This window comes from Condylostylus longicornis, unplaced genomic scaffold, assembly GCF_029603195.1.
Source record: "Condylostylus longicornis isolate FDR11 unplaced genomic scaffold, ASM2960319v2 ptg000077l, whole genome shotgun sequence".
In the NCBI taxonomy this organism is placed as follows: Eukaryota; Metazoa; Arthropoda; class Insecta; order Diptera; family Dolichopodidae; genus Condylostylus; species Condylostylus longicornis.
Window position 1 is genome coordinate 1,492,346 of NW_026578045.1, and position 144,179 is coordinate 1,636,524.

At 21.0% G+C, this 144,179-nt stretch overlaps 1 protein-coding gene across 3 annotated transcripts; it reads right to left on the bottom strand.

Annotated features, from left to right (window-relative positions):
* Positions 1 to 2,202: 2,202 nt before the first annotated feature.
* LOC129612782 (protein still life, isoforms C/SIF type 2-like) lies at positions 2,203 to 101,108 on the bottom strand. Of its 3 annotated transcripts, XM_055526547.1 has the most exons (3): positions 100,180 to 101,099; positions 88,282 to 91,726; positions 2,203 to 2,311 (listed from the first exon to the last, which is right to left on the bottom strand). In XM_055526547.1, the coding sequence occupies exons 2-3, from the start codon at positions 91,162 to 91,164 to the stop codon at positions 2,288 to 2,290; spliced, it is 2,907 nt and encodes a 968-aa protein (XP_055382522.1). In that variant the 5' UTR covers positions 91,165 to 91,726; positions 100,180 to 101,099; the 3' UTR covers positions 2,203 to 2,287. The 3 variants fall into 3 exon arrangements, 1 of the variants encoding a protein (XP_055382522.1); XR_008697276.1 differs by lacking the exons at positions 2,203 to 2,311; positions 88,282 to 91,726 and adding an exon at positions 94,983 to 95,239 and having other exon boundaries at positions 100,180 to 101,108; XR_008697277.1 differs by lacking the exons at positions 2,203 to 2,311; positions 88,282 to 91,726 and adding an exon at positions 94,990 to 95,107 and having other exon boundaries at positions 100,180 to 101,108.
* Between the last annotated feature and the right edge of the window lie 43,071 nt (positions 101,109 to 144,179).

The following is a 144,179-nucleotide window of genomic DNA, read 5'->3' on the forward strand; positions in this document are numbered from 1 at the left end:
ATGAAAGAGTTAAAAAAAGTTTTGTGTTTGTACTTTTATCAAAAATAATATCCTTTTGTATAATTTTTGTAAAGAGATGCGTTAGCATTTTTCTTCTCTTATTTTTTTTTTTTCGAATTTTTCATGTTTTTTTCTGCTTGTTTTTTTGTGTTGTCTTTATTGAAGTGTTCACCAATTTTTTTCTTTTTTTCACGCAAAATTTCACATTTAGTGTGTATACTTAAGTATATAAAAATTAGGTTAATAACATGTTGTTATTATTACGTAGTATAATAATATTATTATGTATGAAAATATGTATACTATTTAGGACATAATTTTTATCCCAATATAAATTCTTTATATAATATGCAAGATTATGTTAACATTATAATATTATAACTATATCAATAAACTATAATATATATGAATGATGTTAGCTGGAAAAAATATTAGTTATTTTTAAAAATTTTACAACATCATTTGATTTAAAATCACTTTGGATATGATTATATTAGAGCCTAATAATATTGACATTATTACTGAAAAATGATTTAATTTTATATGAGAAAAATTCTTTTGAATTAAATTAATAAGTTTGTTAAGAGAAATTGTTACAATATAATAAATATAAATTATATATTGGAATGAATATTTTAGAAAACTGACTGGGACATAAATTTGCAAATTAAAGAATTTAATTAAGAAATTTTAATCACATTTAAAATAGTTGGCATTTAGTGTAGTTAATTGTCTCTATCTTTGAAATTTTTATAATTATATTGTAGTAAATTAAAAATATTTTTTTAAATAAATTAATTAATTTCTATGAAGGAATATACTTGACAAATTTATTTTAAATAGTATATGATTTCTTGATTAAATGAAATTAAGAAATTAGAACTAAATCTATAATTATATAATTGGAGTATTATCTGATACACTATTTTGGGTATTCTCTGACTAATTAACCATTTTGGGTAAATTAGTTGGAAATAACTCATTTGATTCAAAATATTCCTAATAAATAATTTAATTCTATTAGGTTTTCGTATAAAAGACTTCTATATGAAATTCTATATGAAATTCAGTATGAAATAATATTAAAAATTGGATATGAAAGAAAATGCTTATTCTTATATTAATTTTTTTCCCATTTTCTAGGCGGAATTGAGTAGAGGTAACAATTAACATGAGCAGAGGTATTAAGTAATTACCGGAAAATTGAGAAAATTTCCACATTGAAGAAATTTCTATTATTTTTATTCTCATAGCAAATTAATGACAAAAATAAAAATTCAATTGTTAATATACAAATTTTGTTCTTATTTCACTTTAACGAAGAATTTATTTAAGAGTGACAAAGAAACACAACATGAGAACATCCAGTAATCACAAAGTTTTACTTTAAAATTTAATTTACTCAATACACACAACTCAGCTTCTCTTAATCAATTCAATCTTTATTTGAAGCTCAAATAACCCATTCAGTTGGCAGGATAACTCATTTTATATACATAGCTTCTTAATTTTTGAAAATATGGTCGATTTTTCCAAGAAAAAAAAAAACAAAAATAAATTAAGTTATTTTATAAAAAGTTGAGTAATCATTATTGACTTTTTTTTTTCTTGCTCGTCATTAACCCGTTGTTATCTTGAAAAAAAATTTATTTTTAAAGTTTTTCTTTTTTCTTGGTTTTGTTTTTGTTCTTATTTAGTTGTTGTTTACCTCATTATATCGTTTACATTATATTTTATACAACAAAAGACAGAAAAACAGAAGAAGAGCAAAAGTTTGAAATTAAAACTTTTTTGTTAATGTATTATTTTGGTTTTGTTATTATTTTTTTTGTTTCTTTTTGTTTTCTTTAATCATCCTTGTATAACAGGATTGAATTTATTATCATGAAAATTTTTGTTTCTTTTTTTTTTTTTTGGTTGAAATTAATGTTTTTTTTTCGGACTTTTTTTTTCTTTTCTGCTTACATCTTCAGAAAAAATTCAAAAGAAATAATTTTTTCTCTTAAAAATTTTTTAGTTTTCTCTTATATTATTTCATTATTATGGGGGTGCTATTATAAAATGCTATTATAATTTTAACACTTAAAAAATAACATAAGAAAAAACTAAAATACAAGAAAATGAGAAGATTAAAATTTAGTTTTAATACTCAAATTTCTTAAGAGAAACCGCCACAAAACAAAAACCCACTCACTATTTTAAGAAAAATTAAAAGGGTTTAAAAATATTAAAATTTTTTTTTTTTTAAATAGTTACCTAAGTAATGGAGGATTCATGTTATATAATATTAAATAAATTTTGTTGTACATACCTGAAAATAGAAAATAATGAAATGTACATTAGCATTGTGTTAATAATTTCAAAAATTTAAAATTTTAATTAAATAATTTTATTATATATAAATATAGAATTTTTAAAATTTATAATATAAATTTGATTAGAATGCTTTAATTATTGAGTTTAAAGCTAATAAATACGAGGATAATGGGAAATTTTTTGTATAAAATCTGGAGAAAATGTTTTTATGCTTGCAAGTTGCAACAGAAATTTAATATGTAGAATTAAAATGAAAAAGAGAAGTGAAATACTGCTCGTAGCATAGTGCAATTAGTGTTATGGCAGTTGATACTCTTCGTACATTTTACTCATTTTATACCCGACTCAGTTTATTGCTCTGTTACATTTTACTTCATCGTTTAATTTTCCTTTATTTTATAAATAAACTTGAAGAGAGGGAGAGTGTAGTGTAGTATGACATTGTATAAGTGTAGAGGCATATAGAACTAAGCAAATATGAAACAGTAAAAAATAAAAATAATTTTACATATCTGAATGTTCGTAATACATTCGAACAATGTACTTGTATCAATCACATTTTGTACAGTTCAGAAAAACAAACTTTGCTTGGTGTTATAATGTTTTAAGTTTATTCGATTAATTTGTTTTAATACACAAAACATAAAAATAATAAATCATTTAAAAAAAATTTATGTAAATTTTTATGATATTTTTAAATTTTCTGATTTATAAATTTCGCCTTGAAATAAATCTAAATTATAAACGGTCTTAAATAATAATTTTCAAATTCAATATTTTAGCTCATAAAATAATCCTTAAATGCATGTACATATGCAATAAATCAAAAATTATTTTTTATTTTAAACAATGGTAAAAAAAAAATTATTTATTAAAATTTTTTATTGTTTTTGCCGAATATTTTCAAAAACAAAAGACCACCGAAAATTACAATTACAACAATAGAAAATGTAAAAAAAAATGCTAAAATTATTTTTATATTTTTACAAAATTTATGTGAAAGAAAAAATTTTAGCATGACAGCTTGGGTTAGTTGCTATAGCTATAAAAATCTAGAATTGTTTTAGAATTATTTTCTATTTTTTGTTTTTTTTTTTTCCTCGCTTATGTTAATCTTGATTTACCATTTGAAAAGTTTAAGTAAAAATTAAATGGAATTAGAAATATTTTAGAACTTTCATAATATATACCCATTTTAAAATTTTATATTGTACAATTTTAAGAATGACTTAGTGTTTGCGTTCTAAAAAGTGATCCTATTTAGTAATTATGTAAGAGGAAATTACAGGATAGAACTCAACTAAATTAATTCATTTAAAAATATTTATTAAAATTTATTGAATTCAATAATTTTATAATAAAATTTCTTAGAAAATGGTGCAAGATCCTGTAAACGAAAATATTTTGTTATACTTTATTATTCAAGCTTTAAAAAGGTCATACTACACTTCCTTTCTGAAAAATTACACATTCATTTCTACTGCAAGCAATAGTGAAAATAAAATATTCTAATAATATACTGTCTTGTAAGTAAGTAACAATATTATTATTATGATTAAATTCTTTAAATCAAAATGTTGACTACTAACATTTTCAACAACAAAATCAAGAAAATTCAAACAAATACTCAAAAAATATTAATAAAAACCAATTCTCTCGTTTTAATTTTTAAAATTCGATATTTCTATTTCTCTCACTTTAATATTGAATTAACAAAAACCTTGAAATATATGAAATAAATAATATGTTACGCCTAAATATATGCAATTTTTTGCCGCATTTATTTTTTTTTTTTTTAAAAAAAGGATTATATAATATTTTTTTCCTCTATTTTTTTTTTAATTTTTTATTTTCTTTCCTAATGATTAATTGACTTTTATCCTCTTTCTACTGTATGTGTGTTTGTATTTTGTAAATAGCTAGTGACAAAAAGTATAAAACTATCAAAAAAGAATGTTAAAAAAGAAAGAAAGCAAAACAGAAGAAAAACAAAAATTTTGTTCAACATATTTTAATATTCTCTTTTTTTTTGTATATATAGAGAGAACAGAAGAATGAGTAAAAATTCCCAAAAATAGAATTTCTTTTTGAACATTCAACAAAAATTAAACAGAAAAAAATAAGAAATAAAAATTGTTAAAATAAAAAAAAAAATTCTACAATGAATCCTTTTTTTTTTGCATTTTCTTTCTCTTCATTTTTGGTCAAACGAGAAATGTCGTTAGTTTTTATTGCTACAAAAAAGAAAAGTACAAAAATAACAAAAATATGCAAAAAGAAAAATGAAATAAGAAAGCGACAAGAAATTATTTTATCCCTTAAAATAAAAGTTAAAATTCATAGTTATAAAAATATACATTGTACACATAATATGTTGATATGTGTGTATTTAAATGTCGACACTCATATAATATGTTAAATTTAATAATATTTAATATATTCAAGGATATTATAAGAAAATTCTTTTTACTTATTTTTTTTTTTTTTGTATATTATAATAATGCGGTTAATATTAATCATTTTTTGAGGGCCATATGCATAATACGTACGTGTGTGTATGATAAAAGAAGGCTTAACTTTAATAATATTAAATTAAATTTTTATTTTAGTTATAGCTACATATATATACAAGATGGATTAACATCAATTTTTATTTTTAAATTTATTAAATTGCCTTATAGTTTTGCCTAAGAATATGTGAACAAAATTATATGGAAAAATAAAATTCCTATAGTAGTTGGAAAAATTCAAAGTTTTCACTAAATTTAATAATTTTTTCTTGGCTTCACAGTTGCTTTCACAGTTATTTGATAAAAAACTGCCATTATTTTTTTTGATACAGACCATTTGATTTTAAAATCCAATTAAAGGATATTTCAGAACGCGAGCTCAAGTAGATATTCTTTTCTTTATTATTTTAAATTTTAAAAGGTAAATTGAAATTGTGTATGTTTGTTGAAAATATAAAAGATTACATTGGAAATCATGTGGTCATAATGTAACGTTCTGAACTGCAGTTCGATAGAATATCTATATTAAAATTTATTTTAAACTGATTTCTGCCAGCGGCAAATTCTATTTAGCATCCCTTTAAGAATAAATTTAAGAAATAGATTTTTATAATTTTTCTGAAATTCAACTTTGCAAGATACTATTTTTTTGTATAACAGTTTTTGTATAATATAATAATATTAAATTGTAGAATTATAAATAATTTTAATTCTCATTGATTACTGGCGTAAATATTACGAGAAAAACTAAAGGAAAGAATTTATAATATTAAAATACAAGCAGTGTGCAAAATACATGAACAAACGTCAAAAATTTTTTTTATAAAAAATATTTTGGCCATGTAAGTTTTTATTATTGATATAAAATTCTTTTAAATATTTTAAGAATAATTAATTGGATAATAAAGAGAACACTAAATTTTATTAAATGCGGGAAAATAAAGAACAAAATTTGCTAGTCTTATTAATTCCCTATAGTTTTTGATCTAGTCAAGTAGCATTACAAATATTATTTAAAAAGAAATACACGTCCCATATTCAAACATAATTTAATGTAATTGTATTGACCTCTTGCGCTCTTAAAAATGGTACATTTTTGTATTCAATAACATTGTGCGCTTGCAATGGATGATAATAAATTAGTATAAATTAGGAATTTCAAGGACAAAATAGCAAATAACATCACATATATAGTCGACATTCATGAAAAATCAAAAATATTTTCATCTTAATTCTTTATTTTCTTTACCTATACTAAATAGGAATGAAAAACAAAAATTCTTTTGACATGCCTATCATACTAAACAAAATCTAAAATCTTTCTTTCGTATATCCTTCAAAAATTAAATAAACCAAAAATTTTTAATTTTCGTATTATTTTTTGTCCTGTTTTTAATTTTTTGTTTGTAAATCTGCGATTTATTTCATGTTTGTGTTTTTTTTTTTTAATGAATAATTCATTTTACTAACGCTTTAATGGTATGTCAGTCGTGTCGTCATTTGATTTATTTTTTATTTCTCTCCATTTCTTTTCATTTTTCTTTCTATATAAGATCCTTCTAACAATATCCTTCATATAAGAAGATGGATAAAAAAAAACTCTTTATTTTATTTGTGAACATGAAAAACAACAAAACAAAAAAATAAAGAATTAAAATTGTTTCCATTTTTTTATCATTTTATATATGTGTATGTAAGAGCTACAGATCGTATTTATTATTTTTGACTTTTTATTATTATTTTTGCTATTTTTTTTTTTTATATAATTTTACTGCTTTTAACAAAATATTTTCTTATTTTAATGTTATGTTTTCTTTTAGGTTTAACTTGTCGTTGTCCTGTTTTTCTAATTGTTTGGGCAAAAAGAAATTCTGCAGTACTATAGTAATAATATAGGTTACAATGAATGTGAATAGGATGTTTTGAAATTGAAGTGATTGTGTGTGTGTATAGTAATTGATACAATAAAATTACTGTTAGAAAGTATTCGTGATATGGAAATAGTAATAATGTCACTTGGTCTTGGGAAAAAACATTTTTCTATAGTAAATAAATTAATATTGTTAGAAATTTTTTTTGTATAAATCAGTAATGAATGGCAGCCTTATGAATGTATGTAGATGCATGATCAATACTGAACATTCGAATAACAAATATGAATTTAATTTTAATGAAAATATAGATTATGTGGTAGAATAATATTAATTATAGGGTCAGAGATTGTATCATTAATGAATATATTGTGAGGTAAAGAGTCGAGGAGTATTGAGCCTAGTGGAACGCTTAAGACCTCACCGAATATTTGATTTACTTAATTGGATGATCGTGAAAAGCTTTTTAGTGCTAAATAACAATATTATTAAAGAGCAAGTGTTGTTACTGTTACTGTTTTGAAAATAATTAATTAAAAAAAATTTTATTTATAATTGTTAGATTAGAAATATTTCTTCAAATGAGATTAATCACATCTCTTTTAAGCAAAATGTGTGAAATCAGGTGCATTTTTTAGAATGCAATAAAATAGTTTATGTTAAGAGGAACAATTCCTTATTATGACAGTTCGTTTTGAATGTAATTGAAAAATAATTTTTGAATGTAAATATAAAACTGTTGGTCTAATTAAAAGATATTTTAAAACTTAAAGTTTTAGTTTTTATAGAAATTTATAATTTAATTTTATAATTTAATTTATAATTCAATTTAATAGTAGGTTTAAAATCAGAAAATACCAACGTAATACTAAAATTTAAAACTTTTTGAATTAAATTTTCAATTTCTACCTATATGCAATTCGAAATTATTCTTACAATAACGAGTAATTACTATGATTCGTTACATAATATTTACCTTCTATTTGCATGAATTCTCATTGGATTGCCCACTACTACCCACTCGTTAAGCAATGGAAAATAAGGGTTATTAGTGAAGTAATGAACAATATTATTCTATATAATCAATATTACTACCCATGAATTATCCATTTTACGTAATTACTAACAAATTGATTTAAATCATAATAATACTAATTGCTATTAGTGACTTCGAAAGCAGCAAATACACACATGTCTTTCTAGATTTTAAATTTGATATTCACATACAAGTATGAATCACGTCTATATTCAATTCTATTTATTAATAAATTTTAACATTTACTACAATTTCTAAAAATATTCTATAGTTATTTATAGCTACATGTAAATTAGGATTTAGTTAATTTTAAATATTAGGGTATTGCAATATTATTATTATAATAATAACATAAATTTTGTTTTAAAGAATATTTTCACATTAAACATAAAATATGCTTACATAAATTACTTATATATGACGTATACATAAGAATATTATGTAAATATATGAAATAATATAAAAAATATGTGGTATAATATGAGAGAATTAAAAAAAAAAAATTTTCATATCCTTTAAATTTTTTTTTTCACTTTTGCTAAGTGTGTCCTGTCTTATGTCGTCTGCTGACATGATTCCTTTTCTTTTATTGTTTTCTCTTTGTTTTTTTGTTAACTCTTCTTCAATCTTATTCATATATGTATATACACATATACTATTTACATAATAATATGTGTAAATAATGTGGGTTTTTTGATTGAAAAAAGAAAAAAAAAAGTAGAAGGAAAAATTTTTTTTGCTCGTATATTTTGGTAAAAAAATTTACATGGTAAAAATTAAAATAAATGAATATGGGATATAAAATTTAAATTAAAATATCCTTTTTTTTTAACTTTGTGTTCTCCCCTCAATCCCTCCAATGATAGTCTTCTTTAAGTTTTTGATTTTGATTTGGTTTCTGTTTTTCTTTCTTCTATAAATACGAAAACGGATTATAAATGTGTTTTTTTTAGTTTGTTTTTCTTTTTCTGCTCCTTTTCTTTTGTTTTTTATTTTTTGTATGTAAAACATGGTGTTCAAAATGTTATATTGAATTTATGTTACTTGTGTGCTTTGGCTGATATTTCACATTCTATACTAGCTGTATTCGAAAATGAAATTATAAAAAGAAAAAAACAGATGTAAAAAGTGATTTTTAGTAAATAATTTATTTGCGTGTAAAAGAATCCTTTTTCAAATAACAGAAAAAAAAAATTGAAAAAATTGCAAAAATTAAAATGAATTTTTTTATTTTAATTTTATAATTTTTTTTTGTTGATTTCTTTAAAAATATTGAAAAAACAAAAAATATCCTGAATATTTTGATTCCAGGATTGTAATCTGATGATACACACAGTGTTATTGAATTTTATTAAAAATTTACAATAATATTAAATATTATTGGTCTATTGATTTCAGGAATAATTATTATTAAAAGTGTTGTTAATTTTTTACTCGATTTATATTATTTATAATTCAGTGAAAATTAAGAAATAAGCTGGAATATTCAAAAAACTATTTGTGTGAAAATACAAGTTAATATCCGAATCGAAAATGAGAGTAGCTCTAATACTGAAGTATCACATTATATTTTCAATTGAATGCTAAGGTCAAACCCTAATTCATATTCAGAATCATATGGCACAACCTTAATAGTAAATATTAGTAGTTTAAAGAGTATACTACAATAATAAAACTAAAATAATTTTATCAATATCCTCTGAATTAAAATTTATTTTAAAAATTATTTTTGCAATATTTTCCTCCCCTATCTAATTAATGTTGAATTCAATATTTTAACAAAAAACACAATTAACTAACACAAAATTTAAATGTAGAAATGCAGAAAGTCCTGAAATTCATCTATATTTGTAAAAAAAATATATATAAAAATTTTATTCATTTATGGCAATCATAATAATTATGATCAATATTGTGTTGCAATTTATACAACTTTTAAACTTAACAATGTTGCATATTTCTACAATATTATTTTATTTTCCAAGAATTTACAATTAAAATCATCATAATAATGATGAACAATGTATTATATTGTAAAAATTTTTTTTTTATAATTTAATTATGTATTCGACTATGTATTGGATTGATTTTGTAATTCAGAATTCTGATTTACGTGAATTTTTGAAAATTTACATTGAAAAATATTATTTTAAAAATTATGAAAATAAGAAAAGCAAAAAATGCTTGATAATTATACTGCTTTTAATTGAAGATAATGTATTAATTAAAAAAAAAATAACTTACAGTAGCTACATAACAATATTATATAACATTAATTAAAATATATGTAGTACTCGTATATGTGAATGATCATATGTGGTAAATTGTAATTAAATTATAATTCTGTTATATTGGTTATCATAATTATTTAAAAAAAAAATATATCAAGGATATTAATTAAACAAAAATTTAAACTCCAATCATTTTAATATTTAAATTATTATTAATTCAATAAAATGTCAACAATTTTGTTATGTATTTCATTTCTTATGTCCAATTATCATAAAAAGATAAATTCAGATTTGTAAAGTAAATTAAATTTTTTCATAATTTCATTCCATTCTTTTGTAGTTCGTTTCAAAGCAAAATTTTCCCATTAACCACAATTTTGCTTTTAAATCAAATTTCAAAAATTTAATTTTTCTGTCAAAGAAATTCAACAATTCGGTAAACATAAAAATAATAGAATTAATATTTTTGGAATAACAAAAATATTAAAATTAAAACTTTTTTAATTTATTTTATTTGAATTGAAGAGAAAAACACAAAAATAAAAATTAAGGGAAAAGAGAAATTAGATTGAATTCATTTTGACTCTTTTATTTTAAAAATCCAAAACAAAACTCTTTAATAATATTTTTGAAACTATTCAATATTTTTTTTTTCTGAAAGAGACAAAAAACCAAATTTAAAAATAAAATTATTTCTTCTTGTTAATTTGTTTTTTTTTTTTATTAAATTTTGTCACCATTAAAAATAGTATTAAAATATTTCCATAAAATTAAATTAAAGAAGTTTTAAATTATAAGGAAATTAATAATAACAATGAAAAGAAAAAAAAAATGGTTTTCATTTCTTAAAATAAAAGAACTGAAATAATGTAAAATCTGATCATACTAAATCAGAGTTAAGCAATTTTCGCTTTACAAAATAATTCTCTTCTTCTAATTGAATAAGAGAAAAACTTTTTAATTATACATAAATTAAGGATATTGTGTTACTGTCATTTTCATATTTTCATTTTTATTCTAAACATTTTTATAAATTAAATGGAATTTACATTTTGGGTACATTTAATTTTACTTCTTGTACAATTCATTTATTTACTATTGTAATTAACATAATATTGTTTATAATAAATTTAATATAAAGCCTTTGTCTCATATAATTGTCATTCGCGAGAAATAATAATTTTATATTGGATTACAAATTATTTTAAATTTATTTCTTAACACAATATAAGTAAACTATACACAAACACAGCTAATAATGCATTAGATATTTTTATTTTTAATCTCTCTCTCTCTAATAATTGACTTCAAGAATTTAACTCTTTATAATAAATTAAATTGCAATAATAGTAAAATAAATTGTGTCCAAGAATATAAAAATTTACTCTCAAAGAGTACCAATGTAAATAATAATGATATGCTGTCTACTGAGTATAAAATAAATATTAATAATGAAAGTGAAAAACTTGCATAATAATATTATTGTATTGTTAATAACACTATTGTCGCGTTGGTAATATTATATGCTCTCATAAGAGAATAACAAAATAAATCAAGAAAGAGTTATAAAAACAATAATAACTAAGCGAGTTTTAAAACAACTAAAAGAGATTGAGAGATTTTAATGAGAATTTTGTAATTTCATTATAAAAGTAAATTAATTCTCTGTAACTAATAATGTTAAATTTTATTTTCTAAGTGTTAAAAATAAAAATAAAAATCTATTATAAAATTCAATTTTATTTTATTTAAAAAAAAAAGAATCACTTTCTTCTAATGATCTTTTAATTAAAATCAAATAAATTTTATAATAATAATAATAATTAAGAAAATTTTTATTTTCCATATTCCAAGGAATACATAAAATTAAATTTCTTTCTTATCATAAAAATTCATTTAACCAAAGACATTTCAATTTGAATTTCACAATGATTTAAGGATAATGTATGTATATCATTACAAATATAATGTAAATACATAAGTATACATACATATACTAATTAAATATAAAAAAAGAGTAAGTATATTTTAATAACAGTAAAAAAATATCACAAATTAAAATATCCTTGAAGCAATGACAACAAAATTTCTTTAGAATTAAATAAAAAAAAACAAAAAAAAAATATTATATACGAGATTATTACGAGTATTATAATATATACGACTATTTTACCCTATTATATATAGGGTGTGGGGTTTTGAATTAAAATAATAAGAAGAGAATTTATAAGAATGAGATAAAAACAAAAGAGAATGAGAACAAAAAAAATGAAAAAAAAAATTAAAAGAAAAGAACAGAGAGAGAGAGAGAGAGGAAGGTTGAAAAATTTAAATTATAAAAAGAAATTTGTTTCTTTTCTTCGCATATTACGGTATTTGCTCTGATATTTTCAATGAAAAACAGCAATAACAATAACCGGAGATCAGAGAAGAGAAACAAGAAAAACAAAAGAAAAACTACTAACAGATTATGTTCTTTTCATTCTCCTCTTGTCCGTAAATTTATAGAGAAAAAATAACCATTCTCTTCTCCCGTTCACTCCTCCTAGATCACTTATTCTCTCTTGCGTTAATATTTATTTTTCTAGCTTTTTTTTCATATACCAAATTGAAAATGTAATTTTCTTTTTTCAATTTTTTTTATTTTTTAAAATTATTATTTTTTTTCTGTTTCTGGTTTGATGTGATTGAAAACATGACAAGTTTTTCCGGATGCGGTTTTCCTAACTAGTTTTTTTCTTTTTTTTTTCATATTATGAAAAATTTTTATAGAATATATTTTATATGTATGTATAATGGTATGGTATGTGGTATGTCCTTTATATGTGGTGTTATTGTGTGTAATCATTCAAGTCAATCTCAGAATTTTTCATTAATCACTCTGCCTCTTCATATTATTGCATGAAAATGTAAATATTATGTACATATTTATGTATGTATATTTGAATTCCTTTTATATATTATATGGTTAAAAAATGAACATTTACACGCATATATACATTTTATGTGGCAAGAAAAAAAAAATTATTTTCTTCTTTAATTTTTTCTTTTTTTTACATAATTTCCAAGAATTATCATTTTATTTGTTCCTTATTATACAATATTTTGTAAAAATATGTATATAATAGTTATATATAAATGTGGGATATTACATAACATGCATATACATACACACATATATATTATTGTTATTATTGTACGTGCACGTAAATGTGGTCGTTCGTCCTTTTTAATCAATTTTATATTCACCAGTTTCTTTATATAATTTATTTTTTTTTTCTGATGGCTGCTTTACAAATAATAATTTTAAAAGAGAGAGGGAGGGTAAAAGAGAGAAAGAGAGAGAGAAAAAAAAAACGAAAAATTAACAAAAATTTATACAAAATTTCAATTTTTTTTTTTTTATTTTGATAATTTAAATCTTTTCAACTAAAGGATATCGATGTTATTTAAGGAAGAAAACAAAAATAATAATACAAAATGGAATTTTTGATATTTATTTTATTCTATGGAATTTCAGAATATCCTTTTTTTAATTTTTTAATTTATTTATTTTGTTTACTTATAGTGTATAATAAATTGAATTTTTTCCTGAAATTATTCGCTCTTTTTATACAGAAATCAAAATAATTTTTTTGTGAAAATCAAATCATTCGATAGGAAAAATCTGACTTCACAAATTATTTAAGGGAAAAACATTACAGCAAAATCAGATATTTTTGAATTAAAATTTTTAAAATGTTGAAATGAATGTATTTTTCAAGTATTGAGGATAATTTGATGCCTAAGAAAGGTCATAATCGCAGTCTCATCATAATTTTTGAATTATTTCTCCTAATATTTACAGTCGAGCTTAGGTTAATTACTGAAAAATTTTGATTCTTTTTTTTTTTTTGTCCCATTAATTATTTGAATTAAGTGATAGCTCTCCATTTTTTGATATTTAATGTACTATATAAATTTAACCGAACATTTACGAAAAAAGAACGATGGGCAAACGAAATTTCCCAGCTTACTCATTCTTTACAGGATTTTCATTCGAAAAAAAAATTCTATATACGCTGATAAGATCTATATATTTTGATCTATAGTATGTCTGAAAAAAAAAATTTTCAAGACTATCGGAAAATGTATATTAAATTGGAAGGAATGGACGATATCTCAAGCAAAAATTTGTTTCGCTGCGTATATTTTTTAAAAAAAATATTCAAGTTTTTTGGAGTATTGCATAAAAAAGGTAGTCATCACAAGAATTGACTGAAAGAAATATTGAGAACACGAAAATTTAAAACCTTTAATCTCTTTACATATTTAACTAAATTTTAATACTCAAATTTTTGGGCAATTTCCTCCCGATTTTTTAAAATTTCAGTTCATTCTTTACATTTATAAATTGTGAAGACAACATTGTAATACCTTTGCCAATTTTTTTTTTTTTTAAACTTGAAAATTTTTATATATCCTTTATTCAACTTTAATATTTGGGCTTTTTAAGATTATAAAGAAAAGGACATAAAAAAAAAAAATTATAGAAAATGTTGAAGAAAATTGAGAAAAATATGAAAACGAAAAAAGAAAAATAAGAGAAAAATTAAAAAAAAAAAAAGGTTGACTACAAGAAAGGACATTTTCTTGATTTTGAATTCTTAAGAGATGTACGTACAAAATAAGCAAATATACATACATAATTATGTACACTACAAGTACATTATTGCATATACATACACAGAATGTATTTTATAGTGTGCGTTTATATTATAAATATTGGGGTATATACTCGTGTATATACTCGTGTATATATGGTTATAATGAATAGATTAACATTTAAAATTAGACATTAAAAGGTCTAGGGATTTTTATTTAACAACCATAGTAACATAGTATAAAAAAGAAGAAAAAAACATAATAAAAAAGGAAAAATTTTAACAAGGATTTATTAGGTTATTCACCACATTAAGATACCAGATGTCGCCATGTTTGAATTTTCTCTTTTATTTTGTTTTCATTCTGTTTTTTTTTTCTAGTATTTTTAATTTATACAAATTAGAAGGATGAAAAAGGTATTCATTAGAAATTTCCCCAAAAAAAAAAGAAAAATTTTTGTTTTATTGGAATGGGGCCTAACAACAAAAACAAAAAAAATAAAATATTATATTTTAAGTTTTAACTATTACATAATTATTATAGGAAGAAAAAATGGAAAAAGAAAGAAAACAAAAAAAAATTTTTCTAGAAATTTTAAAAGTTTTTTGTTAAATTTTAATTTTTAAAATGAAATTTTTAAATTTTTCGGGTTAAAAGAAATTTTATTTAATAATTTTTAAGAAAACGTTTAATTTTTTTTTTTTTTTGGGGAAAAATTGGGAAAAATTTATAATTTAGTTATAAAAGGGTATAGATAATTTTTGTTTTCTCGACAAAATTATTTTGTTTAGTAACATTGTGGGATTTGTGTTGAAATTATTAAATTAAACCTACATAAATTCTAATTTGAGTTTATAGCAATAGAAGAATATAATTAAGAAATTGAACTCAATAGTTTAAATGAGTTTTATTTTTAGAAAAATTAATATTGGTCTACAATGGAATATTTGTATATAAAATTAAAAAATTATTCATCTGGATGATAGAGAATTCAAAAATAATTAAAAATAAAATATCAAAAACTCAATTTCAAATTTTAAAACTAAGAGTCAACTAAAGTTTGGAAAATTACAATATGTGAACAATAGTATACAATATATTATGAATAAATTATTATTAAAATTTTAATGGGAAATACAACCAAGTTGCATTAAAATTTCGCCTCTTAGTCCATGTTTCTAATTCATAAATATATATAACTTTTTTTAAATATTTTACATATTTGAAATTTTTTAGTTATAATTCTGAGTCTACAGTTAAAATGCAATTCCCATTATCATGATTTTAATCAAAAGGATTGAATTTTCAATAAGACTTTCTGAAACAAAAACATGTAGGTTTCTTCATAAATTATACACAAAATTTGTAATTTTAAATAATGCTTTTTTTGGAAAGGATATAAACTTTTCCATAAATTATATACAAAACATGTCCTTTATATCAAATATTAATTTTAAATTAAAATTTCAAATTTATTACTCAAAACTCGAATGTTTATATTATTAATATTTCTTTAAAATTCCATATTTTTTTAATATTTCGTGCCATAAGAATAATTTTAGAAAACGAAAAACCATTTTAATTTTCAAACCTAAAAATATGATAAGAAAAACAGAAAGTTTAACATAACATTAACATAAGAAAATTTTCTTAACTAATAAAAACAATAACAGTAATGAGTGCAAACCATATCAAACTCTCAAATATTTTGTTTTTGTAAATGCAAGTAATTTAAATGAATACTCTCTTAAGTGTTAGCAATAATTATTATTAATCACAATATTTTCCATTTGAAGAAAATCCTCGAAATCTCGCAATATGCAATCCTCGAATCCTCGAAAAAAAATCCTCGAATCTCAGAATTTTAATCCTTTATATAATATGCATTCTATATAATCATTATGAATTTTATATAATATGTCTTCTCTCTCTCTCATATAGACAGCATTAATAATAATATTTTAAATTCAATAAAATGAAAATAAATTTGAATATTACTGCAAAAGAAAAAAAAAATTATACTAGATATATATAAATTTTTTATTTATAGAAATTCTAATTCTCTTAAATAATATTTTAATCTTTAACCGAAAAAAAAGAAAAAAAGAGAAAAAAAAAATCCTACCATAAATGTTATACTTTTATTTTATGTCACATTAAATAATATATTTTTGCATATTTTATCCTTTAACACTCATCATATATCCTGTAGCCACAAATATCCTAGATTCAAAAAAAGATTTGTGTTTATAATTTTTTTCTTATTCTTATTTTGTTTTTTTTTTCAAAATTTTTTTTTTCTCTTCATTTTATCCCTGTTGTTACCTATATACATAAAAGCTTTAAACTATAATCCTTCCTCCCTTCAACACAATATAAAAAATTTAAGCTTATTTTTTTCTCTTTTTGTTATTGTTTTTTGAATTACACCTTGAAAATATGCAAAACAAAAAAAAAAAAAAGAATTTTTTTTTTTTTATTTTCTCCTCTCTTTTTTAGATCATTTTTTATTTTGTTTTCGTTGTTTTTTTGTCACTTAACCTAACAACAGCGCCATAATAAAAAATGAGAAAGGAAAAAGAAAAAAAACAAAATACATTAAGAAGGATTCAAAACTGCCAAAAGTTTTCTTTTGCTTTTTTTTTTTCTCTAATTTTTGATGTTGTTTCACATTTTTTTATTTTTTTTTCACTTTTTGTTATATTATGGTTCTTATATCCATAAACAATAGTCTGTTGAAGAACACTCTCCAATTCAAATTTAGACTAAAAAACAAAAAATATTTTTTTTTTATTTTCCAGTAGTGAAGTGAAAAAGTGTATAGGAACGCCTTACCTCTATATATAATGTAAATTCATTCATATAGAAGTTAAAAACATCTTAAAACCAAGGACTTCATATATGTACGAGAAGAAATATATGTACTTCGTATACATTCCTCTTCGAGAAGAATTTTAATTTTTTTGCTTTTGTTTTATTTAGTTTTTTTTTTATTCTACATTATCCTGTTTGATGTTTTTATTCAATTTTTTTTTCCTTCTTTTTGGTAATATGGAAAATAAAAGTTTAAAGGATTATAAAAAAAATTTTTTCATTTTTAATATTTTGATTTTAAAAAGGATATAAAATAATTTTTATATTATTGTAAATTCATTATTGTTAATCATTATACTAGAGGATTAAATAGATTTCTTAAATTTTTTAACAATAAATTATACGCGATTTATATTAATTTTTGAAGAAGACGAAAACTTTCAGAAAAACACTATTCACTCTACTGTTCTCATAATAATGTAATGTTACAGAATATAAGTTAAATCATCACAACATATTTGTTATTGCTTTAATATTATAATCAAAAAATTTACTAGCATAACAGTAAATTAATGAGTTAATATAATATTAGGGTAAATTAGTATGATATGGATAATATTTTGTTTGAACTTTAAACTGTTATGTTATTATAGAGTTAGTTATAGAGAACAGTGTTGACGGGAAAAAGAGAATGGTAATATTATTTGTTTTTGTATTCTCTTCTTGTTTATAGGAGCATAGAATTCTAAATGCGAAAAATTAAAAAAAAATAAATGAGAATGGGAGTTTGTGAGCATAGGACGGTAAAAGCGTAAAATTAAAAACAAAAACGAGAATGAGAGTTTGTGCAATTAATTGATATTTTATTAATCTGAATATAAAAGCTATTGTAGTTTTATAAATATTTAAATATTTACTGTGACCCTTTTCTCTCTCATTTAAATTCAATGTTTTAGTTATTTGTGTTCATTATAATGCCATATTTATGATAGTGAGTGTATTTATTATACAGAAGCAATAATTACTAATGAGATGAAAGCAGTATTATTTATTGAGTTAGTGAAATAATTTCCTTTTATAATATTATATTTATGATTTTTTTAATATTTTCATGATAATGAAAATTAGTAACTATTAATTATTTTTGTTGTAATAAATTTGAAATAATATTAAATTTAAAATTTTTAATCAAGTCTCACAAATGCCTGTTGTTATAATCACTTTAATTCTTACTTATTATTTCATTTCGGAAAATATGATTTGGAAAATTATTTAAGAATTCATTCTAGCAAAATATATAATATAAAAATAAATCATAAGAAATTAATTTCCATAGCAAAATTATTAATGTTCATAATAGTAAATAATAATTTGCAATGCTCATTAATAAATTACTAATTTCAACTAAAATTTAAATCCTTTAAAAAAAAGGGATCGTTTACATCCTACAGTCTGAGTATCTGAACAAAATCTTTAATATTTTTTTTATTTAAAAATAACATAATATTGCATTGCATTAAAAAATTTATAAATATTAGAAGAATTTCAAAAAAATTATTCAAAAAATTATACTGCATTGACTAAAATTCTATTCTAATTTCATTTTGAAATAAAATTTTATAAAGAAAAAAACAAAGAAAAGACAATACAAAAAAAAAACAATGAATTAAATGCAAAAACGTTAACACTTTCATTTATTTTAAGGTTTTCTGAAAAAAAAAACAAAAAAAAAAAAATTGTCCTTTTAAATTTCAAAGTATCAGTGATGGTGTCCGTATTGTACAAAAAAACAAAAAAACTTTTATTATTATACGCTATAAAATATCCTAAAATCGGCAAACAACAATCCATAAAAAAAAAAAGGAAAAAAAAAGCTTTTTATTCATTTTTTTTTTCCTGTACTATTATCCTTTTTATAAAATTTAAAAAAAAAAATGTTTTTTTTTCTTATTTAGTCTCAGTCAAATCAAGAGGACAATAACAAAAATAAAAAAAACATTAAAATAAAATTTTAGTAATATAAAAAAAATTTTCTTTTTTTTTTTCATTTTCTGTAACTTTTAGTTTTTATATAGGCTTTAAGTAAGTCAGTTAGATTTATATAATATATTATGTATATATGTGTGTATATATGTACATTATGCAAATTCATATATTATTTACATATATATATAAATATATATGTATATCAATTCATATAATAAAACGTAAATTTCTTCTTTTGCCCTATTCAAATCAACAAACAAACCTAACAAAATTTTCTAGCCTGATTCAATAGAAAGGATATTCAAAATCTTTATTTAGAAAAGTAGTTTTATTTTTCCTTCTTTTTCTTTTTCATAATTTTCGTTTGGTTTTTGTTTTTTTTGTTTTTTTTTTTTAAAGCAGTAAAGTGGGACGAAGAAAAAAGGAAAGAATAGAAAATCCAAAAATATGGAAAAAAAAATGTTTGTTTTTTTTTTTTTTCTCATGATGAAAGTATTTTTAGATGCACACGTATAATATATTTGAATTGGTATACATTGGTTGACCCATAAGTGTTATGAAAATAGAAAGAATATTTTTGATTACAATAAAGTTTAAAATTTTATAAAATTATTATTTTTTTTTTTTGTTCTATAAAATTTAAAATAAAAAAATTTGAGTCTTATTAGATTTTAATTATTTTTTAATAGTTCTAAAATATGAAATTGTTATACGAGTACTGTTGATAAGAAATTGCTGATACAATAATTTTTGTAATTTTTATTATCATACCAGGCAACTTTCTTTATTTGAATCACTCTTATAATTATTGAAATGCACTCAAAATTGAGAAATATTATATCTAATATTGAGATGAGAAATAAGACAAATTTTTTAGCATTTTATAATTGAAAATATTCAATTTGAAGAAAAATTTAAGTTGTAAAAATTATGATTTTGATTAATTAAATTTTTAATTAAAAAAATTATGATACAGAATAAATTTGTATATAATTTAATATTTCTAATTTCAGAATACTTAAACATAACGCATATATAAGAGTAATATCAAGATTCTGATTTCAAAATATTGTTTACATCAGCGAGACTAGTACGCAGAATTCCAGTCAAACTGTGAAATAATACCAGCCCAAATAGAACGAGGTAGGTATTTATGTACTATAAGAAAAATTTGTTTTTTCCAAATATGGCTAAAACACAAATTTTCTAATTTTTAGTTCTAAAGGAAAAAAAAACAGCATGGCTAACTCATATTTTTTTCATTAAAATTTTTGAAATATTTGAATTTTTTTTAATTTTTCTATAAAAAATTATTATTTTTCTATATGGTTTATGTTAACTCATTTAACCTATTCTGAATTAATTTAGTTTCATGTATTGAACCGGAAAATTTATTACGTATACAGTGCCATTGTTAGTACTTAGTAGAAAATTCTTACTAAAACTTCAACATTTCAACACTTGTATTTTTTAATGTGAGAACTTGTGGTTAATCCCATGTAAATTTGAATTATAGTATCTGCACAAATATATGCACAAAATATTATATATTTTCTTATAATATATACTATAATGGTAAAAAACAAATACAAACATACACTTAAATATAGTTATAAAATAATAATAATAAAAAAAAAATGTTAAAAATAAAAAAAAAAATGAAAAACTAGAAAGAATTTGTGTAAATGTTTAGTTAAGCATAGAAGACTTTTTAAAATAATTTAACATAAATTATGCATAAATTTTATGCTAAAATATGTTAAATATTAAACTTAAAATATAAAAATATAATATAATGCATGTATGTATATAATTTTTATAAGTAAAAGTTAAAAATGTTTTAAAAAAGAAGCTGGTACATATGTTAAAATTGCGCATAAAATAATTTCAAATTTAGAATAAAAGAAGAGAAAAGAAGAGAAAAAAATTGAAAAAAAAAAAAAATTCTTTTGATGAAAATTTCACTTTATTTTTTTTATTTTGTTCTCTTCTTTTAACTTTCCCGATATAAATTATTGAGAACATAAACAGTGAGAGAACTGGGATTTGAGATTTGAGTGAGAGTAGAATTTAGTGTTTAAGAGCGTCATTTATTCATTTTAATAGTTGAGTAGTTAAAACTAGATTTATCTTTGTCTCTCTTATATTTTCTACCATTTGTAGTTTTGTTGTTACTTCCTATTATTAAATAATGTACAAAGAGAGCAATGTTAGATCAGATACAGAGAGAATAAATTATGTTTAATCTAATATTAATATTACAATAATTTTTCAGAAAGACGGTTTATTCATGTGTGAATCATGAATACTACATCATGAAAGCATATTGCTATACTTGCATTATTCAAACGTATTGAATTACTTATAAAATACGATTGATCATAGATAATATGATAAAGCTACAACAAATTAGAAATTCTAACCGTAACAGTTTAAAATTTTAATAAAATATGCATTTTATATTTGATTATTGCGCATATTCATGATTAATATAATTCTAAAATCCTATTGATTCCTCTTGATTTTAGGTGTTTCAGATTTATATAATATTCTTAAGTTAGTATCCAAAATATTGTTATTTTGAATATTCGCTTTTGTTCTTCTACATATATGAAAATTTTTGAATAATAATTTAATTTCGAATAAATTTAAATGCAACTAAATCAAGAAGCACTTAAGTAATAATTCATACTTAAATATTCTAAAAATCTACTTAAATAATATTCAATATAATGTATTTTATACAAAAACAAATATTTTAATATTCAACAGATTTTAATATTCCTTACAACTACAAATTTTAATATCGATGCTATTAAATTTATCTAGTTAATATAAACACTTTGAATTACATTCACCTTTTACAAAAATTTCTGTAATATGCAAAAAAAAAAAAAAAATAACAGAACTGATATTATTTATGTTATTATGAGGAAAATTAACATTTTTTAGTGATTTGAAATTATTAACAACACAGATACTGTATATACTGTTACAACACGAATACTCTATTGAATATAGCTTACAGTGCAATAATTAATATTATTAATTGTACTGTAAAATTACATTCGTTTTCACAATTATTGTGAGAGTAAAAATTTGAATAATAAAGCATTATTAATTCAAATAAATTTATAAAATCATTCGTATAACAATTAATTTCTTAATTGAAAATTTGTTATTCTTTAAATGAAAATAAAGCAAATATTTTATTAACAAATGATTTTTGTGTCAAAGTAACAAATACCGCTTAAGTAAGTCAATAATATTGTAAGTCTACATACTGATCTGAATTGATACAAATTTTTGTTTCGCCTAATGATAAATCCCGAAAATGCTATCGCAATAATAACCTACAATAAAAAAATTTTAAATTCACATAGCAATGAATTGGTTGTAAAACCAAATTTTGAATACGATAATCAATGTTCATGCTTAATTAGTTACTAGAAATCCTAAATTGGGTCGAATACCTACAACGTTAACTTGAAAAGTATATAACCTCAATTTTGATATCTGCAGCACTATAATAAAAAAATTCTGATTATTATTTAATGCTGATTAGTATACGAACGAGTTTTTTATATTTATTTTGTAGAATTATTTGAATTCCCATACCAATTTCTATTATTAATTCAAAGGAAAATCAAAATAAGTTTTCTTATAGATTTTCTTCATATCTAAATGTTTCGTTATATCAGTTTAAATTTTATTAAATAATTAAAATTTAAAAATATTTTCATTTTCCTTAACATTTAGACCATAAACTAAGTATATAATTTTGCAATTTCAATAAGGGACTCATAGTAGAGCACATAATTCAATAAAAAATATGAAAAAATATTCAAAATTTTTAAAATAAATTTAAACATTTTATTTTTAAACGTACAATTCACATTTAATATTCAAATTTATTATAAATCTTTAGTCTATAATCAAAAACAAAAAAAAAAATAATGTATACAAATTTATTTTATAAATTAAATTATAAAGGTAAGTAAGAACGGTATATTACAAAGAAATGCCCTTAATTTTTCATAATTTGTCTAATTTATTGTGTATTTGGGTATGCATACCCCTAAAATCAAAATGTTATTATAAAATATTATTTAAATAAAATTACAAATCCTGACAAAATTTACCTTATTCTAACAGGGATATAATAACTATTGGAATAGCAAGACAGGAACAAAATTTTTTAATATTACATACAGGAGTATACTCTGAAATCTCTGAGAATGCCATAAGAGCTATATGGGAAAATAATTTTTATATTTTTATTATATTTTTTTAAATTGTCTGCCTTATAGTTAAAAGTTATAAAACAAATAAATGTACGTAGATATATGTGTAAATATTACAATAAAATGTAGATAGAAAGGAAGCATATTTTCTCTTAAAAGATATGGTAAATATAGCGACATAGCAAAAGGATCTCCTATGATATTCCCTTTCCATTTCTCTTTTGCTCCTTTTTGATGTGATACTTTAAAAAAATAAGAAAACAAAAAAAAACTTCATTTTCCTTATTTCTATATTTAATGGTTATTTTTTTTTTTTTGTAATTTTCTTGTTGTCAAAGATATGATGAAAAGATAAAAAGAAGAAGCCGACCTAAAATTATATTATACCTATTTTTTGTTTAGATGGAGGTAGATGAACGCATATATTTACTAGTATAGTCAACAATATTATTCTTTTATGATATTGTTTTGTGTATACCATAGTTAACAATAAAAATAGTCTTAAACCTAAATGTCTCCCACTTCTGCGTCAAATGTATCCTTAATATAATATATTTTATATATGACATTGTAAATTACTTGTACAAAATGTAATAGAACTGGTGTTGAATGTTAAATGATAACCTATCCAAAAAGGTAGATAAATAAAATGTATAATTTATGAAAATTAAAAAAAAAAAAAACTTAAAAATGAAATTGATATTAAACTAATGATTTGTAAAGTAGCACAATTCCTATTGTAAAAAACAATAATTGGTGCTCATTGTTCTCATAGTAATATAATAGTAAAATATAAATATTGCATATTTCTAGGATGAAGTTAATTTATAAGAGGCCAGAAAGAATTAATGAATTTGTACGGCTAATTGGATCTTAGATTTTATTATTATTTAATCATCTTATTTTTGAATTATTTGGAACCTTGTACCTTACGGGGAGATTATTGTAATTTGTTTATAAAATTTCGTTTAATTATTAACGAGGCTTAAAATTATAATGATTTTGAAAGCTGTTAAACAAAAATACGGAGAACGAGAGAACTGTTTTTTTTCAGAAATATGCTAAAGAAAAGTAAATTTTATAAAATAAGAAAAGAAAAATTGAGTTTGGTTTCACTTTTATTGTTACCTATGTACCATATATTCACTTAACTTTTTACTTTTCTGTGAATCACATCCTTCGCCCTCTAAACTGACACCCATACTTATTATTTTCACTTTCATATAAAAAGTTTATAAAACAACATGCCACTTGTGTGCATATATAGAGGTATCACCTTACCTATATGCGTATGTGCTTATACCTTTTCTTTAAAAATGAAGTTTTATACAGACACCATTTTGATTGTTATCTTAAATGTGAGGTTTTTTTTTTCTTTTTATCTTTCTTTTGTTCTGCTTTATTTTCTTTTTTCTCATTTTTCTTTTATTTTTATTTGTTTTTCCACTTTCATAATGTGTATTTTATATATATACACATGCATTACGTTTCCTTTATCGGCAAAAAGTAATTTTTGTGTTTTTGTTGTAGAAACAAAAAAAAAATACTTTACTTTTCTTAAAAGGGAAAATTAACGAAGAAGAAAAAAATTATAAAATGTGTGCCTACAGAGTGTACAATAAAAATAAAATAGAATTTAGTTAAAATAAGAGGATTTCATAGTACTCAGTAATTCAATAGAAAATCAGAGAACTCAGAGGCGCCTTACTTCCTCTTTACATGAGAATATTTGATTTACAGGATTTGACTAATATGATTTAGCAAAAAATAGCAAAAAAAAATTGAAAAATCCTGTATAAATTTAAAATCATTATAATTTTAATTTAATATTTTCCCAAAATAAAATATTTTTTTACTAATTTGAGAGGTTTTTGCAATGAATACTCAAATGGTGCTCAATCTTTTTAAATTCTCTAGAAATTATTCCAAAAATGTCTAATATTAAAAATGTTGGAGATATGAAGGATTTATGATGAACGGAGCACGTTTACGTAACACAATTTCTCTTCAAAATACAAGAAAAAAAAAACTCACGAAAATTAACAAAATATTTTTTCTTACATAAAATTGCTTTTAATAATAGTTTTTTAAATGAAAAGTAGTTTACATTAAAGTTAAAAGAATACAAAACAGAAATAGAGAATAAAGTATGAGAAAATAGAAAATTTCTCTTTTACCTCAAAAAAAAAATAGAAAAGAAAAACGTTTAGATTTCTCTTTGTATTTTCCCTTTGTTCTTTTAAAAATGACAAACATATAAAATTTTTGTTTATCATTGTCTTTATAATGAAGATTATCGCTATTAACTAACAACTAACTATAAGCATGCTACCACCATACACCATACTAATTTTCTTTACTCTAACATAATTTTTTCTACCATAATTTCAATTTCTGTAACAACCATCATCATCATAGAATTGTCATTTGTAAATTTTTATAAGAAAAGAAAAAAATTAAAACAAGTAGAACAAAATCCTTGAAAATAGAAGGACTTTCTTTCTTCTTGTTTTTTTTTATTTTTTTGGGTGTTTTTCCTTTTAAAATAAAAATTGCGTTTAATTTCTTTACATCCTTGTCACTCTCTCTTTCGCTTATCCCAAAAATTAAGAATTACAATCGAATGACTAAAACGTATTATAGCAAACGGAAAAGAAGACTACAAAAAATATTGTCCAAAAAAAAAAAAAGGACTTTAGGGATAATTTTTGTTTTGTTTTATTTTAATTTTATTTTTTTTCTTTTTACGAATATTTTTTTTCATATTTTTACTTGTAAAAATAAAAACTAAGATAAAGAGCAAATTAATTCTAATTTGCGCTTCATGTACATTTTTAAGGATATTTTTTTCAAATCGAATATAATTTTAAACGGAAAAATGTGTATTACCTTAATATATTCTGTAAAAAAATATGTCTGTGTGTTATGTGAAAATAAACAATATTAATAAGGAGCAAACAAATTCCAAAATAACAAGATGAAAATAAGAATAAAAATTTAAAATTTTTCCATAAAAATTCAATTATTTGTCCGTTTTTTTTCTCTTTTCGTCATCTTCTTCTCTTTAAAAATTATCAGGATTCAATTGGATTTTGATGAGAAAAAAAAATATTAAATTTCCTTTAAGATCTCATATAAAATGAAAATAAAAAAAGGTAAGAATAAGAATTCCTTTCTTTTCTTTTTTTCAGTAAATTTACAGGAAAATTATTTTCTTCTAATTAAATGTGATTTGGAACCATATATTTGGTATATGTAAGAAGGTACGAGTACTTCTCTCCATATTCTTTTTAGTATATTTTAAGTTTTTAAAATTGTTTAAAGATTTTTATCGAATTTCATTAATTTTTTTTTATATTTCATCCTTAAAGTGTTATCATCATGAGAGCTTTAAAAAATATTAAACAAATTTACTTTGAAATTCGATCGCTTTACCAACACATATTCTTATATTATGGGCAATGAATTTAATATAGAATTTGAAAAAGGCTGATAATCTTTGGTATTTGCAGATTTGCGAGACAATTTAGCGCGATTCTAAAAAACTAATTTGTATTAAGTCAATTGAGTTGTAGATTCAATTTGAATTTTTATAAGAAATTATAATTTTTCATCTTTTTAGCCTTATAACTTTTTAACGAAATGAAATATATGAATAAAATCTTGTCTGAATATAGAAAATATTATAAAAAATTCAAATCTCTAATGAACTCAAAAATTTTAAAAATTGATTTAGACCGTTTTTACTTTCAACTATACAAAATTTTTAGATTTCGTTTTTCCTATATTTTAAGGAGATTATTAAATAAAGTTTTTTTTATTGTTGTATTGCTGACCTAAAATGTTATCGATTCCTAAGACAAAACAAGAAAGGATTTTCAGGAATAAAATAAAATTATAAGAAGAAAGAAATTCATTATCTTATAAAAAGAGCGAAATTTTATTGAATTTTTTTTTTCTTTTTTAACCAAATATTTAAATTTTTTTTTTTCATCATTTATTTTTACTCATTTTTATTAATATGAAATGAATTTTACCGCAGTCTGAAATTAAATTTGTATTAGATTGTTGAGCATAATTTTTAATTTTTTTTTTCTTATTCTTCCCCTTAAAATTTAAGATTAGTTATTTGATTTTTTTTTGTTTGAAAATTCATGCTTTTACATAATATTAAAAGAAAATTAAAAGAGCAAAATAAAGAAGAATATTTTATAATTTGAATATAATTTTTAAGGGGATATTTTGGGCATATTTATTAAAATTTTACTTTACAATTGAATATTTTTAGGGAAATTTGTACATTGGCTTGGTTCTGCTTTCAAAAAATTATATTAAAATTTAATATTTAAATTTAGTATTTAATTCTATATTAAATTTTTTGAGAAAAATCATTTAATTTATATTCAAACTGATGTTTTTTTTTTTTGCCAATTCAAATTAAAATGGGAAAATATGAAAATTGCATAACTTCAAGGCGCAATTTATTTATATTTGTTTTTCTTTATTATATTTCTTTTTCATTTACAAATACAATACAATAATGTAATTAAATATTTTATTTCATTAATTATATAGAGTAATACATGAAAATACCGAATTAATAATATAAAAATATTAAATAATGATACTAAAATTAATTGAAATAATAAAAAATTATGGGTTAAGAATTTTTAAACTTTCGAATTATATTCAGCAAAAATTCCATGTCAAATTTATTTGCAAATGATAAGAACAATTTAAAGGAGTAAGTATAAAAGAAGAATATTATGAATAAATTTTTAATTCATTTATAAAAATGAAGAGTCTTTAAAGTAAAGAATTCCAATTATATTTTTTTTTTTTTTTTTAGAATAATTTCAACAAAATTCGTACAATATTAGGAAAATGTGCAATATTAGAAGAAAAATTCCAATCTTGTAATTTAATTTTTTAAAATTATTTTAAAATTTCTTAAAATTTTCTTTAATTAATTTTATTTAATCAATTATGTTTTGTTTTATTAATCCTATTCTTTCTTATTTTAAAGTTTCTCTTCCAAGGAATACCTAGTATAATTTGAATATATTTTTAATTCAAAAAAATTAAGTTGTGTTGTTAAGTACATTTTATGACTGTGATTTTATAACTTTAATTATTATTAAAACATTAATATTGCAAACTCGAAAATAATTTTATTCAATTTATATTACAGTAGGAAGTAAATTGTAACACTCACAGAAAATTGTTTTGACTGAAACAACTGAAGCCTGTATTTATTCCTTTTTTTTTTGGTTACCAAAAATCAAAAACAAAATACAAGAAAATATGTAAAATATTAAAAGCAATTTGAAAACTAACCCAAATCCAAAATATTTTTTTTTGTATTACTGCTTTAAAGCGGAAGATATACCATATATCATATAAGGATATAAGGAAGAAACGAAAAAAATTAATAATAAAACACAATGCTATGCTAACTTTTATTGCTTACTTTTTCCTTTTAGCATTTTATGAACTACATATACACACACACACATCAAATGGAAAATATTTGAATACGAAATAGTGAAATTTTTAAAAAGAAAATAATAAAAAAAAATTTTTTTTTTTTTCATTTCAAATATGAAAAAAGTTATAAAAAATATTTTTTTCTTTTAATTTTCAGAAACTTGCAAAAAAACAAAAAAAAAAGAGGTCAGTTTTTTCATTTTTTTTTTTCAATTTTGTTGCAATTTTCTTCATATAATAAAAATGTGAGAAAATCTTATGGTGTAAAAAATATTTACGAAAAAAAAAAAACCAAAACAAAATGGTCCTGTTTATAATTACAAGTTTCAAAAATTTGAAGAAGAAATAGAAAAAAAAAAATTTTTCTTTTTTTGAAAAATTTTATTTTTTACACACAATTCTCGTACACAGTATATACGAAAGTGAATACTAGAAGGTGTTTGTATGTGTACAAATGTAGTATGTAAATAAAAAAAAATTTCAAAAAAAAAAATTGTAAGCACTTCTATATTGATGCAAGAAAAATGATGAATCAAGGGGTAAGTAAACTTTGTTTTTTTTTCTCTCTCTAAATGGAAAACAGAGTTAAAAATATATAAAAGAAAAAATGGAGTTTATGTACTGAAAGAATAAAAAAAAAAAAAAAGAAAGAGAAAAAATCAGGACACTTTTAATGATGTTCATTTTTTTTTTTATTTAATTTTCTTTTTTTTTTTCTATTCATTTTTGTTCTCTCGTTTTATTTTTGTTTGTTATTATTTTGTTGCTGTTGTTATTTTTTTTTTTTATTTTGTATTCTGGCATAACAATTCAATTGAAATTGTTTTTTTTTTTTTTTTTCGTTTTTGTTTTTTTTTTTTTTTTTATTATCCTTATTTACTTTCCATCAAAATTTCAGAGCCATTTTAATTTTCTTATTTGTTTCATTTTTTTTTTTTTGTTCTCTTTTCTATTATTTTGTTATTTTTCTTGTTCGTCACATTCACAAGTTTGTTTTTCTTGTTTTTTTTTTTTTTTAAATTTGTGGGATTCGAAACGAATGGTATTTCAATGAAAATGTTACAATCAAATTACTAAAAATTTAATAAGGAGAAAATATACGTAACATTCTAGTAGACAAAAGGTGTTAAATGTAAAATTTGAGTAAATATTGAAAATTTATTGTCATACAAGTGCTACTCTCAGTAACATTAGAAGTAATATTGTTCAAAATAATATTAATGAATGAATGTTCAATTGTCATAATTCTCTCTCTTGCAATTTACTTCATGAATTTTTATGAATTTATTTTGGTTATCTCAAACTGATGACAGCAATAATATATTAAATAATAATGGTGTATTTGTAGTATAGTAACAGTTTGATAACTATGAGAGTAAAAATTGAAAATTCTCTTTTTGTTTAAAATAAATTATAAAAATATTTGAATTATTTTAAAATTAAAACATATTTTAAATGAAAACTCTCTTAATGAGTTACTGTAAAAAAGACTAGATTATGAGGTAGCAATTTTTTTTAATAAAATTTGAAAAATTTTTGGAAGATTCGTATTTACTTTTTTATATAAAATAAGATTCATTTAACATTCTCAGAGAAATTAATATGAAACTTTGTAGCAATCCGTCAGATTCAAAAAGGAAAAAGATAAAAAAGGATTTCGTTCTGATTTATTAAAAATGGAAACACTGCTGTATAATTTTAATTCAGTTTATTAAAATTGAAAAATATGCTAATTTTTGCCTACTATGATAAGTTAACCGAAAATGAACGCAAAGTTAAGCAAAATATATTTAATTGTATAAAAAAGTTCAAGAATTCTAGATCATAATCAATTAAATATTCACATTTCTGAATCTCCTACTTCACATATTAAATTAACCATTTAATTAATTTTATAGAACTCATAAGTATTGCGAATTTAATTCAATAGGACCCAATATTCTATAGTTATACTAAAACTAATTTTAGAAATTAAAATTTTGTTAAATTTTCCAAATTTTATTATATAAACTGATTTTCATGTTCTTTTCGGGAAATACATGAATTCGACAATTAGAAAATAATTTTGTCATAATGATTGATGTTAATTTAAACTCAAATATTATTGGTTTTTGGAATTGGACTTTAACAAAATTCGTATATCTTATATATAAAGTGTTTGATAATATGCATAAGAGTAACAATTAAGTATACATACAATATAAAGTACATAAAAAAAAATGTAATGTACAAAATACCTTCTACTTATATTATAAAACAAAACAAAGTTATATAACAAGAGAATAGGCTTTTAAAATTTTTTTATATAAAATGAGTTTATGCTCTTATATTTTTTTCTTTTTGTTTCGTTTTTGCTCTCTTTTTGTTTATATACTTGTATGTTTTATAATGTTTTTATGTGTACAATAATATTTTTATTTTCATGTAAGTAAGTGTGTGTAGTAAATAAGAACCTATTAATCATAACCTTTACAACCTATATATCTAATTTTTGTTCTGTTTTTCTTCTTCTTCTTCTCATTTCTCTTCCATTTTTTTTTTTCTTATTTAACTTCATTTCTATTTCCATCCCTCTCGTTTTTTTTTATTGTTTTTTTTCTTTTGTTTTTTTTTTTTTTTGTTTCCATACATTAACTGTTTTGTGAATTTTATTGTTCCTGCAATTTACAGAAAATGTAGTGCCAGTTTTGTATTTTTTTTGTTTTATTTTTTTTTTCATATTTTCGTATTTTTTTTTTTTTTGATTTTTTCATCAAATTCTACAGTTCAGTATGTGTGCATTTTCCAGTCTAATTACATTGAAGAAATAATAAAAAGAAATAAAAGAAAAAAAAAAGGAATAAAAATCTAGGGTACAGGAAAATCAAAACATAAAAAGAACCAGAAAAATCAGAAAAATGAAAATAAGAAAAAAAAATACAGAAAAGGAAAATTAAAATGAAGAAAAAAATTTTAGAATGGCATCACTGGGATCTCAAAAATAGAAAATTTTTTAAATATTGTTTGAAAAAAAACAAAAAAAAAATTATAATTATTAAAACGGAAGGCAAAAGTAAAGCTGAGCTTTTTTTTTTTTTGAAACAGTTAAGTGGGGTGCAAACTGGCTTTAATTTTAAAGAATTTATATTTCAATTTGCTCACGTGAAATTCAACTTTAAATTTAAAATTGCTAGAAGGCCAGTTTATCTAAAATTTTTTTTTTCATAATTTTCTCGAAATGGAATACAAGCCAAATTTACATTCAGAAATTATTGGAAATTGTTTCTAAGAAATCCAAAATTTTAAAAGTCTTAAAATAATATTAAGAAAAAAAAATCGTTCCTTATAGTTTTTAACACAAAGGATAGTAAAATTAAACAAATAAATGGCTTATTTTCTAAAATAATGTAAGAAAATAATCTAATCTAAATAATGTAAGAAAACATAAATAATTTTCTATGTTTGATAGAAAATTTTCCTAACAAGTCCTGTAAATCTTTACTTTTATGAAAGTTTAACTCTTACAAATTCTTAAAATATTTGGCAGTTGGTCTTAGATTATTGTGTAATCAATATTATTCAGCTATTTTTACAATAAATAATTACTTATTATTCAAAAAGATGCAAGGATATAATAACCTAAAATAATTTTTAATTTTTAAAATTAATTTTCAATATACGAGTAATAATTTCCATACTTCTACATAAATTGTATAAAATATTTAATTCATACATATTGAATGACTGTAGTAAGTTGTCTAGTTTGAAATTACTATTCCTTACATTTACAATAACACTGTGTTTAACAGCAAATATTATTGAGTTTTATATGAAAGTTTAATATGTATATTTTTTAGTGAATTTGATCTGGGGAGAAAAATACAAAAATGGAGAGGTTTAAAATTAGCTAAACTCACTGATTTATTTAAATTTTTAAGATATAGGCCGAATTATAATTTGAAATTGTCAACTTTCTTGGAAAAAATTTAAATATTTTTGAAAAACAACTTGTACTTGTATTAAAACTATTAATTTTTAACTGAAATCAACTATATTTTATTTTTTTTATTGTCACATTGTTCAGACATAATGTACGTATAAATACAATAAAATTTAAATTCCTAATGACAAAATTCTTATTATTATAAATCCTGATTATTGGAAGGGTATTTGCAAATTTTTCCAAATTTATTTAAAGTTTTCAAAAGTATTTTTTTTGCAAAAATGATAAGAAGTGCATATATTTTAATTTTCTTACTTTAGTAGACTAATTGTACTACATATTCTCTTTTTTTATAAAGAACTACATTAAGGTACCTTTATAAAATTTAGTTTCATTTTTAAAAAAAATATAATATAGGGTAAATATACCTATATACATTTTTATTAAAAACCTTACATAACATTATTATCACAAGGATATTATGTAGTAAAATTTGCTATTGGGGTGTTGAATGTACACAAAATATTTACAATTTTTTTTTTAATTTTTTCTTTAAAGAAATAGACCTGTGAGTTACACAAATATGTGAGGAAAAATAATTTAGGTAGGTATATATGTATAAAATAACACGTGTAATATACATTGTGTAAATATAAAAATATATAGAAAAAAAAATTGACTTTTATTTTGTGACGGAAACTGTAAACATGTAAGTCAAACGGAAACGGAAACGGATACTGTTATATATGCGCAATAATAATAGTCACAATTTTTTTTTTTTTTTTTAAATATATTTTTCTATGAAAGTGTAATTGTGTTTTATTTTTGTTATTATTTATTTTTTTTTTTTCCTTTTCTGTGTAAAGTACAGAATTTTTTTTTTCTGTTTGTTCTATTCTATTTTTGTTTTTATATTTTATAATTTAAGAAGAAAAAAAATATATATTATAAATTTATATTTTTATAATATAAGCAAGTATATGTGTTAGATTCTGAAACACACTATAGTCTACGCATATATACATACATTTGTACAAAATGTTACCATCATATTGTGTGTTAGATGCGAACAAAATCTGAACACTTGTATATTTATATAAAATATGGGTTTTTTTTTTAATATTAAAATTATAAATAGAGTAAGAAATTGTATGTATAGATGTTAGTTGTCTTGTTTACGTACTTTTTTTCTTTTAAGGATACACCAAAAGTTTTGCGACCGTAAAATGTAATAAAAAACAGTCATATAGTTTTGGTATAAGTATAAAAAATAGAAAAATAAATCTAATGTACAAGAAGGAGAAAATTTCTCTATATATATATAATACGTATACGTTACGTTAAGAAGAAGAAATCTTGAGGGAGAGTGTAACAGAAAAACACACAAAAAAAAAAAAAACAAAATAGAGACAAGAGAAAAATTATTATTATGCGAAGAGAAAAGATGAAGAAAAACAAGAGAAATAAGAAAAACCAGAAGAAGAGAGGAAAAAAAAAAATAAATTTAATATTTTTATTTTCTATTTTTTTTTTTTTTATAATTTCTCTTCTATATAGCTTTTCCTTTCTCGGTTCTTGTTTTCATTTCAGTTGAAAAAAAAAAAAACCAAAATATAAAAAAAAATATGTAAGAAAAAAGTTTACTGGCTCACTGCACTTATGATTTATCGACTTTTACTATACCATAATATTATTTTTTTTTCCACCCTTAAGTATGTATATATATATATATATTTTCATAATATATACACACAATATATACACGTGTATGTATAATATTTTTGTTAGAATTAACAAAAATACTCTTATTCTCTTATACACTTCAAAACTTATGCTGGAATTTATAAGAGGTTTTTTTTTTTTTTGTTTTTCTTTTTCTTATTATGTTTATGTTTTTGTTTTTTTTTTTCTGTTTCAGCAAATACATTTATATAATAATTCTCAAGGATATTTTACCTAAATTTTAAATATGTACATCTACATTTATTTATTATTTATGCATATAAACATATATACATCAATTATACATATATTATGAGTATTATAGGGTGATTTTTTTTTGAAAAAAATTAAAAGTGAAAATTAAATAAAAATATTGCTGGTTAAAATTATATGAGATTATAAAATTAAGTTGATTTTTCTTGAAATTTAAGTTTAAGTTGATTAATTTTAAGTGTTTGATTTAATTTTTGGAAAAAATTATTATTATTAATAAGTTTTTCGATATTCTTTTAAAAATTATTAAATTTTTATATTATTATTATTATTATTATAGCAATATAATAATTGGGTATACCTATATGTAGCGCCGAATCTAACAAACATAAAATTTCATCTAAGAATTTGCAATGGGCACCATTACAAAGTTGACAAAAAAGAAAAAAAAACCAAATTTTAAAAAATAAAATTTAATGAATTGATGGAGAAGTTTGCCAGTTCGAAGACTTTTTGAGAAACGCGTAGGGTCCCGATCAAGTTAGAATAGACCTTATATGCGTATGAAATGAGTACTTATATAATATGGTAAAGTGGTTTTTTTCATTATTTTTTAAAAAATTTTCAAATTTTCTTGAATTTTTTTATAATTTTTCAGATTTGGTATATTTTGGTGTTTAAAATAGTCTGAATTCTTATAAATAAAAATTTATTTTAAATATTAAAACAATATTTTTGAATTAGAATTAGATTATTTTTGAATTATATTTAAAACTTAAAAATTATTTAAATTTTATTAAATATTTTTGATAATATACAAAAATTTCTGTGTAGCAATTTATTAGGTAGTAAGGTTCTTGTTTGAAAACAAATTTGAATTAAAAGTGATTTAAGTTTCGTATTATAACTATTATGGATGTAAGAAAATTAATGATTTCAAGTTTATTGTTTAACATTAAGGGCTAATATGTTTAGTTTTTCCATTTTCTTAAATTCATTCTATATAATTTTTACATTTTCCTTTCAAAGTTTTTAAATTACTTAAGCATTTTTTGTGTTCATTAATATTAAATGCAGTTCAATGAAAATGAAAGCGAAAATATTTAATTTATTCAGTAGTTACAAGTATTCTACAAGATTTCCTATATTAATCCGATATTCTATTTATTATATAACAAAAAATAGTTAGATTCAAAAATTTTTATAACAAATAGTATAACACTCAAATTAAATTGATTTTATTAAAAATCCTTATCTGCTATTTTACTTAATTTTATATTAATTTTTTGTGTATTACAATGGGAGTAGCTATACCTATAGTAGCAAATTTCTTTTTCTGCTTAATGTTAAAGTCTATGTTAAAATATTAAATATTTTATTGGTATGCAATTGCATATATATTGTATATATATACTTGTAATGTGGGCGTAAAAAATTGTAGGTACTCGTTGAGTTGCCAATGTTCTCGATATTTTTATGGTAAAAAAAAAAAAATTAAAACAATGCTAGTTAATAATATATTGTTATAAACATATTTTGGATATAAAAATGGGGTGAAAGGATTAAATTGAAAAATAGAAAAAAAAAAATAAAATAACATAACAACAAACCAACTTTATCCGTTCTCTATCTGGAACTATAAAAATAATAAATGAAAAAACAAAAACAAGAAAAAAAAAAATTATTTTTGTTTACGAAAGAGCAAAAAAGGTTGTATGGTTTTTTCTTTTTTTTTTTTGGAAAAATTCAGGAAAAACACAAAATAATGAAAAGAAAAATTATTTTTTAACTATTGTGGTCGCGTTGTTTTTCAAAATATTTTTTTTTTCTTTTGTTTATTATAAAAGTTTTGTGGCAAAAAAATAAATCATCATAATTTCATTCCCAATTTAAAATCTTACCATTGTAAAATTATGGTTTAAGTTACATTTATTATTGTATACAACCGGAATAACAGCAATGTAACTGTAGCGTTTTTCTTATCTTCTTACACGAAACTTTGAATTATTTTTAAAGATGTTGCCCCTAATGTTAGGCAATTTTTAATGAATTAAAAAAAATGAAATAAAAATTACTGTTTTTCAAAAATTCTTTCATTATTGAAATCAGAATTTTTCAGATATGCTAGAAATAAAATAATTGTCCATTTGAAATTATATTATTCAAGATTTTTAGGTCTGAGTTTATGATATTTTTACAATATTAAGGATAGTACTTAAATTAAATAAAAATTTTAGTTAAATTGTATAATTCAAGTTTAATATTATAATCTAGTCAATAGCCATAAAATTACAATGATTTCTTAAAAACCTATCCTTAGTAGGGAAAATTTTTATAAAAATTAATAAATATTTCCAATTTTAAATAAAAATTTCATTACTAGTGCATTATTTATGAATTTTTTTTTGTAAAATGATATAAGTGTTTAGAATATTCTTTACTGTTGCCATTGCATACCATCATAACAATAGTTTGTCATTTCGTTTCAATAACTAAATTTAAAATTTATGCTATTTTAATTTCTTAATTAAATTTTTACTATTTAATCCTTAAATTCTAGCCTAATGTCTATAAAATTATAACAATAAAATAATAACAATTAGTATCGTAAATGTACGATAATAAATTTTTTTAATAACTTTAAAAATGTTATAATGGCAATATAATTGAAAAATTTTCAATGAAGGCCGTCTCAAGTATCTCGTATATAATATAAATGAAAATCTACATTATATAACAATATTATGCACACATTGTCTTGAATTTTCCAATTAAATTTTCAAGTTTATATGAAAATTTAAAAAAAAACAATAAACGAATCGTTGCATTTTGGTGAGTTTGAAAAATTTTTCGGAAAAAATATATTTCACATCATAATAGGATTGCATTGAATATTATAGAGTGAAAAATTCAAAATATAAACAACTACACATTTACTAGGAATATAGCTATACATATAGTTATAACTTCCATAAAAAAAATACATTTAAAAAAAAAATTTAAGGGAGAAAACTATGAAAAATATGAAAGGAAAATTTATTTTTAGTTGTTATTATTATATTTGCTATTTTGTTTTTTTTTTTTTTAATTCTAAAAATTATGATTCAGCAATTTATGTAACTGTTATAATGTACCATTTAAAGCGGAAGGAAGTGCGTCAAATGATGTGGTTTTACATTGAAAATTTTTTACCCAAACCTTTACAATCATAATGTACACAATAATGACGCAATTGTATGTGTTCATTTGAAAAAAATAAAAAAAAAGTTTCAAGTACTAAGTATAATTTTTTCTTCTATGTTTCGTTTTTATTTTTATTTTTTTTTTCCATTATTATTTTAAACTATACTTAGACTTACATAAATTAAAATAATAGCGAATAGTTATAAATTTAGAACAATAAAATCGTAAACAGATTTGAATTAAAAGTTTTTATTAGATACAGGGTGTTTTGTTAATTATACAGCATTATTATTATAACAAATCCTTGTATTAAATTCTTCCTTGTAATCCTTATTAAATTTCAGTAAAAACTAATTTAAATTTTTTAAATAAAAATTTTAATATGAAAGTACAAAATCTAAATCCAATTTTTCCTTAGAGAATTTATAACTATATATACATAGTATACACATATACATTTGTTTAATAATAAATCTTAATAATGATTATAAATATAATAGTAGATTTAATAATTTTTAAATTGTAATTGCATTAATCAAATGGGAAAAAAACAGAAAAGAAAAAGGTCAGATTTGATAATTGAACTGATGCTTTTCTCTTATGATAATTCTCATTTTTTTCTCGTTCTTTTATTTCTTTCTAGTATTCTAATTTTATAAAATCTTATAATAATATATCAATGTAAATATATATATATTATATATCATACTTATTATGTATATAATACGTAATATAACGTGTATAACAGAATATCTCACAAAATTTAATATCCATTGAGAGTTTTCTTTCTATATATACCTAACATTTTTTTTTTAATATTCATATTGATAGGGATTGAAAGAATAAGAATAAAAAAAAAATTTATAATAAAAAAAAAAAGACAAGGAATAATAAATATCAACAACAAAAAATGAAGAGAAAACCGAATAATGTTATTTTATATGTAAATATAAAAAGGACAATTCATGACTATACATATATTTATTATAGGAAATTATAGAGGAAAAAAATTAAGGTACAAATACGATAAAAGTTTATATATAGATGCGAACAGGGTCTAATATTTATTTAAAAAAATTTGAATTAGAATTATAGAATATAGACTGCGGCCACGTACAAAAATCTATTGTGCACTCCCCCCATTGAGTGCAGAGCATGCCCTACAACAACAACACACGCTAGAGTTAGCACTTTAAAGAACTTGAGTTCTAATAACAATAATGTATTTTTCAATTCAGAAAATATTTAACAAATACCCTTTTAATTATGGAAATTTAGTTACGAGTAATCGGATTAGAATTTATCACTATGAACTGCAATTTTGGAAATAAAATTAAATTATAAATTAAATGCTAAATTACAATAATGGCAATTTTTGAAATACGTCCAGTTAAAAAATTAGATTCCGGAATAAATAAAACAGATAGTCTGACCTATCCCTTTAATTACCTCAAACAAACAGTAATAGCCAGTAATAGACACTACAAGCCAGTAATAGAAAGCTTATTAATAATGGCACAAGTTAATCATACATAAACAAAATATTGTCATTTAAATTAAACATTTGTTTTTATTAGTTTCTTCGTTATTTTTATGATAATCATTCATTTTAACCATTTCGAATTTTCATTACAATGTTCATCTTAAATACGATACTGTTTAAAAATCTGAAATTTTAACAATTTTCAGGCTAAATGAAATTGCAGACCTGCATTAGGAAAAAAATTGTTTTCCAACTTTCGAAACTCACTGAGATATCGGACTTTAAAATTAATAACAATATCATAATGTTCTGAATCCTAAGTAAAAATATTTTGCAAGAATAAAAAGTACCCTATATATGTTTATATACTATGATTAATTCTAACATAGTCGATCTTACATTTTATAGATTTCTTATAGTATGTGTATATATAATATTATTACATACATATACTAACGGTATGTACCAAGGGTTTATCTAAGTGACATATAATCTTATCTCAATTTAGTGCATAAATACATCAATATAAATTTACATACATATATAATAAGCTATAATAAACAAAAATCAATATAATGAATCAGTAATATCCTTAGAGATTATCCTTGTTACCTTAATAATGTCGTTATTATTATAATTTTTCTTCTTCTTTTTCTCGTTTATTTTCTTTTTTTTTGGAATTTTTTATTTTTGCTTTCTTATTTTGTCAATTTTCTTATTTTGGTTTCTTGTTTTTTCACTTTCTTTTTAAATTCTATCAGTAAGAAAAACAACGTATACACATAATATATTGTGTAGATTAATGTAAGTATAAAAAATTTTATTAGTCATCATCATCTCACTTTAGTTAAAATAACATTAATGGTTATAACAGAAGTAGTATGTGGATTTTAAAAAATCTTTTAGTATATAAAATATTTTTTTTTTTGATTTTGTTTGAGTGTATTGAAATTATTATTAATAATTTTAAAATGGCGTTTCATATTAAGTTTTGTGTAAAATTTTATGTGTGTATTTTTATCTGCTTGTCGTTACTATATCTCTATAATTTAAGTTGACCCTCTTTTGTAGTTATTTTATTGTTAATTTCACATTAAGATATCTAAGTTATTTCTTTTTTTTTTACGTTCTAGACCTATTCTTCTTGTTTCAACTGACAAATAATATCATTGGTACATATATTTTCGTATTTTAATAATTCGCAAATTACCGAGACAAAAGTTATTTATCTTTCGTCATTTCTTACTGGCACTGAAATTAAGTACATATAGTTGTGGTGTCAAAAATTAAGTATATATAGTTAGGTGGTGCTAATGTGGTGTCAAAAATCGTATTTATGAGGCAAAGAACAACAATTTACGGAAATAAGTATTGTTTACGTAAAATGTAAAAAAAAAGCAATATTTTCATAGAAAACGTAAAAAATTCAATATCTTAAAATAAAACGTAAATAACCCACGTCTTTTACCTAAAATGTGAAAAATGCAATATTTCCCTGTAGATTGTGAAAGACTCAAAATTGTTTACAAAAAATGTAAAAAACTCAATATTGTTTACGTAAAATGTAAAACTTGCAATAATTTCATAGAAAACCTAAAAAATTCAATATTTTTTACGTAAAATGTAAAACGTGCAACATTTTTCATGAAAAACGTAAAAAATTTAGTTTTTTAAAATAAAACGTAAGTAATCCTATATGGTTTACCTAAAATCTAAAAAAAATCAACAATTACATATAAAACGCAATTATAACAATATTGTTTACGTTAAAGGTAGAAAATGCAATATTTTCAAAAAAAACGTAAAAAATTCAACAAAACGTAAACAACCCAATATTGTTTCCCTTATACAAGAAAAAAGTCATCATTTAAACACAAAACGTAAAAAAATTCAACATTGTTTACGTTAAGGGTATAAAACGCAATATTTTCAAAAAAAACGTAAAATATTCAACAAAACGTAAACAACCCGATATTGTTTCCCTTGTACAAGAAAACATTCATCATTTGAATGTAAAACGTAAAAAATGTAATATTGTTTACGTACCATGTCAAAATCCATCATTTTCATAAAAAAACGTAAACAATCTAATACGGTTTCCCCTATAAGTGAAAAAGTTCAATAATTAAATGTCAAAAATAGTTAAACCAAAATTGTTTACGTAAAATGTAAAAAACGTAAAAAATTCAATAAAACGTAAACAACCCAATATTTTTTTCCTTTATACGTGAAAAATTCAATATTTAAATGTAAAACATAAAAAAAACCAATAAAGTTTTCGTAAAATTTAAAAAATTAAATATTTTTGTCTACAAAATGTAAATAACCTAATATTGTTTACGAAAATTTAATAATTTATATAAAATTAAAATAACTCAACATTTTTCCGTTATTTTACTGTAATTTTACATTATTATAGCTTCTTTATTCCCTCCAAAAAAGATTTCTTACTTAACATTATAATTTTTCTTAAATATTAAACAAGATTATGCAAGAAAAATAATTACGAGTACAAGTATAAAAACAAGTGGCAACCAAATTTTTTGACAATCTGAATTACTTGGCACTTACAAAATACCATGCAAAAACAAAATAGTTTCTTCGTGTTTAATTTTGAACACCATATATTTCTTAAATTGTAATATTTTTAAATAAATTCTCGAGTGTATTTCATACTTGTCGTTAATATCCATCACATTCTAAATTATTGAAAAATCACAGGTACAAAACAAGAAAGAAAATGTAGAAAGAAAAATATATAAATGGAAAACGTAACTTAGAAAAATAAATAATTTTCCTAGAGGAAAATTTTTGTAGAGGGAAATTTTTTATTTTTGCTTCTCGTTTTTCATAATTTTTTTGTTCTCGTTTTTTCTTAGTAAAATGTAATATTTTTTGCTTTATTGTTTATTATGTTTTTTTTTTCCTTTGAAATTATTATGCTCTGACCGTCCCTAAAGGGCAATATGTCTTAACCCTGTTTTAATGCAATTTTCTTGAGAATGACGGTGAAAAATATTTTAGAAAAAAAAAAAAATTTTCTTTTTCCTTACTTTTCATTTTTCTTGTATAATTGAAATGTTGCTTTTTTTTTTCTAGTTTTCTTTCATTTTCTATATTCTGAATCTAGAATATAGAATGATTTTTACTTTGAGTGCGGTACTAAAAAAAAAAAGAAGAGAAAAGATAGATAGATTCATTATTTTTTTTTTTTTCTTTTCATTTGTGAAGAATAACAAAGATATAATAATGAAAAAAATATCTTTATATCAAATGTACATGACATGCATAATATATTTATGTATACTCAGTAGAAATGAATATCAGGATCCTTAATTCTAAATCCTATTGTTGAAATAGTTTATAGTATTATATTATACTCTTGTTAATACAATGAGCGCACTTACGTTTTAGAAAAATGTAAAAGAATTGTAATTATTGTAGAAGGACTGAGACAAAATAACTACTACTTCTATAATATTGTATATAGTTATTTTTTTTTGCATAATACGATTAATATTACGAGAAATAATTAAAATATCAAAAAATTATTATCAACAAAAATCATTTTATAAGTAACCTTCAAATTAATAACAAAAAACCTTGAACTTTTATTATTCAAAAATTTCTAATTAATCTTTTAATTAATTATTAATAATATAAGATATTAATAAATTTTTATTGATTAGATGGATTAAGTAATATTCTTTTAAAAAATAATAATGTTAACAGTAACAAATAAACCAGAAATCTGGTGCAGAAACTAAAAAAATTACAAATAAGTTTTTTTAAAGTCTGAATCTAGTTTTAATATAGAAAAAATTTCTAAAGAAGTAAACGAACTTATTTCCATTTAATTGCTAGTTCTAAACAAAAGACAAATTGTAATGTTAATGTGCTTATCATATTAAGTAATTCTAACTTAAATAGTTTTCCAGCTTACAGATATTTCTTTTAATAAAATTCTCATAATTTTTCAATTTTCATAGAAAATATATAGGAAAATTAAAAGAATTCTGTAAAATAATGTAAATGATTTGGTAACTTAATGTGTAAGTATTTTTAATTATTTTAAATAATTTTAGCATGAAAATATTGGAAGTAATTATTAACTAAGACACAACTCAACAACAAAAGAGAGAATACTATCGCATCATTAGCATGACAATATTTTCTCATATTCAATTTTCTCGCAACACATTTACCAACTGTGATGTTACAAGTCTACGTTTAAAATGATACTCTATTTCTCAAATGAGTGTTAATCTTTTCAGATTTTAAGTCATAATATTATTTTTCACATGTTATTTACTATTTTTGGAAAACAATTACATTTAATATTACACTATATTGTAATTGTAATGATATATTAATTTCGTCCTTTAATATTATTAATTACAAAATAAAATTTTGAATGGCTTTAGTAAAGTATAATAATTAAAAATTATTTAAAGAGAAATATAGTAATAAATTATTATAAAAAATACAATTACATATAATTGCTCTATTTTGTAGTTTTTGTTTAATGTAAATATATTAAAATATTTTATACAATAAAATATAATGGATTTTTATATTTAAGTATAAAATTTTTAATTTACAATTTATAGTTTCGCCTTCTCATTTTTTTTGAATACATTGTGTTGCGAATTAGCAATAATATTGGCAATATAATTATAAATATTATAAATAATTTAATAATTATAATATTTTTTTTTTCCAATATTGTTTTAAATCATTTTTCATTTTAAATACAAAAAGAAAATTATTCTATTGTATAAAAATATTTATGAATTAATAAGGGATACACAGAAATAAATTAATACACTGAAAAATATTTTCAATTAAATAAATTTTTTTTTTTTTTAAATTTCGCTTTTATAAATTGGAACTTTTTAATAATAAAAAATAAAATGAGTATATTCTCAATATTAATTCTGTGATATTTTTTACATTTGATTTTTTATAGGATTTACGAAATAAAATGTGTTAAATATAATTTTATTTCTAGAATATTTTAACCTTCCATTATAAAATACTGCTATTTTAATTATATAAAGGATATTATCATAATAAATAGCTATATTTAGTACAATTAAATATTTGAGTTTATAAGCTACTACATATGGAACTGTATAAATATGGAATGTGAATGAACAATATGTCATTGTGCTTTTAATAAATTTAATACTTTTTGGGCCATTTTCGCAACGCTTATTGTATATTGCATTTCAAAAGTCAATAATATTTTAAGTGATAATTTTTTTTTTTATATTAGTTAATGAAATATATGTATAATATGATGTACCCGATTTGAAGTTATTATAAAACAAAATAATATTAAGTAGCTATTATTATAGAATTTAAAATAATAAAATAAAAATATGTCCGTGTGAAAGTTAAATTGTGTTAGTTTCAGTGACAATGCAAATTTATTGAAAAAATGACAATAAACTATAAATTTGAGATTTTTGGTAAATAAAATTTGGATTTGAATATAATAACAAGCATGCTATAGCAGGCAGTGGAGTTGAAAAAATTTACACAAACATTCCAATCCTTAAAATTAATCAATTAAAAACCTACATTACTAAATGTTGAACAGTTCTTATAATTTTTAAAATAAATGTGTTTTTAATTAAAAAGCCAGTTGATATTAAAAATTTTAAAAACTTGAATGCTATTTTCGGGGTACTTCTCATTTTGTAATTTTAAACTCATTTTTGGGACAAACTATAGTCAATAACCTTTAATCATACAATCATAGTACTGATCTGTAATGAAGACAATAGCCATTGTGTTATTGAAATAAAAAATTTTACAGTCGAAATTTATAAAAATTTATAAAAAAAATTTCGACTTACTCTCCAAATTGCTAAGTTATATACAAATCAAATTCTTCTTATTAAAATCAAATATTAATATTGAAACCATATTCTATACTATGTTTACGCATAATAATAAAATATATACATACATATCTACACAATAATAATAAATATGTATAATAAAAGTAATAATATAAGAAATAAAAATTATATATACGCAGCACATTCTTATATATACATTATATATTTTCATACTTATAGTATGTATGTATATAAAACTATATTTACGCATTATATACACAAAATCTTATTAAAAAGTGAAATATATATAATAATAATATTATATCAGAAAAATGGAGAAAAATATCCTTACAAATACACACACATACATACTTACATAATATTATTGTATATTGTTTTGATTCTAAATGTTTGTTATACAATTAGTTTTTTTTTTGTAAATTCATCTAATTAATTATCTGATTTAAGAAATAAATGCTAATTAAGTTTAAACATCCAATTAACATAATAAGGATTTATATAAGAATATTGGTATTCAATATAAATATTTATATAAGTTAGTATAGAAAAAAAGGAGCAAGTCTTGTTCTTATAATACTTATATACATATATAAATATTATTTGTAAGTATTTAATAATTATTTTCAATTATTTTGAAATATTAAACAATTTTCAAAATAACAAATAAGCCTTCTAATTATTCTATACTATATTATTGTATAAATGTATTTAATATTAATTGAAAGTATACACTTATAAATATGTACATTGAGTAGTATATAACATAAAATACGATTGTATAACAGGATAATAAGAAGAAAATTTGATAACAAGTAGATATTATAGAAAAGAATTTATTGTATAATAGAAATTCGAAAATAATTAATTATTATTTAAAATTGGAGGTATTTAATTTTTAATTGGTCAAATAATTTTTAAGATAATTTGATATTATGTATTCACATTTATTATAATGTTGCCATATCATTTTTTAAATCGATGATAAAATATCATTTAAGAGTCGTTTAAAAACTACTATACAATAATGAAAAAAAAATTAATTTGAAGTTTTTTAAGAATAACTCACAATATACAAAAAAAGAAGAAATTGTAATAATAATTGATGTTAACACATAGTAATAAGCGAGGGGGGTTAATAATAATTTAGAGGTATTTGAAATTGCAAATTGATAGTATAAAAATTGTGGTATTAATTAACTCTGTTGATAATTTCTTATGCCTTATAAGCAAGAGAGAATTATTTTATAAAATTTTTAGTTTATTTGAAACATTGTTGTGGGTCGAGAGAAAGAATCCGCTTGTATTTGTTTAGCTTTTAATAATTAGCGTCCATTTCATCTAATATAAAAATAAAACTATCTTAAAATATTTATGTTGTTCTAAAATTTTCTATTTAATTTTCTGAAATGAATTCTAATTTTAAATTTTAATAATATTTTCATTTTCTATTAAATCATTAAAATTATCAATAAATAAAATTATTGATTTGGTGCTTCATAATAAATTTTATAATATTTGAATATACATATACGCATATACACATTTCTATATTATATTAATTGTTCTATTTATTTAAAATAGAAATATTTGTACTACTAATTTTTCCAATTTTGATTTTACCTCAACTAACTATAGCAAAATTTAAATTTGAAATTCAAATTATGACACAGATATAATAAATAGATAAATAGATTTGGTAATTACTATTTTTTACTATTTACCATACTGACGAATTATATTCCAAGAAAATTATGGTCAATTGTGTGATTCGTATAACAGTATAGTACGAGTATAGTACCATGATTATACAAATAACATGATTGAAAATTATTTAACAAAATCTTAAACTATATTTAGACGTTTAGGATTCTATTATTGCGAGAAAAATCTTAGAGAAAAAGCAACGGATATAATATGAATTCCGAAGACATTACCGTTATATCACCACAAAAAATTAATAAATTAACACAAAGTTTCCATAGTTCATAATTAATACACAGTTACCATAGTAAATTTTACCTATATATTCTCGTTTTATTTGTGTTTTATTGTAAATTAAATTTAAGTTATATATGTTATACTTACATACTTAAAATACAACAAGTATGTGTAGACATTATTATAAAAAATTCATTATAACAAATAAGAAGTACCTATACAATATATAGAAAAATTAAATTTCATTTCATTTCAAAAACGAATAACATAGGCATAATTATAAAACAGATGAAAATGATGTCACCCCTGGCTCATTTTATCAAAAAAAAAAATTCCTATATCTACTCCCGTGTATACGATAATACTACTCTATATTTATACTTATTTATTATACACATTTTAACATGGTTAAATATAAGTATATAAGACTAAATAATATTAAAGATTATTGTTTTTAAATGTATATTATAGAGTACCTAGATGCTTTTCTCTATTATATAATACACTCATGTAATATTATAAATATATATATACATAGACTTAATATATAAATTTATATAATTACGTATCAAAGGAAATTATTTACTTAATTTCCTATACATATTTATATTTCTTATTAAAAAAACAACAACAACCATTATTATTATTTGTTGAGTAACAACAGCAGTAATAAATAAGTAAAAAAAAAATCCTGTAGCCTACCTCTGCTCGCAGTTATTCGTGGTTGCTTTTTTTTCTTCTTCTTAATTTTTGTCCTCTTTACGATCTAATTTTATTTTTATCCTATATGTATTACTACTACTTATATATTAAATTATACATTTACTAACTCTATATATTCAACATAATTTATATTATATAAATGTATAGATATACGAGTAAAATATAACAATCACAAGTTAAAATCAAGAGGCATAAGAAATAAAACAAAAAATGATAAAACAAAAAAAAAAACAAATTAAATTGAAAATTATTTTTCATTAAATTGGTATGGTTGTGCATTACAACTTTAAGTATATTATCTATATATGTATGTAATTATATAATAAGCATGTATTTATAAATTTTCTTTTCATTTCTTCACATCACCATGCCTATATTATTTGTGTTACATACCATTTCTTTTCTTAGAATTGGAATATACTGATGAAAAAAAAATAAAAATTCCACACAATAATAAAAAAAAAAGAAGATAATAATAAAAAAAAATTTTTATTTCTTTCTATATAAATTTCTATATTTTTTTCTTTTCTTCATTTTACAATCTTTAACAATTTTTATATAATATTTTCCTATTTTTTTTTCAAATGTTTTATATTTTATTACAATAGTAGCCAATTTTAAAGTTTTATTAAAAGCTACCCAAATGATTTGGAATATAAAAGAAGGACTCTGTTTTTAAAAATAAAAAAATAAAATTATTTATAAAGCGTTGAAGTAGATTTTATAGGTCTGTCAACGTGTTGAACGTTAAAAATGAATTTATGAAATGATATTGGAAACATAAAATACAAATTTCCAAAATATTAAAATTTTGATTTATCACAAAGTGGAAATCAATTTATAAAATATAATTATAGAACTTGAAATTCTGCTTTAACTATTAATATGAAAATATTGAAGTAAACTCTTCGTTTGAAACCAAAACCGATCAAAATAAATTTTGCAATTTTTAAGTTTAATTCAAATTCGAATTTATTGTGATTTTGTCTACATTCCGTCAAAATTTGATTGGCGTAACTCAATTAATTCAAAAGTTATGAGCAAAAAACATGTAAAAAAATTAGAAATTTTTTTTTGAAATTAAATTTAAAATTTGAACTAATACGAATTTTTGGTATTTTCGTAAAATTATATTGTCTTTGAATTCTTTATACTTTCAAACATCTCCTGACATAATTTATTTCCTGTAACTCAATAAAATTTTCTTTATAATAATAAAAATAATAATAATCATAATCTTCAGTAGAAGTGAATTATAAATTAAGAATTTTTTTAATTTAACCCCATTTCTAATAGACATGTATTTGATTCTAATGTCACAATAACACAGCTGGTAACTTTATTTTCTAAACATGTAATACAAATAATATGCAAAATAATATAAAAAAAAAAAAGAGAAGTAAAAATAAAATTAAGGAAATCCTTCAAAGATTATCTTAATTAATTGAATTCCTTGAAATTTTTCTCAATTACATTTTTCTATATTTCCAATTTTAGAGAAAAATTTTTAACCCCCATTGAAATCATATTACTTTTATAGATTTTAAATTTTTTGGAAAATAGACTTAGACTTTTTGTTTCTTTTTCCTCCTTTGATTGGACATATTTTAAATTAGAAAATTTGAAACGGAATAATGCGATACATTCTTAAATTCACCACAACAATATTGAAAGATTTACCGCCTTTCTACAATAATAAATGAATTATTTGTATATTTGGTATCCTTGCATATTTTTATTTTTTTTTTATATTTTTCTCTTATTTTTATTTTATATATATATAATTTTCTAATTTTGTTTATTTGTTATTCATTCAACCGCAATCAATATAAGTTTATACTAAGGATTAAATAGAATATTTACATTTTTTAGTTTTCATTTTGATTCCTTACAAAAGAAATAAAATTAAGGAATAAAAATCAAATCAGACATATTTTTGTTTTTGCTCCTTTTGTTTTTGTTCTTATTTTCAAATTTCTATTCTCTTATCAATTTCTTCGTCCTTTTTTTTTTTACATTATTATTTATTAACCACAGAAAAAATAAAATTTTTTTTTTTTAACTGTAATTGAGTGAAAGAAAATTTTGCGGTTCATTTAAAGTTCTATAAATTATATACAATGAATATAACAACGAAAATGAGAGAATTATAGAGAAAGAAAAGGAAGGAATAAGAGAAAAATTGATTTATTCTAGGGACACAAGAATAACAAATAATAAAGAGTAGCAAATGAGACAAAAAGGACATCAGTTAATAAAATGGATAATTCAGTCTAGGTAAATGTCAATAAAATGAAAATTACGGTAAATATAAAAAGAAATTTTAGTTTTATTACATTAAAATTGATTTAAATTGAGAAAAAGTTACCAATGAAATTTTAATGTAAAAAACAAAAAAAAAACAAAAAAAAAAGACAAAATCAAAAATGAAATAAAAAATTTTTATTCAAATTTTAAATTTATTCTTAATAATTTATTCAGAATGGAAGACTACAGAAAAAAAAATACAGTTATAAAGATAACAAAAAAACAAGCCGCAAATCTTTCTTTACAAAAAAAAATCAACATTAAAATAAAATTCAAATTAATTTGTAAATTAGATAAAAATATATCGTAGAAATGTTTTGATGTCACAATATCGTATTACATAATCTTAATGTAAACAACAAGATAATTTGTATAATTTTTTTAAATTTTCTTCAAGATTTTCGTTTATTTTTTTAACCCAAATCAAATGTCTGTCTCTCTTAATTATTTTGTAAATTTTACTTTAAATTTAATGAAATTTTTTTCTAATTTAAGCTGAAGAAATACATAATTTCATTATAATATGCTATTCCTTCAATTATATAACAGAAAGGTTAATTATCTTATTTATTTATTGGATAAAAATGAAGTGCTTTCTATTCAATGTCAGTATTTAGTAAAAAGACATTAGTTAATTACTTGATCTTAATTAGCACCATTGATATTTTTAAATAGTATATTCCAATTAAAGGCATTTATTTTTATTTTGTAACAATTCCAAATATGTGACACAATTTTGCTGAAAAATTTTCGAATAAACCACATAATATACTATAATATTTTCATTTTATTGTGCCCGCGGTACAAAAAATATTATTGCAATAGTTCAGCAAAAATCATAATTTTAAACAAAATAACTAACTGATAACAATATATTTTATTATTAAATATAATTTTCAATTATATATAACGTGTTAAGAGAAGTTAGCTAGCTATTTGTATTAAAAAAAAAACTTATCAACACAAACAAAAAAATTGCCTATATTACGGCGTAATATTCTATTATTAAACAATATCAATATTATTTTGTATTAGAAAATTTTCAATATTAAAAAATTAATTAAATAAACCTTAATTTACTTTAAAAATTTATAGAATTTTAAATTTAATTGTATTATTTAAAAAAAATTGCAAAAAAATTTAATTTAATTTAATTTAAATTCAATATTATTTTAATCAAATTAAATAAAATTTATGTGTGTAAAAATTAATTGGAAATATTTAAATAAAAATATTTTTTAATTATTATTTTACTTTCTATATATAAAGAAAACAATATATATATATAATATTATATCTAGCTATTTTTATTCTATATATTAATATTGTATTTTATTTTTGATTGTAACTATGTAGCTATTTAGATATTTTTTTTAATTTGAAAAAAAAAAAAAACTAAACGTAATAGAATAAATAATAAATTCCAAAATAAATTTTTATAATCAAATATTTCTCAAGAATTTTGTAACTATTTTTGTCCAAATTGCTATAGTAATTTGTTACACAGGAACGAAAAAAAAACAGCAAATATAAAACTAATATATTAGAATGAACACATTATACATACCATATATGTACATAATATGGTACGTATATAAATTTATACGTGATGATTGTATGGTGTTATATTATTTGACATTATTATGTGAATATTTTAATAAAAAAAAAAAAAAATTGTTTATGCAGAAAATTTATAACAGTCTTTGCCATAATTATTTGCACCAAATTAAAAAAAATGTCAGCAAGAATATTATTATAATTTCATATACTTAGGTAAAACATTTTCTAATTTTAAAGTTAGAACTGAAAATTTATTTCTCAAATTATTTGTAGCATTTAATGGTTCATATACCCATTAATTTAGTGAGCAATTCTTGTAAGGAATAATGTTTTAATCAAAAATGTTATAATACTCGTACTTAAAATATAAAAATTACTCAGTACATTTCGCCTAAATTCGAATAGTCTTTACTATACTATAATAAACTCTTAGGCTAAATTACATTCTGAGCGCAATAAAAATTTATAGTTCAGAATAATTTACGTTCAGTGTGAGTTCAACTAGAGAAATAATGGGTAATTTGCATTTTACTCCAATATATGAAGTGTTAACACAAAAATTTTATATAATGAATTTAAATTATGAATTTTAAATTTAGATTAAATAGAAAATCAAATTATTTTTTACACATTTTGTAAAAATTTTTTAATTAATTAAATAAATTTTAGTTTATGAATAATAATTATTAATTTAAAATATAAGTAAATTTCCAAATTTTCTTTAAAAAAAAAATTTTAAAAAACTTCGAAAAAAATTTTTTTTTAAGGCTGAATATAGGGGTATAAGACTGTTATAATAAATTACGTATTTTTCCAAATTAACCAAAATATTTCTTGGTATTCTATATAATATTATGTATTTATTTATATGTATATAATTGATATACATAGGTAATTTTGAAAAACAGAATCTAAAAATTAACATACATGGTTACAAAAATATTACCTTGGTATTGTATGCAATATTATCTTGTATATTTACAAAATTTAAATGATAAACATACAAACTATGCTTATTTTATGTTATACAATGTTGTTTAGTTTATCGTATACTATATTAAGATAACAGAATATAGATCACGTATGATTGCTATGCTATGTGTATATGCTATGTGTATAAAATTACAGAAAAATAACTGAAAATTAAATGAAATGACAGGAAAAAGTTTTGTATGTATGTATATACAGGGGCAATCTGTTTGTTATATCGTATACATGTGTATACGTAATTTTAAGATTTATATGCACAAATTTTTAATTGACCTTGCCGTAATTTTTTCTAAATAAATTTTATTTTAAATTTGGTTCGAATTGTGCGGAGTTCCTTAAAGTAAAATGTTTTAGAATTGCATGAAGAATTTTTAAAGTGATTTGATCTAGGTTTTATTAGACAAGGTAAAATTTTTAATCTAAATTCCTCTTTCTATTGTAGAAGTTTGATAATGCTATTAAAAATCAGATGAATTGTATGAATCATGGCAATCAAGAAAAAAAAAATTGTGCAATATACATTAGATTTTGATTTTTCAAATTGTGTAAAATTTCTCATTGTAATTTTCTAAAATTCGATAGAAAATATGAAGGTATATACGATATACATTCGCTGCTCTTATAGTATTAGCATTATATTTACAAAAAATGGTACATAATATTAACTTAATTTATGTACATAATTTTTACATAATAAAATATAAAAGAAAAACATAAATTTAGAATCACAAATTAACTAGAATTATATTTAATTAAGAATTTCACTTAATTAGCGATTTCTATGCCTATACATATAATCCTATGACTACCTATATAGAAAATCTTTACACGCAAATTCTTTCTTTAAAAATGTCCTGTATATTAAATGAAAATTTTCTATTGAATTTGGTGAAAATAATATTTTGTTTATTATTATATACATATAGATAAGTAAATAACAAAATAAAAATTTCCATTATTAAGACACGTGTATGTATATAAATGTTTATGTGAATTGATTATGAAGAAATTGTAATATGGCAAACTCTATGTTTATATCTGAATATAAGAAGTTCATCGAGAATATTTATTAAAGTTTTCTTAATAAAATTAGTGTTTTCGAATGAAAATTACATGTGTACATATACAATATTATATTTACATTATTTTCTATAATGCTATACAATTTATTTATAGAATTTCTGTATTGAAACTATGTACAACATTTAATTAGATAAAACACATATTTGTATGAAATTTTCAGTAGTAACATAGAGTAACATAATATAAAAACCGAACAACTAAGTGACAATTTATAATAAATTAAAATTAGTTGTATTGGAAAATTTTTACAATAAAATCTATGCAGAATTTTAATTGATATTTGATTAATAAAGATATTTTTAATGAGTCTATATGCCAAGATTTTTTATTAACTATAATAATTTATCACCACAATTTTCTTCAATTTTGAATTAATTTTACTTAAAATTGCTTCATTCTAAATTAATCCCTACATTCTATAAACTTTTATTAATAACAAGTAATATATAACTGAATTGAATATCGAAAATATTATAAAAAAAACTAAAAATTAATTTACAATAAAAACGTGTAATAAAATAATATGTTTATACGTGATTTTAGATCCTATAGCTTATAAATAATGCTTAATATCTTTTATAAAATTATTAAATGTATACGTATATAACAGTTATAAAAAATATGTTAAATTATGGTTTGAAAAATATTCCTGCCTATAATTTGTAAACTGTAATTAAAAACAGTTCCAATTTATTTAATTTTATAAATAATTAAATATGTAAATTTTAGAATTTATAATTAATATATAGAAAAAAAAAAAAATTCTTTGAAAATTTAACTACATTTAACTACATAATATATATATTTTGAATATTTTGTACAAATAAAAAATATTGTTTTATTTTACCTACTATCCTGTAATGTAAAATTAAATTTGTAAATATAATAATAATGAAATTCATTTATTATAATTATTATTATTTTTTTAATAAAATTAGAATTCTTTATGTGTTTTAATTACAATACATATAGGGGTGGCGAACATATTATTATAAATATAGGATTATTGAATATAAAAAAAGATTGTAAAATATGTAAATAAAAAAAAAATAATATTATATTTTTTAGCATAATAAATTATTTAAATAATTTCCCGATATATTCATCACAATTATATAGAGAGCAGAAATCATTGTATAACGAATTATATATTAAATTCTGAATACAGTACCGGATCATCATATGCGCAAAATAAGGGAGGACGGAAAAATTCTGACTACAGTACCGGATCACCATATACGCAAAATAAGGGAAAAGAAATGGGGCTGTCTAAGTATTCACGTATGCAGTTCCCAATAAATTTTCCAGGTGTATCAAAATTTATAGGACATATTTTATAGGTATGTCTCGTAATGAGTTGGGAAACAATTAACTGAATGAGAATAAATTCAACAATAAATTCAAAGTAAATTTCATATTACTGCTTCTACTATGAATGCAAAGCAATATTTTCCAAAATATTTATTATTAGAATTATTTCATTTTAAGGAGGACCCTAAAAAATTGAATTAAAACTTATTGAAAATTTTTATTAAATAAAATTCTTTAAAACAATCGGGAAAATTTAAAATTTATTGTATTATATTTTATATAACAATATTAATTTTAGTTTGGTAATACTTAATTAAAAATTCAATTCTAAATTGAAAATATTATTCATATTTCAATATTTTTTTTTTTTTAATACGAAAAATTTTAATTGTTATTATTTAAACGAGTTTAAGTACCTTATTATAGTTTCTTTTCACATAATAATTAAAATTTTTTTTGATTTTTATTATATTAATAACATTTTTTAATTAGAATGATATTTAAAGGATTATTTAGTATAATAAAATAAAGTATAACTTTAGTAATGAAATACCTAATGTCTAGATTAAATTTTTTTTAAAAAATAATTAAATATAATATTATTTACAAGTTTAATCGTATAATCAAAATTGATCCCTTTCTGTTATAAAAAAAATATAAATAATATAATTGAAATTATTAAATTTGATATATATATATACTCGTATATAACAATAAAAATATGATTAAAAGACTTTAATCTATTAAAATTAAGCTTTAAATTAAAAATTTTATTGAATTAATTTGTTATATATATTTAAATCATATTTTATAAAAAATGATAAATGTGTATTGCGTAAATTTACTGTTATACAATTAATAATATAGAATTGAAATTCTTCTACTTCGGGTTAGGTTTTCTTAAAAAATTTCTTAAAAATCTTCTATTTCTTATATTTCAGTCAGAGAGCACACTTAAGTTTTCAAAATTTTTTATGTAATAATAAATGTTTACCCTCTGTGGTAGATTTGATAAACATTTCAAAAATTTACTTTTATTCTCCCTTTTAACCTCTGTAACCTTTTTACCATTTTCACCCATTTTATCCTTTTTACCCATTTTTACTCACTTTTACTCACTTATTTAATTTTACTTATTTTTTAACCATTTACCCCCTCTTCTAATATTTTTTACCCTTTTTTACCCACACTTATCCTCTTTTACCCACTCTTATCCTCATTTACCGCCTTCTACCCATTTTTTTCCTTTCTTACCGCTTTTTCTTCCTATTAGCTCTTTAATCTCTTTCAAGTTCTTTAATTTCTATAAATAATTTAATCAGAAAACGAGTTCAAAAATTTTTTAAAATTTTTCCCTGAATGTTATATTGTTTGGCTCTCGTTTGACTTCAGTTAAAATGTTAAACTTTTATTTTTTTAATTTCGTGTCATGTCACGCAATGGTGACAATTTTTAATGTAAAAGAAAATTAAAGCATATAATAATAGAGTTTTAAAACAATTTCGCCCCCCGAAAATGATTAAAAATTTAAATTTTAAAACAATTTAATGTTAACCAAATTTGAAATGTTTTTTTTTTTTCCAGAATCTTTTGTGTAAATTCCATAAATTTTGAATTTTCCTTGTTTTTGATAAATTTTTTTTTTAATATTCTTAAGTTCATCATAAATAATTCAAAATCTTTTAAATTATACATATTGCGTACATACCTACAAATAATTATGTAGTATAAAAAAAATTTGCATTTTAAAATATATAAGTATTATGAATTTTTAAAAATGACCTTGTTCTTTTTTCATTATAAAAATGTTATACAATATGAATAATATAATATATAGAGTTATACCATATTATATAAGATTAAATTATTTACGAAAAATAATGTTTTGGAATGTACCAACTGAATAGATACTTTAATATCATATGCTAATGCAAACATACGATATTTAATTACAGCATACCATAATAATATTGTTTAAGCACAATATGAACATAGTTATGTGTAGGTATAACATAATTTCTTTATTTGTAAACAATTTTTAATATTAAAATTCATTTACATATTTAATATATTTTATGAATGTTTAGTTTACATATTATCATCACTTCAAATCGAAATTATTATAAATTGCATTTTGAAAATTTTTCAGTAGACACAATTTAAAATTTTTTTGAAATATGTTTCACTTATACAGTTTTTTAATATAGAAGATTAAGTAAAATCTAAATAAAGAATCAAAATTTAGGAAATTGTTTAAATTTCATTTTATGTCCGCAAAAATCGAATTCTTTATAAATAAACTAGCTTCAAACGTAAATTTAGAATAGAGTAAATACGAGATTAAGGACCAGTTGGTTAACATAGATCACCACTATATCCGAATTATAATTACTAATAAGAAAAAAAATAATTACCCAGAAAGCAGTATTGCTGAAGCTTTCAGTGTCTGAAGTGTTTTTACAAAAAATATTGTAAATTTTTAATAAAATTTTGTGTTTTGTAGTTTTGAGTATTGTTACGATAAAACCGGCTCCTTCGAAAGAAGTTTTTTTTCCGAAACTAAAATTCTATTAAGAAGAATTTCATGTGATCATTTATTTTCATTATAAAATTTTGTATTTTTTTTTTCAATTATCGAAATTTCGTAAATTGTGGAACACTATGCTTCGAATATTTTTGCCCACATTTTTTTAATTTACAATTTAGTTTTATTAAATAAAATTTAATTTTTGATAATTTTTTTATTTTAACTATTTCTATCATAGTTAAATAAACCATGTTCTACCTTTACCTCACGTATGGATCGAATTTCCCGTATATTTTGCCTTTTTGCGTTATAAAAATGAATGTTCAAATATTTTGCATTTTAAATGGTATTAAAATAATTTTTGATTGTGGCTCTTGCCCAAGCTAAAAAGATTTAAGATAATGGAGAAAACTGCTAAAGCAACGTAGGTGATCCACGATCACTGCGTTCTTACTCCAATAAATTTTGATCAAAGGCCTATGCATGTGGCTACATTAAAAAATAAAAAATTTCATTTTGTCATGTAAAAATAATATTTTCACAAATAAATTAAAAAAGCGAAAAAAAAAAATAAATATTATACAAAATAAATTTTTTTTTTAAATTTCAAATTTAGGCCATTTTTAAATTAAGAAAAGACAAAAAAAAAATTCAACAAACTTCTTGGGAAATCTTTAAAATATAAAATATTTTTTTTCATTATTCAGAAATTTAACTATGATGAATTTTTGAGCAAAAAAAAAAAAAAATAATATTTTTTATATAATAATTTAACCTTGCAAGAATATTTTACTTTTGAAAACAGAAAGGTCCTTTTTTCATAATAATATGTGCATGAGAAAAACAAAAAAAATTACAAATTTCGCCTTTCGTCCTTTAACTTTATTTTTTTTTTTTTTTTGTTTTTATTCAGGCAAAAAATTAAAAACAACAAAATATAAAAATAATTAAAATATAAATTTCATTTTTCAACATTTTTTTTTTTTTATTTCATTTTTTTCTCTCAAAATTTTATATATACGTGTTTCGATATTATTATACTTGTATATAATGTGTATGTTATTTTTTAAATATAGAGCGACAAAACAGTAACAATAATAATAATAATTTAAAAGCATTTGAGATGGCAAATGCATCAAATTTAAATATATATATATATATATATATATTATAAATACATATATATATTCTTATGCATTTATTTTTTTTTTATAAATTGAAAATCTTCAAGTATTTTCTGCTCTAGTTTTTACTAACTTGGCACAAATTTTTAATATTAAATTAAAAATGAAATTTTATTTTATTTTTTTTTTTTTTTCTTTAAATGAATTCCTGATTTTTCTTATTTTTTCCCATTTTCTTATTTATCATTATATGTTTACTATAATATATTTCTTATGATAGCCTATATAAGTATGATTTTACGTATATTTATTTTTCTTGTGTATATTTAAATGTATATTAATCTCAATAATAAAATATATTTATATCCTTCAAACTATATTTTATAACTTAAATATATTATGTTTAAGGCATATTTGAATATGTCTATATATCACTAATATAATATAAAATATAATCTACATAATAAAAATAACAAAATAAAAAATTTATATATTTTAAAAAATTATAAAAAAATTTTTTCATTTTTAAATTATAGGAATGGATAATATTTGTTATATTATATGTAAAATTCTAATTTCCATTTATTATGTGCAGATATATACAATAATATTATACACTATGAGATTTATTAATTTAAAAATCGAAATATTCAATAAGAAAATCAAAATGTAGTATAAAGCTATAATGTAAATTTTAGTAAAATTTATTATAATAGTAATTATACTGCGTATTTCAATACTATTCGGCTTGATAGAATTAATACAAGGCTATAGCTGAATTGCACACAATATTCTGATGACACTCAAGGGTTATTAATTATAGATTTTTTCTATTTTATTATAATATATATTATAATAATATAACAATATAAATTATAATTTGCAACTTTATTAACATTATTAGATTGGTTAGATTCTCTGCCATGTTATATTAACTTGTTATAAGTATACTAGGTATAAGAAGAGGGAACTAAAACTATATTTATAGCAATTTCAAGAATTTCTTACCATAATCGCACTATATTGGATTTCTTTTCTGATATTTTTCATTTGAAATTAATCTTATAAAACGTAGTGTACCTAATATAACATTACAATAATATTGTATAACAGATACACATAATATAATAATATAAGAACATAATTTGAAATTTTATAAGAAATTTTGAATATTCAAACATTAATTTATTTAAAAAAAAAAAATTAATTTTGAAATTCATGTTTTAGAATGGTATAGTCATAGATTTTAAAGGAAGCTTGATAAAAAAAAAAAAACATTTATTTAATGCAATTTATAGCAATTTTCTTAGACACGTACAAAATAATAAAATATTAAAATTATTGATATCTAAAAAAAAAAAAATTCTTAAAATTAATATTTTTAATGTATCGGGGCTATACAATAAATTAATCATTATGGTTTCCAATTTTTTAAAATGTAGTTTAAATTTATCAGAGTTTTTTTGTTTTAAGGAATAAATAAAGAGATTATGTTTTAAAATTAAATGTACTGCATAAATAAATTTAATTTTTGATATGATATTGATTAATTAAATTTAAAAATTAGAAATTTTGTCAGAAAATATTAAGATTTAAGATAAGACTAATAAAAAGTAAGGGATAATTTTAGTTACGAAAGAAAAATGCAAAGATTTTCTACTGTGCCGGAATTACTAATATTAGATACACTAAATAGAGAGAATAATTAGAGAATACTCGTAATTTATTAAAAAAAAAATAATAAAAATACAAAACATTTTGTTCGTATCATAAAATATCACAGAAAAATAAAATTACTTTACTTAAAATCAAAAAGGGCCTAAATCAATTTTGCTAATTTTCAATTTTATAATAAATTCATATTCTTTCAAATGTCTCAAATTACAGCCTACCAAAATTTTGTTAGTAAATTCAAGTGAATTTCATTTAAATTTCAGTATATTCGGGTTCTATTCAATGAACTGAAATTATAACTGAACTACTTAGTTTCCAACTCATACAGACAAAAATTGAGGAAGTTCAAATTTTTTTAAAAAATTCTTCTTCTTTAACTTTCCTACAGTCTGTACTTTATAAAATTTGTGATATTTTTACTGAGTATAAACTTTTGTTCATCATACCAATACATACTTGTATACTGCTATTAAAATCATTTTGAAGAAAATAAATTTTTAAATATTTATTTTAAGTACATATATAAAGAAAAACCTATTTTAATTTAAAAACAAATATTTTTATAAAAAAAAAAAAAATTATTCAATTTATAATATAGGAAAAATTTCTTGGATGAAACCAGAATGCGGATAATATTAAACAAACTATACTATACTTATCTTATATATTTTTTGTTTAAATAAACTTATAAATAAATCTTATTTTTCTTAAATACTACTATGAAAGATAGGAAGGTATAGTAGGTACATACTGTTTGCCTTAAGGAATTAAATAAACATTTATAAATTAAATGAACAATATTTTGCCTGTTAGCTATTACTTCTCTCAAATATTAGTTTTTTTCATTTATTTGACTATATTTTTTTCTGTTTCTTGTCTTATAACAGTTTGTTTTTAAAGTTACCACATAGGTACTTTGCAGTAATTTGACGACCCTGTATACCCGGTATGTACAATAATTAGATATTTTAAAAAATGTATACATTTTTTTGTATTATAGGCAAAAATTTATTATTTGGTACCTTCTATTTCCCCCCATTCTTATACAAATTTGTTGCTTGAAATTGATCAAAGAATCATCAATGAAATTATTCAACTATGTAGGCTTCTATATTTATTGGTATTCCAAATAATAACGTGATTATTAAGGATGGCAGGCTCTTAATAATCATTTTCCTGACATTTTGCCCTTAATTTCTTTTACAATACATTACAAAATTTGATCATTATAACCCCTAATTTACCATACACATTTAACTACCATAGTAATTTGATTTTCTATATTATTTACAATTTTTACATAATTAAATTCGCAAAATTTAAATTCATTATTAATTTCTCCATTTCACATTCGCAGAATATTGTTATACACAAAGTATAACAGCTATGTAAACTATTTCGTAAATTAAATGTCAGAGACAAGACTTACACAATTATATAACATGATATAATTTAATTTCTTTTTATCATATTTTTATGACGCGTCAGTATAATTATTTTTTATTTTTTTTCTTTTTATATTCCTTTCATTTCATTACAAATGAATATTCATCATTATCGCGGCAAATGTTACATAATTTTTAAGATTACGTTCTGCGTTATTATATAATGAACAAGACCATAATTATAATGAAAAGAAAATGAGCGGCTCATACAGATTCTTTTATATTTAACGGTTTTATTCTATATAAGTTTATGAAAACTCATTCAAAAATGACAGAAATGAACATCCAAATCAGCTGATACATTATTTTTCTCTTATTCAACAATGTAGTCTACAAAGTAGTCCAGAAATAATATGGAATATATCATTTATAATTAAAATTAATTGTATATGAAATATAAAAGTGACATAAAGAAAAACCAAGTCTGTTTCTCATTTTAATATTTTATAATTATTATTACAAAATATTATTACACGTTTTACTTTAACATATACGTGGACAAAATTTTACATAATTATTTTTTAATAAAATAAAACAAGTCTTTTATAGGAATACCTTAAACAGAGGTGATTGCCAAATCAATCTGCTCTTTTTTGAGTAAAATTCATGATTTCTTCAGAATTGAATAAATTAATTTATAGGACCCAAGTTCAACTCGTTGCTAAATGGCTTAAAGATTTCTATTTTCAAAATTACCAATTAATAGGGAATTACCTATATGATGTTTATACATAATTCAGCAAATGAATCTAAACAATTGAAATAAGCTATAGTACGGTATTATTGTAATTTTGAAAATAGTTGTACTATTGAAGAAATTAAATTAAAAGTTACAAAAATTAAACTACGAAGAAGTCTATGTTCCATAAGCAAAAACCTAAATATGTATAACTCATTCAGCATTGTATAATATTTATTGAATTGGTGTATAAAAGCATTGCAGAGACAAGAAATTTCAATTTTCGTTTAATATCCTTAATCTTACAAAATTATAATTAATTTATATAAGAGATTATTAGAAGATGCTTTTTGAGGCGTGGGCTCGAAAAAATTTTTCAAAATCATATTGATTTAGTTGAAAATTTCATAAAATTATATGTGAACTTTCGAATTTTTCACTATATAAAAAGAAAAATGCATAGGAGAAAATAAAAAAAAAAATGTTCTTACAGCCTATTCCTCAGAGGTTAATTTTTCGGTTTATCAAAATTTGAGACAGTTGCTGCATTTTTAACATTTCAATTATTTTTTTCAAAGATATTTTCACATATTCAATTTTCTGCCTCTACTTTCTTCCCCCTAACTTTAAATTTTCAATAATACTGTCCTAAAATGCAATTAAATTGTGAGATATATGTTACTGCTGAAATGAGTAGCAACTTAGTAGTACAGTAATTTTGATATCGAATTTCTATTATACATAATGTATAACACAATAACTGTTATAACACTCTGGGTAGGTATACTGAGTTTCTCTGGTAATGTGTATGCAAAATATTTTAAATAATTTCACATACATAGTATACATTATGTACATAATCTTTTATTTATTTTGATTTTGATCAATAGTCATAATATTGTTCTTATTTTTTAATTGTTTTTCTTTTTTTTTTGTTTCTCATATTTTTATAAAATGTTTCTTTTTTAATTGTTTCACATTTTTTTTTGTTTATTGTGTATATTGTAGGTTCCGTTTAGCTTCGTTACGCCTATTATAATCCAGACTTTTTTATTTTTTATAATGTTAATGCATCTGGAAGAGGAAAAAAAACAAACAAAACAAACTCTAAAGACCTAAATATGAAAAGTTTATTTCTTCTGTTATTTTTGCTTTTTTTTTTCTTGTTATTATAATTTTTTGTTATTTTTATTATTATTGTTATATTTCTATAATATTATGTAATGTGTATAGAATTTGTATAACACATAATATAAGTGTATGTGTGAAGAAAGCTGTTTTATTAAAATATTTTTATGTACGTATAATAATTTTTATATTTATAATAAGTACAGTACCAGTACAAATTTAAAATATAAGGAAAAAAGAAAAGTTATTATTAAAAATAAGAAATAATATAACAGAAGAAAAAAAAATATAAAAAATTTAAATTCATAATAAATCAGTAACTTCATAATTTTTTATATATAATGTGAAAAATATTGTGTATAACACATAATTTTTTTTTTTCATCTACGCATTATGCAGAACGAAATTATTCAGAAATATATATATTATTTTTTGCATATTGCTATGAAGGAAGCCTATAGAAATAATACATTGCCTGTAACGTAAAAAAATTTACAAGTAAATTTTTTTTTTAAAAAAAAAATGTCAAAAGTTTATACGAGTATAATAAAAAATTTTGTAATTTAAGGAAAATATTTTTTCAAGTATTTCCTATGTAAATCTGTTATACTTAAAAATACTACACTTGTATTCAAAAAGGGAAATTCCCCGCATTTTAAAATTTTTTAATATTTGTTTTTAAATTTAAAAATTGATCTATTACAAATCCTTATACTTTAATTTGTAATGGATTTAATTAAATTTCCTTTAGATTGTGATGTTATATTTTATGATTATAAAAATTAGCGGAAATGCAAGCATATAATAGCATGTTTTGAGGTATTGGAGAAAGTTTATAATGTCACTTGAAAGCGTATAACACATTACGTGTTTAACAATCACAAGTACACGAACATTTCATAATCTCTTGATATTTAAATATATAAATTATATATGATATAGTATATATAATATAATTTTAAATAGAGCACAAAACACAAAATTTCATCAACATTCTGAATCCGGGATTTTGCAGTTTTCATTTAATTCAGGAAGAACCATTATCGAAGAGATAAAAATAATTAAAAATATTTAAAAATTATACTTAAAACAATTGAATTTTCTTTTAAAATCTCATAATGAAATATAAATAATAGAAGAAACAGAAATTCAAAAAAACAAAATAAAATAAAATTATATTTATGTATATGTAATTATATCATAGGTATGTTTGTATGTATATAAAATAAATTTAATTCATAGACATGGTTTTTTCAATAAAACTAGTCAAGTAAGAAAGTTGAACCGCACACAAAGATTTATAATATTAATTAGAGTATACTATTGAAATTTATTATTTTTAAAATATTGTTTGAGAATTGAAATTGTAAGGGTACGAGTATAATATTTTTAAACTATAGGGTTGAAATTATTAAATTTATTTTAAATCAAAGAATAAAATATTTTAAAATAATTGTGAAAGTCATGATAATTTCATAAAACCGAAAAGTGAATGTAAATTTTGGAAAAAAAATAGAATTGCAAGTTCCATTTTGAGACAAAATGTGGCAATGATTTCCCAAACTTTTCATCGTATAATGATGCAAGAAAACACTTTTCACACATTATTGGAAAACATCTTATTTTTTTGTAATATTTAAATTAAAATGATTAGGAAATAAATTTTTTGAAATTTTATTGACTAATTGCAGAATATTTTTAAAACAATTATTGCTTATTATGAATACTAATTTTCCAAAAATATTGTCATGGATGATATTATTTAGACCATCTCATAAATAAAGCATTCTTTACAAAATTATTTCTTTTATTCCAAAACTATATTTCATTTAAGATAATCAGAATATAGGAAAACAAATACCTAAATTGAGGTTTGATTTTTTGATTCGACTTGTTTTTGAATTTTGAAAATTTATGAAATATTTGGCTAACATACAATTATTATTACATAGATTTTATTTTCGTCTTTTGTTATATACAATATAAAAATACATATTTTAAAATATAATAAAAAATTTTCCAGCATATTATTACAATTCGTATACCTATAAGTGTTGAAAATAAACAAAAAAAAAAGGAGAGAATAAACACTCGAGCTATAATGGTTTTTAACATAATCAGAAAAAAAAAATGGCTTACTAAATACAGTTGGATACATTTTTATTATTGTTCAAAATGCAACACAATTCAAGATTTTCCAAAGAAACCTAAAAAAATTCTTAAAAAAAAATAAATAATTTTTTTTTTTATTTTATATTTTTATTGCTTAAAATTTTCTCAACTTTTCAAAATTTCATTTTTTTTCTGTATTATTTTTAAGAGTTACAATAAATACTTTATACAAAGAAAAGCAAAAGAAAAAAAAATATTATTATGGTGTGTATGCAATTTTTATTATTATAAAAGTTTCAGAAATGTATGTAGGTATGTGTGTATTTTTCAAAATAAAATCCATAAAATGTTTTCCTATTTTCTTTGTTTTTTTTTTTTTTACTTTGTTATTTTATTTTTGTTTTTGCACTTTAAACACCTGTCATAACGCTTTAGACTTTAACAATAACAATAACTCTCTGTTATACTTCTTTTATACTGTTATATTTTTTTCCTTTAAAAAAAAAATATAATTTTGTGTTTTATTTTTTGAAATCTTGTTTATACATTGTAATATTAACATGTAACTTGTACAGGTTATGCACTGATATACAGTTACTCTCATTATAATACTATTATATTGGGTTTTATTCCAATATATCGAATTACTAGCTATGATATTTATTATAGACACGAATCATTTGTATTAATTTATTTTGTGTTTAATATAGTATAATATCAAATTTTTTTACGATAAATATCACCACCGTGATAACATTTTAGTGATTCGATACTTGATTCGATAGAGATAATTACTATCACAATTAACGATCTACTAAAGTAATAATGATATTTTATCGTAAAAATTTTTAAAAATATCATTATACTCGTAGACATAAATTATTTCTATATAATAACTTGTCAGAACAAATTATGAATAGCTTCGACAATAACTTTAACATTTAATACGTTCTCTGCAACAAAATATTCTATAATTTAATACACTCTAATATTCACCAATTATTAAGTTCGAGTTATTCAGAAATTTTTTCAAAACAATAAAAAGAAGACCTTTTGATTCCTACTTACCCGTGCCCACTTAAAAGGCAGATTGAACGTTATCTAAATTATTTATACAGCAATACAATTTCACATAGGTGTTTTTACTCTCCTTTCTGATTTATGTACATATGCATCTAGGTCTCAAACAATATTAAAAATAACTGTATATATTTAAAAGCCTTACAATTATTATGGAATATTGTTATTCTTTACAAGTGAATTTTTTTTTTTAAATGAAATATACAAGAAAAAAATAAACTGAATTTAAACTTTAAAAATAAAAGGATTTCTTTCCCTTCTTTCTTACTTTTTGTTCCTTATATATACAGGTAATATTCCTGTTTTAGTTTTTCTTATTTAGTTTTTATTATAGAATAAGTTAAGCATAACACATAGGTAACAGTGTTATTATTAAACTGCTTTTGTAAAAACAAATTTTTTATTCTGTTGATAATAATATCAGCACTTGCAATTGTTTACATTTTACCGATTTATTAATTTTTATAGTGTGCGCACTTCTTTGTCTACTTACATAATAACAGTGTTAGTTATGAATACCTATGTACATAAAGAAATTAATTGTTGCCCGCTTCGAGGGTTATACAACAATTTAAAAGCTAAAAAATTACGTTATTGTTGATTAAAAAATAATGAACAATAATATTAGAATATAATAACAATTAAGTATATAAAAATATTGTTAGGTAGGTGTTATTTATAAAGAAGTTTAAGTAGATTCCTACTAGATACATTTAGTAAGTCCAGCTGATTATCAAATACACTGATAAAATAAACAATAAAATAATGGGAATTGAGAGCTATTGTTATTTCTAAAGCACATTCCTAATGTTCCAAGTATAAATATAAGCAATTTCTTTTTATATTTTATATGTACACACAGGGTGATTAGTAACAAGTTAGGACCTATACAACCACCGGATAGAGGGTCGAAAATGACTAAAATTTTTTGCTCGAAACATAAATAGCACATTATTTAGTCTTAAATAATTTTTTTAAAAACATTTGCTTACTCTGGATATATGGTAAATTCGGGACGGACTATACTTAAACACAATACACTCCAATTTCCAAACTAATAAATGTAGCTGCGAAATTGATGCGAAATTTCATTCACAGTTGATACTTAAGTAGTAAATTAAACGACGGAACGGGTTTTGTTCACATCAAAAACTAATATAACAGTAATAACTAATATATGTAATAAATATAGGCATTATATTTACTGTATGCCTAACGCAGTTAGAAATCCTTGTCTCAATGCAAGACGGCAAGAAAAATGAGACTAAAAAATTTGGATGTGCTACAGGGACGTTGCCGCCTTCTGGAGGACCGGTGAGCTTACTGCACCGGCCATGTAAACGAACCAGAGAATTAAATGTATTGTAATCACATTCTTGTTTCAATAAAAGCGTATATAAATGTGAAAAATATACAGTCGAGGCCTAATCAAATTAGACGTATCAAATATACCCAGACATGTATTGTAATTTTTCAATTCATTCTACATCAAAATTATTATTGAATTAAAATAAATCTTGGCTTTAAAGTACATTATTTTGTACATATATTTATTTGTTTGTTTGTGCTTCCCTACTTATTTTTATGCACAATACCTACATTTTTTTTTTTTGCTTTTATATCAATATTAAAAATTTTTGATTTTGTCTCCTATTTTTTTCTTTTGCGGTTGTTATTTAAATTTTACATCCATGTTAAATAAGAGAGAAAAAAGAAATATTTTCTTTAAAGAATTTTTCTTAAGATAAGAAGAATGCAACAAAAAAAAACGAAAAGAGCACAATAAACTAAAATAACTTTTAATTCCGTCCTTTTTTATCATTTTAATGGAAATGTACATATATATCTCAATATATACATATAAATATGCATGTAGATATGTAAATATTTTAAAAAAAAAATCAAAATAAAAAGAAAGAAAAAATAGAAAATTATTGTTATTTCAAAGAAAACGCAAAATAAAAATAAGGTTAAAAAGAAAATATTCACATAATAATAATATGCATATACAATTGTACATATAGGTATGTACATTATATTGCACACTGGAATTTGTATATGTACATTCACACAATAATACATGCATGGTATATACGTAATACATACTACATATATTCCTTATATGCTTTTTATTATTATTTAAATTTAATATACTGTGTGTTCGAAAATGTCCTGTTTTTCTTTTAACTCTCTCACTCTGCATACACCTCAGTATATCTGTATATACACCATTGCATAAGCACATACTTAATGTACTTAATATTTTACCTTTTTTTTTTCAAAATTTTGTTTGTTTTGTTCTTTTTTTTTGCCACTCTTTATATTTTTTTTTTAAATTACAATATCTTATACATACAATCATATACATAATCACATAGAAATATAATATTTATAAACTTATAGTATATCCATCATGATTATAATTATATATCTGTATATAGTTTACCTATACCTTTAATATTATTATATATGATATACAGTGCGCCACAAAATAGTATGAGTATATTGTGTATGTTGTATATTATATTCATAATATAATCAATATTATGTAATAATGCCATATTTTATCTATCCAGGCCTCCAAGCTGAAATTATTTTTCGAAATTTTGCGAATAGGAAAAAAATACAAAATTCAATTCTTAATGCTTTCGAAGAATGCCGATTGAATTTTTTTTTTGTATGAAATTTTTGAATATTCTTTATGATTCTGATTTTTTTTAGCCATCTAGATTTTATAATTATTATTTTTTTTTGCTTTATTCTTCAATTTATTTTTAAATTCTATTTCTTATTTCTAATTTTACTATGTAATTTAGTACCATTCCATTTGGAAGACAGGAAAGGTTGCCTTCGCTAAAAATTGAAACCGATTTTTTTGAAATTTAAATTTTAAATTTAAAAAAAATTTCCTTTACACAAATAAATTCCGAAACACCTTCAATTTAAATTCAATATAAATTTGGAATTTATTTTTGATATTTGCTCTCTGAGTTTGATAGCCTGATAGATAATATATGCCATTATAATATGTACTTTAAATATTTTCTTTATTTCCCCCTCTCCCACTCACTTCCCCGCTCAATATCTCCACCACCTTATACCATGTTAGTAATGGTACACTTTGTACCTTTAGGTAAACATTTTTAATCCTAATATGCTCTATACAATATACGAAAATATACGATAAAAAAAAATAATATTATAATGATAAAAGTCTAAAAACATATAACATAATAATAATGATGTATGAAATCTGGTGTGAATGGTGAAAAAGGTGAACATGTTGAAAAGCAGAAACAAACAAATAAATCGAACAAGAATAATAAACGAGTTAAAAGATGAAATAATAATAATAATATACAAGAAAGGAATAATATTATTGTGGAAGGAGTACAAAAAAAAAAATATATGTATAAAGTTAAAGAGTAAAACAAAGAGCAAAAAAAAAAACACGAAATACACAAGAAAAAACAAGATTTGTAAAACGTAAAAGTAAAACATGTTAAAAGCTTAAAATGTCAAACTTATAAATTCTTATAATATTGTACAAAAAATGTAAAAATAACAAAAAAGTAAAAGGAGCACTGAAATAATAATAATAAAAGAAACGATATACGAAATATTTTAGTGAAAAAAAAAAAAATAACAAAAGTTAAGAAACAGTTACTTTTTTTTTTTTGGGTGTTTTTCTCTCTTAATTTTTTTGTATAGGTAACAGTGTTGTTATTTTCAACTTGTTTTTCAGTAGCATTTTGTCTCTAAGAAAGTAATGTCGAAAACTTTAGCGTATAGTAATTTGAGGTTATCATTAACACAAAGAAAAAATAAGGTTCTTGTCTTGTCTATAAGGTTCTTGAATTTCGCTTATGAAAGCAATTATATTTTTACGCACCTTTTTTAATTTTAAGAGCAACAAGTTTCGAACAGAATTTTATAATGAATTAACAGAAAAAAATAAGGACATATGTACTGCAAAGAGATGTGGAACGAAGTATATTTATTTTTAATAATATAATATTATTAATTTTTATTTATTTTTATAATTACAAGAATAAATAGTGTACACAATTTTTACATTTTTTACCATTATAAAGATTTTTACGATCTTTCCGAATTACATATACTCCGAACAAATTTTAATGAACTTAAATCTTTCATATGCACCCCTTTTTTAACTTCGCATTTATATTTCATATTGAAAACGATAATTGCGAGATTTCAGTAATACAAAATTTCAAGATTAGACGTTTCTTTCTTGGTAACGTTTTTCAAACAAGTGGTTGAAAACAAGTGGCTTTCGCGGTAATTTTTTTCTGTTTGTACAAGTGGTTTTTGCAGTAACAATACAATTTAAAATTGATTTTTAAACAATTTTTATAAACGAATGCTAATAATGACATTTTCTATAGTATAAATGGAAAAACGTATTAAAAATAGTGCTGTAGTAGTATGGTAGCATAGAATTCCAAAATGTAGTAAAAACCTACAATTGTAGTAAAATTAACAACACTGATAGGTACTACTTTTTTTTTTTTGTTTCAGATCTAAAATCAAAATGTTCAATATTATAAAAAACAAAAAAAAAATATTTAGATTAAAATTTATTTTTTTTTTATAATATATTGTATATGTGGGTATACTTATTTTGTAATATTCTTAGAGTACAAGTATGAAGATATTTTATATACATTGTACCATTGTACATAACACTACATTATACTTAACAAAAATATATTTAGATTTATAAGGGATTGTGGTTTAGCTTGTATTTTCACTTTTTTTTTTGGAAATCATAAAAGTGAAAGAAATTATTTCCTAAGAAAAAAAAACTAAATACCGAATCGAAAAGATTTTATTTTTTGAGAGTTTTCTTTTAGTATAATGTGGTTTTTTATACATCTACTAAACATAGACATAACAATGTAGCTATGATGTTGTTAAATCTATTATATTTTTGATTATTATTAACAAAAACAAAAATTTAATAATATTATAATATACTATTGGTATAATCTAATTGATTTTAGGATAAAAATAATGGGCTATTAATGTAACCTGGTAAAACAAGGTCCCGCTGGTAACTCTATGTTGAATGATTCTGAAATTATAACCGTTTATTTGTATTCAGAAAAAATCTGGAACCCTTTTTCAACAGGCTGTAACTCGAAAAGGAGTATATCAATGCCCACCCTCCTACCCATACGATTTTTTGCTGGAAATTGATCAAAGAATCATTCCTGCAATTTTTTTGTATACTTGAATCATCCCTGAAAAATCATTCTATATCTACGAGTACCATTGTTATAATAATATATAAAATATTTAAAATAAACACAAATTTCAACGAGACAAAAAAGAATTGACCTTGTCACCTCTGTGATACCCGTACGAATTTGTTATCCTATGTGCGCGAATAAAGATGCCGTAACTGACTATGACTTTAAGTTGCCATATTACCATATTAATTTATGCAAAATTTCAGTACTATGTGTTTTTCAAAAAAACTGTGTGTGCAAAACTACTATTGAAGCTGTATGGCAGCTACCAGAAAGAGCCAAGAAATTTTAACGAATTTTATCAAGCACATCGGCCCTACTAATATATTTACTTGTGTGAAATTTCAATACCTCAGCTTTTATAGTTTTTGAGATATAACCAAAAAACTTTTGAAGTTGTATGGCAGCTACCCGAACCGGTGCTCCGATCATGTCCAATTTAAATAGGGTTCTGGCATTTACTACAATAAGTCATTTGTGAAAATTTGCTGGACTTAGCTCAATTAGTTTTTGAATTATCGTTGGGACGGACGGACAGACGGACGGACAGACAAAGCTAAGTCCAAGATTTTTATTTGAAAACAGAAATCATACGAGGCATACACTATATTTTATATACATACTTAATATCTATATATTGATAGATGGTATGTACTGATCATTTTATGATGAGAATACCTACCCAATTATATATACAAGTAGGTGGTTAGGTAACCATTTAAACCTAATTTTATATCTACTCTACGTACTTAAATCATTACAATGTTTTAAACTAAACGTATTTCAATATATAAGAGATACCTACACATAAATTATTTTTAGAACAGATTTATAATTTAGCATAAATAGATAGGTTGTTCCTTAACGTTTTTTCTAACGAAATTCTAAATTTATTTTCCTTTTAAGAGAAATAAGCTACATTTTCGCATAAATTTATTGTTGAAAATTAATTACTAAGTAGCTAGTATTCCTATACCCACATATTATATTATACAATTAAGAAGTTGGTAGATATGTAGGTAGATACCTAGTTGGGTTGGTTATTTATAATAAAAAATGAAATGTAAAAATGTCTAATTACTTATGTAATATGAATTTTAATTTATAATAAATTTTATTTAATTGTTCTAGTTCATTGAGAAAGGTCTGTATATACATACGTATTTCTAAGTGTAGAATCTCAGAAATTTTTTCTAGAATAAAACCATTACGAACATAATTTTGAATAATATTATCAAATAACAAAATTAATAATCCTATACTTATATGTTATGCTTACCTAGTTTTTATTTATTATATTAAAAAGTGTATCACGGTTATTCTGTTATACTAAAGAGAAATAATAAAAAAAATTAAAAAAAGAAAAATATTAATGTCTTCAAAGACATTTAAAATGGTTTAAAAGAAATTAAAAAGGAATATTATATTTGCTTTATAGAAAAATTCATGTTACATTTTTATTAAAATTAGAAGTTTTAATTTTCTTAGCAAAAACGATATTCAGAACACCAGACATACTTAGTAAAATTATATTATACTCGTATTTGTGTATGTACATAAAATTAAATGTTTTCAATATAAAAATTTTGCCGTCATTTCATTTAAATTTCAATCATAAAATTTAATAATTATAAATAGAAGAATAAAAGAAAATTTTCTTATGATTATTGGAGATAAATTGAAATCAAGTTTGTTCCATAAATATTTTAGGAGTCCTATATTTTAGTTCAACTTATGATATTTCTGAGAAAATTTAACCAAAAAATATTGCAAAATGAGTTTAAATTAAATATTTAAACTCATTTTGCAATATAACAGATTTTTCTGATTGCACATAGCATTGTAATAAAAAATTCTGTTATAGAAAATAATAAAAAATTTGTTTAAGGACCTTAGTGAAAATTTTAAAATTCGAGATTAGAATCAATTATAATCAGCATAATCGAATAATAAATAAATAGATTTATTAAGAATTATTTCGGATTTCAGGTTTTTTTTTTAAACAAATGTGAGAACTCAAAAGTGATTTCCATTAAATTTATTAAATGCTTTTGTTTATAATTAATATAAAATGTAATTAAAAATCTGGCTATTTACTATAAATTGAAACGAGGTATTAAATGATAATCCATATATACATAGGTTGGTATTTACACAAATCAATTCCGTAAATTTTAGATTTTTTTGTACATTTAAATTTTAAAATTTAAAAATATTATTAAATTTTAAATTTAATTATCTTATATCTTTAAGCACATACTTGTGTACTATAGTAATTGTAAAATTTAAATATCTGTAAATTTTTGTAAAAAAAAAATTAATTTTCAAATAAAACATTAAAAATTTCTTTATTTCATAGAAATTCTTATAGTTAGAAAAAAATTTATTTTTAATTTCCGTTTTCACTACTTGTAAAAAATTTTTCCATAGAATTAATTATTGTATTCAATTTATAGAATTCTAAGAATTAAAATTCAAGTGTGTATTATAATTTTCATTATTATTTCCTGTTCTATGGAACAAAAAAAAATTAATGAATCGTCTTTGTATACATGCCTAGTAAATAATTTCTTATATAAACGGAAATAATAATGAAAACATGTTTTTTAATATTATTCCGTACTAATGACTTTAATTAATTCCAATTTTAAGTTTTTTAAAGTTTTTATTGTTTGAATTAAAATTATAGTAGAATATTTGGATTAAATATTTTTGAATATCACTTAAATTTATATCATAAATTATGAATATAAGAAGAATAATATTATTTTAATAAGGCTTTAATATTATGGTCTCTAAAGGCTTTAATATAAATTCTGGTTCTTAGACTATACAATATAGATTCAGGATTAATAATATTAAATCTGGTTCTTCGGTTATACAATAATCTTGTATATAAATATCATATTCTTAAAAAAAATATCTTCTACGCTCATATATAAACTAATGCACACCTTTATTTACTATAAATATTTTATTTATTCGATAATTAAAATTAGTTGTTCTTCAAATTTATAATTCAATATTGCTATAATTTGTATTTTTTTTATGTAAAAATAAATTTTTCATATTTATATTACAGAAATATAAAAATTTTCAACTAAATGATTAGAAATATTTATTTTGTACTGCAATTAACTCGAAAATTAATAGATTCACTTAGCTTTTATTGGAGATATTAAAGAAAAAAATAATAATTTTATATTGCATTAAAGGAATCACTTAAAAAGGATGTTAAAAACTAAAATTATCTTAAATTTTTCTCTTTGTCAACACATGAGTGGATATATATGGTTATAAGCTGCAGCATAAAGTACAATCATCGTATTCCTCTACTACAATATTTTTGCTAATTAAATACTACAATAATTTTGCGAGTAAACCACTGAAAATCTTTTGTTGGCCAACATTTAAATGAAATTTTGTATATATTTAAAGACAACAATTGATTCAAATTTTAAAATTTTATTATTATATTTTTCTCTCTAAAAATTGAAAAATCATATTTAATATTATAAATTATATAACTAATTTATACTACTAAAATAATATTATATAGGTTAACTATTCAATATAAATTCAAAAAATGTGTTCTATAATTTATAAGAATATTAAAAAATTATTTGTCAATTTTTGATTCTCAAAAAATTTATATGCAATATTATATTATATATAAGAATTTTAATTTTTTTTATTTACGTACATACATGTGTATTATGTATCATTATAATAATATATTGTATGTGACATGCTTGTATATATATGCAAATATATTATATACACAAAATATAATGTAGATATTCATAAAACATTATTATGTTAATAATATTTGTCTTATGTACTTGTATTCTGAATATTTTATTGTATATATATGCAAATATATATATATATAATATAGGTATATATATATATATATTTTTTTGGTGCTTAATAAAAACAAATAAAAAATTTCATCTTAGGCTTTTGCCTATAAGTATATGACAACAAGGATTATATTTTTAGATATAAACCATATTGAATACATAATTATGTTCTTCTTCTTGTTTATATTAGTATTTGAATATTTCGTTTGGAAAAAAAAAAACAAACACAAAAAAAAAATAGAATAAAAATAGAAAAAAAAATAAAATAATCATAAATGTATATAATAATATGTTTGTATATATGTATAAGAGAAGATCCTTTAAAAATGAACAAGGACACGTTTTTTAGTTTTAGCTTCAGTTTATATTTCGTTAATTCAACGGCAAACAAAAAAAAAAAAAATAAAAAAATTAAAAAATGAAAAAACAAAAGAAAAAATTTTGGTTTTTTTTTTGTTTTTTCAGATTTTTTTGTTTTTGCATTTTTGTTTCATTATTTTGTTTTGTTTTCCGTTTTATTGCTATACCAAAATAAAAGGCGTAGAAAATTTTTTCGTTATTATTGTAATAATTTTTCAACCAACTTTTATTAGAGAGAGAGAGAGAGAGAGAGAGAAATGGCAATACTTATATAATATAATTTTTTATAATTTCCTTTTTTTTTTTAATTTTTGTCGTTTTCAAAACAAAAATCCTGATTTGAATGCTTTATTATTTAAATCAAATAAAATATAGTAATATATGCAGTCTGTTTTCGTTCATATATTCATTATAATATACCAATAGAATAGTGCCAATAATAATAAACATAAAATATAAAACAAATAAAGAATCGATGGTGTAGAACAAAAATATGCTAAGTTATGAAATTAAAAATATTATAGCGGAACATTATGAAAGCTTGCAATTTTGTTAAAAGATTCCAGTTAATTGGAATAATGGTGTTTTTTTTCTAGTGTTTGTACAAAATAGTAGTACAGTTATCATAAAACGGGTAATAGTGTTATAATTGCTAATAAGAAGAGACGTACTTAGCATATTTTGTATTTCATCACTATATCAGCTTTTGTAACATCGTAAAAAAAGCCCTTAACCTATTTAAACCACACAAATCACAGATTTCGAAAACGATTAGAATTGTATGGCACTGAAATTTATACCACACGCAGAGGACCGTTCAAAGTTATTGAAAGGATGCATTTTGAAAAATTTTTTACTTAGTATATCTCTGCACAATACCATGGAAATATAAAACTAAAAAAAAAAATTAATTTTTTAATAAAAAATTCGCTAGTCGAAATGTTTAAATAAAATTGGTCATACAATACTAACATAAATTATATTTTTATATACATAATATATTATTTAAATTGTATATAATATTGTTATATACAATTATATTAATAGTTTGAATGAATACTAAAAATAATTTGTACCGTCACTGAACCAAAAAAAATTAAAATTATTGATGGTAATTTTTTGAAAATTGAAGATCTTTAAAAATTAATATTGTATACCATTTACATTTAAATTATTGTACGTTATTGTTTTACTGTATATATTTGACAATATCTAAATTAGATAATTTACTGAATAGATTAGATTCGTAAATCGGTAGAGATCAACCTCAGGCTTTGCAATCATAAAGACTTATTGTAACATTCGATCAGCTAGGCCTATAACAGTCACGTAGTTATAAATTCAATCAAGCGCCAATCCCCTCATATCCGAAGGCGCAATTACATATTTCCGCAAGTGAACCAATCACCTCTTGGTTAATGCCTCATAAAAGTAGAGAACATGCTCAGCCATCTCTCAAAGAAAACATTTATACAAAGGAATAACAGATACATTATTTCCTTGAGTCCTTCCTTGTGTATTCTCTTGTATTAAGGATTCCTTTAGTTTTAGAATACTTGAAGTATTTCATTTTTGAATTAAATTTTATTTTGTGAATTATTGTTATTTTTAGTTGTTTTAAATTTTAAATGCAAATTTCATAGTTTTAATCAAAATTTTAGATTTATTATAAAAAATTATTTATTAATTAAGAAAGACAATAACCCAATTATTTTCTATAAGTAAATTCTTTTAAAGATTCCATCGTACAATTGCAGAACTAATGTATGACGTAATTAAAGGAACGAGTCAAGGTAGAAAAATATTTTTCCTCGAACTGGAACCAAACCTACCGCTTTCTAGGCGGATGCTCAACCAACTGAGCTACAGAAGTATAAAGAAATCACAGAAAAATTAATGTTCATATTGCTTTATACTAAGTAATCTACATGATTACTAAGTATTTCTTTAGAAGATATTGCTATACATAATCTTCTATTCGAAACATACAAGAAGTCACAAGAACATATAAATACGCTTTGCATAGCTTTGTTCTTTAAATGTTAATAATTTTCCATTGCAGAGATCTCATTCAAAATTTGATTTTTAAAAAAATAGATGTCAAATAGTTGTCAACAGATTTTTTGGGCTGCGAAATTTGAATTTTATTTTTATAATACAATTATCTAATATATAGGTGAACAAGGCACAATTACATTTAAAAAAAAAATAACCTAGAATATTGTCAACCCAAAACCGACAAAAAATAGCAAAAAGTAAAAATAAATAGATAGAGGAATGGACAAAATTTCAAAATTATGACGACCATGAATTGGATTTAAAATTAAAGAAAGAAAAAAAACACAAAATTGAATAAAAAATAAAAACAATGAATAAGTTTTTGAAAATTTTGCAAAAACACACAGACACACAACTATAATAAAGAATCAAATTGAAAGGAACCATTAAAAAAAAAATTCTTTTTGTTTTATACAAAAAGAAAAAACTAGCGAAAATTAAATTGAAATATGAGAACATTGAATTGCAAAGACTGGCATAACAAAGGATTTTTTTTTTACAAAAAAAAAAAACTTCCTTTTTGCATTTCAGCTTTTCCTTTCTATCCTTTCATTATCTAGTTATATTTGTAGTGTACGTCCTCAAAAATATTATATTGTTTTTTTTAGCTTTACTATCTATTTGTAATTAAATTTCATTACTATGTTATACTTTGAGAATTTTGTCAAAAAAAAAAAAATGGGAAAATATACAAAAATTGAAGAATCAAAACAAAACGAGATTTCTTAAAAAATCGAGATAAAAACAAGAATAAAAAAAATAATGAATAATAATTATTGACCAATCTAATTCAAGGATATTTCCGATTCTACATAATATAATTATAGAAGAGTAACAAACAAAATTATAGAAAATATTAAATTGAGAATATTTGTGTATTATCAAGGAGCTGGATTCTGTCTAAAATTGAAATTCGTTCAGCGATTTTGTAAAAGATATCCGTAAGAATTTTATAGGCGAAAATCAATTAAAAAAATAAAATTTATTACAATTTGTTGAAATAATTTAAATTTGAATATTAATATATCTTAATAAGGTACTTAATTTTAAAATAATTTAAAAACACAAAATCTCATTAAAGACTTCATAAATCTAGTTTAAATTTTAATAACATTGTAAATGAGTAGATTGTAATTAAATTAATAAAATATAATAAAAATTATTTTTGTCAAGTTTAAGAGGTGTTTTTTAAAATTTCTATATTTAATTGTCGTTTTGATATTCCAATTTAAGAAATATACCACAAAAATCTTACTGTTTCATATAATTTAGGGCGATCAGGTTATTGCCTTTAGAAATTACAATAATCAAAAAAATTATTTTAAAAATAACTAAGTATATAAAAATTTTAAATATAACATAATCGAAATTTTACTACCAAAATTTATTTATACTAAAAATTTGTAATTAAAATATAAAACTGTATAATTGGAATTTCCTTTGTAATATTAAATATATATATATATTTAAAATATAAAATTTTAAATTAATAAATTGGAACATGATTTTCTATTGAGCATTTTATAGAGTATGATTGAATTTGATATTTTCATAAATATTTTTTATATACCAAAATATTATTATAACATTTATAATATTAAATAAGGCATAGTAATTAATTATATATGTATATAAATATATTAAAATATTATTTCATATTTAATAATAATATATATGAAATCAAAAGGTAAATTACGTAATTATTTTTAATTATTTATTATAATTTTAATAACTACAATATTTCAATAAATTAGAATATACCACAAATATTATCGATATACCACAAAATTTCCTTGAATTTGCTTTATTCAATATAAATAAATAATTTTAAAAAATTAAAATTTAATTTAATTATAATGAATATATGGACTTGCCAAATTTCAAAATTTTATTCATTTATGGTATAATTTTTATTTTTGCTTTTGTTAAATATTTTCAGAAATATTACATTAAAAATATATTAATTAATTTTCATGAATTTTAATTGAAATTATTTCGTGAGGTAAAGTGTATAACGTACATGTTTATAATAATAATAATTCTATGTATATTTGTACATTTTCTTTAATAAATAATTAATTTCTATTTAATTACAAAAAAAATTTGGAATGAATATTGATAATTTTTCATGTGTTATGCAATTTGCTAGTAAAATTTTTAAATATTTCAAGAGAATTGCAATGTAAAATTTTTCCGAAATAAGACCGAAAATAAATTTTTGTTCGAAAAAAAGGAGAGCAAGAGGCAAATCTAGGATAGTATTGCAATTAAAAATTTGATGTTTAAAATTGAAAAAGACATACTAATTTTTCAGTACCTCATGTATCTATTTCACTATTGACTTACACCCAACTCTCAACCTTTCGTACATGTACCATTAAATCCAACATTCCATATCAAATTTAATGTCAACAAAGCTTTTCTCAATTTCGTTAAAGTTATTTTTATTTCTTCCCTCTTCCGTTTTTTTTTCTTTTAAATTTTATACCTCCGTGAATTTTTGAAAAAAAAAAAAACAAAAATGAAAAATTTTTTTTTTATAAATTGTTTTTAGCCCTTTTTTTTTGGTGTAGGTATTCTTTATATTTCCATATTTTTCTATTAGATTTTCTGAATTTTCCTTATCCTTTGAAATGTTAAAAAAAAAATAAAATTGAAAACCGTGTTGTTCTTTTTTTTTTTTTTAATGTACCAAAAATGAAAATTTCATTATATTTATTTTTTTTTTGTTTGTTACGTTTGCAAGGATATTGCAATATTTTTTTGCCTCTTATTATTTTATCACTCCCATAAGTATGCAATACAAAGCAATGACAGTAATATTGAATAGTAAAAAGCCAAAAAGAACAGAAAATTTTTTTTTTTTTTTGTAAAAAATATTAAAAGGAAACAATAATACCATTGGTAAAAAGAAGAAGAAGAAAATGTAAGAAAAAATAAAATTGAAATAAAACAGAAAACACAAAAAAAAATATCTTTGAAAAATTTGCTTTAAATTCAGTTTAAGGACGAATCCTTTTATGTCAATAATGGTTAATATTTACCCTTGACATAATTTTTTAAATGTAATGTGCTCATACCTAGGTATATTTCGGTTTTCTTGTTATTTCTTTTTTTCGTTTCTGATGAAGATAAATATTTTGGATTAATGTAGAAATGTTTTACAAAATTCATACACACACATACATAAAATATTGTAGTATACGAGTAGAATATTTTTTTTTTAAATTGATAATTTTCGAAATTTTGGAAAATTCTATATAAAATTAATTAAAAATTAAGTAATAGGGATTTTTTTTTTCATTTAATTTTTAAGATTTAATAAATAGGATTGTTTTTGTTTTCATTAATGTTGAAATTATATTAAATTTTATTTAAGAATACCTTTTGTTTGAATTAATATTTTAGTGTCTTTTTTGTTATTTAATGCAGATTTAATTATAATTTCATTAAGGATAACAAAATGATTGCGAATAATATCGTAAAAATTTGATAGTTATGATAAAAATTTATTATAAGTAAATTATTTTAAGAATTGCAAAATCATTTCGTTTTTAGAGGGGGATTTTAGGTTAATGTGATGATATAGATCATTATAGATATGTGATGATATTAGCATTAACGGTATAGTAATTTTACATTCGTAAATTTTTATTATTTTTCACGTAGTTTTCACACTCTGGTGTTTGTTAAAGTTTTTATAACAAAACAGGTTAACACTTCAGTTATAAATTTCATTTGATAAACAAAATTTTGTTTAATTTATGCAAATAATGTTTAAAAATTATATTATTCGAAATTAGGAATTATACGAATTTGTACAAATTGGGAAAATCGAATTCCTTTTTGTGTAAATTTTTCCAGGATGACGAGAATATGGCCATATATATTCTGTTCAACTCCCTGAAGGAAATCTGGTGGTATTTACTTGGATAGTATAGATGAGATATAGAAAGGGCTACAATAAATCAATATTGGCTGTGATGATTTTACTTGTATAGTGCATAATAAAATAGAAAAATGAATAATAAAATTATTGTTAAAGACAGTTATTATTGTTAAGACTTATTTATTTTTTCCCTGAAAAATTCTTTAATTTTATTTCTATTAGCTACCATAATACGATTAAAATTTACGATATCTTATTAATTTTAATCATTTTATTAAAATGTATTACAATTAATTCATGAAATCAATCTATTATATTGCATAATATCTTGAAAAAATATTTTCTGTATTACATTTTAATTTTAATTGTAATAAAATAAGTTTAAGAAATTATTATTATTAAGAATTTAATGTGATATCGACACCTTTTAGAAGAAATTAAATTAAATAAAAAATAAGAAGAAGATGCTTTATAAACCGCATACAATTTTAACAGTTTTAATTAGGATTGAAGTAAATATTTATTTCTGTTAATTAAGTTGAAATTATAATAGAAAATTCTTTTAGTAATGTTGCAATTAAAATCCTTTGTTACTATAGTAAATTCTCATATAAAATTCCTCTTTAATAATTTTAAATATTTTAGAGTTCAACTAGAGAATTTTATTTACAACAAATTTTTACTCTTTTATAATTTGTTGTGCATCCTCGCTCTACCCCCGTTCAATTTTCTCAAAAAAATGTTAAAATTATTATTTAAATTTTAGAAAATCTCAAAAAAAAAATAAAATTTGTTATGATAGTTTTTCAAATATTCAAATTTTTTTTTAAATTTTTCCTTGAAATTTTGTTAAAAAACAAAGTTTTGTTTTTTTTTTATTTTTATTTGAATTTTCCATTTATATTTGTTCTTTTTTTCTTCTTTTTTATACAACTTTTAATAAATTTTTTTTTTGTTTTTGTTTTTGTTCATTTTAGTTAGTAGTTTCAAGTTCTAAAGAGAAGAAGATACGTTAAAATTTCAAGTGGTTTACCAAAAAAAAAAAAAAAAATTTGTAAAAATGAGAAAAAGTTTCTGGAATTTCGTTTCGCTTCTTATACAGCTCAAATATATTATAACTGTAACAATATAATGTATAGGTATAAGATAAAGGATATAGATATTCCTTAATTATTTAAACTTTAAGCAACTATGATGATTTTTTCCCTATATACATACATAAATATACCAACTTTTAGCATTCATTCAATTCAGCGGCATATTATACTTTAAAATAAATAGAAAACTTGAAAAAAAAAATTATAAAATAAAGTTGAAAAACTAAAATATAGAAAATATTTTTTAGAGAAGAGAGCATAAAAATGGTATCAGTCATAAAGTACTATGTAAATAATTACAATATTTTGTGTACATAAAAAATAAAAGTAGGGTAAAAGGGAAAAGCAAAAAAAAAAATTAAAATTTAATTTTTTTATTTTTTTATTCTTTTAAAATATCAAAAGTCAAGTTGAGATAAAAATATTTAAAAAGAAAATTTTTTTGTATTATATTTAAATAAATTTTTGTATTTTAATCATATTGATATATAAATTTAAATGACATTTCTTTCATAATTATTATTATTGTTATATTGTTGTTAATGTAGATTATTACTTTAGATTTAATGACAATATAAAATCAAGTTATTCAGGGAGCACTTAAAATTTAATAAGTTTACTACTATTAAATTTATTGTAAAGAAATCTTATAATTCACCTAACAGAAATTTTCGATATGTTGAGTTATTAAAGTGATTTCTTTATTTAAGTATATAATACAAAGTATAATATGGTCTCATCAACTTGATGAATTAGTTAAAATTTATTATACAAGTACTTGATACATATGTATATACTTTAAATATTTTCATCAAATTTTGTAATAGAAAGGACACCGCTTTTACTTATTATTTAAAAGCTAAAAAATATTACCTTTATTAGAACACATTATCCTACATATTGTATTTTAGTTTCCAATAAGTAATATAAAAAATAGAAGAAATTTGAAATGAAAGTTTGTATTTAAAGGGAATAAAAATATTAAATTATTCTCAATTAATTTTAATGAGATCATAAAAAGTTTGAATTGATTTAGTTAATTTTCAGAGATTTATTCAACAATTATTTTTGACTCTAATGAATAGTTTTCTTGAAAATTATATAAGTTGTTCATGTGAAAAAATGATGATAATCTACTCTGTTTAAGATACTTTAATTTTCAAGCTATTATAAAATTTAATTTACTCTAAATTTTTAATATTTTTACAACATTTTTCCAGAAAATTGAAAAAAAATAGTTTTCAGCATTTTAATTAAAATTAAAAAATTCATTAATTACTGAAATGAAATTCTAATAATTTAATTTTGTTTAATAAAATACCATTACAAAATAATTTAAAACTAATTATGCTTTTAATACATAACTTTTGAACACGAAAAACTTTTGAACTAAAATTTTTATGTCCCCCTTTAGAAAATTTTAAATTTATTGATTGATCAACAAGCAGCGAATTAAAAAATTACATAATTTTACTGTTATATCGATCACATTTTCTCGGTAATTAATTTTTTTTTTCGCTTAATTTTCGCTTAAACTAATATAATAGAAGAATTTTTATGTAAAATTCAGAAAATTTTTTTTCTATAAAATTATTGATATTTTTTCTTGAAGAATTTCATTTTAATTAAAATTATATAATAATTTTAGAAAATCTTCTATGAAAATTATAGAAAGCAAAGTAATATAATTAAATTTTGTTTATACATTGAATGAAAACTGTAAATGATGCTTGTGTAAGAAATTATGTATAATTAATTAAAATTGCATACTTCTAGGGAATTAAATAATATTTAATTTAAAAGTTTTTAATTAAAATTTTGAAGAATTTTTTAAATTTTTTATTTAATTTAAAAGCAATTATTTTTTGATTTGTAAGGGAAAATGTAAATAATGTCATAGTATTTTTAAAGATAGTGATGATTTTTTTGCTTTAAACAATTTTTATTTTTTTATTTTTTGATTGTTTTTAACTCAACAAATAGTAAAAAGTATTTTGTAAACATAAAATTTAATATTTGTAAAGTTAACGAATTTGTAATTAAATGAAAATTTGAATTAAAACTAATAAAAATTCATTTGATTTTAAATTAAAATTGTCAAACTATTACAAATAAATTTCTGATAATATAAATTTCTTTATCTACATCAGATGCTAATCAAAATACTAGTATGTGTAAATCAAAATTATAGACAGTATAAATAGTTGTATAGAAATAAAATCCTACAAAAATTATGAAGTCATAGAGTAATATCAAAAATCAGATTCATAAAAAGTTCTGCGAAAACTTCTGGCTAATTTTTTATTAATAGTTTAAATTTAGCATAAGCTCTAGTTAAAAAATTTTCTTTTTATAACATAAAGCTAAAATTATTTAGTAAGGACCAAAGACCTAAAAACAAAGTTTTAATTGATAATATCATTTTTATAGCATATTGTAAGTCAGTAACATAGTCGGTCATAATAATTGTATTGAATCCGTATATTCTATTAAATAAATCATTATAATATTCTTAATCGAGTTCCAATATAAAAATTTTTAAGATACACACATTCCTTGTTATAATAATATTAAAATATATATTTTAATATCGTTTATAATTAAAGGTCAAATATAATCAGTATAATAATAATTTAACTTACATAAATTTAATTAATAAAATAATTCAATAAAATTTGAAATAATTAATCGAATAAATAAAATTATTAATGGAAGGAATTAATTTTTTTAATTATTAAATTAATAATTTTTTAAAATAATAAAAAAATTTTCATTCTTACTTGTGACCTTTCATAAGCAGAGATCAATAGCATGCGTGTATAACAATAATTTTTATTTTATTTAATTTGTTTTATGCATTAAACTATTTATAAAAATATATTGTATTTTATCATAAATAACAATCCTTTTGATAATTAATAATTACAAAGCATAATATAAAACAAATTATAGCTTTACTATAGTTTATATTCCTTTAAAACTCTAACATACCAAAATTATTACAAAGTCATCCATTAAAATTTTTATTGATCCTGTTTTTTTTTTTGTTTTCTAACATAATTATCAAATAAAAATAATAATAATAATAATGAGTATACATAATTAATTTTATATTTCGATTTTAAAAATCAATGATTTTCTATTTTATAATGTAAAAATCAAGAGATCCTTTTTTGACATTAAATTTTAATAATTATTATTGTATGTAAGACCAGCTTCAGTATTATCCTTTAAATATAGTGTTAAAAAAAGGACTTTACAGAAGAAATCAATATTAAAATATTGAAAAAAAAAATAAACGAATCAGGATGGTATGAATAGAAAAATATTATAATAACAAAACTATTAAAATTTCAACAAAAGGATATTTTTTGTTTGTAATAATAATTTCTATTAGAAAATTATATTATGAAAATGTATAAAGATATACGCTTTTTTTTGAATAAATATATAATATTGGTTTATAGTGTTATACAAACAAAATATCAAAACCAATTCATTACTATAATTTTTTTTTTCGCTCCTTTTTGTAGTTAATAGTTACACATTAAATATAATGGGTGTGTTTTTTATTATTTTTGATATTATGTAGTGTGATGACAATAACATCGATAACATAAAATTACTATAAAATTTGGTTAAAAAAATCGATAAATATTATATAATAATATGTACTAGTGCAGTAAATAACAGAATCAGGGCTAAAAGGTTACCATTTAAATTTAAAGAAAAAGTATTTAAAATAAAATTGGTTTTGTTAATTTAAAAATAAAATAAAAAAAGCACGTAGACTCCATGTTTTCTCGAAAAATATAAAATTTCAAAAGTAATTTTGGGTTGCGTATAAAAAATTTAGAGAAATTTCAAGAATTTCGTGGGCGACAGCGTTAAAAGCAGATTTAATAGTATATCATAACAGTAACAGTATATAATATATTCAGTTCAAAGTAGCTCATAACAGTCTGTTCTTCTAAATATTAAACACATTTTTTTATTGCTTTATAACACCACTATAACAAGTACATAATGTAATATTAAAATAATTCCAAAATGTGATCGAAAGAAGAAAGAATATTATTATAAATTTCAATCAATTCTCATAAGAATGGCAACTCTTAAACTAAACCAGTAATAGAACAGAAATAGAAATAAAAAATCACTCAAATTAACAACGATGACAAGAGATTTAAAACACGCAAAGGTACCTTTTGTTTTTTTTTTTGTTTCTTTAACACTTGTACTATACTTGTATCAATTAATCAAATTCAGAATCGTAACCATTATTATAGGTAATACAATAATGAAATATAATTATACATAATATATGTTATAGAGTATAACAACTGTAACATGTTATATAATTTTTTTTTTTTTAATATTAATTACATATTTATTTGAATTGAATTATTTTCTTAAATATCATTTCTGAAAATAAAATATTTCTTTAATATTTTCTCTTAAATATGTACTTAAAATATGCTAGAAAATAACATTTATTTGGAAAAAAAAAAAATGTTTGCTTTACCTTTCTTAGGAAACGTTCATTACATTCTTTAGCTGTACCACGCCAATGCCTATGACGATATCTAGAATTACCTAATTTTAAACTACCACGTAATTGTGCTGCTTCCGTAACGACACGACGTATTACTTGATAACGTACACGATTACAACGATGTATCGGTTTTAACGACATAACACCACGTTCTGGTTCAGATTCAGCACCAGATTTATGATCATCATCATCGTCAACCCATGCACTTAATACACCTTCAACAAAATTATATAACATTTGTATATTAGGTTGCATTGGTGCTGAACCGGACGGAGTTTCTGGTTTAATAAGTCGACGATTTTGACATACTTCACGTAATAAATTTTCACCAAAATGTACAGTTTTATGACGTCGTCGACGTGAATTTAATGATGCAGCTGATGCTGATTTCATTAATTTACCATTTTTATTATGTTGTATATGATTACTAGCACCATTATTTTTTGGTTTAATAGCACGTGGTATTGATGCACGGGAATCATTACGTTGTAATGTATTAGGTTGTGAATTTGAACGATAATAATTTAAACTATTTGTGGAACCATTTATTCTAGAGCGATGTGTATGAGTTGTTGTTGTTGTTGCTGTTACTGTTGCTGGTTGAAATGCAGATACAGTTGCTGTTGTGAAAATTTGGCCACTATCACCTTCTCCAGCAACAGTTCCACTATGCATCATTAACATTGAACGACTGACATCCGCAGCACATCTTGGCAGTGAATTACATTTGATTGCGTTAACACATTTTGAACTTTGGCAACGTGGAAGTGAATTTGTACAACGACATTCATGACAACATGGATCATAACACGGTTCCATATAACAGCAATGTGGGTCCGTACATATGGGTAATAATGGACATAAAGGATCTGTACATGGTGATGGAGAACGTGGAGCACGTTCAGCTGATGATGATTTACGTTTATGATGATTTGAATGAGAACGAGATTGTGCAGCACCATTTGACATATCAGTAACAGTTGCTGAACGTTGTGTATGATAACGACGTGATCGTTCACGTTTTGATTCACGATCACGACCGCTACTGCTTGGTGTTGTTTGCATTTGTTGTTGAACCGATGCAAGTTGATCTTTGGGCACATAATGGTATTTTTGTTCGATTTTACGCGGAATAGCATATAATGCTCTTTCAATGGAGGGCGACACTGCTTCACTAGCTGAATGTCGTAGTTTACGATCTCTAGATCTATCAGATTGTTGTTGTGTTTGTTGTTGTTGTTGCTGCATTTGCATTTCAGGTGGTTGCTTATCTTTTGGTGTTCTAGGTAATTCAATTAAACTACCAGGCATATTTAAACTTTTACCGGATGGTGCTTTTGAAATAGGATATGGTATCCAATCAGGGATTTCTTCTTTTTCTATTTCCCGATCACTGTGACCGAAAGAATGACGCTTTTTCGGTTTTTGTTCTTGTTCTTGTGAATAACTACGACTTGCTAAAGCACCACCACTACTACCGTTTCTTTTATGTTCACCGATTCGGGTTTGCTTAGGCACTGCACCTTCGTCTTTTTGTTTTGACGAAGTAGTTTGAAGTTTTGTTAACCACTCGACAATGTCACTCTTAAAAAATGACATTTCACCTGAACTGCCTGGACCAGATAATTGCCTTTGTAATGGCTTTTTAAGTAACTCAGAAAGCTCCTCTTTTAAAGATTTCGCATAAGAGCTACTAATTTGTTTTTGTTGTTGTGTCTGATATTGGTGTTGATGCACATGCTGATGATATTTTTGTTGTTCTAATGATGTTTTACGTTCAATTTTATCCCGTTTTGCTGGTAAATACTCTAACATCCATTCTGGAATTTCATCTTTCAATATTGAAATTTCACTTGGTCCTGATGAAGTCCTTTGTGGAATTTGCTGTTTACTTAACCATTCTATAGTTTCATCTCGTACTGGACCTGCTTCAGCAGAACGGGCTGAATGTCTCTGTTGAGCATCTCTATTAAACCATTCAATATCGGAATCACGTCTTGCCTGTTCAGCTTCAGCACTTTTTTGACGTGATGATACACGTGGTGGTGGTTTAGGTTTCTCTCTACGATGATGATGTAATATACCACCACCAGTTGTCATACCACCAGTATCACTAACATTACCACTAGCACTACATATTAAATGATGTTTATGATGATGTATACCTTGGTGCCGAAACGAACCACGTCTTTGGATAATTTTTTGCTCCATTGTATCTTCATCTTTAGCACGAACGCGTCGCGTTATCTCAAAAATATCACCATTTATTTGATGATAAAATTTTTCAACTTCAACACCTTTATCAAATTCTTCTTTAACACTTTTTGATGGTTGTTCAGGCATTGTTTTAGTTTGTTGCTGTTGTTGTTGTTGTTGTTGTTGTATTGATGAATCTAACAATTGTTGTTGTTGTTGTTGTTGCTGCTGTTGTTGCTGTTGTTGTTGTTGTTGTAATGGTGGCGGAGTAGCAAGTAATGCTTTCCCAGAACCAGGACCAGATACTAATGTTGGAACAGAATCTTTTTTAGTTAATTGTAAAAATTCTCTAGCTACTTCATGTTTAATATCATCTTGTTGTAATAGACGATCTAATGAACCGTGATGTGTTTTTATTGTTGGTCCTAATGGTCCTTTACCTAATGGCTGTAAACGACATTGTGCATTACATACACAAACACCACGTTTTTGTTGTGAACCAAAACGAAATAAATTACTAGCAAATTGTGTTAAACCACCACCAAGACTACTACCAGTATCCGAGGCTGCACTACTACCACCAGCAGCTACATCTTTACCAGATGTTAATTGACCACGAGGTCCACAGTGTGCTACCGGGGTAATATCAACTATCATGCAACAGCAATGAAATGAGAATGTTTTTTTATCACTATTATTTGAATTATTTGAATTATTACTGAATTCACCGTTATCGCTTTGTGACAGTGCCAGAATGAGAAACTGCTACTATTAATTGATAATAGATTGCCAATTTCACAATTATTTTTATTTTTATTTTTATTATAAATTTCTATTATATTATTATTACAATTATTTATAATATTATAATATTTTAATTTAATTTTATAAAATAAATTTTTTATATATTTTAATAATAATATTTTTATTATTTGATATTTATTAAAATATATTATTTTAATAATTAATGCAAATTTTTTATTTATTAAATAATTTATTATATATTTTTTCAATAATATCGTTGATATTTTATTAAATTTTAATTTTTTATTAATAAAATAATTTAAATTAAAATTATTTTTTTGATTATTTCCAATACAATTTAATATTAATATTATATTAAAGATAAAAATTATTATATTTAAATTGTTATAGTAGTTGTAATAGTTGAAGTATAGGAAATTTTTAAATGCTTTTAATAAGGTTTTTTGATGGGCATCTAATTTATAAATAATTAATTTTGTTAAATTTTTACAATTGCACATTCCAATATTATACAAAAAAACTGAGAGAAATGCGTGATACAAAAATGAAATAAATAAAATTTTTATAATAAACAAATATATTTTATAAAAATATTTTAAAGATTTTCTTTGTTAATTTGATATTTTTGTTTTTTTTTTGGGTAAATTTTTTAAATTTTTATTTTGAAAAAAATATTTTATTATAGTATCAATTAATTATCTTTGGTTTTCTATACAAATAAATTGATTTTACATTTTTCTATCTATTATTAATTTTTTTTATTTTAATATTTGATTTTCTTAAAGTTTATTAAATTAATTATTAACTATATTTTTGTTATTCAATTATTATTATAAATAATTTTTATTTTATTTTAAATATATAAAATAAGAAATTAATTAAGAAAGAAAAAATAAACAACAACACCTTGTTAACTTTTTTTAATCGTTTTTTTTTTTTATTATTTTAATAATTTTTGAAAAATTAATTAGTTTAATTAATTATTACTGTAATTACAGAAAAAAACAAACAAGAGAACCGAAAATTTTCTATTACAATTAATTTTTATTATAATTATTTAATATTACATATATATTTTTAGTTGATTTTTTTTTTGGTTTTGTTTTTTAATTTAAATTTTTAAATTGATAATAATTAATTAATAATAAGGTTAATTTTAGGTTAATAATATAGTTTTTCATATAATTTATAAATTAAAATCAAATTTTCCTTTTTTTTTATTATTTAATAATAATTTTTATGCATATATATATATATATATATATAATTTGATTTTAATAGTTTTATAAAATAATTATGTTATGTCTTTTGACTGTGCTTTTGTTTTTTATAATAATTATGAATTTAAATTTTATTAATTTATTTACATATAATATCTAAAATTATAAATTAAATGATAGTTTTTTTTTTCTTGGTTTTTTTTTCCGATTTAAATTTAATTTAATATTATTTAAATTTTATTAATTATTATATATTATTATAATTATTATAATACAAAGAGGAGAGAGAAAGAGAAAGAGAGAGTTAGAATGTGTGTTGTGTATTAAAGAGAATTTCTTTTTTTTTTATTATTTTAATAAATAATAATATAAATATAATTATTAGTATATATATATAAATTAAAATTATTTTATTATATTATGGATTATAAATAAATGTTTTATAATTATATAACAATATAATTATAATAATTTATTATTCCTCTTTTTTGTTTTGGGTTTTCGAAATTTGAAATTATTATTTAAATTAAAATTTTTTATTTATAATTTTTTTTTTTTGTTTATATAGTAATATTTATTTATTTATTTATTTTTTATATACAATCAAATCACAAGTGCTCAATTCATTTTGATTTTTCAATCCGGTTATATACAGCTTATTAACTAAGAAATTATAGAATATTTTCCATTTTTTTTTCTCTAATAATTTTATAATTAATTGTTTTTTTTTTTAATTTACAGTTTTAATTTAACAGGTTTTCATTTAATTAATAATTAATTTTTTTTTTAGCTGTTTATTATATTATTACCTATTATTACTACTATTTATATTATATTATAAATTTTTTTTGTTTTTTAAGGTTATGCTTTTCTTTTAACAGAAAAATAATAATATCATATAATAATTATTTAATTTTAATATACAAGGTTTTTATTATAAATAATATGTTATATTTATATATACATCTGTACATTATTAATAAATTAATATTATAATATTAGGTTTATTATATAATTATATAGTTTTTGTTATTTTTTTGAGGCGTTTTCATATACCTTGATTTTTATTTATATATATAAACACCGAGATTATTATAATTTCTATATTTTCTAAAAAATTTGAACCTAAAAAAAAAATTGTAATTTATTTATTATGTTAGGTTGAAATAATAATATCTAAATGTTATTATAATTATTATAATTTTTTTTTTTTTGGGTTTTCTCAATTATTAATTTTCCTACTCTATTTGTATTTAAAAATAATTTTTATTCTAATATTGTATATGGTATGTTTTATATATTATTAATTTTATAATTAATGCGAAATTTTTTTCATTAATATTTTAATTTTAAATAATAATTATTTATTTAATTAATTTAAATTTTTTTTTTATAATTATTTACTTTATTTACTTTTAAATATTTTTATAGCACCAATTAATTCCCAATGAACACAATGTCATTGATTCTTTTTTTTTATGTGTTTTATTGTTTTGTATTTTATTAATATAATAATTATAATGTTATATTGTAATAATAATAATAATTAAGTTTTAATAATAGGTATATATTTTAATATAGAATAAAAATTTATATGAATTTTTTAAAAAAATTAAAAAGTAATTAAAAAATATATTGTAAGTATTTTTGTTAAATAGATTTTTTTTTTTTCGATTAAAGAATATTAATTTTTTGTTTTCTTTTAATATTAGATTATTGAAATTTCCTAATTTTATAATATAATAGTATTATTAATTAATTTAAAATTAAAAGTATATAATGATAATTAAATTAAATTATATTAGTAGTTTTTGTTTTCTTATATTTTTTTTTTTTAATTTTATTAAAATTTTTATTATAATTTACAATAAATAATTTTATATTTTCTTTTTTTAAATTAGTATAACATTTATTTTTTATTAACTATCTTAATTTTTGTTTTCTGAATATCAACGATATTTTTGATTTTATTTTTTATTGAAGTTGGTTTTTCTCTTTTTCTGAAGATTTTTCGAACCTAAATTTAAATAATTTATTATTTTATATTTTTTTTTTATAAAATTTATTTTTTCATGTTTTCTATTTTGAATTTTTTTTTTTCTTTTTTGTTAAACCTAATATTGTGACATTGACAGCGTTTATAAAATGGTTGCTAAACACAGGTGTAATTAATAACGAAAAATTTTTTTTTTATTATTTTTATTATTTTAAATTATAATATTTTGTTTTATTTAAATTTTAATTAAAAATTATTGTAATTTTTATTATTTTTTTGGAATAATTAGTTTAATGATATTTTTTATTATATTTTGTTGTTTTTTTTATTAATTTCTCTTCTGGACTGGTAGTATTAAGTAATAGTGTTGTATAGTGTAGTTTATTATACGATTTTGATGTAAAAAATTCATTTAAATTGATTTTTTTCTAAAATTCAATTTTAATTTTTTAATTTCATTTTTCAATTAATCCATTTTGGTTTGTTTTTTTTTTTTTGTAATTATAAATTTGTTTCGTTTTGGTTTTAATTTTTTTCCTCCTTGTAGCTTTCCAAATTTTGTTTTATAATTTTTTAATTTTCCATTTATTATAGAAGAATGAAAATTGGTTTTGTATTCCTTGATAGTAATTTATATTTCATTTATAATTATTTTAGTAATATAAATATTGTGCATCTTTAAATTTTTAATAATATTTTCCATTTCATATATATTTTTATTTGAATTTAAGTATATATAGATTTTTGTCGACTTTGTATATAGATGGATTTTTTGTATAAATAATATTGAATATTAGAAATTAATATTGAATTTTGTAATTTTATATAATTTTACAATAGTATTAAATTCAAAAATTATAATAAATTACAATAATTCTTGTATGTATTTTATATTATATTGCATATTATATTGTTTAAATATATTGCATATGTTTTTGTATGTACATATTTTATGAGTTATTAGTTAATTGTGTAGTGTCTATTTAAACGCAAAATATGAAACTGAAAAATTATTTTTCAGTAATATTTCATTTTATTTAGAAGTGAGAATTATAATGATTCTAATGGAAATGGATTCTAATAGGGATTTTTGAGATTTAATCAATTTCTAAATGAACACAATAATATTATTTAATTTATATTGTTAATTGATTTTCTATACTTTTGTTTAATAAATTTTAGAAATTCGATATGAGTATTGAACTTGTATAAAGGAAATCGCAACACTGATATTTTGTTTGAGATTTTTTAATACTTATAAGAAGTGTGGAGTGCACTTTTTTAAAATCAACTAAAAGATCAATGCTCTTTACTAAATAAATTAAAATTAATGATTAAAATATATTAAATTGGAAAAATAAATTCATGAAAAGAAATGCACTTGTTGTTCACAATAATGATTCGAATTATAGAAGATGAAATTACTATAGATTATAGAAAATTTATGGTACCAGTAAAATAATTACATTTAAACTGTAATACTGTTACTACATAATTCATTACATTTCATATATACACACATTTATTTCATTATAAACAAAATATTTTAGATTATTTTATATTTTAGAATGTACACAATTCCATATTAATATTAATTGAATGATAAAATAAAATATTATTATTATACTATAATAAAGAATTTTTTAATATAATATTGATGTTATAAGTCAAAGTTATTTTTTCTTAAACAATAAATTGTTATATTCAAATTAAATCAATTATTCTAAACAAAATTTCGGATTAACTTGAAATGAATATTCAATTTTGTTATCATTGTAACACACTTCGAAACAAGAAATCGAAACTGAATTTGAAATTTTAAGCTATAAGAATAGCAATAATATTAATTTATTATCAAATATTATTCACGACGTTTATTTGATTTGATTTAAAATTTAATTAAACTGTAGTGAATTCAATTTCTTTGGTGAAAAATTTAATTTAAAACCATTCAATTCTGATTGAACAAAATTCACAATTAATAATGTTTTGGTTTTTAAAATCTTCTCTTAGGTTATATTTGTTCTAAATTATTTATTCTTGAAAACGCGTTTTGAAATTAAGTAAATAATAACTTTGCTATTCCATTTATTCAAATTTTACTTTTAATATTTTTTTTTTATTCAATTGCATAAAGCAATTATAAATAATCAAATCAAATTAAAAAAAAAAAAAAAAGTGGAAATTTTTTTTAATTTTCTCTTTTTTTGTCATCATTTTTGTTTTTTCTTTTTTTTCTTCTTCATATTGTTACACAGAACAAAAAAAAAAATAATTTAACAAAATTATTTCCAATTGCGAAAAAGAGAAAAAAATAACAAATTTTTGTAATACAATTTGTATAAAAATATACACATGTATACAATATTATGTGTATTTGCGAAAATAAATTTTTTATGTATAACAAAATGTGTGTTTCTATTTTTATGAATAATACATACAATTTTATATACCATATTAATAATATATATATTTGTATGTATATAATATGTACATATAATAAATATTCATAATATTTTTTTTTTGCTGTGTATATACAAAATTAAGAAAAGAAAAACTTAAAAATGTTATACACTAACAGACGGCACGACAAGGACATAAACTACGACAACGATAAAATAGCAATGACGTTAACAGAAATAAAAACAAAAATTAATATAAAACGATATAGAGAAAAAACAAAAAAAAAGTGGAAAATTTTCGAAATAACTCTAATGTGTATACCAGTTTATCATAATATACAATATAATGTTATATATACGTATGTATAATATATATATAGAAGATATATAAAAGTGTGTATTATTATTATTATTTTTCTCTCGGAATCAAAAAAAAAAAAAAAGGACTCAAACAAAATATGTAATTGTATTTCACTTTTCTTGTTTTTTTTTTTTTAAATTATACTCTTTTACGAGTATATCTTGTTATTATTATATATAAGAGTAACGTAAATGTGTTATATTATAGCAGTATATTTCATTAGCATATATTTTGGTATATATTTATGCAATTTATGTACGTGTATATATCTAAGTTATATGTAATACATAATGTACATTATATGCTATATAATATAATATTGGTATATAATTATATATTCTATATATATCACAGTTATATATTAGTATATATAAAGAATTGTATGTGTGTATAACAAAAATATTTTTCCTTTAGTTTCATATTTTTGTTTTTTTTTTTTTTTTTTGCGTTTATATTACTTTTTCCTGAATTTTTTTTTTTTTTGAGAACAGTTCTAGGCTATTTCGAACTTTTAATTTATTTTTTCTTTATTTTTTTTAATGAATATGTACATACAAGTATAATATATATATATATATAATATGTGAATATATATGTAATTGTTTATATATATATTAATTATATATATTTTTAATATATTTATACATTCATTGTTTATATATATATATATATATACACAATATATAAACACTCTTGAATATACACAGGCACACATATAAAAATACATAGAATTTATATATATATATTTTTTTCATATTTAAGTTTGCTAAAAGAAGAAAAAAAAATTGGTTTTTTTTTTCTCAATATTTAGCCTTAAATTTTTAAAACAAAAAAAAAAACAAATGTTTATCCTTTTTTTAATTAAACAGGAAAAAAAAAATTTTTTTTTGTAATTTCAAAGATTGTTTTTTTTTGTTTTGACACACAATATAATTTTTCAATGATTATTACTTTTTTTTTTTATTTTATTTCTATTTACTGTTTATTTAAAAACTTATTGTGTGTTTTATTTTTATTTTTTTGTAATACTTGTATAAATTATTTATTTATATTTTGTATACATTATAAATAATGTATATAGGCTATTATATATTTATTAAAATAAATTATTTATTGTGTTATAACAATTTAATTACATATTGTATAAAATTAATTATCAGCAATAATAATTATTATTTATTTTAATGAATATTTTAATAATCATCAGTATATTTTTATTAATTAATATATTTAATAATTTTATTTGTATATAATTTTAAACAAATTTTTATTATTGTTAATAATATTATGATTATGATATATTATATTATAGAATTATTTGTAATTATATTATTAATAATATCATTAATACTATTATTAATATCATTTTTACTATTTTAATATGAAGAATTTTCTAAATTTAATTTATAATAATATTATAATAAATAATGAAACACATAGCAAATAATGAAATAATTTTAATACTAAGTATTAAATTTTTTGTCTTTAATTCGAGGGTTATTTGAAACGAACAACAACAGGGAAGATTGGATTAATTATAATTTTTTTTTAAATTTTTCAATTGTATAATATTGTTGATTTATCATTGAATTTTGTATAATATATTAGCCATAGCTTATATCAAAAACTGAATTTTTAAAATTTTATAATTCTGCTATTTCAAAAATTTATTTTTTGATTAACCAAGTCGAAGAATTTGTGTTCTTTTTGCATCCGCACATGTTTTTGTTTTTGTGTGTTTGTCAAAATTCAATTCTATATCTCTCAAATTTAACTTGTATATAACTTGTAATTAATTATATATTTAATATTAGTTCAATGTTCATGAATTATGCATAATATTATCAAAACAAATTCAATTTATTTTATATAATATTTTGATTATTTATGATATTCAGTAACAATTTGTAACTCTTGTAGTTTAATTCCCACAAAAACAAAAATATATATATTTTCATAACTCTTAAATATTTTAATTTTTAATTAAAATATTTTCAATAATATTTCGATTATTCATTTATGTAAACACTTTATTTATTTATTTATTTATTTCTTATTTTCGATATATATACATATATACATATAATTTTATTTGTTATACAAATTTTTTTTTTTATAAAATAAAAATATTTTAATATTTTGTTTTTCTTTTCTTTATTCCCACTTATATTTTATGTATACATTTTTATATAATAATACGCATATATATATATATATATATATATATGTATATTATGTTATATATATATATATATATATATATATATATATATATATCAACGTATTGTAAGTATATTTATTTATGTAAATATAAATAAATACTTTAAAAATATAATCAAGAATTATTTATTTAAAACTTAGGCAATTAAAATTCGTAGCACCAGACAATAAATTTAAATATTACAAAACAATTTTATTTATTGAAGGAATAAATATAAATATATATATATATATATATATTTTCTCTTATTAATGATTAGAAGATGAGAAAACAAAAATTAAACCAAAAAAAAAAAAAACTGGAAAAAGATTTATATTTTATAATTAAAGCGTGGCCGAAAGCGAAGATAAAAAAAAATAATTTATAATATTTTTTTTTTTATTCTTTACTTTGTATAACATTATTAATAAATTGGGAAAAGAATAATAGCGAGATTTCTTAATTTTCGTTTTTAAATATAATTTAATACCGTTAGTAAATTTTTGCGCTAACTAATTATTTTATAGTTTGTTTTTCTATATATTATTTCAAAACTAACATTTTGTTTTTCATAAAATATTTGATTAAATTTACTTATAATTTAATTTTTAACTTTTTTATAATATTTTCAACTGATATATATATATATAAAAAATTAATAAAATACAAAATTAATTTTTTGTATTTAATAATTTTTTTTTTTTTAATTATTTATTTTATTTATTTACTTTTCTTTTATATTTTTACGATTTTGTCATAATTTTATTTTTTTGATCTTCATCTAAATTATCCGTTTTACGTGGTATTTTTAAAAGTAATACGTTGCGAATTCCCATATATTTTATAAATTTTTTCTCTTAATTTTTTCATTTTTTCTTATTTATTTTCTAATTTTTTTTTTTTTTATATATTTCTTCTTATTTATTTATATATGTTTTATAGGCATATATAAACAACTATTTTAAATTATTATTCAATTTTCATTTTTTTTTTTCTTTATTTTCAATTCTGATTTTGAAATATATTTTTTTTAATACATAATTTTATTTCTACATTTCTTTCTTATATATTTTTACATTTATTCCGTATAATATTGTTGATTTTCTCTCTTTTTTTTTTTTCTTTTTTCTTTTAATTATATTTTTTATATTCTCATTTTTTTCTTTCACAGAAATATTTTAATTAAAAATTAAAAAAATTTATTTTAATTTTTTTTTTTTAAATAAAATTTTAATTATATTTATAATAATAATTAATTAATTATTTGATTTATTATTGTAAAAATATACACAATATAATATTATAATAATATAAGAGAAAAATAAGAAATTATAATTTATAATAATATATAAGGAATTGCACAAAGAATAATGATGGCGCGTACACAGTGATTTTAGTTAGGACGCACACATTTAAACCCGACGACGATCTCGTTACAACTAAAATGAAAAAATTCTTTTTAAAAATGGATATAAAGTTCTTTTTTCTTCAATTGTTTTTGTTGTTTTTTTGCTTTTCCCAATTTATTTTGATTTCGTATACATAATATGAATTTTCAGTTCCTTTTTTTCTTTTCAGTTCTATTATTTTTTTATATTTTGTTGTTGTTTAATTTTTCTCATTTTTTTCTTTTCTGTTTTTTTTTCTCTATTATTGCTTTCAGTACTCGAAACATGAAATAAGAAAAATCAAAATAAAAAAGAAAATTTTCATTGAAAATCCTTCGAATTATATTATATAACAAATTGTTATACAGAGAATAAAAATTTTTTATTTATAATAAAATGAGAGAGGGTATAATATTTCCCCATGAGAAAAAATTGTGATTTCATTGTAAAAATTTTTTTTATATATTTTGTAGAAAAAAGAAAATGAGAATTTAATTGGAAAATATTGTAATTTCGAATAAAATGTTTTTTCGTAAATTTCGAAAATATTTTCGAAAAATTCGAAACAGAAAAAAAATTTTATGTATACCATAAAAAATTCTTCTATTTACTTATATTAATAAATATAAATTTTTGGTATATAATATGAAAATTTTTCGAAAATGTATAACACTTAAGTAATTGACACACATTTTATGTTTTTTTATATATACGCAATATTACTTATGTATTTACTCTATTTTTTAAGTATTAGTGTAAAATATTCGAAAAATTAGAAGTGTTATATAAAATAATATGGTTAAGAAAATTAAGAAAACATGCATGAAAAACATATATTAATAGTAATAGATTCTTCGTCATACGCATACTCTTTAATATGAAAATATAACTATACTATATATAATAATTATATATGCATATATACATATAATAATCTGTATTATATACATATATATAATCTGTATTATACTCAAAATCATAAAAAAATTCCATTTATTTTTTTTATTATCCTTTATCCTTTTTAGGATGAGAATAGAAAATTTTTCTTTTTTTTTCGTCCGAATAAATTTATTTGTTATATTTTTAAATGTTCGGATCTCTTATGTTTCTCTCTATTCCATTATTATTTTTCTCTCCAAAGGAAAGAGAAGAGAATTTTCTGAACTGAAATTCTGTCGAAATTAATCGAACATTTATATTACATGAAATTATTTCTTAAATTCTCTCAAATCTTAAATTTTTTACCCTTTTAGTATATGAGAAAATGTTATCCTTATACATATTTAAGTTAGATATTTTAAAATTCAGTAATAACATACTTAATTGAAATAGAAATAGTAGGTATTCATGTTATAGTAATAGGAATCCAGTTTTAATATTATGTTACTTGAAAAAGAATATGTTTAAAAAATGTTATAATGTACAAAAAATAAAAAAGAAGACTTTGACAAAATTTATTTTTAAGTTTTCCATATAATTTCGAAAATTCGATGTACAAAAAGCTTTTTTCTTAAAATATTTTCGAATTGAATGTTTTACAGTTAATTCGATTATATATTTTTTTGTACTATAATTTTTGTAACATAGATGTAAGCCATGTAAATATTTTTATCTAATCTGATATAAGAAATTTATTAATTCTGATTTCGTATTCAGTTAAGCACATTTTTTTTTAACTTTTCTATTCTTATTAGAATCGTATTAGAACATATTGTTTATAATATCAATTTTTTATTAATTTTTTAAATTTACTACCATGTTTCACCTCGAAATGTTATGTTTCACCTATTTTAAATATAAATTATATAACGGACTTAATTTGGAATTCAATTTCAGTCCTTATTAATGCAAGTTATATAATTTATCATTAAATTGTAAGAAGTAATGCTGGTAATGTAATTTTAACTGGTAATGTGAATGATAATGTAAATGAGAATAAATTTAAATATTTATTACGTTCAAAATCTTTTATATAATATAATAAGCCAATGGAAGAGCTAGATTACTATGTTGTATGCAAAATCAGCATTTAATATTAAAAAGCAGTAAATTCGAATTAATTATAAAAATTTTCATATTATAATATTATTGTAAACCAATTTATAATTTTTTTCCTGAACATTAACTTAACCATATTACCTTACTTTAATTAATATTATTATTTTAGAGTACATATTATTTATTACTTCAAATCCTTCTAAACTAAAATATGTTATATTGCTTATACATTATGTTGATTTTCAATTTTAAAATTTAACTCAAATAATATTTGTATTTAATTAAGCTTTTAATCCTATTAAGAATATTTCCCTATAACATAACATAAATAATATGTACAACAAAATAATGTAATGTTAAATTACTCTTACTCATTTCTCAGGCAAGAGAGTGTGTTTTTAGTAAGCAATAGTGAGTGAGTAATATTTTTGTTTTTTGTTTTATAATCTCAATTTCAATTCTTTTTGAAAACATACTGAAAAAAAAGAGCAATAGATAAAAGAAATTCTTGTTTTTTTTACATTCCTACTTTTCTTTTCTCTGTTTTATTTTCATCATAAGGAGAATAACACAAATTCCTGTTGACTACATAAATTTTAACAGAAATTCTTTTAATAACACAAAGCTTAATTTATTACAGAGATAGGTGTTATAAATTATTTTTACAGGCATATTTTTCTGCTATTTATATGACGTGTTATTTTTATTCGCCTATTTTTTTTTTAATGCTATATTTTAATTTTATTTTTATATATTAATAGAATTGAATATATAAAAATTATTATTTTACGAAAAAGAAATAGCTACGTATACATATATTATTTTTAAAAAAGCATAGAGTTAGTAGAAAAAAGTACTCGTATATAAAATAAAAAATAAAATTTCTTCTTAAAAACGAATGTCCTTAACAAATGACGATAAGAAAAAAGAAAAGCAAAATATGAAAATTCTATAAGGTTTGAGTACAAGGATAATACAAAATGATGAAATTAATTAAAAACTTTGCATGTACACAGGGATGTACATACATAATAATATTTTTACAGAATATACTTTTATAATAATATTTTATATTCACTAACTAAATATGATTATTAAAAAAAGAATATATGTTATAAATTTTATATAAAATATACGTGAATTTATCCTGTTTAGAATATAATAATAATAATAATAATAATAATAATAATAATAATAAAATTAAAAAAAAAAAGAAAAAAAAAATATTTTATATAAATTTTCTTTAGCTATCTTCGAGAGGTCTGTTGTTGATTATGATCATTATTACAAATATACGAACACATAGTAGCTTATACGACACTATATTTCTATAAAATATCTTCTATATTATGAGTAAAAATTATTATTTACCTTAGTATAACAATAATAATAATATGTATGTATATAAATGCATTTTAATTTCATATAATATTATTTTCTTCTACTGTTATATTATTATATTCTTTGAAAATTTTGATGCAACATATGCATTTAATATAATTTTAATTATATGTATATATGATAAAATAATATATATATAGAGAGATATAGGCATAATATTATAATATAAAATGTATTAATTGAATATTATTGTATATATACTAAAAATAAATATGCAAATAATTTATAAAATGTGCAATGCATATTATATACATTTTGTTATATATATCATATATAATATATATATATTTCTATATAATATGCATTTCTATTATAATTAAATATAACCTTTTTTCATTGACGTAATAGATTTTGTATAGAATAAACTATATAAATTAAACACATGTATAAAAATAAATTTAAAATTTTATTATACATATTATGTATAAATGTACGTGTGGAATAAATTTGTATAATAGATAATATGACAAATTTGTATATTATATACGTATACATATAATATACATATATATATATATTTTATTATGCATAAGTAAATAGATTAATTTTATATACACGTATTATATGTATAGGTGTAAAAAAATATATTTATAAAAAAAAAATATATAAAAAGGTCACCTAGAATAAATTTGAATTAAAAAAAAAGAACAGAACGAAAAACCAAAAAAAAAAAAAGAGATATGCTGGTGTCAAAATTTATGAGAATCACATACTATTGAATTAGTTATTAATGTTGTTGTTGTTCTTCAATGCTGTTGTTGGTATTATTATTGTTGTTATTATAATAATTATTAATTCAAAAAAAAAAAAAAGTCCTTTATTTTTCTTGTGTCTGTTTTTGTAATTTGCTTCTTTTTTTTTTGGGCTATTCATTTGCAAAAAGGAAAAAAAAAAGCAGTATGAAAGTAAGAGAAAACTAAAATACGAAATATTGCCTTTAGGACTATGATTTATTTCTTATTATTTTTGCTTTTGTTTAATTTTTTTCTTATTGTTGTTGTTTCATGAAGAACCTTGATTTTATGTAATGAAGGTATTAGTAGCCTTGTAAACCGTATACGTATACTCTTTATGAAGAGAATAATGTGTTCTCTTCTGTTTTAGGTGTTTTTTTTTTCTATTTAAAATTTTCTCTTGTTTTTTAAAGTAATCAATTGTTATTGTTTTGTCTTTGGAAAAATTATAAAATTTAATGAAAAATTTTATTAAAAAAATATTGATTAAATAATATTTTCTAGGCGATTTGTCCTAACACTTTCATGACACTTAATTAGTTAATTTGAACTGTTTTAGCTATTATGTATATAAGCCCCAATTAGTACAAATATGCCGTTTTGCTATACTACTACACCGGTCTCGGTTACCGCGACACGTTATGTTGAACAGCAATCACAACGGCCAATATCCCGTGTAAGCTGCCGTAATCCAGGTGATGTTCCTCCAAGACATTACTAGTTTCTGAGGCGCATCTGATTTCCGACGGTCGTATTGATATCCGACGGTAACCACTGTCTTCTTGCCGCCCCGAATATATATATATATACATACATTTTCACTGTGTTGATGTCAATTAAAGGAACATAGAGGCTCTCTTTTTATTTCTGATTTTGAGCATTTGACAACCCTATCTAGATATTTTATATTATTTATTTTCTATGTGTGTAAAGAAAAATAATGTGTTTTTGTAAATAATAAAATGTAGACTTACAATGTTAATAGATTTTATGAATGTTCTCTTAAAAGAATATTTTCTTTTTTTAATAATATTTATTGACTTTAAAGATAAATATTTTTTTGGTTTGTTAATAAACATAAAAATCGTTGACGGTTTCATTGAATTTGGAAAAAATATCCTTTTTTTTTTTTTTAAAAAAAACTATCAAAACAAAGTAATAAAATAATAAAAGCTTGTTTACTATTTTTATTTATATACAATAAATGTGTACAGGTAAAAATATTGAGGTAAGAAAAATATTATGGTAAAGAAAATAAACAATAAACATATTATTATTTTGTTTACGAAAAAAAATTAATTATTATAAATGTATGTATGTAGGTTTAAAAAAAATGATAAATCACTAAATTAATTTTATTAGTTTAGAAGTAGAGGCTATTGTAGAGAAAGAATAATAATAAAATACCACAATTGAATCAATAAAATTGTTGAAATTTATTATAAGTATAAGGTACACAAATTGTAATTTTGCACGAGTGCTTTGAATGTAAGAACAGTTCACGTACATATAAGTGTTTGTTTATTAAATAGCAAAAAAAATTGAGAAAAATTTATTCTAGTAAGTAATTGGATTAATTTAATTAACAATATTTAAAAAACTGGGATATACATTCTCAATAAATAATTATTTTTTTTTATGTAATTTAAGCTTAACCGATTTATGAAAATTATTTCCTCATTTTCTTTATAGAATTGACTGACAAATAAATTTTCTTATTATTATAAAATTTGGGCAATCGAATTTCATGAGATATGAGATTGAATTTCAGTTCGTTGCAAATAATCAATAGAATTTTTAAAATTAATAAAAGACTACATTAAATGCAATAATGAAGACTATATTAAACAAAAGAATTGAATACGAAGAGCATTTTCATTTTAATGGCGAAAATATAAAAAATTATTACATTTCGTTATTCTGTTAAATGGTTTGCATAAGTTGATAGTTTTTTTTTTTTTTTTGCCTTCAATGAAATATGAAAAGAAAAAAAATTAATTTGTAATTCAAATTTCTAAACTCATTGCGAAAAGAAACATCGAAAATTGTATGAAATATGCCTCTAGATTGCAACAACGTTTGTTTCTCAAAATTTCTGTATGTGCATTTGTTAACAAAATTTATTCCCTATATTATGCTTGGGTGAAAAACTGAAATTTTTTTTATGGGCAAATAAATTGCCTTATTTGGAAACTAATAAAATCGGATACCAATATAATTTTATAGTCTTAACTTATTTTTCGATAACTATAAAAAGTTATTGAAACAAATACTGACTATTGTCTGATATTGAAATTTTATTTGTAATATTTTTGTAGCATTTATAAGTACTCTTAGTATAAGCGTAAATAATAGAATAAAATTATTGGTTATTTCCATAAGACATTTCTTTCCGAAATTATTAAAGTTCTGAACCATTATTAAATTACTTATAAGAATAGTGCTTTACTTTCAGGAATCTGGATTCATTGGACTATGTCACTTGATTTTCCTCAACGATGAACGCATTTTATTCTCTTTTTTAGCACTTTTCCAAAAATTTTTTGAAAAAAAGTGCTTATTAGTTTCACTCTGTCCGTCCGTCCGTCCGTCCGTCCGTCCGTCCGTCTGTCCGTGTGTCTGTTTACAAAACTTCTACACCCTTGAAGATAGAAAGCTGAAATTTAATACTTGCATTGATCTTTACTAGAAACTTATTTCCGTAGAACAAGATTTTTATCTATAGCCCCCCGCCTTTAGAAGTTATACCCCTACAAAACACTCAAAATGCCATTTTTTAACTAATTAGTGCAATGAAACCATAAGCATTTTTGAAATTTTGCAAACGCATAAAGGTAGGAGCTTACTTCCCCTAGCGCGGTATACTATAGCTAAACTTTAGAAAAACAAAATGGCCGTTTAAATTTACCGTTATCTAAAGTCCTTTTTTACCAAATGTTTGATGTCGTTTTTCTTCTAGACCCCAGCCTGTAGAAGTTTGAAATTTTAGAAGCTTTTAGACATTAACAAATAGTTCATTTCGATAGAAGAAAATTTTTTTTCATCTCCTCCCCCTCTCAAGTTATCGTCTCTTGAAATTTGTAAAATTTGAATTTTTGACACCTTATATTTCCGAAAACGCAAGCTTTTTCAAATTTCTATAAACACAAAAAGCTAGCGGTTAATTCCATGACATTAAAAAATATAATTATTTTTCTTAACTCACACAATTAACCCTTCAAATCGAGCATTATGTTAAACCCACTTTTTATTAATTTTTGCTTTATTTCAAAGACTGCATAAATTGTTCATCCTAAATATATGCAATCCTAAAAATAGTTTTGTATATGAATGAAAAAAATTTTAATAGTGTGATAGGTATACATAGACTGTATTTAAAAGCAGAACTTTCACTTGTTGAAGGGAAAAGTGCTACAATACAAACCATTGGTTTGACCCAACTTTATTAATTTTTTGAATGTCGAAGTTCATTAATAATTATTCTCGATTATACACAATATTTTATTAGAAAAATTTTTATTCTGAGAAAAGTTTTTATTTTTAAAATTCAAAATCTTTTTTGAAAAAAAAAAAAAAAAAAAATTTTATATGAATTAATGAAATCGATTTACACAAAAAATAACAAAACAAAAAATTTATTCCATTTTTATGATTTTTTTTCTTCTTTTTTTTGATTTTGTAATAAAACTATATAGATGCCGAGGTGTATGCACGTTTTATTTCATATTTTTATTTCATATCTTTATAGATAGCTAGCTTTTTTTATTTCAATTGTCATTGCCAGGGTTTTTTTTCTTTTTATTGCATATTTATAGGGAATAAAACATAAAAAAGAAGAACAACAGTTCCATAATGTATGCAAACCGAAACTTTTCATTTTTATTTATTTCATATTTGAAATTTTTATTCTGATTTCTATTTTATTATTTTCTTTTATAAATTCTAAGGATATTTTTTAATAATTTCAACAAAAAAAAGGGAAAAAGAGAAAAAATATAATGCATTTTTTTTTTATTTGAAGCACCACAAGTTTTACATTTGAATATTTTAATAGTATAGAAAATAATAAAAAAAAAAGCAAAGAACAATAGAAGAAAATGAAACTTTCCTCTCATTATCCATAATTTTTTTCAATTTTTTTTTTTTTCAAAAAAAAAAAAATTAAAATAGTTTCAAAATTCAAAAATAATAAAAAAATGTGAATAAATTTGTTTTATTATTCAAATTTTTTAATAATAATTCTAAAAATAAGTGCATAACTTAATATTGAACAAAAAAATATAAAAACACAAAACAATAAAAACTTCGTTTCATTAAAAGGTACAAGGATTTCTGTTCTGTTTTTCCATTTATTTTTTATTTTTTGTTTCGTAAAAATTTGAAGTATAAATAAATTTACTAGCATAAATTTTTTTTTTCAGTTTTAATATTCTTATTTAAAGTTGGTTTATTGACTTTTTGCATAAAATATTTTTTTGAGGTTTATACGTCCCAATAGTTATAACAAAATTTATCTACAAAAACTAGTATGTTAAATTTTAAGTATGATAAAAAATTTGATTTTCTTACGATTGAATTTCAAAGACAAATAAAATTTGAATACGAATTTAATTACGATAAAATCTTTTCGACCATAAAATTGCAATAAAAATATTCAGCAAAAAAATTTTTAATTATAAAAAATTTGAGAAATATTTTTGTATAGAGAATTCCCATCAGAGAATATTCTTTCTCTTTTGAATAGTTTCACCCTGAAATTAGAAGAGCGCATATTGTTCCAGAATTTTACAATGATGAAACGTAATCTACCAACATTACTACATTACTTTCCCTTCGCTAATAAAAAATTTTACTTTTAACGTATTGTAAAACATAAAATATTTACGCTTCATTGTAAAACGAAATTAAAACAAATTTCTTGTAAACTTAAGTATAATATAACTGATAGGATATTATTCTAAGAGCCATAGAATGTATGAGGTGATGTTACAGTATGTACGAGTGTTGTCTTCGAAATATGTTATGGCAGACAAGAGTGACGGTAAAATTTTTTAATATAATAAATATTTTGGATTTCTATGAATTGTAATAATATTTTCTAATCTATACAAATGAGGTAAAAATTTCTTTTGGTATGAATCCAGGCTAAGGGTAAAATTTTAAACACATAATCATAAAATTGATCATTAAAAATTGTAAAAAATTGAATACTAGATTTTATATTTAGAATTGCCTTTCTTAATTATATCATTCTAGATTACAGTAGATGCGAACAAGAACAAAATTTTCAATAGTGCATTTATTTTTGCTATTTTTTAATTACATATCGAAAAATTTTGCATTTGTATGTAATTTTTGTATGAACAGAATTTGTTGAATATTAAAAGATGAGACATTGAAAACTTTCTAAACTCTTATTTGCACCAGTTTTATTAAACTTATTATTATGTGTAATATACACATGTAGTTTCTAAGTCCAAAAATTTTATGGTTTAAGTTTGATAATTGTATAGTTTGTACAATTATAAATATGGTAGCTATATATAACATATTTTAAGAATCTGAATATTTTAAATGACAATATTATGATATTATTTATGATGAGCGTGCTGTAAGCATGAAGTGCCCCATAACAATAAATAATTTAAGTAAATTTTTTATTATCCTGGAAAATCTTGCAATGAATGCACCTTTCTTAAGAATATGTATTCATGAATATAATTATGAAACTACATTATATTATTCTATTGTATTACTTGGTTTTCTTTCAAAAAAAAATTTTCGTAAATAACAATATGGTGATTAAAATTTTACATTTCTTTTAAATAACAAAAAAAAAATGAAGCGCTTCTTTTCAATGACATTTTTTTTTTATATTATATTTTCACGTATTTTTTAATTACCTTTATTACAATAATTTATATAATATTATTTTAAAAGCTATATATATATATATATACTCACATAATAAGTGTATTATAGGAAAACATAAAAATTATGCCATTAAAATTAAAATGACAAAATCAAATTTATGATAGTAAAAATAGACGAAAAAACACTAAGCAAAATAAAATTTTAAAATTTTTCTTAATAAAATTTTGCATAAGAATTTTTTCATCCTCTTATTATATTTTGATTTTTTTTTTTTTGGTTATAAACAGTGATGTAATCATAATTTGGTCTCATAATATACACAGAATATAATATTAAAATGCATTTATGCAGAATTATATTATATACATAAAATATTTGCATAATAAAATTAATAATAATAACAAAAATATTTATCTATACACACACATGTATGTGTGAATGTATATATTCATATGTTTTGTAAATTATAATGTATGTTTTGTAAATATTTCTAAAAATATTTTATTTGAAATTAACACCTTTAGCCTTATTATTAATATCGTAAATCAAAAATGCATGTATATTTTTATATATACTATAAATATATACAAATAGAACGTATACATAATGCACATGCTTGCTGGTATGTAATTATTATTATTATTATTTTACCAACATTTTAATTTATCATCTTATTTCTATAAATAAGATCTCTAATAATTTTAAAATAATATTAGGTGTATAAAATGCATATACTTTACATTATTGTATTATAATATGCAGCAGCATGTTTAGTATAATAAATGCTATATGTTATTATTATTAACCTTATACAAATGTAAATGTGCGTGGTTATTATAGAAACAAAATAGGTGTATATACATAATATACATATAATTTAATTAACATACTTAATACATGAATATATTTTATATATCTATGAAATTGAATTAGAATTTTTGTATAGAAAAATTTTGTTATAATTATTTTTGAAATAAAAATTAAATAAAAAATATTTGGAAATTTTAATTTCTAGTATTTAATTTCCAATGTTTTACATTGGTCTCTTGTAAATAATAACATAAAAATAATTATTTAAGGTCCTAAATATACTAAAATATTTTAAATTAAAATTAATTTATATTGTGTTATAATAAATAACAATATTAAGATAAGACACAATGAAAAGTGTCTTTAAACAGGATGAAATTGAATACAAAATGGTCTGTTTTTAAAATATTAAAAATTTATAAAACAAAATTGCCATACCAAGTTCGTAATCATATAATAGAAAATAATGTAGTAAGAATATTTCAAGGAAAATTTCATATTTATAATAAATAGGATAATGTAAAATTTTTCATTTAATTTTTTTTTTTTTTTTTTTTGTAAAATTCAAGATCTCTCTTTATTCAGTTTTTTATTCCAGGTGAAAAAATAATTTATTTGTATGTATTTAATTAAAAAATAAGGTTTAAACATTTTAAATTTTTATGAATTTTTTTATTTCTCATTATATTGTTCATTTAATATAAAATAATAATTTTGGGCCATTCAATATTTTTAATTTTAAAAATTATAAGGTTATTGTAAAAGCCTTGAGAATAAAGAAAATGAAAATTTTTAAAATCAAAGATGAGAAAAAATGAGTTGCAAGTCTTTTGTTTACAAATTTTCTTTTTCAGAAATCATACAAGTTACGGTCTCACTAAATATCCTTAATTTGTAATATAATAAATTAAACTATATTATTATAATAGCTTTTAATATTCTTAGATTAAAGAATTTATTCTAATCTTTATTAAAAAATTTTCATATTTATCAATTTTTCCAAGCTTAAATTTTACCATTCGAGAAATTAAGAAGGAAAATTTGTATTTGAATGCAATTTTCCTGACAAAAATAGAATTGATGATTCTAGGTACAGATATAAGGGTCCGTATACTTAATTTTGAAATTAATACTAAATTTTAAAAATGTAATTTCGTCGTTTGTGTGAAATTTTATATTACAGAGACTCAATTTTGTCTTAACACCCAATAAAACTAAATATACAGAAATGGCTTAGAGTAGAGAATTTTCATTTCTAAGGAAAAATTTGTTTGGCATTTTTTTCTTAAAATTATTTTCAAATAATTGTTAAACAGTTTTTCCCATAAGCTGTCGATATTTTCTAATTTCTGTTTAGTTTCTATCTTTCCTAAATATCAAGATTTCAAAATTATTTTAACAAGTTTCTGTCATTCAAATGCAATTTCTCAAATGATGATTCTACAATAAATCACTCAAAAAATTTCTTTATTCTTTATTAATAGCTATAATGTTTGTTAATGTGTTTATAGTTATATTTATTTAGTGGTGTTCAAAAATTCAGTAGGTCAAAATAAAAATTCAGTAGATATATAGAAAAATTACATAGAGAATTAAAATTATTCGTTAAATTTTTGTTTTTGTTATTATTTCGCTCATTTATTTTTATATTATATACATTTATCCCTATTCTTATTATTGTTTTATCCTTTTTTCTCAATTACTGTTAAAATTTATATTATATAATATGTATGTATATAGATAAAATTTACATAATTTATGTACATAAATATTGTATGCATATTTGGTTAAAAATTTTTCTTTACTTTTTACTCTAGTTTCTTTTCTCTCTATATGTTATATGAAAGTGAAAAGATGAAATAAATTTTATAAAGAATATAAAATGAAAATCAAAAACAGTAGAAAAATAGCAGTCAATAGCAGTATACTCTAGTAAAGAGAAAAGAAGAGAAAATAAAATAAAATATAAAAAATTTTTAAGATAGATAAAGATTGAACAATATAGAATAAATTTAAAAATTTTCCACTTTTATCTTAATTTCGAATAGGCTGCCTACTATAGCTACACATAATTATTATACATATATAAAGTATAATGGAAAATATATTTATGCATACGTATAATATTTTTTGAGTTACATTATCTATACAAAGTGGAAGGAAAAATGTTATACTGATATACCGTTATTGTCTTCTATATTTAGAGCAAAAACGTATTTATTTTTTTATGTTTTCTCTTTTCTTCTCATTATATGATTATCTAATTTTATTTCCTCTTTCATTTTTTAAAGTTATATTTCAGAGAATTTTTATTCCCTCTTAATTTTAAATTATATTCATATATATATTATATATATTTTAAGATCACATATACATATACACAAATTATAAAATAATTTCGTATAATAGTTAAACACAAAATAAAATATTGTTCGTAATATTCATTTTAATTTCTAAATATATACAACATTAAAAAATATGAGTTGTTGTTTTAGACATTAAGATGGAGTAACAAGATGAGTATCATCAGATTACATGTATATAGAGGAATATGCATTAAAAAGATTGTTATAATAAAGATACCAATATAATATAGGTACAAATATCATATATATAGAGAAATAAAAAAGATTATAACAAAATTCTTGTATAATATTGTAACCTATGATAAATAAATATTATAATATACTAAATTATAGTTATATCTATATTAGAGAGCATATGTAACAGTAATATTATTTATGTTCCATATGTTAAATTGACTTATCTGAGAAAGAGAATATTAAATACAGTTTGGAGATATTATAATAACAATACAAAAATTTGTGTATGAGAGATGTATGAGAGATTCGAAAAATCGAAAATATTTTTTACGGAACACAATATAAGAGAGAAGTCAGCATTTGTCTGAAAAGCATAAATTGAAATAAGAGAAAATTTAAAATATTTTAATTCTTATAGAAAAATAAAAAGATTTTATATATTATATATTATGAGTGTTTACTTGAAGTTGCTTTTGAAAATATTCTGTTATTCGCTAAATAATTGAGAGTAAATTTATTGGTATAACTAGAATTTTAATATGGATTGTTATTCTCTCTCTCTCGTTGACTGTTATATTATAGAAAATCTTCAATTTTATGGAGCTATTCATGTACATATAATATTATGTATAAAATAGGAATTATGAACAAAATAACATGACTTCGAAATTGTTATTCTTTCTCTGTCTCTCTGTTAAATTTTTAGAATATTTATAATATATTTTTTTTTCTTCTTTTTCTCTGTTTCCTCTCGCTTCCATAAAATTTAGGTTTATTTTGTTTTTATTGTTTTCGTTTCGTAAATTGGAATCGGAAATAACTGTATAACAGTTTCATGGAAAATGATACATGAATTGCGTATATTACTATCTTGCAGTATCATTTAAGAAGAAAATGTTCTCTTTTATCGAAAATATAACAATTTCAGTTATTAAACTTACTTCTTCATATTATAGATGCTTTTTGTATTATAAATAAAGCTGTACATTATATACAAGTTATGTTGTATATGAAAAATATCATTCCATTTATATATAAGACAAAAAATTATTATACCATACCAATTTCAAAAGCTTAAGAAGTTATAACTTTTATATTATATTGTTATACACAATTAAGTTAAAATGAAAATGTTGAAAAGTATAACTGCTTAAAACTTCTGAGAGAGAGAGAAATATAAAAATGCTTCTCAATTTAAATTATATTTTGATTTTTTTTTTTTTAATTCTCATTTGGTATAGCTATGATTTGTGTTCGAAAATTATTTTGTACTGTATATTGGAAAATTTCTCTCTCCGAAATTGTATTTTCGCGTAACTTTAAATTTTAGAGAGTACGATTCGAAATTATCCTTGAAGAACAAAAATATTTTTGCTTCATTCAAATAAATAGTATGAATTTATTTGTTACGGGGTATAACACTAGATGATTTCAAATATTGAAATGTATAATAATATAAAATTTTGTAATTTAATAAAATATTATGGTACGAAATTCAATTTATTTTCATAAGGAAATAAGTCTGGAAAAATTTTTGGAATAAATTTTGAAAATTACAATTGGGTTTTTTTGTTTGAATATAGCCATGCCATTGAAATAATTGGATAGAAAATTAAGAAGACAACAAAAATAAATACAAGGCCAAACAAGAGAAAATTTATTTTGTTTTTGTAAAAAATTTTATTTATTTTATAAAGGATAATAAAGTTTGTTGTTGTTTATTTTAACAATTATTCTTAGTTACTCTCATGGGTTTAAAATATATTTAATTTAATTTAATTTAAATTTTTTTTTTTCTGTGTTAAAATTCGAGCTTTTCGACAAAAATTAAATTAAAATTTCTGAAGGATGCAAAGCAGCAATTATTTTTTTTTTCTTATTATTATGATTATTTTCATATAAAATATTTGTGTATATTTTTTCATTTCTATTTTATATAATCAACAAAAAAGATAAGGCACAACAATTTAATTTTCGACAGAATGGCGTAAATCACTGCTCATGCTCTAATATTTTTATTCTTATTTTTCTTGTTTTTCTTTAACTTTTGTTTTCGTGTCCTTTTTTTCTATATGATATATTTTTAATTTTTTGTGTATTCCTTATTTTTCTATATTTCTGATTTTAAGTGAATTATGTGTGAATTTTATATATATACATAAAATATGTTATATAAGTTTTCAGTTTTCAGTTTTATTTGAATTTTGTATTCTGATAATGCTGTGGGGTTTTACAACACTTTCATTTGTTTTTTTTTCTTTTATGTTTTTGCTTGTGTCGAAATCTTTGCGGTTTTTTTTTTTCAATTTATTTTCTTAAATAATTTTCTGTGAATATTTTTATGGAATAGTTACAGAAGTTAGAAAATTATTATTATTTTCATAAATAATTTTCTATTCTTATTATTTTAGTTTTGGTTTGCTTTTCTCTTTACTGTCTTATATTTTTTATATTTAGATACTTTTTTAGTCCTTTTTTCATAGATTTTCTGTTGTCTATAATATTTTTATTAGGTAGGTATTGCATGAAAATTTTCTGATGAGAAATGAGAATAATTTATATATTTGTCAAAAAGTATATGTGTTAAACGAATTTAAAGAAAAAGATGTAACAGATAAAGAGGGATAACATACATCGAGAAGAAAAGAAACAAATTTTAGAATCAAGGGAAAATTTTATATGATGAGAAAAGGTAGTATATGCTTATACAGTAATGTTATTATTAGAAACTTTTCGATAAAGGAGAAAAAAAAAAATTTCAGTTAAATTTGAAAAAAAAATATACATATATTGAAGTATGTTTGTTGTAATTTTCACGTGGCAATAAAAAAATTTAGTAAAGTTTGTTTGATAACTTTCAGACGCTTTAACTAAATAAATGTGAAAATGGAAAATTCATAATTAAATTTTATGTATTAGGATTTGCTTGAATAATATTAATTAAGATATAGATTCATGCTCTGAAATTTTCTTCATAAAAAGTAGATTTAATTTTTAAAATTAAAATTTTAGAATTTATGAAGAAATCAAAAATAAAAGAATAATTTAAAATATTTCAAAAAAATAGTAAAAACAAATACTAAACGAAAAATTGCATACTTTTTGGGGAGCAAAAAAAAATTTGTTTCCAGAACTTTTCCAACAATATGGACTACATTGTTTTTAAGAAATGGTTCTTTGTCCTTAAATAATTTTCTTTTGTATCCTTAATGCTTCGGTCGATGTATTATGTACTTTCATATTTTTTTTTATACTCTAACTTGTCAAAACTAAAAATCACTAAAAGAAATTTTAGTAGAAAAAAATTTCTAAATTACTCAAGTATTGGAGGATCGATACCTATAAGAATTTCCATAATTTTTCTATGGAAATAACAAATTCAATTGTACTGCATGGCTATAATTCAAAATTTATTAAAATCATTTAAAAATTCCAATGATTTTATTATTAAAAAAATAATAATATAATTTAAAAAACTGCTTGCAAAAATTTAATTTTCAATTTAAATTTTCTTACAAAATTTCTATAAATTAATTATGAAAAACCACAATAATAAATTAAAAAAAAAACAAATATACTTTCGATTTTAATTTCAATATTTCATTGCAAAATCACATTAGTTTAAGTGAAACATGTACAAAAGAATATTATCCGTATATGACATGAAAATATTTATAAAATAATGTAAATTTGAGGGAAGAGATGTGAAAAATTTCTATAATATAAGAACATTATAGTTATATATGACATTTTTCAATTGACCTTATTATTTCATTTTTTGTAATAATTTCCTTTTTCTTTACATAAAAAAAGAAGGGTATTCAAAATTAATAATACAAATTTGTATATTGTTCAGTATGTATATACGCTCATATATTAATAGATTTCGTTCTGAAATTGCACAAATTAACACAAATAGCTTAAATTTACAATTCAACTGTAGTATATTTCCGCTTCACAAAATACAAAAAAGGTTATTAATTATTAATTAAATTGCATAATTTTTATTTATTTCGTATTTTTTTCTTTTCATATAAATTGCATTCATATAAGTGCTCCCTGCCTAGATATTCAAATATATAATATGAATTTTATGTATACGTACCTGTATACAAAATACAATAATAATATATTTTAAATATTCCCATATATTTTTATGCATTTTTATATGCAATTGTATTTAAATTTCCCATATTATACCCAATATCTATAATATAAAATCAGAAATAAATAATTTTTTTCACATAATATATAATATGCTTGATGACATATTTATACAACACACAATATTACAAGCTGTTATGATGAATAACAGAATGTAGGTAATATACAAATAATAATGAAAGCATAATACAATTGAGTGGAAATTGAAATATGAAGAGAACGATATAAGAGAGGAGAGAGTAAAATGAAATAAAAAAAATGTTTAAGAGGAAATACTCGTATGAAAAGAGGAAAGAGCACAGGAGTAAAAATGATGAGCGTTAAAAGAATGTTTAACAATAAAACAAAAAAAAAAACAACAACAAGATAAAAAAATAAAAATAAACATAATGAATACTTGATTTAAACCCCCTTGAACTTCGAATATCACTTCAATAATAATTTTTAAAAATGCATTAAGTGTAATATTATTTCTCTTGATTTTTACTGTTGTTGTTATTGCTTTACAAAACTAACTAATAAATAAAATTTTCTTAAACTACAGCAGATCATGTAAAAATCTTAATACATGTAAATTTAAAAATTTTGTTATACCCTACATAACATGGCATATATTTCCTGTATATATCATATATGTATGTATATATTATTATATACTTACATACATAATTGTATAATTTATTACTGTTGAGAGTATTAAGATAAAGAATAATATTTTGTTTGTGTAATTTTAATTTTTTTCCTCTTTTTAGTGGCAAGGATATTTTTTTTTTTCAGCATAGTATTGATGAAATTGTAACGAAATATTAAATGAAAAAAATAAAACAGAAGAAATGAAATTTGTTTTGTTAATTTTTTCTTTTTCTGATTTTCAAGGACATTAAATTATTTGTATATATATATTTTTTTTTATGTCAAACATTAAAATACAGAAATACAATTGATATTATGTGCGTATTTATATTTTTTTATATAAATATTGTATATGTAAATGTAAACATGCTGATTACAATAATTTTAAGCTTATCATCACATAATATGTATGTATAACATAATCCTTTAATTCACGTTATATTATATAGTATGATAAAAAGGACATGCTTGGTTTGTGTTGATTTTTTTTTTCTTTCCAATATTTAAATTATTTAATATTTAATATTTTATTATAGAAATAAAATCAATTTAATGACAATTAAAATTGTATGAGAGAACTTTAAATTTTAAGAAAAGTAATAGAAATTGGTTTCAATATTCAATATAAGGATTTTTAAATCCTACTTCGCTCCAGGGAGGAGCATAGGTCTGCTATCATAAATAAACATGAACCAGTTTCTTGCGTCATTGAGTTTTACTAGATTCCTAATGAGCTTGCCGTGGTTTTCCTTTATATTAGAATATTTACGATAATTGATATTATTTTGTTGTTCTATTTTCATGGTATTTTCAATATTGAAATATGGCAGTTAGTTGCTATTATTTTTTTATTATGTGATGTAATAAAGCTACTATAATATTGAATATAATTTTTATAGTGACCTGACCACGATTTGAACCTGAGACCGTTCAATTAAAGAATCAGTGCAATAACCACTGCATCATCGCCCATTATAAGCATTATTTAATGATAATTCTACTCTATTATTTTTTGTAAATAATTTTATAGAATTATATATTTTTTTTGCATTTTTAAGGACAATTATTAGATGATTAATAAATTACATTTAAGAATAGTAAGAATAATATTTTCAACTAGAGCCAACTTAAAATGAAATGAGATAAATAATAGGTGATTCATTACAAGCTTTTTTTTCAAAAAAAAAACTGATCATAAAAGTTCAATTCGAAATTTCAATAAATTATGGCATTTCCAAATCAAATAATAAAAATCAGAAAAGAATCTTTGAATTCAAATGAAAAAAAATCCAATTTATCGAAAATCAATTCTCACCAGTTCGGATTTTATTATACATTTTTATAAATTCATTAAATTTTCTTTAAAAAATATTAATAACATTTTAATTGTGTATTTTATTTTAAACTCTTTCAATTGTATTGTGTCCTTTTCAAGAACAAAATCCAAAAATTCATTTTTAATTTAATGATAAGAGTAAAAAAAATAATACAAAATAATAAATTAATATGTGTGTGAAGAAATGTTAATATTATTTTACATATATATTGTACATACAAATAATATTTGTATGGTATACAATATTAAAAGTAATATAAATGATAAAAATTAATTTATTTTTCCCAATAAAATTTTACGTATATGCAATTTATATATGCAAAATTTTTCTCTCACGAAGAATTAAAAAGCAAAGTAATTAAAATTTAATTTAACTTTGGGGAATTTTTTTCCATTATTTTTAATTTTTTGTTTTTTTTTGCCGAAAACTCTTGAATAATTGGAAAAGGATAAAAAAAAAAATTATAAATTAAAATATTTTTTGAACAAGCAAGAAATTTTATTTTTATAATCTTTTTTTTTTTTCGGAAAATCCACAATACAAGAAGAATAATAATTTTCTTTTAAATGTTCCCAAAAAAGAAGCACTTTTTATTATCATTTTTCTTCAAAAAAAAAAAAAAAAACAGAAATATTTTCGATTTTTTTCTCACTCTTTCAATCTTTATTCTTATTATATAGATTTCGCGTGGTGTCATCATATACTTCCTATATATGGTGTTCTGAATTATTGGACCAATTAATTTTCAATTTATTATGGTTTCCTTTTTTTGGTTTTTTTACATTTTTACTGTTATATTTTCACTGGTTCACTGTCAATAGAGCACAAAAAAAAAAATACATTTTTTTTTTATATTGTACTTTTAATGAAGTGTGAAACTCGATTCGGATACCCATACTGCATAAGTATACAAACATATACAAGTGAATAAATTCATATTCATTTGGGAAGGATACTTTTTGGTTTTTTTTTTGTGCTTTTTCAAGTTTTCATCCCTTTTTACCCAATAATAGCAATAACCATATTTTGCTTTTGTTTTCTTGTTTTCATTTTCATTTTTTTTTTTTTAAGTTTTATTCCTCCAATAAATTGTGTATTTGACCTCAAAAACAGAAAAAATACACAGAAAAAAAAATCAGCAAGACTACATAAGTTTAAAAACTACAAAAAAATTTATAAAATCATAAGTAGCGTAGCTAAATGTGCTATACGCGGTATTATGGGGATTAATTTGAAAAAAAAAAATTTGGATACAATAATAATTGGAAAATGAGAACGAAATTCAGTTGAATGGATTAAAGGAAAAAGAGGAAATACAAAAAGATAAAAATAAAGCACTGATTTTATTTTTATTGAAATTTTTTAAAGAATATTTTCTTCGGGGGGTTTTGAAAATTGTGCTTGATTATTATTTTTACTAAACTACTTGAACTGATTCGGAATTCTTTATAAATTTTAATATTACAATTTTTTTTTTTTAATATTTTAATGGATGATTCTAAAACGTTATACATAATACTCGTATTAAAAAAATTTAGTACAAAATTTTGGTTGAAATTTTTAACCCAAGAAGTAATTAATTTTGAATCTACCTAATTTTCATCTGAACATATGAGAAATTATTACGAATAAACTCTAAATTGTGATTAATTTCGTTCTTATTTTCATGATTATTCTAATTTCTATATAGATTTTTTCACAAATTTTATAAAACTACTAATAATTTATTGAATTTCCAATCAGAAAATTATCATATAAATGAAATAACCAGAAAAGAAAATATATCATAAAAGCAATTATTAAAAGGTTATTTAAGGAGTTTTAAAGATCGAGAATATTTGCGTGATCAGTATGCAAATAAAATTGCCTATACATTGCTAACCAACGTACGAAGAAAATCCGAGAAATTATATATTTTCTTACAGGAAAAGAAATGAAAAAAATATAGGGTATCGTCTATTATCCCCAGTATACTATTTATATTTATTAGAATGATTTAGGTCTCGAGTAAATAATAAGTAATAATTAATTTAAAAAAAACTTGATTGTGCAGCACATTTTTATGTCGCACATCTACAATTTAAAATTGAAGAAGTGAAGTTTTATGCAATTATAATTTTATAATACTTTTCATTTACGAGTATTAAGAATCATAAATCAATCACTATAATTTTTTTATCAGACATCAATTATTTTAAATCAGTTTATGTGACAGAATCGCTTTCAATATCAATGAAGACCTTTTTTAATCAAAGTAAAATTGTTTAATGAAAAATTTAATGTAAAAAATTTCTTAAAATCAAAACTTTATTTTAAATAGATTTTTCTTATTTCTCTTTTATATACAAGTATTCATACATAACCCCATTATTTTACCTAACACACAATAAAATTTTAAAAATATTTTCATGGCACCACAATATTACCATTACTAAAATTGTTATACATGATTATTATTATTACTATTATTTTTATTATTATTATTTTCAACTCGATTTTTAAGCAAATGAAAACACGTTGTTATTCTAATTTTAGTAATTGATACCAAAAATAATAATAATAAAAATATTCTCGTTGTTTTGTACATAGCTAGGCAATATGAAACCAAAAACCAAAAAAAAATTATCAATTTAAAACTTCCAAAAATAAAGATGTAAAATAAAAATTTTTTCTCTTGTTCTCTTTATTCTTTTTATACTCCTTTTTTATTAGTTTTTTTTTTTTTTTTTCATTTACACTAAATTTTTATTTACTTCATTTTTTTTTTCCACGTTTTAATGCTATTTTCTCTTTTTTTTTTTTTTGTTTTCCTAACACTTTCAAAATAATTTTTCTTATTATTGTTATTTTTTTTTTTTATTATTATTTTATAATGCCTGTTGTCTGACAATGGATTACAATATAGTACAAAAATAAAAATAATTTAAAAAGGATATACAATAAAATGTAACAACAAAAATATTATAAATATAAAAATTTCGTTTATATTCACCCTGACACATATATGTGCCCCCAAAAATATGCAATACAATATATTAAAATAATGTTGAGTATCTATAGCTATATTTTGTATAGCTAGTATTAAAATTATAAGCCCCTTTTCGTATTGTAATTTTATATATAATTTTATATTTCGCTATAAATATACGAAAATATAGAGCAAAAATATTCATTTTAGAAATATATAAACAAAAATCAAAAAAATAAATACGAATTGTACGCATTTATTTTCCCTTTTCAGCCTATATTCATATACATATTGTAATATGTATGTTATATTTCAGTATAAATAATTATAGATATATGTACCTATATTTTATATGCCTATGTATTTTAATATATGGTAATTCAAAGACTGCTTTTATATATTAAAAAATAAATGTGTATATACACAAAAATTTTTACATGATGCTACAATATTTTCTATATTAGGGTAGTTTAATTTTCCATACTCCACATTATAGATAAGCAAAAAACGAAAAAAAAAAAAAAACTCCATTATAGATAAGCAAGAGACGAACAACAACACAAAAAATGTAAAAGGACAATAAAATTTTAAAAATTCCTATATATAAAATAATGATATTCTATCATATAATATACAGATATACTATAATATCAGTGGCTTCAAGCACAAACGACTTAAGTCTGTTTTAGTGATTTCGAGATAAATGCATTTTAAACTTTAAATTAAATTTTGAAAAAAGTTATGAAGTTTTTTGAACCAATTTTTTTTTTGATTGAAAGATAATTAAAAAAGGAAGCGATTAACTCACAAACTGAAGTAAAACAACTAATAGTATTCTCATAATTATGAAAAAAGTGAGATAGGCGGTTATACAAAATTTATAAAAAGCACTTTGCAAAGCATAACTCGACTTAGGCGATTTGTGAAAAATTACTTTTGTATTTTCGTCAAACTTAAGTCGACTTAAGCTGTTGTTGCAAAACTGAAGATATGGTTTTAGGTGACTTAAGTTATACTAAAAAGGGAAGAAATATATATATTATTTTTACGTTATTTGATTTTTCACTCTTTTTTCAAATCATTGTCATAAAAAACATAAATTGAGGTAAAAAATGAATAAACTTCAAGTAAAAATTATTTCTAAATGTTTAAAAATAATTTTTTCATTAAATTTAAGAAATGTGACAGTATCTTTTATTGTCTCTCGGATTCTCCAGCTAAATATGGATGAGTATCTGCTAAATCTCCAGTCTTAATCTTTTTGTAAAATTTGTGAACCAAAGGATCAATAAATTGCATCAAGTACTCTAAGTTTTTCTTTTTTTGGACTAATTTTCTCTTCTTCTTCAATTCGAAGTATATCTTGAAAATCTAACTAATTAACACCTCGTCTTAAAATATAAAAAATCTTTGTATAAACTGTTCTTGTAAAATATTTTTGGAAGTCAATTTTTTGAAATCTGTGGTGCGACTCTTTCCAGTTAAGAGAATTTCAAAAGGTAATTCAACTACAAAAAGGCTTCATTGTGCAACGGATCTGACAAAGTTGTTACATTATTGTAAAAATGAGCACATAAAGTAATCTCTAAAATGAGTTTATGAGTTTTGTGTTTGTTATTTTATTTATGCACTATGGTCCATATGACTTTCTTACTTGTTCATAATGATACTAAATGCGAATTAATTAAAATTTTTAAATCGAAAGCAAACTGAAATCGAGTGTGAGTCATTACAACTACTGTAATGAAAAGTCAAATTTGATAGTGAACTCGAACTCGTATAGAAAATAATAATTCGATACTTGTGACAATTAAATCTTGGAGACGTATTATTAATTACATATAGAGAATGGTTTGTGAGTCAGTTTTTCTCTAAGTTCTGCCGTAAAAAGTATATAGATCTCCGTAAAAAGTTGTGGCAAAGTAAATTGGTTCGGAATTTGCTCTCCTATCATAGAGTATATAAGTATTTGATTATCAAATAAACAAAGAATATTGTAAGTTTGCTCGACATTTTTATTTTAGCTGTCAGCATTTACTTTTCAATTAAGACTCCATACAAATTGACCACGAGTCAGTTTCGAGCGTTCATGTACTTAAGTGCATTCAGGAAGCCCGGTCGCGAAAGATGAAGCGAATTTTTCTAACCGTTCGGCAAATTGTAAAAGGATTTTTCTTAAAAGAATAAAAGTAGAAAGCCTTTCATATTTTTTTATCTCTACAGATATGTTCACATGCCCAATAGGACCCGAAAACTTGCTTTTGAATGTTGTCAATTTTAAAATCAGGATCGTTAATACAGTCACCACGACCAAAGTCAATTGCGGTTTTCAAAGTAAGATCTGTTATGTAAATACTTGTTTATTTACTATAGGACCAGTTTCGCTAATTTCTATGCTTTAAAACACTTTGAATCCGTTATGTTAGTTTCAAATATATTGCAATACCTCTAACATCCGCCACAATCATCTCAGCTCTCCTAGCAAGTTCCAAAATTTTTAACGTACATTTATTAAGCGTGAATAAAGTTTATATTGGATAATTTTTGCATTATTTAACAATTTCCAAAATCAGCACATTTAAAAACAATAATAAATAACTGTCTTTGTAAAAAATGCTTCCTTCGAAATAACAAAAATATAATAAATATTTGAAAATCGAAGAAATTTAATCTCACGGAAATGAGTAATAAAAAGTATAACAAAATATTGTTATTCCCAGATGTACCAATTTTATTTATTGAAAACCCTTGCAAATTATAATAATTTGAATTTCCTAACAAAATGTGTTTTACTAGTGTATAATAAAAATATTGCTTTGTAATACAATAATTAAAATAAAAACTCTTGTTAAACACAAAAATTTGATCTTCCTAATAACATGTGTTTTACAAGGGCGTAATAAAACAACACTTTGTTTAATAATACATTTAGACCACAAAGACAAAACAATCTACCATCAGGTAGCTAGCCACGTGTCATTTTAACATGGGAACTCCGTCAATTGAAAGAAACATTTGTCGCAGGTAAACCACGAAATGACCTACAAGATTATTTGTTAAATAAAAAATTCAAATTTTAAACATGGGATATTTGGGTAATTAGAGCATTAATAATGCAGGTAAATTCTGCAGATGTTTTATATTTTGTGTTAAAAATACAACTATCTTACTTGTCGCTGAATGTAAGATTTAATTTTAACTATAGTGAACAAGTTTTAAATCATGGACATAAAGTACCTACACTATATATCACATAAAATAATATTTTAATACGTTATAAAATATTTTTTATTATAAAAAACTAAAAAATATTCTATACTAATCATGTATTATTTCTTACACTAAACGCTTAACTTTGGTTTTTGATTCTTATTTGCACGCGTTATAAAAACCTAACTCAACATAAGAAGCCTTTTGGAATATAATTGCATTTGCAATAATCGCCTAACTCGAGATGAGTTTAAACAACCAACAATTATTATTTTACACAAATCGCTTATCTCGAGTTAATATTTAAAAACACTCAAAATTAATTTTGCAACAAAAGCTTAACTCGAGATAAGCGGTTATAAAAATTCATACATGAAAAAAAAAATGTCACTAATTTTGATTTGCAACAATAGCCTATCTCGAAATAAGTGGTTTGTGAAAAACATAAAAGAGGTGTTTTCTGCTCTTAACTCGATTTAGGCGATTAGTGCAAGTGCACATAGCCACCATTTCGAGTTAGGTCATGTGTGAATTCGACAATAACTCCGGCTACAACAGTCGTAGAACCACCAAATTTTGTGAGCATATGAAACTCAAAGCGGAGAATTCGCTGGTAAACATATCTCATTTTTGTCTTAACTCGAGTTAGGCGGTTTGTGTTTGAGGCCACTGATATGTGTTATACATATTACCTACATAATATTATACACATTTACGATTATATTGTACACAATTTTTTTGTTTTCAAAAAATTCTATACCTAATTTTATATATCCTTACATACATATATCTTATATTATTGTAATATTTTTGTACTCAAAAATACATGTGTGTATAACAATTTATTAATTTACGTTAATACGTACATAATTTTTTTTTAAAGTATACATACATTTCGAAATTTCATACACATTATTATTGTTATTATATTTTTATTATCGCAAAATTTATACTTTAAAAAAAAAATTTTATTAAAAATTTTATTTAAAATTATGAACACATACAACATAATATCCACTCGGTTCCTTTAAAATCTACAATCTACAACATAATATCCAGCTATACTTAAATTGTATATGCATAAACTACTCTGTATTACACAGATGTGTATTATATAACATAAAATTGGACAATAACAATTGCAAAATCTCATATTTTAAAAAAAAAAATATTCTAATTGTATATTGAAAGGAAAAACAATGGTGAAAAAAATTTTTTTTTATCCAACTTATCTTCGAAAATGACAAGAAAAAAAAAATATTTCAATTTTTCTTGCTTTGTTTTTTTTTTCATTTTTTTTTTTAATCCTCGAAATTGAAAGTTCATTTGTGACGTCAGCAACACAAGAAATATTTACTGATGATACAATATAAAGGAAAGCAAAACACAAAGAAATTGGAGAAAATTTTTTCGAAAACATAAAATATAAGAAATGAGAGATGAAATAGAATTTAATAATAAATTTTGATTTCTTATTGTTATTTCAGATATACGATGAGTAGGTAACTTGATTTTTGTTTTAATTCTTTCATAATCGAACATTTTACTCTCTCATATTTTCGATTCTCATATTATTCAAAATAATAATATATTCTCTCGTTATTTCTTACTGATATAATGAGAACAGTGTCTTTTACCTCGCTATCTGTAATTTTATGAATATTGAAAAATATGAGAAAATTTACATTATTCTGTAATTTTCTTGTAATTTGAAAATTTAACATCTTTAACATTAACATGAGAAAAAAAACTTTTCTAATATTATTCTTTAATAGTTCTTTGTTTTCTCATTTTCTCTATTCGAATATGTAGCCAAACACTCAAAACTGTTACTCCTTACATCCTGTTAATTGTATATTGTGTAAACATTTTAACAGTTATTTTATTACAAGCTCTATTTGAACACTAACTAATTTTTTTTTCAATTCTTCAGGTTATTAAATTAAGCAAAGTAATTGGACCTTACATGTATAATAGTTTTGTTATATTTTAAACACGCATGTAATTTTAAATACGGCTGTAATTTTTCTTGTTCTTTATGCTGCCTAGATTGTTGAGATTTAACATTCCTTAACAAAATTATACAAACATATGCATTATAATATATTGTTCATGTTCATAAAAGTGGAAATTTAAATTCGAAATTTATGTTTCTTGAAAATAATGAGAGAAATCGCAATTTGAATATAATTTGTGAAAAGATTACATAACTGCAAATAAAATTCAAAAGTATATTTTCGAAATAAACGAATTCGTAAAAATTTGCTCTCTCTCTCTCTCTCTATAAAATAATAATATTGATACAATAATTTTCGAAATCAACTGTATTTTTGGTACGAAATATAATAATATAGAGAATATATTCGAAAAATTTATTTTCGAAATTTTTTTTTTTTGATATTTTTATACGTATATGTATGTATTTGTTTGACATACATTTTGAATTGTTTTTTTTTTTTTGTTCTCATAATGTAATTATTATAGTTTACATTTAAAATTCCAATTATTTTGTACACGTATACAGTATTCAACATTATAATAACATTATATATATTTAAATATACTTTCTGTATATATAAACACGTAATGTAAACATTACAGGATCTAGTAATTTTTCAAATCATTAATATATATACATATTATTATAATGTATATATAAGTATGTATGTATATCATAATATGTAAAAAAATGTTTGATGAATTCATGATGCATGAAAATATTCACAAATACACATAACGTAAGTTGACAAGTTAGTATAACAGTATATGAGAATATGAAAATATAACAAATTTTGTATATGTTGTATAGATATTTGTATATAGTACTTTGGGAAAATATAACAAAATTATTTTCAAAACATAATGAATAAAATATGAAATTAGAACACGAGCGAAAGAAATTTAAAAAATAAAATATAAAAGAAAGGATTTTTTTTTATATTGCAAGTATAACATAAATTATTATTATTATGTGCATACAGTTGTACGTATATCAGTTTTCATATTGTTGCACAAAATATTATATAATGAAATATAGTAATTATTCTAAATTATTTATTAATACGAGCATTACGTTAATTAAAAAAATTTTTATTTATATTTCGAAATTTTGATTTAAATATTTCGAATTATTTATATAATTTCACTATATTATAAATATGTCAACTATAATATATGTCAACTAATATGTTTGGCCTATATATTATTATGTTATGTGTATTTTAAGAATATGATGCTAAAAAAGTGGGAAAATTAAATTGTGTTAAAAGCTTTTCTCTTTAATAAATTTCTAGTCTTTTTACTGTTGCCAGTACTACATATTTTTATTTTTCTTTTTAATTAATTTTAGTTTTTTACTAGTCTCAATTAAATTTTGGGTATTAGTAAATATTTTACTGTCTTAAATTGTTAATAATATTTTTATGTGTTCTTGTTATGTAAGTTAATTAACAGCTTATACGTCTTGTAGTAATGGTGACTGCTATGTATCGCTTTAATTCAATATAATCTAAAGTATTTTTAAAATTTTGTTTTTCTGTTCTATATATTAGTTTTTAAGGAAAAAATTTGTTAATTTTATTATTAAAATTTAAAAATTATTAAAAATTAATAATAAATAATAATATTAATAGTAATACTTAATTTATTGCTAGGTGTCTTTGATAATAATTTCTGATTTTTGTAATATAATTGCTATGCGATTACCAAAATTTTTAGTGATAATATTCCATTTTCAATTAATAATATTGCAAATTAAATTATTGTATGACATTATACATACTTATTATTATTGGTTTAATAATACATTTAAACTACACGAAATAAAATTCGAATAAGATTTACTATAATTAGAATTAATAGACAAAGTAATTCTTCTTAAGACAAATCTTGTAAATACTTCGAATATTGTGTGACATAATCTTAAACTTATTGAAAATTAAATTAAATTATTAGAAATCTAATCAAAATAATATAATATCTGAGTTATAAATATGTATATTTTATTGATTTCTATAATACAATTATAGAAAATAATTAATAAAGAATAAAATTTCTTCAATACATCTTCGAAATTAAAATTAATATTATTCAGGCTTTCAAATTAATATTTTGCTGTTAAAATTTCAATTATACAAACAAGGTTGTCATTTATTTTTCAAAAAAAAAAAAAATAACAAGAAAAATCTCACAATACACCAATTTTCCTCGTTTATTAATACTCTCTGATTTTTTTTTTAATTAAAATACAATATTTTTATTAATTTTTTAAAAAAAAAAAATATAAGTTATACTTAATCAAACACCTGTCATCTACTTACTTTCAAAACACAGAAAAAAAAAAAGAAATCCTTAAAAATATATTGGTCCTTACAATAAAATCTGTAAAGATCGAAAATACTTTGAATATGAAAAAAGAAAAGTAAACAAAAGAAAAATTGACGAAAGCTTTTGAAAATTTTTTTTTTCTTTATATTGGAATCCTGTAAGGAATTTTCATAATTTCAAAGCCTATACCTATATATTATGTTGTAATTGTTGTATTTATTATTAAATACCGTTATCATATTTTTCAAGTAAGTACATTAATTACATGGAAAAATGACAACAAAAAAAAAAAAAACATGAAAATATTAAAAAGTAAAAATTTTTTTTTTTTTTGGTAAAGAAAATGAATTTTTTATTTGTTTTGAATTAGAATGGAAATTTTTTTTTTTTTGAGTCTTTTGGGGAATCCCACAAAAGATCCCCATGGAAATTTATAGTTGATTTTTGTTTTTTTTTTGTTGTTCTTGTTTTTGATAACAGACATTTTAAATATCATCAAATTTCGTTGAAAGAATTTTTTTTTTTCAGATTTTTTTATTTTGTTTTCTTTATTGTAAAGTCAATTTTAATTTTAAATATTTATTAAAAAATAAATAAGAAAATTTTATATGATTGAGAAAATATATGTAAAACTTAAAAAAAAATTATTATATTTGTAATGTTAAAGTTTTTGAAATGATGTTAAAAAGGAAGAAAATTTATTTTGATATAAAATTTTTTATTAAAATAACAACAAATTTTTTGAAGAAATTTGTTTAAATGTTTTGTATACAGTTGAAAATTTTTAAAGAAACTTTTAAAATTCATAGGTCTTGGAAATTTTAGTAATTCAACACAATTATTAAAATTCCCAGGATCTAAGAATTGTTTTGCTAAAATGACATTTATTATTTTAAAGTAAATGCTAAACTGTTGTTCGTACTATTATTTTTTGATCTCGTAATTTTTGATCGAATTTTTTTTTTTGAATATTAATTAAGTATTATTCTAGAAGCAGAAAAATTGTAGTGTTTCAAATAGTAAACAGTATTGTATTGTTAAATTTTAATATTATCAAAGGCTATAAAATTGATTAACGAAAATTCAGTTAGATTTCGGCGATTCTTTTTATTACTCTGGAAAACTTGTACTATATCACACGCTCAAGAATCTTATTGTTTACATAAAATTATTATAATTCACAATTTAGTTAAGATATTTTCCGAAATCACAATCACGATACAGTGACTAATTCAAGTGTTTTTAATGGCAAAAGGTATAAGATCATGAAAAATTATTTGAAAAATCAATTAAATTTAGAGATAATTTAAAAAATTCAATAAAATATCCTTACATAAAACTGTAATACAGTAATTATCATAATAATATTTATAAATATTCGTGAAAATTTCAAAATAATTAAATGAGAATACAATAAATGTAAATTAAAATATAATTTCAAAATTTACTAAAATTCGAAAATATATATTTAATATTCAATATGATGAATAATTCAATATAATATTTCTTTTTTAAATTATTTAGTATAATAATAAAATTTATAAAATATGCATAAATAAATTTTGTTATTTCAAGTTTATTATTCAAATTATATTAACAAAATAATCTTATTTACGATTACAATATATTATATAATTTATGATAATTTACAAAATTTTAATGCAATTAGTATAATAATTAAATACTTACAAATTATATACCTTTACAGTTAGAATAATATTATTAATAAAATCAGTAATTATTATGCACTACACAATATATGAGTTCAGAGTAAATTCATTAAAATAGCCATTATACTAATATTATACTAATATTATATAATTTTATAATATAGTATAACAGAAATATATCTGAACAATTTGAACATTATTATATTTTTTAAGTAATAAGTATATACCTACTATAACCTACTAAGACTTATATACTTAAGAATGCAAGTAATTTATATTAAGAAAGTACGTGTACTTACTAGAATTCTATATAAATACTCTTGTAAGTTTTTCTTCTGATTTTCTATTTTCATTTTTTTTTCTTACATAATTTTCTCATATTTATATAAAATAATATATTATGAGTATTGTAATTTCATTTAACAATAACCACTTAACAATATCTCTAATTGTTAACAGCCGTGCATAAAATTCATAATGTTATAATGCATACAATATAATAATATTAGACGTAAATATGTATATTATAAAAATTTATGCATAATAATACGCATGAATATTTTCTACTATATTGTTTTAATATAACAATGAATTTTAAGCATATATACAGTTAGAATAATACAGTTTAATTTATATAAATATTAATATAGTATTAAGAAAGACTTTATGAAAAAATATCCTACGGAAAAGAAATCGTGATATAAAATAATATTGTCGAACTTGCTTTAGAAATATCTTGTAAAAAATTTATTTACTTCGAAAATTAAATTTTAGAGAGCTATACAATGTAATATAGAATTTTAAGAGACGAACGCTTCTCTATAGTACAGTATTCGAATTATTTCCAATTTAGCATTTTAATACTTATTTTCTTATTCGATATAGCTGATTAATAGAAATTAAAGTAGTGTTTCGGAACCAGGGTTATTAGGAAACTACACAAAAATTAATCATGTACTTGTTTTCCAAATTTATGTGCATTAATTTAAGTTGTGGTTGATGTCGGAGTTATGTTTGAAGTTCAGAAAACAAAGTGAGTTAGATTCGGAATCGTAAAATAATGGAATTTTCTTTACAGACTTAATTTCAAAATAATTACTCATAAATTCAATAAATTTTAATAGAAATCAATTCATTGAACAAAACATGTAAATAATAAACTGATATACAGTTTATTTGTGTTAAATAGCTTGTAGGTAAATTTCTTTGGAAATTTCTCATTAATATCCTTTAAATTAAATTTCTTATATATGTTATACGATATACGTGTATAAATTTTTATTCTATATATATACACTTTAATTATATTATACAAGAGAATTTTTACGCATATATAATTTTTACTGTTCAAATAACAATATTATTATATGACTATATAGTAACAATAATAATTATAATAATAGTAATAATAAGTAATAATAATTATTTTAATAATTGCAACAATAGCATTATATCACCTGCTTACATGACATACAAGTATTATGTTATATGAAATATTTACACAAATATGTACCTATTAAGTATAACACTATTTTAAAACTTGTTCATAATATTATTTATGATATGCTTTTGGTATACATAACTAACGTACCTATATGTATTTTATAAATATATATTGTGTAGATATTATGGGTATATAATTGTTATAAAAATGTATATATGTCGGGGAATAGAGAGTGCTATGTACTGTATTCTGAATTTAATATAATTATATAGAATCTGTTATATAGAATATTGTAGAATGAATATTTTAATTTTAAAGTTTAATTTTATTTACCCATCTTCAAAAACAAGTGAAATTTTTCAAGAAAATCTTGAATAAATAATTAAGGATTGTCTGCAATTATTCTTCGGTTTTTTTTTTTCTTTAAATAATTTTATAATAGCAAGGACCTAGTTTTTTTTTGTGAGAGAGAGAGAAATTTATTATTAGAATATTTTTGTTTATTTATTAAATGGTTTTCTCTTATTTTTTTTTTTTTCTAAATACTAAAGTGTAATTTAGTTTCTTTTTTTATTATTTAAGTCTGCAATAAGCAAAAATGATAAGTACACATAGAAAATTTTAGAATAATTTTATAAATTTTGTTATAGTTTTTATTTTATTTTTTTGTGTACATACAAAATAGACCTATTTTTATTTTCATAAGTAGATCATAGAATATTTTTATTTTGTATTCTTATTTATTTTTTGGGTAAAATGAGATTAAAAATGGTAAATATAGGTGTTAAAGAAGAAGAAGAAGATAAATAAGTGTTTTCAAATTTTAAGTTTTATAATATTCTTATAATTTTTTATGATTTTTTTACCGACTGAATTGAATACGATAAGGGAGGTTATGTGATACCATCAAATTTCGGAAGTCAGTTCTTTATAGTGGGAGAGAATACATAAACTATTTTTTTAGAGAGATTTCATTATGTCGTTTTGTCGGTCTGTGTGTGTAAGTGTGTATCTTAAGTTCTTCTGAACTGATTTTCATGAAATTTTCTATGTGAGTTTATATTGGCTACGTCACGGATGGATTGATAAACTTTTGGGATAAATTTTCCGAAATTTCCTGAACTGGACAGATCGATCAGTTTTTGGGATTAATCTTCGAAGATCGGGGTCTTCCAAGAACTGGACCGAGTTTACATTTTTGCATATATAAAGAGAAATAATCAACCAATTTCCTTGAAAATCTAATATTTAATTTCGGGGTGTTAAAGCAATGAATTAAATTTTTCGAAAAGATCAGATCTCAAAATTCGGATGTTAGAAAGCGAAATTCTAATAAGATCCAAATTTACACTTCTCTATGTATGTAAACTACAAGCTTACTAACCATCTAAAAAATTAAAATTAAATTAAATTTAGATGTGTTCAAAAGGATAAAAAGCGTACTCATGATCTTCTGTAATACTCTCACTTGACTAGACCGACATTGCGTTCGGTTATATGCTGACCACATTAATAATACAATAATCTATATATATATATATATATTATATTTTTAATGTTATATATTCATTATTATTTTAAGTTGAAGTTGATACTTAGTTGGAATTTAAAGTTATGAATAAAATTATAAGATTTTTTTTTATTTTTAATGGTTCAATTAATATTCAAGTTGACTTAAAATTTCAAAATTTTTAACTTCAAAATCTAATTGTTTAAATAATAATATTTATAAATAATAGTTTTTTTAGGTATAAATTCAAATACATTTATTTGGAATAAAATTGTGATATCATTCTGAAATTTTCAGAATTTGAAAATCATTTTGAAAAGAAAATTCTGGTTGGATACTATGCATTTTGGGGTAATATTAATATTCAAATATTCTGAATTCATATTATAATCAATTTTCTACATTAATTAATGAATTTAATTACCTAGTTTAAATATTTTTTTAAATTTTAATTTTACAATAGATTTTTTCGATATTCGCATGATATGAGAAAATTTTCGTTTCCATTATAATATGGAGATAGTTTCATTCTTCTTATTTCGTATTAATATATCAGTTAATAAAATTAGTATAGCAAATTGCTTGAAAATATAACAAAATTTGTTTCAATTTAATAATTTAATTAAATTAATTTTCTCTTTATTGAAAATATAAAGTTGTCACCAATATTATTTTCACATAGCTTTTAATTCATTATTAATTACAAAATTTACAATTTTGCTATTAATAATGAATTACTATTAATATTATGCTATAATTCTGAATAAATCCCAAATTTTTATCAGTTTACATATAGTTTGTAGTTGTAAGTCACTAATATTGTATAAAAGTATCAAAAATTATCATTAATTTTAATACAAATTAAAACAAAAATTAACTTTTTAAGTGTACTCATACCCTTACAGAAAGAAAAATAAAATAATTTTTTTTTTTTTATAGCATTTTAATAATTTTTAAGTTAAAATGAAATTAAAAACAAAAAATAAAAAATTCACAATAATTTATGACAATTTTTTTTTTCTTTTTTTTATTATTTTTTTTTTTCTCTTTTTAATTTTATTCAAAGGACAGCAAATTAAGTTTAATATCTATATTTCTTTTCATTTTCTTAACCCCATAATTAATTAAAATTTATGTCCGTCTACCATTTCAAAAAAATTAAGAAAAAAAACGAAATATAAGAAAAGCAGAAGAAAAAAGGTTTGAAAATAAAAATTTTTTTAATTGAAGGGATATTAGTTTTATGAAAATTTATTTAACATTTTCAAGCTTCAAATACCAGAAAAAAAAAGACAAAAACAAACCAAAATAATAATAAGAAAAAGACGAGGAAAATTATTCATTTTATGGTTATTATGTCGGTTGTCCTTAAAATTATAGAAATGGAAAATTTTATTTTCTCATTTTTAATACTTTTCAAGAAATTTTTTTAAAACAAATTACTTATTAGTTTCATTCTGTCCTTTTGTCTGCTCGTCCCATTGACATTTTTCAAAAAACTTAGATCTTTGAATATAGAATGCTGAAATTTCATGTGTGCATGGTTCTTTAATAGAAAATTATTATCTCTGTGTAAGAAAATTTTTACCCATCTCCACCCTTCTAAAAGTTATGTCCCATCAAAACCCTAAAAATGCCACTATTCAATTTATTATTTATTACAGCAAAACCATATAAGCACTTTTCTGATTCTGAAAACGTAGAATAGTAGTTTCTAGTTACTTCTACCGCCGCATACCATATTTCAATTTTAAAAAGGGAAAATTCCCATCTCATCCTAATAATATGCAATTTTTTAAAAATTGTATTATAATTGAAAACAATTTTAATAATGTACAAGGGAAAAGTGCTACTTTGCAAACCATTGGTTTGACATGACTTTATTTTTTTTTTCTTATCTTTATCTTTTTTGCATTTATTTATATGGCACAACGAAATATATAGTAAAGAAAAGAGTAGAGGTGAAAAATAATAATATTAAAAAATTATGTAAAAAAAATTTTTTTTTCCTTAATCTTGATAATTGAAAAAACTAATTATAACAATTTTTTATTGTTTGTTTTTCTACTTTTTTTTTTTTGTAATTTGAAATTATCTACAGTCTTTCTCATTTTACATTGGTACCTGCTCTGTTTTTATTAAGGTTACTCTCTTTTTTTCCATTTTTACTCATTTAAACTTAGTGATGGAATAAAACGTTTAAAAATAGAATAATTTCATCCTCATATTTAATTCAATTCACTTAATAAAAATTTAAAATTTATTTTAGAGAGTCTGTAAATTATTGATTATACTCTTAACTTTATGGTTATTCTCTTAACTTTATTTTTTTTTTATTTGTTTATTCTGTTGCCTTGTTTTTATTTTATTGTTTTTGAATTTTTATTGAAATAAGTCATCATTTTTATTTTCTCAAGTCAAATTGTCATAGCTTTACTCTCTTCAATATGTGTCTATAAATTTCTCTTTTATCCAATGTTGAAATAGATAATTGGAAGAATGAGAAATATGGTAGTAATTACCAGTAACTATGAGAACGAGTTTCACAAAATTTTACTAATAAATTTATTATTGAAAAATTAAAAACAAGGAAAATATTTAGAACTATTAGGAATTTTTTCATTCTACTCCCCTTTTTTTGTTTTTTTCGATTACATGCCAAAGTATTAATCTATATCCTTTTTACCAATTTAGTGCTTTTATGTCAAGAAAATTTAAAATAAAATACAAAATAAAGAATTTTTTTTTCCTAGTTTTTTATGTTATCCTGTTTTTTTTTTTTATTTTCACCGAAAATCCTTTTGTAAACCACTTGGAAAAAGAAAAAAACACTTCTTTGTATTTTACTTTTTTCGACTTCTTTATGGCTCTTTTATTTTCAACAACTATGATGAGAAATTATGTAAAAAAAAAAGTTTGAATCCTTAAATAACACAAAATGTTATTGAAATTGTTCTAAAAATTTTTTCTTTTTTCTTGTTTTTCTTGTTTTTTACTTATTTCTTGTTATTTAAATATTTAATTGAAAAATTAAAATGACAAACTTTGAACTTTTTATTCGTCAATAAAATGTTATTTATTATTTTTTTTTCTTTTTGTTATTTCAATTTTATTTTAAAGGATCAAAAATTAAGTTTTAACTTTATATCTATGTTCAGAAAAAGAGAGTGAGAGAATGGGAGGGAGAAAGAATGGGAAAATGTAGTTAATGAAATTTAAGGTATTTTTTCGCACATCTAGGTGTATATATATGTAAAATATAGAAAATTTAATGCTATATATGAAGATAAAAATTAAAATTTAGAATATTTGCATGTTTTTTGGTTAATATTGCAGTATAAATGCAGACAATAGCAATATAAATGCAAATATTAATGAATTTAGAGAATCATGATGATTATTTCGTTAAAATTAATTTAACTAATTTGATTTTTTTGTATATTAGTCAAAGGGTAACGTTTTTATTATTAAATATGTGAATCCTATAGTTAAAGATTTTATTCTTTCCTTATACAATACTGATTCATGTTTCCAAATTCGAGGACTTGTCTCTAATTTTAATTATTATTTAAATTCTATTCTCTTGTAGCAGAAGGACAGTCTCACTTTCACACACATTATTATTCTCATAAAATATTCCCGGTGCATGGCATTTTTAAAAGAGGAACACAATTTCTACAAATGTTGTGTCCTGTGCATTGTCAGCAAAATATCTGACAGTAAATCAATAATAAATCTTTAATTTTTCAATATTATTAGATTTATAATTATATCGCGAGTTGAATATTGCAGTCACTTAAATTTTAAATGCTGGTTTAGTAAACCAATACACTCATATGAAACATAAAATTCTGAATTCAACCACAATATTAATTTATACTACATTACAGAACTAGATATTCTTTAAAAATACCAGTGACTAAAAATAACAAAATCTTGTTATATTTTGACCTATATAAGTAATTTGACACACACACACCTCTACAAACATAACATATAGTTCAAAAAGTAAAAATTATTAATTAAATAAAAACTATTTTCACTTATTTTTCTTATAGCCTTTTATTATTAAAATACCCATATTATATGCTATTTTAATACATCTATATCTACGTATATTTTAAAATTTTCATATAGAACAATATTAAAGTAAAAGTTGTTATACTATTCTAATTTCTTATTGCCTTTCTTGGAAATTTACATTTATAAGAAAAAATAAAACTTTTATATTTTATGAAAAATGAAGAAAAAGTTTTTTATGTGAAAAAAGGTAAAAAATTTAAGCGGGAAAATTTTAAATTGTAAACATATTGAAGACGTATATGAGGATCAACGCTTTTATTCATATAAAAACTTTTAGTAAAATGATTTATGTAGACTGATAAAAAGATTTATAAAATTTGAGAAATTTCTATATAAAAGAGCATTTAAGATTTTCTTATCCTTTTTCATTATCTTTTTTAAATAGAAAACAAAATTATTTGAATAATGATGACAATCATAAAGAAAATTATAATAATATGGTTTGGGATGCCTTCAAATAAGATATTGAAATACATATTGGCTAGAAATTTGAAGACGAACGCAACTGTGTTCCTTTATTGTGTGTGTAATGTAAGTGAACATTATAAACTAAAAATTTATTATAAATACCTAAGATCTATAGTGAGTACAACTAACAAAATCATATCTCGGTTCGATTAGATTTGAGTGTAAAATTTTAACATGTATTCCAAAACTGATTTTAAAATCTCCCTGAAATTTTTGAAGGCAATAATGTAAAATTGCATTCACTTTGTTTCTTAGTGCAAATAATTTTCAAACCCTTGTAAACTTATTTTTAGTTATACGTGGAAAACCTTATTTAATTAAAAATATATATACATAATTATTTATAATTGTAAATCTAACCGTAAATAATTAAAATATGGATATTTCACATTTTTAAAAATTTTGCGGTTAATTAAGAAATATTGTGAAAATAGGAAAAAAAATTAATGAAAAAATGTTTTTGATTTTATTTGATTTTTATTTTAGATAAAAAATAAAATAAAAATTTTCATGGAAAGTAGGGTTTTCAAAAATTGCTTTCATGTGATTCTATGACTTTCCAGGAAAACACTCTTATTTCTTCCGATATTTTTGTGGTGAAGAAAGGTAAAATTAAAATAAATTTTTTTTAAAAATTTAATTAATTGTCAAAGTATACTTTAAAATTGACATTAAAATTAGAACTTTCTATTCATCACATTACTTTATGATGACCATTAGTAATTCTCACTCAAGCATAATTTAGAAAATATTTTCTCTTAAAAACGGTTTTCGAATCTATTCCAATATATTTTATGAATTACTTTAATAATTATCATTGTTTTCTTAAAATTTTAAAATACTAATATTGTGATTTTAAGAAAATATACCGAAATAACTCTCATATACAATAGAAAATTACACCCATATCAAAAACTATTAAAAAATACTTAAAATTTAAAGTATTGTGCTGAAATGTCAATTTGTTATAAATTCCCTTTAGAGACATTTATGGGGAAATAATATTATATAAAGAAATCATATGACTTTCTTTTGATCTTTTTCAAATATTAAAAATCGCAATTGAAATAAATTTCATGTCATTTTCAACATTACACACCATTAGGGTAATAAGTATCCAATTAGAAACCGTTCATAACATATTCGACACTCTGAAACTTTCTCATTTCCTTAACGAAATTTAACAAAATCCAAACGGTTACATTGAAGATCACCTATGAATATTTAAATGTGAATTTTATACAAAATTACTTTACTATTTTGGTTTACATTAGGATGACACTCAGAATATAAAATTCAAACATTTGTAACCAAATCAGTGTAATGAAAACCAAAAGAAATATTCTCAATTCCACTATATACGTATTTATTTAAAATATTGAAATTTCCTATACAACAAAATAGTGATAATTTTCAAAAGCATTAATTGCAGTAGCCTAACCCATTAATCATTTTATGTACAAGTTGTTGTGATTTTATTAAATTTCAATGTAATTTTAAAATTCTAAACTTGCCACATAATTAATTTTAGTCTCGAAACATAATAAATAACATTACCTAGGTACTCTTAAATATATTTATTAAAATTTTTACATAATATGTTCGCTCACCTTCTGGCGTTACACTTATTAGATATAACGCCAGAATAAAGAGTAGTAATGAAATTTTTGTAAAAATTTTTATTGGTTGGCGAACTCCGTTTTTTATAAATTAATGAAAAATTACACACCATATAACAATTCATAAAATACATGTAAATAAATAATATAGATTTATAATAATAATAATAATAATAAAAAAAAACTACACCCGTATATAGAAGAAAACTCATAAGAAATAAAAGAAAATTTCCTGCCAAAGAAAATATTCAAAAACAAAAAAAGCAAAAGTACTATAACAAAATTTCAAAGTAGGTCATAATTTCCGTTTTTAATAAAATTTTTCCTTCCTCTTTAAAAAAAACCTATCTAGCTATACCATGTTATTGTAATAATAGTTAAAAAAATATATATATATGAAAAATATTGCATATATATAGGAGTATAGTGAAATTTTTTTAAGTTTTTCTGATGTTGACAAACAATTTCCCTAAAGAAATAGTATGTGTATCGAATTTTATAAGCGTAATATTTTAATATTATATTTTATACATATATAAATATGTACATATATATATATAGATTTTAGTGAGAGGAAAAATATTATTATAGAAAAACAAAAATAAAATAGGATATTAAATTGCTTTATTGAATATAAAATTTTGTATTTTCCTTATTTTAACTAACGCTCTATCTCTCAATGGATTTCTGAAAATCTTTGTATTTTTCTTTCACTTATAATGTCAATTTTAATGTAAGATCTTTATAGTTACATTCTTACGTCATTCAAATTCATAATGTCAAAGAAAATTGTTGTATAATAGAATTAAAATAGAATTAGAATAGAATTAGAATAGAAAAGAATTGATATTTCAAAATTAATTGCTAAGCTTGTTTAATTTAGTTGGCCATTTATATTGTTAACTATCATTATTATTATTATTATCCTTATTAAGAAGTCTGTTGTTTGCTAAAAATCAAGTTCATGTAAAAAGAACTGAAATGGCAATTGAAGTGATTGTAGTACCAACAAAGAATTTTTTAAAAATTTTCACTCTTCTTAATTTGTAAGAGAAAACCATAAAATTTCAAATATCTAACGTTGAGAGAAACGTGAACAACTTACTTGATATTTAATGCTATGATTAAAATTATCACCATATATTATAGTATATAAGTTACCAAAATCATGCACCTCTTAGGTAATTAATTATAAGAGAGTTATGGTGTATGAAATAATTAGTGTTAAATTTTCAACTGTAATATTCCTAATACAGGATAATGTTATGATTGCATCTACGAGCATTGCTTCTTAAAATTAATTATTTAAATTTTATAAATCCAACAGTCGAGAGCAAGAATTGTATCCTTTTTCACCACTCTTAATTGTAATACCCTATAGGAATACTGTTAAACAATCAAACTTTAATTTTTTTTTTAATATTTAAAACTTTCTAAGAAAATTAATTTTTTTTATTTTTCCATTTTCGTGCAGATTTTTCTGAAGAAATTGAAGAGAAAATTTTGAAAAGTTTTATTAAAATAAAATTTAAGAATTATAATGGTTTATATTTTATTTTTGTGCAATATATTTTTCAAACCATCACCAAAAGAATTTTAGAAATAATCACAATAATAGGAGTAATAGTTTTCATCATGATTATTATGAATTTTTTTTTCGTTTTTGTTTTAGTTTTCAAAATCAGACAAAGATATGACAGTTTTAGAACAAAGTTTTCTTTTTCTATTATGGGAATTTGATTGCATTTGAATTACATAAATCGCTTAAAGAAATCACATAGCTATCAAAATATTTAAAGTAAATATGATGCAAAGAATAAGAAGATTTTTTTTTCTTGTTTCTATTTTTTTTAATTGAAATATTTAATAAGAGATGAACGAAATATTATTTTAAACGAATAATGAAATTTTAAATTTGTTAAAAATTTCTTTTAATTTTATAGAAAAAATTTCATGAGTGCTGCTAGAAAATTCAAAGTTAATTTAAAGTTTTGACTTAAACCTTTTGAATTTTCAAAGTATAAATGTGAAAAAAATTGATTAAATTTTTGGAAAAGTATGTGATTTAAATTTAAAGAATTCGAAATTTGAGTTAATTTTCGAGAAAAAAATATGACATTAACTCAGTAAATTGAGTAAAGATGATAATCAAATTTATTATTTATAAAATGTATAGAAAAAGCTCTATAGAAAATTGAAATATGAAATAAAACTGAAAATTGAAAAACTTGACTTAGTCAGTTTCGTCATCGTCATTTCAGGTATGAAAGTAGAAGAGTGGAATTTTTATTATGAAATTAATAAATTTCGAAATTTCGAGAATAAAATTCTATTACTATATTGACGAATTTAAAATATTTTTAAACATAGAAGTAAGCAAGGATTAGTTTATTTTTCATTTATGGTAGTAAGCAAATAAATTATTTATTGTCGCAGACACATTACCGATAATGTGCATCATATGGCTACTATAGATGAGAAAATATGTCAGAGACAAGTAAAATTAAGGTGTATTCTAAAAAAAAAAACAAAGCCATCCCAACAAAAA

What these genes read in the sequence shown, in the direction of transcription:
- LOC129612782 (XM_055526547.1), bottom strand. Translation starts at nt 91,164, where the DNA reads ATGATAGTTGATATTACCCCGGTAGCACACTGTGGACCTCGTGGTCAA. An exon ending in ATGAACGTTTCCTAAGAAAG is followed by an intron (nt 2,312 to 88,281) that starts GTAAAGCAAACA and finishes TTCTATTTTCAG; the next exon opens with GTATGTACAACAAAATTTAT.